The 144179-nt window shown below is 36.1% G+C and overlaps 1 protein-coding gene across 1 annotated transcript; it reads right to left on the bottom strand.

Moving 5' to 3' along the window:
• Positions 1 to 48029: 48029 nt before the first annotated feature.
• VEGFC (vascular endothelial growth factor C) lies at positions 48030 to 122521 on the bottom strand. The gene is made up of 7 exons (XM_050338179.1): positions 122310 to 122521; positions 66558 to 66771; positions 64405 to 64595; positions 57767 to 57918; positions 54384 to 54493; positions 53793 to 54123; positions 48030 to 50083 (listed from the first exon to the last, which is right to left on the bottom strand). Exons 1-7 carry the CDS (start codon positions 122451 to 122453, stop codon positions 49969 to 49971), a joined length of 1257 nt encoding a protein of 418 aa, XP_050194136.1. The 5' UTR covers positions 122454 to 122521; the 3' UTR covers positions 48030 to 49968.
• Between the last annotated feature and the right edge of the window lie 21658 nt (positions 122522 to 144179).

The raw sequence follows: 144179 nt of genomic DNA, 5'->3' as shown, positions 1-144179 counted from the left end.
AATGGGATTGTGGCTGGTTTTGGCTAGCTATGGGTCTTTCAGACTTCAATGCCTGTAGTACAGTCACTCATGTTTTCCCCCTTCCCTCTGCATCTGCATTTGGGTACTGCTTTAGGGTGAAAGAACTTAAAGAATAAACTCTTTCTGAGAAGGTAGCTGTTGTAACTCACGATAGGGGTCACCGGTGGGTCAGGAGGTTTGTATTGTGTCCTCTTTTCCTGCTCCCAGTCATTTACATTTCATAGGCATCAAAATGTTAAAATAAAAATGATTGCAAATTATAAGCATTTCCTTTGATGACCTATACAAATGTCATTTGAAACAAAGTAAACTAATCCTATGGTTGATTTAGATTAAACATTCCACTGGAGTAGCTTTATGTTAGGACTTGATTCATTTGCATCACAGTTTTGACTACCATTTTAACTGATTTTCCTATTAACAAAACCCAAATGATAGTTACCAGGCTGGCCTTTGAAAAGGCCTGAGATGAGTCTACTAAATGTGTTAACTTTAGAAGGTCTGTTTTTCTTAAATGACTATGTACAGAACCTTATTCTTATGTGTGTATCAATAGTGAAATAGTTTTTGAAGGAACTTGTAACTTAGTTTCAAAAAATGTTTGAGGTCCCTTTCCAGCCCTGTATTCTATGAATATTAAAACAGACACTGCCTAGTGTATTTTCTAAGCTCATACTTTGTTATTTCTTCTTATGGTTAAATACACCTTTTATTCATTCTTTTTGTCTGTGCTGGGACTCATGGGATGGAATTTTCTTCATGCGACCCATTTGGTGCTACTTTTTAGAATTGTAACCAAAATAGTGTTGATATCACTGATATTTTTGCTATCACTGTGCACATGCAGAGTGTCAAGGCCTTTTCTTTTTCTCACTCTGTTCCCACCAAGAGGAGGTTGAGAGTGAAGCTGGGAGGGGATGGCACTGGGACAGCTGACCTGGACGACCAAAGAGCTGTTTTATGCCATGTAACATCATTCTCAGCAATAAAATTGGCAGTGGATAGTTTTTCCGAGGTAGCCTTTGCCATGAGACTGGCTGGGCATTGGTCTGCTGGTGGGAGGTGGTGAGTGAGTGCCTTTACATCACTTGTGGATTTTTTGAGTTCATTTAGTTGGTTGGTTTTGGTTTTCTTCACTTCCTAAACTGTCTTTTATCTTCACCTATGAGTTTTTTTCATTTTCGTTCTTCCAGCTCTCTCCCCCATCCCACTAGGAGGGACTAAGCAAACAATTGAATGCCGGTTCAGCTGCTTCCTGGGGTCAACTCACCGCAGTGTATGTCAATTAAAACTTGTGCATTCTGTTTTATTAAGGACTTTAGAATTTTGGTATTACATTGTAGCTTAAAATTTATAGATTTATGACCTCTGTACGGAGGAAGAAAGAGCCCAACTATAGAAATTAATTCAGAGTCTCTTTTCTTGTGCCAAATCTGAAATCCCTTGATATGGGAAATTTCTTTATGTGGGCAGAAAGAAGTAGTGTCAGCTGCAAAAATATTGAAAGCTTTTGAACAAACTGGGGACCTCCCCAGAACCTTCACTATGTTTAGGTGAAAATCATTATTTGCCAACTGAAATATACCTAGGGTATACTTTATTTCTTCGTTAATGTTTATGCATACACATAAGCCAAGATTAATTCTGTCAGTCAGTTTAGATTTAGTGTAAAACAAACACAGGCACCAAAACTAGTCATACTGCCTGTGCTTTCACATTATATTAAGTTCCAACATTTTCAAACTTTGGAACAATTTAATTTTAAATGAGAAGTGTTTGAAATGCTAATCCAAATTAATTCTTGGTTCCTGATCTCTCTGCTGAAGGGTTCAGTGGAAAATGTAATTTAATAAGAAAAATGGGCTATAAGAGGTAAGCAAAAGTAGTTACTTTGGGGGGACCTCCAAAGAACTCAGGTTAGAGCAGAACCTTCTGAGCTTCAGTGTGTATATCACTAAATGTGTTAGAGTGTGGCAAGTTAAGAGTGTCAGCTACTAATGCTGCTGGTTTTTGCAAATGTAACTGCTGCTGCTACTACTACTGAAAGAGTTTCGTCAACTCCTGAATGGGTTTATAAGACTTCAAAATACATTCAGTAAAAACTTCTGGGCACGTTAAATGATAAATAGATCTATGAGAATGAGAGGCATTTAAACCAAAGAGATAAAAGCTAACATTCTGGAAACCTAAGACTAGTTAGTGGGACTTGGGCTATATTTCTGTAAGTAATTTACCAGAGGGATTCTCAAAAAAGTGAACTTGCAAAAATTAAAGGCAAAAAAAAAAAAAATCTGTCAGAATTTTAATGTCACAAAACAGAAGCAGAGGTGATGTACTTATTCTTTATCAAATTTTAACCATTTTCAAAAAATTTGATTCAATCAATGGAATAATTTCACCTATGACAAATGTGCATCAGACAAAGCTTCAGATTATTCATTGTGCAAACTTGTCTGCAGGCACACTGTTCAGCTGTGATCAGACACTTAAAGCATATAAAGAATGACCTGTAAAATATCTTTCCAGTGACTGGAAGGAGGAAGTTTCCAGTTAGTTCTCTTCTTTTTACTTCAAAACCTGTAGGAATCTCCAAAGTATAAAAGAGCTACAAAATATCTATTAAAAAACTTTTTTTCTACCCTGGTGTGATCTGTAGCTGTAACTTAATTCCTTATATGAAAAAAAGGATTCTAAAGTATGGCAAAAATTAGAATATATTAAGCATGAGGATACAAAGTATTTGAATTTCAGTGGTTTAATAATGATATCATTATGTTGCTTTTGTTCTCTTGCTTCCGTTTTGTCTCTTCTGATGTTGATAACTCATATGATAATCTGTGAAATGTCAATTGTTGTCTGATTCATTGTCTGCAGTTTGTTACCTTTTCATTCTGGCACTGTTTTGGTCACTTCTTCAAGCAAAATTTTGTGAATGATTTTAACTATTTAAGATTTTTCTTATTCTATAAAATAAAAGCAAAAGAAAGATATTTGAGTGAAAATGCTTGTGCCTTCTCATAGAAGAAAGTTTTCATGTGCATTGCTTTGGTTATTACAGTTATATATGTAAAGTTTGCACTTTTGATGTTTAATATTGTCTTATATAGAATCAGATTTGTAACTGTAAGGTATAATTAGATTTTCCAGCAGAGGATTAGTTTGTACAGGTTGCCTCCAATCTCAGCTTTTTCTCCCCATCTCTATTTGCTCTCAGCTGTGTTCTACCCCTGCTTGGTTTTTGGTAGGTCTTTTTAGCCAGGTTATTCAATGGTTATGTGTTAGAGACCAGTTGCACAAGTAGTTACAGAGGTAGACCTAAAGAAGCAGGAGCCAAACCAAGCATATTTGATAAGAAAATTGCTGGATTTTCCTAATCAAAACTTTTTTTCCTCTATCTTCCCATACCAAAGGTTAGAAGTGTGCAAAAATCTATACCATGAAGAATGGGGGACATAATGCAAACTCACTTCCACAAGTTTCAAAACAAGGCTCCCTGGCACTTGTATGTGATTTAATACCATACATACTCTTTTTAAAAACTTTTTTCTAGTAGACGTAGTAGAACAGGGTTTGCTCAAAGTAATAAAAAACCCCCATATAAAGCCCTATTATTGTATACACATACAGCATTGTGATCAAATTTAAAAGAAAAGTGTTACTTCCCAAGGTTTAGAAATATGCTTTGATTTTTTTACTCACCTCTCATATTTTCTTAAGTCAAATAAGGCCTCTCATTATATTTAACGGGATACACAGAAAGTGTAATAGACCATCCTCAGGTTCTAACCTGAAGGTATAAAGTGCAGTGGTAAGGACAGTAGGCTTTCATTTTCACTGGTGGTGTCATGTTGATGGATTAGCCAGGGCTTGTCATGGATTATGTGCCAAGTGTTGTCTTTTGAATCTGATTCCAAACAAAACAACAGACTGTCCTATTGATGAAAGACTTGAAGGGATTCTTTCTAGTCGTTAGAAATAATAGATGACTGAAACTCAGGACATAAAAATATACATGCTGCTGTGTGCAGTGTAATTTAAATTCTGTGTGGAACATATGAAATAGCTTGATATAATATGTTGATTTAATTAGAATTTTTTTCTCCAACAATATTAAAATTAAAATTCTTAATATTATGATATTCTATGCAGGTTCTTGAGGAGGAAGGTATTTTCAAATCCGTATGAAGGAGGTTGCTATAGAATATGTTTTTCAGGGGTTTTTTGTCTGGTTTTGATCTTGAATGACCAAAGGTTTGTAGCTCTCCTTGCCTTCACCTAAGGCTGGGATTTTTTGTAATGGTACTCCAGAAGTCAAAGCTGACCCTTCAGAGTAAAGTCCTGGGTAGAGTTCAGGACAGCAAAGCTTTGAAATCATTGGTTTATCTGAATCAAATAAAAGTGGTATATGATTTTGTTGTTGTTTTTTGTTTGGTTTGGTTGTTTGTTTTGTGGTTTTTTGTTTGGTTGGGTTTCGAGGTTTTTTTATTTTGTATTCCTCTTCTGGATCATCGGACAAGTGATTTTTGCATCTTTTGATAGTGCATTATATATTTGTGCATGGTACTGCCTTTCAGCCTCTTGCTGGCCCAAAAAGACTGCATAAACAATTTGTAAATGAAAGCCAAAAAGTGATTTGGCTCCAGGAATTTAAAGACAGTTTAATGACATTGGTTTCCCTTCTGAAACACGCCAAGAAAATTTTGGCAGTCTGTTTTAGAAAGGTACATGATGAAGTTGTAAAACTTTATGGCCTTGTGAATTATATGAGCTTAGAGAAACTTCTGCCTTTATGAGTCCAACAGATAAAATTTACCTTTTTTTTTTTCTCCTGATGTTTTGGCACAGAAGTCTTTATTCATAATCAAAGATGAGTTTGCAAATTTCAGTTGAAGTGGAGAGCAATTGCAGCCAAGTTGAGAGAAAATATTATCAAGTATCTGTGAGCCTTCTTAACAGGAAGGTATACAGATTGCTTACCTCTGAAATCAGGTGCAGGTAGTTTAATGCTTAGATAAACAAAGAAATAATTGGAAGTTATATATGAGGACATTAGTATGGGGAATTGTATTCTCCCTATACAATCCCTGATGTTTGCTATTTCAGAACTGAAGTAGCAATATTTCTGAATTAGAATTGAACTTGATAGTATGAGTTTCAGTAAATGCATAAAGATAGCACTAATGTTTATTTTTCCACAGATCTTGTTAGTATAATTCTATCAAATAATGTACTTTTAAATGGATGGTATAGCTAAATGTAGTTTTGCTACTGCCCTATGAGCTTTGGGTTCTTTTCTTTGATCCTCATGAAAATTTTGACTAATATGATAGAAAGAACAGAGAATTTGAAGCTGCTTTTTGTAAGTTGAATCAATATTATCTTGCAAATTGCCTTCAACCAGTGAAACATTCCAGTGCTAATGTTTGTAACATGAAGAGTGATGGGGGATTCTGTTTGGAATAACTAAATATAGTGCAAGTTACTAAAATAGTATATTTTCTGGGTGAACTTTTAGGACTATGTATAGTCTTGAAAGTTTATTTCTAAATTAATATAATTTCATATTGTCAGATTATTGTTAATTTTTTAAAACACTGATATTCTGTTAAAGTGGAGCTTTCAACTCAATGCTGCAATGAATTTTCAGCATTAATCTGCCTCTCTTGCAATTAACTATACTCAAAAAATGAAACACTTGAAACAACTTAAGAAAGGAACTTGCTTGAAATACTTGATGAATGTGAATGTGCTCCAATTTGGCAACCACAACTAAATTAAGAAACAGTTTTGTAACTATGCTCCCCTTCTTCTCCATTAACTGTGACTAAGAGGGAGTGTTTTCTTCTTCACAATAAGAGGAAATCTCATTTGTTGCATGGCAACTTTTAATGTTATCTCTGTAAGCACTGTTTAAACACAAATTACAATACCAAACACTGATTTAATGGAAAAAACATGTATTGAACATGGGAAAAATGTATAGCTTGGTCCTATGAAAATTTCTCAGGGTTTTTTTTTTTTTTAGGTAACCTGTTCTATGTTAAAAACAAAAAATGAGAAAAAATAGTATTCTTTCATGTCCTCAAAGTGTTTTCAACAGATGTTCTATGTTTCATCCTGTAAGAGATACCTTAAAGCCATCTGTGATGTTTTAAAGGCTGGTGATACTGACAGAAAACCGAAGTCTTAATTTTAGATTTTGGAAGAGACTCTTGGAATCAGACCTATTACCTATACTGGTAATCCAAGAACTGTTTGCCACTGTTTTTAATAAGTCATGAATGAAGCCTTGAGTCTCTAGCCAGTGCAACCAAAACCCACACTTAGTTAAATATCATAGCTTAAGGAAAATAAAGAGATGTAATGCTTTTTAATATCAAGAGTTAATATATTAATAATTCATGATGAAAAATGATATTGAATGATAACGCAAATAAGTGTCAATATAGAAGTTTACTTTTGTAGATCATATCATCATGCATCATCATCATATAATGATTGTTTTAATTGGACTGTCTGATCCCATATAAACCTCTGGAAATACTTTGGTAGTCTTTAATAATATATAATATTTTTATTTAAATTAATGTTAACTGCATTTCTAGTTCTTTTTTGAGCTTTACCGTGTTCTGCCAATGGGAAGGCATTTAGCCTGTGTATAATTCTGTTTCTGTAATATGAAGGTTCTTATTCTTTCAACAGCAAATGGGTTTATAAAATTAAATATTACCTCTTCTGTTGGATATAGTTTTGTATAGTTTCAAATGCTGTTTTCAGTTTCTTTTTGACTTTCTTAAATTGTTTTATGATATATTCTGTCAGATGTAGGGACACTCAGGAGCCTTCATTTGAACAAAGTAAACCAAAAAGAAGATATCTTTGCAAAATAGAAACTGAAGTAAAAGAGGACTGTAATATAAGTGCAGTATAGAACAGCTGTGTGATCATGTTTCAGAAGTTATTTCAGTGCCTTACGGTGTATTTCTTTCCTTTATGTATTTAGATTTCTTTTCAGTGTAGATTTACTTTGAATATTTTTGCTTTGTAATATTAGACTTCAAAGTAATTTCACATCCATATAATATTTTTATTTCTCTTGAAATTGCTGATGCACACTGTGAAACTAATTTATAACTTCTCAACAATAGAATCTATGTCGAAATATTGCAATAGGAGAGTTTGCTGTATGGATTTAATGCTGTTTAACTTTGCAATCAAGTAATAATAGAAGTAAAATAAAACATTTGGTTTGAATTTTGCATTTGTAGTCGGTGAAATTTTTTTTCACAAAATCCATTAAAGTAAATGAATGTAAAATAAAAGTAATGTCTCAAACATGGTCTGATCACTGAGGGGAAGGGACATCATCTGTTAGCAACAGGAGTCTACATGGAAAAAAGATACTTTGATGTTTTTTTTGTTGACTTTATTCTCTAGAAGGTAACAGAAGGTGTAGGTAAATATTGTCAGAGACTTAGAGGTCCTCTCAGAAAATTGCTCTTTGGGGTTTGTGTTGGAAATGGTGCAAATGGACACATGATACGTGTAATTAGAAAAAGAGTCTGAGAAATGGACATACAGATGTAAACCCAAATAAACTGTCCAACAGTAAAGTAGATTTATTGCTTTGGTCACCAGTAAAACTTTTTTTCTGCAACTTGCAACTGAGTCAGAAGCAGTCTTTATTTTTAATTTTAAAGGAATTTATTCTATAACAGAAATCATAGAAAGACATAGAAATTAGGCCTTCAAAGCATGTCAACAGTTTGTCTAGTTTATTCTCTTACCCCAAAGCAGTAGCATTTATATATTTCTTTCCTAGTGAATATTTAAGATCCAGCTAGGCACAGAGCCCCAGTATCCCCAGAGAGTTTGTTCCAGTGCTTTGGTGTTCATGATGCTAGAAAACACCTTTATGAAACTGAAATCCTATTGACTTATCTCTTCTTTACAATCGTCTGTAAAATGCTATTCCAATTCATTTGACCATTCCACAATCACCCAAATTTTGTAAGAGATCTCAAAGGCAACTGCTTTGATGTATTTGAATAGTGTTATGTTGGCTAAGTGATGCTTCTTGTCCCAGCTTGTTACCACAAATTTCAGTCCTTTCAGTCTTAGTTTACAGTGTTTTCACTCTGATCCTTCTTGCTGCTATTGAGCAGGACACAGGCTAAAATGATCTCTCTCTGTAATACCTGCAAGATTTGCTGTTGCTGTTTACTGTTCTTTTGGGAAAAAAAGCTTTTTGATGTCAGTATCACAGAAAACAGAAGAGTGGTTTGCTGTGTATGGCATTACATTATTTAACTAGTCATGATAGCAATACTTGGTTAGACTAGGAGGGCTTCAGACAGAATAATGTCTCTGGATATTAGCAATAAGGATTGTTACGGAATCAGGAAACTGAGAAGCATGCTATCTATCAGAATACTGTTCTGAAGGATGGGATCCTTCAAAGGTTGTAGCATTCTTAGCTAAGAATCTGTTATCCAAAGGTGAAAAGTGGAAAATATTCATTGTTTGGACAGAATAGTAAAACCAAAGAATTCTTTACCCTGGATTCTCCTTTTGCATCAACAGACAGGTAGACAGAAAGGTATTTGTGTTCTTTGTAGTAAGACTTCCCATAACTTCATTTTGTAGTTGTTATATTAGGAAAGTTTCAGAAAACCATGTCACACTGACACTTGTTTTGTAGTTATCCACTTGGATATATAATCTTTGTGTCACTGTTCTATTCAACCCTTGGACTTAAAACAACATTTATTGTATTAGATCTCCAGGATTGTACTTAAATTAAATGTTTTTGTATTTAATAGGTATTTTTTGGAATTCTTAGCTGAATACATTATCATCCTGTAAAATGCAATTGTTCTTTAACTAGCGTTATTTTTAACCTCTAAAACCAGTCTGAGTTAAAATCCTCTTCTTGTTTTTTTTAAAAGGAAAAAGCCTAATATATGATAAATTAAAGGTTTTCGGAAGTTGTAATTTCTATAGTAATTGTATTTTCATTAATAAATGAATGATTAGGAAGCAAATTCACAGGGGAGGAAAAGAATCTATGGGTTTTTGAAAAACAAAAATTATTACCAGGATTTAGTAAGTGAGAATGAGAGAGGTATATTTTGTGCAGTAATCGCAACTTGTTTTATCAAATCATATGATACGTAAAAGGAAACCTTTTATTAAATGCTATGCCAAAAAGAAACTAAGTGAAAGCATATGTCCCTTTCAGATTTATTTCATCTGGAACTGAGATAATGAACTGTTGAAATAAAGCCAGAAAGACAAACAAGATTATCAAATCACCAGACCTGAAATATTTACATTCCTGTATTGGACAGAAACTTTCATTTTACTGATTCAATAATTTTAATGTTTTTTAATGTTTTATTCACACTATGCCTTTCACTAGACTGTACTGGCACTATTAAACACTTTGCCAGTGTCCTACTTAAATGATGACTTGGATACCAATAAAGATCTAAATACAGGAACAACTAGGTCTTATTTCTAGTTAACCCAGTACAGTAGTCTTTTCCTTAAATTTTCAATCCAGTAGTTCTGGTTTATGCACAAGATGATTGTAATCAGCCATCTTTTGCAGGTTATAAAGTAGTAGGTATTCAGCTAGTTATCTCTTTCTCAGTTAGAGAGCAAACCAAAACCTTATTAGTGCAGTAGTAAAAAAAAAAAATTAGTTTATGTGATGCTATATTGCACTTTCAAAATTTCACAAAAAGACATAACCATGTTAGAGATACTGCATTCAAAGTGTAAGAAGATTGATTCTTAAATCATACCCAGAAAACCGCTGACAAAATATAATAAAGGCAACTGGTTTTTGAGACAAAGAAAGATTAAGCTTCTCTCATTTTGCACTGTTGAAGCTAAATGGATTTCTAGGACTCTGTTTTTTCAAAAGAGGAAAAGACCTGGAAGTATATTTTCTATTGGGCGATAAATATAAAACTTTAATTTGAAATTTTAACTTCAGAAACTGGATCTAAATTTAGCAGCCCCTTAATATCAACTTAAACTTTCTCTAAGTATAAAAATTAAGCCAGTATGTTACTGGAATAAAAGTGTTTGGATTCACAGGAGCTTCTTACTGGAACTCAAGAATTATGTAATGTGAAATCATTGCAGCTGTTACAGTTGGATGTTTTTTGATAGCCTGAAATTGAACTGAAAGTTAAAGATACATATAGTCTATATCTAAGAACTACCATCACTTCTCTTTGAAATATTTATCAAAATAAGCTGCTGTCCAGGCTAAAAATGCTGTGTGAAAGATGACCTTGTCACAACATCAGGATACTTATGATGACGCTCATGTGATGTTCATCTACCTAGTACTGAAATGTGTCAATATCTTGCACTTCAGTAGATGCTGAGATTACCTTTCTTTCTTTTACATCCAAACAGTAGTTGGGAAACTATGATATTGTATAATATAAATTTGATGGTGGGGAGAGTTGAGCTTGATAAGCCTTCTCTACCCACTGACAGCCTGTGTAACAAATGACCAAAAAATTGTGAAGAGAACAGTAAAATCTCTATCAAGAGTTAAATTGATTTATTTACTTCTGACCTTAACCTTTTCAAATTACTGCTTTTTTGTAAGAGACACAAATGTGTTTATTAAAAGGAAAATTTCATAAGTTTTCTGAGGAATTTCTCTATTATGCAGGAATAGGTGGTATCTTATTTATGCAGGGTAGCAACTAAGCACTGTTTTACAAAAAGTTACTACCAAGTCACTATTAGCAGAAAGGCGATATTTTGGTGGACACATGTTCCAAGCCTGTGTTATCACTAGTTACCAAGAAAATTTTGAGAAACTTTTGAAGCATAACGTTGTGTTGCAAAGATTACAAAAGTTTACTTTACATAGAGTTGTTTCACTTAGTATCCCTAAAAAAAAATCAAACACAAATGAACATTTTAAAATGTCTTGATACACTTTTCAGAGTTTGAAAGGAAAGATGAAAATAAGGTTAACTAGCATTAAGGTCTGTAAATCATACAACATTTTATTTGTTTAGGTAGGCAAGCAGAGTTACGTGATAGGGTGGAGGCAGGATATCCTAATCATCATACATTTTCCCTTATAATTATGAACTCTAATTAACATTTTTTGTGGACTTTTCTTTTTCCTTGTGCAAACACCCATGCAAGTTGTTAGTACTCTTTATGTAGTCTAAAATGGTATAGTTTGTCTGTGTTGCAAAGGCCTAGCTAGCTTGAAGAGAAGTATCTGGATTTATGCACAGAGCATGTTTTCCTAAATTTATTCTTTTGAACCATGACGAAATGAAAAAGCCTTTCTCTATTTTTCCCCAACTCTTGTTCTAATTAGTCCTAAATGCATACAGAAATCTGGAAGTACTGACTATCTGCTCCAAAACGTGCATTATAGCTATGCTACTTCTTTCGTGGCTTTGTCTCAAGTAGACTTCTTGCATACTTGCTGACTGCCCATGACATTAAAACTTAATTTATGGGATAGAAGGCCTTGAAGTCCTCCTAGGTTTATATGCTCATAGATGAGAAAGCTGGCTGAAATTAACTGATGCTTCCTCTCGTTTGTGAAGTGCAGTGCACAGAATGGCAAAACCACTCAGAAGTAGCTATGGAGTTTAAGATCTCACCACCCCCCAGATACGCATGGAGACACTGAGAGTCTGTCTCCTGTTTCCTGGATATCACAAAATTGGCACTTCCTCAACCATAAAGCAGAGACTCGTTTCAATAAAGAGCAGTGCCTGTCTGCCTGCATAAATACTTTATTTGTTGCTCTAGCTATTCTTTATACAGAGATTAGTAATATCTGAGCAATGGTACTGTATTGTATTGATTGATATTGTCTTCCATTGCCAAGCTGCATCGAATGGGGTTGATCTGAATGCAGGAGCCCTAAACCTGACAAATTTGGGATTGAAGAGTTTCCAAAGTGGAAAAAAATAATTCTGTGGTGATAGCAGAATGAATAAATGGTAATAGTACAATTTATTTGCTTGGCCTAGTGGCTTTTCAAATTAAGAAGGTAAATTAGCTGAGCTAGTTAGCTAAATTAATTTAACTAAACTTAGGAAATGCCTGAGTAACCCAGAAAAGTTACATAGAGATAATTGTTAATACATTGCACTCCAGCATGCAGAAAGTTTTCTTTTCAAAAACAGTGAAGTAAAAATATCAGTCAGATACACTTCTTAAGGCAAAACTGTGAAGACAATTTTAAACCCAAAATTTTTATGCAAATATATACCTGACAAGTACTTTACATCTATAACAGCAATCAAACAACAATTATTTGTTAGCTTAGGTATCTATTTAGATATCTAGCTTTTATTTTATTTGGACTCAATGCTGAGATCCTTACCAGTGCTTAAGAATTATATTATGAAACTAGTAGCGGATACATAACTGAACTTATCAAAGGACATGGCCTGAGAGTTATTTTCTGAAAATGTTTTTTCCCAATACATTAGCACTGGTGTTACCTCAGATTCTCCTTTGAAGACTGCAATCTTTTTCTTTGTGTAATGTGCTGGGGACTTTTCACTATTCTTTTGTTTTGCTGACTTTTTTTCATTGTGTCTTTTTCCCAAGCTCGTCTTTAACATTGTTGCTGAAGTTATGACTAAAGTGGAAATTATTAAAGAATTACTTTGTAGAAAGGCACTCAGTTTTAGTAACTGTCATGATCTGAGTAATTTTGTGACTTGAGGTTTTTAATATAGAAGCCTCATTTTATTTGTGAACACTACCAGTACTTCTCAGCTGACAGAACCAGGTATTTGTTGTTTTCTATAGAAAAGAGATTTTCTTGTTCACTTACTTCTTTTGGTGAAAAAGCAACAAAAGCATAGAGTCAGCTCCACAGCAGAAGGATAAATTACATTTAAATGTATCCTTGCATATATTTTCATGTATTAATAATATGAAAATATTTTTGAATTTATGATTTTTTCCTCTCAGCTTAATTTCTATAGAAATTAAGAATTTATTATTTTAATAATCTTTCTGGAAAAAATCAAGTCATTTTCACAGAAATGCTACACATTTGTTTAAAAGGAAGACACTCACACACAACCCTAACCCTTGTGTTTTTTATAAAACATATATATTTGCTGTCTTGATGATATTGTTTTACAACCAGCTGTGAGCTGGCATTTATCAAGGCTGAATTTATTACATAAAATACGAAAGCAATAAGTTTCTATAAATATTCAGTATAAATCAGGTTTATTTTTATATAGTTATTTAACCAAAATCAGCTGTTTTCTAATGCCTGATCAGCCAGAGACTAATAGATGAAAGCTAAAACTTGAATATAATCAAATGTGAATGTGTAGAAAAATCAAACACTCTTTGAGAGTGCACGCTTGTTTGCAACGATATGTCAGATTACAATAAAACTCTGACTTCAAAAATTTTCCAGAGAAAATCAATATTTAATCAGTTACAGCTTCAATATGGCACGTAATTATTTTTCTAGTTCAATGAAGAACAGTAGTGAACTGTATATAAATGAAAATAAAAACAAAGCATATCAATAAAACAATTTGAAATGGCAGATCACAAGGAAGGTCATGAATTTTAAAAAAGTCATATGGAAATTGCACAGGACAGAAATACCCATATGTAACGTTGGGTTGATTTACACTTATTTGTTCAGCAGAAATGAAGTTGTGAGTTCAGACTGGTGCATTCGGGTGTGCTTTACTTAAAGGTCTTCCTACTAATTTTAATCTAAAAAATTTGGGCTTTTATTATTTAGTGGACCCTTATCCATATGTCCTCTTTACCTTGTTTGTGACCCTTTCTGAAATTACTACAGTATACATCCACTATATACAATGTATTATTATATGTGCAACACACAGTATTATATACTTATGTCCATATGTATATTTGTATAATAATTTGTATAACTGATAAAGTTTTACTTTTTCTATTAGTACTTCCTTATCTAACAGGTTTTCACAGGATGTAATTACACACACATAATAAATGTGTGCACAGTGTATATTGTATGTAATTTAACATATGTTTATATATTTCATTACATATATTCCACATATTCTACAATATAGATAAACTCTGTGCTGCTCTGGTATCTGTGGCTTGTTAGATACACAAAGTCTTAGTCTTTTTTCTTCCATTCTTATCATAGAAAAAAGAAATCTACAAATCTACCAAAATATTTCAATAAACACTGTTGCTGTAGAACATTTTTGCATCATTGGAAACCATTGATTACACTTGACTGGCTTATGACCTTTTCTTGATTTACCTAGCAGTCTAAGTCCCGTGACAGACTTGGAACGTATCCTTTGATTAGTGTGTGTGTGTGTAGATAACTAAATGCCTTTCATCCTGGGTTTTTGTAAGCAACTGTTTGAATGATTTGCGTTTTTCCAGCATATTTTTTTGTTGTCTTTTTCCCAGTGGGCAATATTGGAGCAACTTCTCAAAGTCAGTCATTGTCACTGAAGTTGGATAAGCTAGCCTGGTCACATAAAGGCATCTGAAAGAGTGAGCTAGTGAGTGGAGTTTTGTTGATTGGTTGGTTGGTTGAGGGGTTTTGTTGATTTTTGCTTGTTGATTTGGTTAGTTTGGATTTTTTAAGGCAGTTTCTGAACAAGACAGTCCCAAAGAATACTGCACTGGTTAACTGACTGTACTAAGCAAAATTATTAGGAAAAAAATAAATTGGCTGAAATCTCATTTCATTTCCTTTATATCCCTGTAGACCTCTACCCTCAGGAACTGAGCTGTGGGTTTTACTTGTATGAGTAGAAGGAAACGGGATGTTGTATTCTCTTGTCCTCAAGGCTTGAAGGGAGTTCACCTGCTAATTGTTTGGTCTAAAATTTTAAGTCCCGTTGCAAGACATTTTAAAGTAGAGAAAGAACACTGCATAGTGCGTGTCTTCCTTCCATTGCTTCCTGAGAGTCATTAGCAGCCTTGTAAAATCCTGTGTTTTATCAGATTTCATTTATCTGCGTTAAGGATGACCCCATCATGTTTGCCCATTGTCTGCTTGCTCATACATTAACCCACAGCTGTCAAACAAGTAATAGGTGGAGGTCCAGTGGGCTGGTACTTCCTGCTCACTTCCAGATGTACTGATAAAAGAGTCTTTGCATATGTGTCTCTCAGGGTTTGAGGAGCTCTCAGGTTAAGGCTGAAGGGCTGGTTTTCTCCCTCACACGTCTTAAACATATGTACAGACGTATCTCCATATCAACAGTATGAAAGAAAAACTCTCAAACACAAGCTTGTTCTGATACACATTTTCAGTCAGCTTTTCTTCTCCTTTCTTGAATCTTAACAAAAAGTAGTTTTTATGTCCTCTTATTTTTATGAAACATCTAGTCAGAGGCAACAAAAGCAGTTCTGAAGGACAAAAGCTTGCTATTCTTATGCACATCCCCATGGATGAGTAAGAAAAATGTAAATTGAGTTCCACTACTCTATTCAACTAATGTTTTCTCTTTTATAATAGTATTACAATAATTATAAAGCATTATAATGCTGAAACATAGTATGCTATTTCAGATTTTTTTTTCAACAGAGATTATTTAAAAACAATTTAATAGAAAAAAACCTGACATTAATACAGAAGTTACAGAATATTCTGAGTTGGAAGAGACTAACAAGGATCGAGTCCAACTCTTAAGTGAATGGCCTGTACAGGGATTGAACCCACACAGAGACATCTCAGTGATAATGGGAAAAATGATGCATTTTTATACATTGTCTTCATTAAAATTCTCAAGTTATTTAAAAGCTTCAGATTTAGAGAATGCTGTATTAGCTCTTCTATTGAAAATGATACTATATCTGTCTAACTAGCTTGCACTGTAGTAGAAAATAATTTTAGAATAATCTTGGCTCTGGAATACCATACTTGAACTTGGCAGCCCTCTCTGGCTATTGTCACATTTGAATTGAGCAGCTCAATCCCCACTAGGGTGTTAACCAACTTTATCCATAAATAAATTCAGAAATTATAGGTAATTATAAATGCACACAGCTGGCTTTATATATCTGTAAAACTTCTACAGTGTTTGGAAGTCTATTGTCAAATTCTTTTTCTGGGAATTAGAGGGTGTGGTGTTTAGTGCTTCAAAAGTAAATAAATAAGAAAGGAAAAAGGTGGGGTGTTCCTTGATCAATTGCAAGCCCAGATTGATAAACTGAGACTTTTACCCACTTGGATGTTTGCAATGGATTGACTAGCTGAGTATAGCCATGGGGAAATGCTAAATACTTCATGCTTGACTGGAAATTTTCCACAAAGATACTGATCTGGCAAGGTGTAATGTGTCTTCTACTTAAATAGATGTCTACCAGTGGTAATAACATTTTGGGAAGTCACTCACTAAATTCTGCATTTAACAGTAGAAAAGTGAACTTCTGTTAACCTTTTTCCAGCACATCCAGAACCAGCTATTTACATTTTGGAAAATTACATAAATAAAGAAAATAAAGGGTTACTTAGTGCAAAATGATACTTTCCATTAAGGATGCTTATTACAGCAATGAAGGCTTTCTAGCCAACTCTATCCTGGAATGTCAAAGTTGTTGGTATCTCCATGTGAGATGGAGAGATTCTGTTTGGCTTGTTGGGTAGCCTGGTGCTGAAGAAATAAAGCACATGATGGCTCAGTAGATAAAAGGTCAAGGCAGGCAGAGAGAGGCAGGGTAGTTAGGTACAGATCAGAAGTAGGGGTACAGTCTAAGCTTAAAAGTCAGAAAAATTGTCATAATTTTTTTTAAAGTTTTTAACTTTAAATAAAATTTTTATTGATCATAAAATATTTTTGCTTTTATATAAATAGTAAAATCTTTTCAGCAAAAACTTGTTCAAAGGTTTGTTTTTCTGCAGCATGTTACTTCCTTCTGAGTTGCAGAAAGTATTTAAAAAGTATGTATTGACTTAGGAAAACTTGTCTGAGATTTACAGCTTGCTTGAGATGTACTGTGTTTTTTTTTGCTATAGCTAAAATATCAGATACACATAGGAATGTAAGTCTGAGCTTGCACAATAGTTGTATTTAGGAAGAAATTGCTGCTTTTGAAAAATATCAATTGATTCTGTGGTATGAGAATTAATGAAAAGAGATCTGGAAGACTTTCAAAGACATATTTACACTTTTTTTAGTATTTTTCTTAAGATAGTTATTTTTAATGGCAGTGTACCTGATGGATGCAGGTATGCAAGTATCATCTGAAACGAAAGAGCAAAAAACTTCCTTGATTGTTGTGTGTTCTAGATCCTCTTTGTAAAAATGGATGTTAGCAAATATTAATCAGATTTCATCCCTTATGTGGCTTAAGAAAAATGACGAAAAATAGCTGGGCTTACTCTTTCCACAAGTATAGATATTGAGGGAAAAATTAAAGAGGAAACATCTTTAAATAAATCCAGTCAATTACTGATAGATATCAGATATTACCTAATAATTAGATTTTATTTAATGGCAAAAAGAATTAAGTATTTAGAGCAGAATTAAATTGCAGTGGGATTTAATGTATAGGGGTCATTTTCCTGTCTCCTTATGGCACCTGACAGAAGACTGAGTCTCTGTAGCATGTAGAACTATCTAAAGAGGGTTGCTCCTTAACATTTTTTGGGGAGAATTTTAAGCAAATTTGACGGAAAGTGAAATTCAGATTTTTCTTTTGAGTTATTCTTGGGATAAAACAGTAGTCTTTTTCGGGTTTTCATTTTTTCTTTTTTTCTTTTTATCATTTTTTCATTTTTTAATTTTGAAATGTCCATTTCCACTTTGTAAAAACTATTTTCAACTTCCATTTCAACTTATGTAAAAACTGAAGGAAGAAAAGGGAAAAAAATTAAATAAATCAAACTGAGAATTTCATTGAAATGTTACACCTTGGATTAAGCTTAATATAAGGTAGGTTAAAATAAATTTATCCTCCTGGTCCCCATTTAGACATATCCTTTTTGGAACTGAAAGGTGTATTTTCTTATGTCAACCCCACCAACCAGAAACTGCTGTTATTTTGATTTTGACAGTTTTGGTGAAGAAAGAAAATTGTAACATAGTTCCATTCATTCTTTGAGTCATGCAGAAGATGTTTTGTAAGCAGTTACTTTTCTCCTTCCAAAAGTTACAACCTCTGAAATATTCAAAACAGACACAATTTGTTATTTGTTACATTGGAGGATTTTCATTTTTTTTTTTTCTTTTTAAAATATTTTCAATGGCTACAACAGATCTATGGGTGGATATGGATTGTCATTACAGTGGGTTGTCATTATAAAGTTTGTTTTGTTTTATTTCTTCTTCTGCTGGAATTGTTGCTTTCCTTTTCATTTAGCTGATTACAAGCCATGGACTAAGACCATCTGGCTTAGCTGCAACCTAGTGAAGTCTGGCAAGGTAGAATCCTTTGAGCAAATGGCAAAATCTGTAGCTTCTTCCTCCATTGCGAGTCTACCTGCAAGCTGGCCAAACTGTCTCACAGTAATTTAACCTTTTTAGTGTTATATTTTTTTCTTACTCAAGATAAAGCTTTTTATTTTTTAAGTCTTATGGTGGTTTTTGGCTCTGGATTAATAAGTGGCTCAAAGAGAGATGCTTCTGGTCAGTTCTCTGACAATTCTTTATAGGCAGTCAACCACTAGAAAAAGACTGAACTTATTTTATTTATTTTCTAAAAATAAATCATTTGGTAAATAGTACTCTTTAGGGAATTAACTCAAGGTCTTGGGAAGAAAACTGTGCTACTCATATTCCTGAGGTTAGTGTTTCACAAGACTCAGGCCAGTTTTGATTCATGTTTGTATTGCTATTTTGTTTTTAATTTTTTTGCTGCTTCTTGATTGTTTTCAGTTTTAGTAAGTTTAAGTGTTATTCTTGTAATACTTCATTGCTATAGGATTTTTTAATTTTTTAATTTTCTTGTTTTCTATGAAACTCTTGTATGTCCTAATGAAATTTTACACAGAAATGTTTACATGCCCAGAAGGTCAAATACACTTCCCACTGATACATTTTCAGTCTTTATTTCCAAATCAATACTTAGCTTCTTTTACACAATAACAATTAGAATGTCAAGTAACAACATGTTTTACCAAGTGCTTAACAAGTCTTCACAGATGATCCATCTTTCAGCAATGCAGTCAAACAGTTTAAAAAAGAGGGCTTCAGGGAAAGAAATAGGTTATATCATAAAGACAGAGAAACAATTACATCTTCAGTTGCCAGCATATGTTTATACTGGGTGGGCTGTTGGCACTGAACTCTTACTAAGTGCATTTTTCCTGTAAGTTCCCTGTAGCATGTTATGTTTTAGTTGATACCGTACCCAAGCTGTCTCTAAGGCAACTAGTCTTGATGTAACTTTCCTGCAGAAACAAGTGCCATCAGGGAAATATGTTATTAAATTTCTCCATTAAAAAACTCTAAGAACTGAATTTCCTATTGGAAGTGAGAAAGTCATGACAGTAATTATAGCAATTATTAGAAAAATCATTGAACAATGACTGGAAAAATAAAGCAGTTTTTTCATATTCACAGTGAAAGGTGCTGCAATGTAGTAATTATATTTCAGTGCGATGCAGTCTATTGTCTTTCTGTTTGAGAAGATTACATTCCTAACTCTCATATCAGTGAGGAACTGAAGGAAAATTTAAGAGGAGAAGTTAATTTTTCAATTAAAATATTTTTAATAACATACAAGGAGAGATGGTCTCTTTAAACTTTAGTTTTTCCACTTGAAAAGTTTAGTTGAGATTCAAAGACTAGACATATCTACCGGAAAAAGGCTCACAGAGAGGGTTTTTAAAATTACATTTCATGGTTAATTTATCTTTAATGAATATAACTGAAGAAAAATGGGGGCCTTAGCTGTTCTTAAAATATGCCACTATAATACACTGCTGCTGAATATTGCCAAGTTTCTGAACTGTCAAGCGGTCTTTGTGCTCATGGCTTCATGGAAAAAAAAATTGATTTCATGCCATATGATGACATATAAATAGGAAGACCTGTTTCCTTGGAGGATATAATTTGCTTTTAACTTGAGAGAATATTTTATCATCACAGTATCACAAAGAATTCTAAATGTTATCTCACATTTTACGTCTGTTTCTTTGTTTTAGTCTTCTGTCTTTTTTGATGAATATGTTCTCCAGGGCTTATTGTCTGCATGCATCTCATTTATGCATGATAAAAAATTGTTGTTAGATTTAATTTTGATTGTACAACTGCTTTCAGTCTTTACTTCAATTTCCTTTGAATGATTCATTGCTTTTCTTTATTTGGTGCCTTGCCACAAGCCAGATATTTCTGCAACCCATATTAAAAAAAGTGCTAGTATATGATTAGGATACGGTCTTGCTCTTGTTGTTACTTTAAATAAATATTTCCACGAGGGTATAACTGTATTTTTTTCTTCTCTCTCCATTCTTCCTACACCTCAACTACTCCTACTTCACATACCCAGTGAAAGACATTTTCTTATTATTTATGAATTGTTGCCTATCAACTTCCGAACATCTGGCCTTCTTACCCTCCTTAGTGCTCAATTTAGACAATCCCTTTCCTCCAAAACCTTAACTTAATTAAAAAATTTGGATAGCAATGTAGATGAATGTCTTAAAATATTTAACTTCTATTTCCTAAGCTATTTTTCCTAAACATCACTATATTTGAAATTATATTGCTGGTCAGACCTTTTATATTCGCCAGATTTAACACTTAAGAATGATTTGCGTCCCATTTCCTGACATACACTGACTTTCTCTTGTTGGAGCGTGTTTTTTTTTTTTTTTTTCTTCCCCCTTAGGAGAATATTCCCCCATGTTTGAACACATTAGTTTTAAAAATGTTTGGAGACTCAGAGATTCAATACTGATGGACTGTTGAAGTCAATTAATGTCTTAACTTTTATACATATATTTCTAAACAAACCTAGGCAATTTACTTACCTTTTAATGAGAGTAAGATACTGCTATTTACTTGGTCCTGTGACCCTTTAAATGAATCATGGTAGCACAAAAGTAACATGTCAACAATACTGTCAGCACAACATAGTTTGTCAGTAATATTGTCAGCACAACAAACCTCTAGTTTCCAGAGACCATACTTAAAGAAAAAAAAGGAAAAAAAAAAATAAAAAGGAAGCTTGTTGTGCACTAATAATGTAAAAGGCAGAATTAATGGCTAATATATTCTGCTCCCAAGTTGCAGATATTGTCATGTGTATTTTCTAGACAGAAAAGCTGCTAGTCCTCCTGTAAGAATGGCACAGTGATTAAAGAGAATTGGTTTGGGATATAACTGACCAAATATTGACATCCATAATACAAATATAATAATCGGAATTACTCATCCAGGTTCATTTATAAGCAGAGGAATGATATAGGCATTCTGTGGCATGTCTAATCTCATTTTAAAACTGGTAAGATAAAACTTACCCTTTCAGTGCCCTGCATTGCCTGTAAGGGACACAGAGGTGGGTAGCTCAGGTAAAGCCAAGCTGTCACGTTACAGTCTGCAGACTTAGGAGAGATCACCAGTCAGCTGCCCATATGTACTCTGTGTAATTGAAGCCAGATGTGAGTATATACTACTCTGTATAAATAATACACGGTTCTATTTTGTTGCTAAGAGTAAAATGTCATTAGATTTAGGGTGGGGTTTTTTGTTTGTTTTTTTTTGACCTGCCTGACTTATTGTCCCATAAAAAAATACAAGGGCAACTCTTCATAAACTTCTTAGAATCCTTTCTTAAAATTTGAATTACAAGTACTATTATAATTCTCATTCTGTGTTCCTGGTAAGTTATGAAGGTCACGATTGTTTTATCTTGCTAATATAAATTTTGGAAATGTATAAAAAGTTTTGCAATAAAGTATGTAACAGCTTTGTTGAATACTGTTGCTCCAGAAATTTATGATCAGTAATGAAAAATAAATAATGCAGGTAAACCTGATAGTGATAAATGCAATTACAGCCGGGTTTGAAATTTTCCCCTTATATATTTGGACTTCCATTGTCTTATAGTTATTTAAGATTTTTAAAATGACATACGTTTATTGTTGAGAAAGTTGAAGAACTTTATCTTTGTAGCTTTGTAATGAAGTAAATTCTATTGGAGAGAGGAGAGTGCATCTCTCATTCCTTCATAAGCCATTCCTGGGAGCAATTTACTTAGAGGCATTGAAAGTAAATGCACAAGTGACACAGTGAACAATAACAAGACCTCAGAGCTTCCCATGGGAAATGTCTTTCTTGCTAGGTCACACAATCAGGCTGTCTCTTGTGCATTAAATATTTGAATCTTTTCAGCACAGGGATGCATTCCCAAAGAGGGGAAGGAGACTGGTCCCATTATAGGCCACTAATAGCTTATCAGTTAGGAGGATATGTTATTTTCTGGAAAGGTGCTCTAATCAGAAGGTGATTTCACAAAAATAGGTAGTTCCCACCATTTGCAACTGGTTTTGCCCCTCCTCAAGGCAAAGCCCTAATATAGAAACTTGACTGCCTTTGTCTTCAACTTTGGGTTTGAACAATGTACAGTAACAGCAAAGCTCTACATAATGACTATTTCTCTTTACAGTCTCTGAGCAGCAGCCAGTTATGTTCAGCAGTAAGCCAACCCACTGCATGAGATAGGAGTGCAATGTCTCATGCAGGCATATGCCTACTCCCCTTTTGCAAGGGCACAGATTAGTCTGGGTGACTTCAAATTTGCATTTACGTATTAGATTTTAATGGGTCTTTTCAATGTCTAAATTTTTAAATATATTTAAATAGTACATAAATAAATATGTTGTAGAATGCTTGAATGGACTGAGGTTTTCTGGTCCTTCTGATCATTCTCTCTTATGAGAAGCATACAAAAAGCCCACACCAGTACATCCATTTCAAATTCGAAAGTAGTTGGGTGGTATAACTGAACTGTCACCTCACAAATATGTGAAAATTCAGAGGCTTGCTCAATCATTGTGTCTGTTCTTCCTTTTTATTTCCAGCACTGTTTTCCCTTCTTGGTAAGTATGTAAATAAATAAACTACCTCCCTTATCTAGACCTTCCACTGTCCTCTCCTGTATGTGCATAGCAATTGGAGAAAAAGATTATGAAAGGCAATTTATCATTATCAAGTATCATTATTAAATTGTGCCCAGAGTTATCTAGGAATGTCCTGGTCTTCAGGAGGAAAAAATTCATTGCTCAGTACAGGGTTTATTCTGTAGTCTATCATAATGCTCAGGATAAATAGAAAGAAGTCTGAAAACCTGGAGAGCCTAAGTTTGGGTGTTAATGAGGTTTAGTCAGTACTCCTGTTGCACAGACTTGATTTCTGCGGACAGGCTTCTCCTTCCATTTAGAAGAATTACACTAATTTCCTTAAAAACAGGGTTAAAAGAGAAGAAGGTCCTGTACATCCTTCCATTAGGAAATGAAATAAGTCGTTTCTTGGCATCTGGAGTGGCAATGTTTTGATGGAGTCGAAATCAATGAACTGAATAAAACACAGACTGCAATTTTATAAAACAAATTGCAAGAATTATGATAGTGACTTAGTTTCAATTTCAAAGGCAAACATAAATCAAAAATAAAAAGGCATCCCTTAGGAGCATTTCCAGAGCACACTAGGTGGTGCTGTAATTCCAACAGCAATTGCTAATTGTACTTTACTTGTGCTTTCCTGTCAAGGTATAACTTGTTCCAGTTAGCTTTCCATAGATTTCAAAAAAATTTTGAAATTTTAAATTTTTTTAAGTGTATTTTTAAGATGCTGTAACTGATCTTTTATGTGGTAAGAACAACATGGAATCCTTTCATTTTTTTGTGTTTTGACTTTTGGTAAAGTCCAAAAAATTTTTATTCTTATTTTACTTAGGACCCAGATTTTAGATATGGGTTCTCATTCTGTGGAATATTTTGGGGAAAATTCTGGATGTCAGAATGCTGGATGCTCAAAAACTTCTGTCTGGATGCTCAAAAACTTCTACCAAAGGATGTCATACTCTGTGCCTCCATCTGTACTGCCACTTTACCAACAACAGTAACAGTGAAACATACTGCACCTATACTGCAATAGGCAAATCAGAAATGCTGGAGAACATACCGGATTTACATTCCCACTACCAACCATGTTACAGTTATGTAGCCTTGTAGCCCCATATACAAGGTGTTGTCATTACTAGAAAATGCCACTGGTCTTTGAGTTAAGCCAGCAGCATGAACTTTGGGTTTATCAGACTCTGTCTGGACCTTGTCTCGGTTTTCCTGGAAATTTGTTTTGGCTTGTTTAGCTGTAAGGCAATTACCTAATGAGAAGATGACCATGAATGACTTGATCTATCTTTTGCTTAGCTTAGTGCAATTTTGTGGTATGGTACTTATTGTTACATACATTTTTCAAAAATAGGCAATAGTATAATAAAGTTATTCCATGTAGAATGAACTATGTGTGACCCAGGAACAAAATGTAGGGTAGAGGAGACAGGGAATGACAGTAAAGCCTTTTAAATTACACTAGAGGCTCTGGTGCTATAAACCACTCCATGTGGTTAGTCTCTGGTCACCACAGAAATGCAGCCTTGAGACTTGTCAAAACCAGTGGTAGGGATTGCAAGAAGAACAGAGGAGGAGTATGCAATATGACAAAACACGCTATGTATAGCAAATTTGGTTTATTATGGAATTGTAAACCATTGACACACGCAATGTGTACTCCATGCTGGAAAGCACATCAAAAAATTGTTATACAGACCTTAGAGGGGAGGAAGAAGACCAACATCACACACCTTCTTGAGAAGACAAGGAAGCAGTCATCAACTTGCATTGCAAGCCTTTGTCTTCTCCCAAAGGAAGGGTGTGATAACACCAAAAAAAAAAAAAATAAGGTACAGATACTAGAAAATGTGGCAGCCCCTGGTGGTCTAGTGGTAAAGGCGCCGCGCTATCACCGCGGAGACCCGGGTTCGATTCCCGGTCAGGGCCACTCCCGGGCAGGTGGGGCTCGTTAGCCCTTAAAGGCAACCCACCTACGTCCTAAGGACCTCGCTGCCACCGTCCAAGCTCGCTTGGCCCCAGCAGATGAACCTTAGGATTAAAGGGTGGGCTCAGTTCCGCGCACACTGTGTCTCACCTAAAAAATCCAATGCGCAGGCTGGAAGGTGTAAAGACCTTCCCCGGATCTTCGCTCGCGAAGACTGGCCATTATTATTATTATTATTACTAGAAAATGTGTGGACTCAGTTTTAACTAGTACTTTGGAAGCTTTTTCTATAAAAATATTTTTTATTTGATTTTTCTCCTTTCTTTTTTTTTCTTTCCCCTGTAATAAGCAAACTTGGCCTATTCCTTGATTAGACTATTATAATTTGAGATTTACAAAAATGAGTTTTTAACCTGTAAGGTGTACTTTTAGCCCATGGAAACTCTTGTAGCTCTACAAACTGATGGGCAGCCTAGACTGTGATCTGGAAGCAACATCTCCAGCGTTTTGACAGTACTGTGTTATATTTCCCCCTCTTGGAGATCATTGCATGACCCATGGAAAGAAGATAAAGAAAACATTGTAAGTAGCAGGATGAGAGAATGAGACTTCATACATGCTATGTATGTTTACAGATGATGTAATGCTTCTATAGCACTTTCTCACTCTTCTGTAATCCAAGCGTGTGTATTGAAGCAAACATTAGTAGGGTACCATTGGTACACCAAATGTGGCTAATTTCATTGTTAGTAAGTACATCTTTTCCAAAACAAAAAAAAAGTTGTTACAGGGCTGAATGGACTTATCTTGGAAATATTGTCTGTACTTCTTTTTATATGTATGGCTTAAAAAATTAATATGCACTCAAAATGGTCTTATTTAACATATCAGTAACAGCTGGAAATACTTTCCAGTCTTAATGTGAATTGGGAACCGTGTCAGGAGATGTGGGAGGACTCCAATTTGACATTTAGATTAACATTTTTAGACAGTTTGAACCTATACCCTAGGAACAAATCAAAATACATATACATTTTTTAGTTCTACACAAATCATATAGTACTTTACTGTATCAGAGTTCATTTAGACTATTTAAATAGACTGCTTCTCTTGTCAAGTGTCCTGTATTAAATTATAGTTGCATGTTGACATCCACTGAAAGATTTCATCAGATGTTTGCTACCGTGTCAGAAGGACTTTGCTTTGCGTAGCCAAAATTGCAGAAATTAACTCAGATTAATTAAACCTAAAACCATTGATGATTTAAGAGTACACTTTTTAAGGTACTTTGCATGCTGTCAGCACTAATTATTTTTTAATTCTCTAAAATGAATTAAACACAAAACCCACCAATCTCCATATTAGGGAAATCTTAGCTCCTACTTTTGATTTTTAGTTTTCTATCTGAAATCTTGTTTTATCAGTTTTATCTATTACCCTTATTTATTAAGGAATATTTCAATTCAGTTTTCTAGTTATACTTTTACCTTGTAAATTCTGTAATTTCTAAAAAAAAAGAGAATTTTTTATGTTTGAAATGCAAAATTATACACTGCTAACTCAAAATAGGTCCCTGCTTTCAAAATTGAACCAAAAATGCAGACAGGTTTTCCATTTTATTAATTTTTTTCATTCTGATCAGAAATCAATTATACAGCATCATTTTTTATTTCAAACTCCATATTAAAAAAAAAAATAAAATTCCCAGTCAAGCATGCTTTCATTTTTTCTGAAAATTTTGAATCAGTTGGCCTACTTCAACTGATTTTGAAAGTGTAATAGAAATCTCAAGGCTTTTAAGTTCATACTGGTTCATGAAAACAACTTAAATATTGTTTGTGGGTGATGCTTCCTGAGCAAAATGCTGTGGTACGAGGTTAGCCAGAGAAGTCCTGTGAGGCTTATGAATTGGTTTATCTGCAGGAAAAGCCTCAACTCACAAGCTACCTGAGCATTTAATCGGGAGACTCCCAGACATAAGAATCGAAGTGTCTGGAGTTCCACTCTTTTTTTTTGAGTTTCAGCAGTATGTCAAAGCCTATTATTTTTTCCTTCTACAGTGAAGAGGGTGGAAAAGATATATAAAATTCAGTATTAATACATCAATAGAAAGCAAACATTTTTTTCCAGCATGCTTTCTCCTACCTGCAAAGCTGCTTCTGCTTGAAACTAAAATCTTTAAAAAAAAATGTTAACTTTCAATGTGCCACAAAACCCTAATGTCTTTCTTTTTGAATCAGTATAAAAACCTGCCTTCTTAAGGTATTTTTCTGCTTCATGAAAGTTGAGATCATGTAGCTCATGCTTTCACTGTATATCATTGGAATATATATATCAAATATATATATAAAGAATTTATATAAAATTCCATATTAAAAAAAAAACACAAACCCCGAAACTCCAGAACTCTAAAACGCCCCAAACACAAAACCAAAAAAACCTCAAAATTTCAAAATTTCTCTTATCTCTACAGCAGGAAGAGAGACCTCTTGTCTTCTCATTCTGTCCCTTAAGAAAAGATTCCTTTACAGTTCTTAGTATCCAGTTATATAAAAGTGTTTTTTTTTTTTAATCACATCTTCAAGCTAATTTCAGTATATGAGGAAAACTAGATAACCTGTAGTAATTTGAATGAGATGGATTGTTACGTCACATAATGTAGCATGCCAGGGTAAGGAAATGCCATTTCCCCCATAGGAAATTAAAACAATGAACACCTATTTTGAGAAGAGAAAGATGCTATCAGTTAGTATAGACAAAAGATCACCATATCTCATAATTTCATGATTACACAATAAATACCACTAAAGATAAAAGAGTATCTTGTAGATAGTATTTTCTACTGGTACACTACTAACAGCCAAATGAAGCAATGCTCAAAAAAACTCTATAAGCACTTTGGAAAAGTTCATATCACATCCTTCCTTGTTCCATGATTGTTTTCTGTAAAATGTGATTTTTACCAAAACCTTTTTAGGTTTAGTTTCAAATCCTCTATATACTTTTCTCTCAGTTGATGAAAGGTGAAAGTTCTTTCTGTTTGCTTAAAAAGTAGAACACATCCATCTTATGTTCTTTTTGTATCCAAACACAGGACAAGATTTAGGCCACTATAGAGTTTTTCTCTTACATTTTGTCTTCAAAACAAAGGCTGAATACAGACTGTCATAAGCAGATATCACCTCACTTTAAAGGTAAAATCTGTAGGGTCCTTCAGATTTCATTTCCTTCAGTGAATCTCCCTGAGCTATGTCTCATGATACTAATATTCTGCTGGAAAAAAATAGATGTTAGTTAATACAGTAAGGTTTGGGAAGACCTAAGTTTTATAGGAGTTTGACCAGATTTATGAAATTCTTTGTGCAAAACACGACGATATTCAGTCATTGCCAACCTTCAATGAAAACTACAAAATATGCTTTTGATTATTTTCTTACCATACATGAAGGGAAAACGTGCTAAGGGTGCAAGTAAGCAAAACCAGAGAAATTAGGTGCAGTGTGTTTTTTAACTCCTCTGCCTGCCTCTGCCTCTTTCCCCAGGATTATATAAGACAAAAATGACCAAAAATGACTCTTGTGACTCTAAGACACAAAATGTTTTGCAAATGTTCATATTAGTTATGTTCTTCTAATGCTGGTTTTTAAGGCAAATAAAAATATTAGGACGCTATTATTTGTAACTCATACCTTAAACTAAACAAAATCTTAACATAACCTAGACAAATTATGGGAGTTGGCAATTACCAACCATATGAACTTTAACAAAGACAAGTGCTGGATTCTGTACCTGGGATAGGACAACCCTGGATGTACGTACAGACTGGGGAATGAGATGCTGGAAAGCAGTGCCACAGAAAGGGACCTGGGGGTCCTGGTCAATGGTAAGTTGAATCTGAGTCAGCAGTGCCCTGGCAGCCAGGAGGGCCAACCATGTCCTGGGGGCATCAGGCAAAGCATCACCAGCCAGTTGAGGGAGGGGATTGTCCTGCTCTGCTCTGCACTGGGGTGGCCTCACCTTGAGTATTGTGTGCAGTTTTGGGAAATATAAGAAAGATATTGAGCTCTTAGAGATCATCCAAAGGAGGGCAGTGAAGATGGTGAAGGGCCTTGGGGGGAAGTCGTATGAAGAGCAGCTGAGGGCATTTGGTGTGTTCAGCCTGGAGGAGACAGAGGGGAGAACTCATTGCAGTTACAACTTCCTTGTGGGAAAGAGGCCGGGCAGGCACTGATCTCTGTGGTCACCAGTCACAGGATGTGAGGGAACAGCATAAGGCTGCATCAGGTGAGGTTTAGTTTGGATATCAGGAAAAGGTTCTTCACCGAGAGGGTGGTTGGGCACTGGAACTGGATCCCCAGGGAAGTGGTTACCGTATGAAGCCTATTCAAGGCTTCCAGAAACATTTGGACAATACTCCCAGACACATGGTGTGATTGTTGTGGCTGGTCCTGTGCAGGGTCAGGAGTTAGACTCCAGTGATCTTTGTGGGTCCCTTCCAACTCAGGACATTCTATGATTCTTTAACAATTCAGTTGTTAACAAGTTACAATCCAGGTATGCAAACAATTTATTTCTATCCAACAATAATTTTTTATTACATAATCTGTTGGTTTTGGATTTTTTGTCAAGGTGCCTAGTGATATTACCTCTTTTCAATTTAGAATTATTAGAAGATAATGGTAAGAAAAAGCAGCAACTCTGAGAACAAATCTGTAGATTTATAGAAATCTGTCTAATTTAGGGTTGGGAAACTGTGTTCAGAATCCATGCCATAACAAAATTCCTAAAATATTTTGCTTTCCAATCACAGATATCAAGGTGCCCTAAATACATTAACCAGCCTTATCCTGTACCTTACAGGTATTTGAAAGTTTTAATTTCCTGCTTTTAGCTCCATACTTTGTTGAAGTTACTGATAAACTTGCATTAGTAATACACTTTTTTTAATTTAAGTATTTTCCACTTTCTTTAGCAGTTCTCAGGTTTTGGAAAACTAGAACCACCTTGAATTCTTTTAAAAAGAGAAGAATTTGGGTGATTATTTAAACTCAGTATTGGGTTAGGCTATGTACACTATGAAAAATAGTCATCATTACTGTAAAATAACAATAGATAGCCAGGCAATGTAATATTTATTGCTCTTACATCTGTAAAACTAAAAATGAACACTCCAATGCCCTTAGTATAGAAGTCCTACAATGCAACTTTTCATTTATATCAGTGAGATGGAGAACAGGCTGTAGAGAATTTATTTCTACAGAAAACATACAATGTACAGAAAATATACAAAAATGTTCAGTTAACAACTTTCATTTGTACATCTCCTTCAACCTAAAAGAGCTGGGGAGTTTTAAAGCTTTCACAGAGCAATTTGTAAGAGCAGCTTATATCTGAACTGTGGTCAGTTTGCCAAATTTTATTGTTGTGACACTTCAAGTGTTTTACAGTAGTTTAGTTTATTTTTAAGGTGCCATCAGAGAGATAGGATTAAATGACTTAAGTTATTAGACTGAATTTTATTTCTGTGGAAATGATGGTTATGCGTTCATTTTATAAGGAAAAATAAGAAGGCTCATGAAAACTAAGAATTTATTTGAATAAAACATGGAATATTGCTTTGAATAAATACAAGTCTTAAGTCTTTCAAGTTCTGAAGGTCAGGAAATAACTCACATGATTAGTTTAATTCCTTCTCAAAATATTTTAATGGGGGGTAAGTGTAAAGTAGGAAGATGCAAACAAGGAAGGAATAAGTATTTGTATTTATGTCTGTAGCACTGAATTGAAATTCATAAATGCAAGGTGAATTAAATTTTTCTACTTATTCATGAGGATTAAGGATGGACCTTGCATAAATTGGCCTGTGTTTTTTTAGGAGATGAGCTATTGTTTTGCTCTCTGATTTATTCTGTCCCGTCAAGTTCCCTAACAGCATCATCAAAGCAGAACAGGCTGTGTTTCATTTTCTGAAGAGTTTTCTGGTTTGTGCAATAATAGAACTGCAATGATAATAGCTGTGACTATTTGCTGATTTGAAAAGTAACCCTGTTAAATATCAACCAAAGGCTTCCACAGTAGGCTGCTGTCTTCTGCTGGTGCGTGACTTAACTGTTTACAGAAAACTGACTGGATGTTTCTGGCTGTTTACAAAGTGGCTTTGAAGGTTTACTTATCAGTGGTCTGCTTTTAACAAAGTTGTGTGCACTGTTTCTGACTGGTTTTGGTGGGTCCTTTTGGTGGTTTTTTGGGTTTTTTTTTTGACTTCCATGAAAAGGGGGAACAATTTAAGTTTATTTAGGCCTGTGTTTCACTTGTGAGTTGGTTTTAGAGCTTAGTTTGGAAGGAAGCGTGTGGCCTTCTACAGGAATTCTCTTCTGGACATTTACAAAGGTTTTAGCTTTGTTGTCACCTACCTCAGTTTTGGAGCCTAAAGAAGACTTGAATGGGGCTTTTGCAGATTTATTTAGTATATTTTACTGCTTGCTTTTAGTGGGATCTAGTATTGTTAGAAGGTCCTCAGTAAACAGGAAGATGAGAGCAACACACACTTCTCGACCACTTTTACTCCATTATCCATAAGAATCATTCGATGTAGTTTATGTATTTTTCTTAAATTGTTCTGAAATATAATGTCTAATGGTCTTGTTCCTTAAAAACAGTTCTTCACTTGACTAATTTTTTTTTCCTCTTGAATTCCTTTGTCAGCCTGACTTCTCCTGATGCATTCCTGCAGGAAAACTGTCACCCCCCATGATAAACCTAGGATAGTGCAGTCCTCTCCATTCACAGATTTGACCGTAAACAAAAGGTCTGTACTTTGTCCTGCAGGATCAAATAGAAGGGACCTGGATTGTGAGGAAAAGAACTCCTTTTCCAAAATAAGTGTATGTTGAATTACTGTATTGCGTTGTAGGAAATACATAACTTATGTACTCAGTAAAATAAATTTTTTATTAATTAAGGAAATGGTAAAGTGAAAAACAAAATACACCTGCAATACTTGTATGCTATTCCATCTCCTATTTGATTTTCTGCTGAGGAAACTATGTTCTTTGAGGTGGAGAAAACAGGCTGGAATCCCTAAGAATGTTATTTAATAAACCAAAACTGTAGCAGTCCTATTAGGTTAGAACTGTAAAATAAAGGCATGTAAATTTTTTATGCTGTGAGAAGAGTGGTTTAGATGATTCCAATATGTTAATGTTCTAATATTTTAAAATAACTTCTGTGTGTGTGAACAGATTTGGACCATTTCTGTTCTTGGATAGCTATTTTGAGATACCTTTAAACGTGTAACAAAATATGACAAATCTATAACCTGATTTAAAAATTGTTGTCTTTATTATCTTCATACCTTGAATCTCAACAAATTAGAGGCCTGGACAATCACCAACCATATGCAGTTCAACAAGGGAAAGTGCCAGATTCAGCACCTGGGATGGGGCAGCCCTGGATGTCCATACAGACTGGGGAATGAGATGCTGGAAAGCAGTGCCACAGAAAGAGATGGGGGCCTGGTCACTGGTAAGTTGAATATGGGTCAGCAGTGCCCTGGCAGCCAGGAGGGCCATCTGTGTCCTGGGGGGCATCAGGCAAAGCATAACCAGCCAGCTGAGGGAGGGGATTTTCCTGCTCTGCTCTGCACTGGGGTGGCCTCACCTTGAATATTGTGTGCAGTTTTGGGCACCACAATACATGAAAGATATTGAGCTTTTAGCGAGTGTCCAAAAGAGGGCAGTGAAGATGGTGAAGGGCCTTGAGGGGAAGTCGTATGAGGTCTGTTCAGCCTGGAGGAGATTGAGGGGAAACCTCACTGCAGTTACAACTACCTTGTGAGGGGAAGAGGAGGGGCAGGCACTTCTTCTGTGGTCACCAGTCACACGACGTGAGGGAACAGCATGAGTGCATTGGATGAGGTTTAGTTTGGATATCAGAAAAAGGTTCTTCATCCAGAGGGTGATTAGGCAGAGGAACAGGTTCCCCAGGGAAGTGGTCACAGCGCCAAGCCTGCCACTGTTCCAGAGACATTTGGACGATACTCTCAGACACATGACGTGATTGTTGTGGCTGATCCTGTGCAGGGCCAGGAGTTGGATTCGATGATCCTTGTGGGTTCTTCTAACTCAGCATATTCTGTGATCCTGTGATTCTAAAATGAAGGGAAATTACTTTTATAAGATAGAAAATAATTTTCACAGAATATCTTGAGTTGGAAGCAACCCTTAAGGGTCACAGTTGTTCTTTGTGTGTTTACTGTTTCAGACTGTGTTTCCGTGGTGATTCTTCAAATTTCCACAGCCTCTTAAAACATAAAGAAGGAAAAATTAATGATTAATGGCAGACATAGGCAATTTTAGTATTTGTTTTCAGAATTATTGTAAGTTGTCTTAGATTTACCACTTGTAATCACTTAGAATGATGAGTATTATACCAAAATATGCAGTGGAGAGCAAATTAAATAAAAATAATAATAAAACCAGCACCTGGATTTCCTAGCATTATGAGATGAAATAGATCACTGATACAATGAGAATGTATTTAATGGTATTCGTCAATTATCTATCTCAAATCTGGTACTACTTGATACTAATTCATGTCTTGAAAACAGAATAAAATTAATATATAACATATTTGCAGATAACAGTGACCCAGAAGGAAGCCATAAAACATACAGGATGAGAGAATAGATTGTTTTTTAAAAATACATAAAAAGTATTTCAGAAACATGTAAGAGAAGGAAAAGTTTTACACTTAAAGGAGAAAAATCAAGAGTTTGGTGGAATGAAATAGGTGGATTGCAAAACTTCATTTTGGCCTACAGAGAAATATGAAGAGAAGGGCTTCTATATGAAATATGTCAGAGAGTCTTTTCCTTTAAACTGAGAAAGATGTAAACATGCATAGTTGCATGAAGAAAAATTAAAGAACTTCAGGTTCCTTGAAGTAAATACAAAAGCAAAATTCAAGACTGGGTTAGATGATGTTCCAATAAATACGGGGGAAAAAAATCTTTAAAATAATGTGTTTCTTCTTTTATTCAGAATTGACAACAAAGAAATCAGTTGGCTTCAAATTGCAGTAAGGAAAAATATGGCAAGACAGAAAATTAGCAATGGTAAGGGCAGATGAGGGCAGATGAATAGATGCTCAGTGTTACAGAGTCTATAATTTCGTTATATTTTTAAACTTTTCTATTCAAGAATTATGTAAGTGTGGGTGGTCCACACCTTAACATGTGGGAATCTGATAAAGACTATCTTGAGGGAACTTATAAAACTCTTCTGTTTCATTTTTCTTGTTTGTGTTTTCAGTCTACGTTATATATACATACATATATTTATTATCTTAAACATGATGTTTTGTAAGTGCAGATTGATAGTTTAAACAGTGGGATAGAACTGGAGATATTTTGCTCCTTTATGTAGAAAAAAGCCTTAAGATATTAAAAAAGGAAGATGATAATTTATCAGAAGGAGACAAAGAAGAATATTGCTAGATATTCTTGGGTTCTGTGAATGTTATATTGTCAAAAGTTCATTGAGTCTTTTAGAAATATTGGATTGTAAAAATAAAATCAGAAATTAAATAGTTATATTGAAGAGCAAAGGAGGGAATGATAGACTTCTAGTTAACCATAAAATCAGAGCCTGGTAGTAGCAGCAAAATATAAAGACACTTAAAGATGCTCTGAAGGGTACAACTGGCATGATTACATTGCAGATAATAAAACATAGGAGGTTCTAAGCATGGAGGTTGATATTAAATGGTATGCAAATAAGACTGAAAAACCAATGAACTCTATGTTTTAAAAAAAAATCGCTTGGATGGCCAATGTACCGTATGGGAGGAAAATATATAATCTGTTTTAAAAAAATAAGGAAAATTGTTATAAAGCAAAGAGAGGTATCCTTATGTTGTGGATCAACCTCCAAGTATAGAATGTGATGGTATACACCACTTCAGAGGTACAAACAGTTTCATGCAGAGTGGTGTTCTGGATGATGTAAGCAGAGCAATTCTATAATTGGATATTAAACTAGTATTTTCTAGGACTAAACAGGCGAAGAAGTAACATTCTTGGGTTTCCAGCTGAAAACAGCTAGATACAAGTTAATTCCCAGTGACAGAAAACAGTCATTACAAACCAACAGGTAAACGTTCCTCTGAGCAGAAAGAGGAGAGGAGAGGCAAAGAGGAGAAAAACCCTGTAAGAACTCACAAATGAAATCATATAGGAGCTTTGGTTGACTTCAAATTCTCCTGACTGGTGTGCATTATGTGTGTTTCATGCGTTTCTTCATTTCATAACAATTGTGATAGTTTAAGGCTGAGGGATTTTTTTTTTAATCAATTATTTTTTACTTATATGAAGACTATATGTATGCATATATATGTGTACAGTTAATAGTGTATTTAATTCCTCACAAAATCTCACATACTGATCAGAGAGAAAGCATCCTTGATTCATTATGACCAAGTTTGCAGTCCTCGGGAGCCCAAACAGGCTACAAACAGTTAGTGATTTGTTTAAGTGACTCTGTTTCTTTTGAATAACTTGATGTCCTTCATAAAATCTGTCATGCAAATATGATGCTCCAGTACATGCATTGGAGGTGAAATACGTTTACTTAATTAGGAACGATGGATAAATAATCCAATTTGCAAAGATATAAGTCTAGCTCAATATAAATATTGAAGGAAGGGATAAAGTATTTGTTGTAAAAAATACATTTGCATGGAGCTGGGAAAAATCACCTGAACCGTCTAAAATGCTGCACTAGGTTGCTGACCCTTGGAGAACAGTGTTCTTTAGCACTGGCTTATGCTTTGTGGCCATGTAACACTCCACAGAAACAAAGTTTCCAACTCATACAATATGAGTTGAAATCCCAGTTCAGAAAGTTATGCATTTGATCAGTTCGGAACCTAAATGTCATTCAAAATGGAAAGTAACACTGAAATCTGTGCACATTTAAAAATTATACTGTCAGCCCAGTCCCTGAAGAACAATGGACAGTTGACATAGCTTTCAAAGACAATAGAAGGAAATGCCTTTGAGGGAACTATTAAAGAAAAGCCTTTTAAAATAGCCATTAAGTCTTCTTTGACTCTGCCTTCAGTTCTGCCACATGATGACAGTATCTCAGGACGTGACTGTTATGGTGTTGTTGAGGAGTATCGTGTGTGAATATTGAGCAAGGCTATGGTGTAACTTTAGATTGCAAGGGAGCATGAAGGGGAAGAGGGCAATTCTAGTCCATTTTCCTATGGCTCCCAGTAAGAGTGACATAAAATGAAATATTTGCCTTGAGACTTTGTTTCAAAGGAAGTCAGCTATGGGGTAAGAATATGCCTAGACAGAGCAAACCATATAGTAGGTATCCACTCCTGTTAATGCCATTCTGCTGTTGGCATGAGTCTATGTCATCTGCAGATAACTTCTTCACATTGCTGTTTAGTGACACTGCCTTGAATCAGCAGGTAGCTGAAAACAGAATTTAGTTCACAGGCAAAATGGCAATTTATGTAAGTTTTGAAAAGTATCTTGACTAAATAAAAAAAAAAAACAAGGCAGCTTTTTTCAGAACTGAACAGCATTTCTCATCGGTCTGTGTGTAATCAGTATTGCCACATAGAGCCTTTTGGCCGTAATTTTTGTAATTCCTTCCTCCTCTCTACAGGGAAGCTTTAAATAATAATTGCACTTACTGTCTTTACTCAGTAGAATATGTACAAGCAAAGTTTTGAGAGATTTATCATGTTTAATTTCTTCCCTCCAACTAGCTTTTTGAGATTCTTTTCTTCTCAAAAAACATTTTGCTACAAACCAAAGAATGGAACTTGATGTTTAGGAAGCATATGAAATTCACTTATTGCAAATAAATGTGTGTGGTTGTTTGACCCTGGCTGGACACCAGGTGCCCACCAAAGCTGCTTTATCTCTCCCTTTCTGAGTTGGACAGTGGAGAGAAAATATAACAGAAAGATCATGGGTCGAGATAAGAGCAGGGAGAGATCACTTAGCAGTTACCATCATGGAGAAAACAGACTTGACTTGGGGAAATTCGTTTAATTTATAACCAATCAAATCAGTGTAGGATAATGAGAAATAAAACATGTAGGACTGGTCATAAGCAGGGTTGTAATTTCAGTGAAACCAACCTGATGGTTGAATTCACATGTGAATATCAGTATTTTGAATATGTCCATGGGGTGAAAAGGAGAGGGGGGAAATAATATTTCTGATAACACATCCAACATCTTTAGATTCTGGTCTTCGAAAATCACTTCTAGACTTGTTTCTAGGTAGTAATTCAAAAGAATCCTCTGCCTGAAAGAAATGAATGTCAAACAGTATATATCTTATGAGAGTAGCTCAAGTGCTTAATTTCATTAACCACATTTTAGACAACATTCCTTACTTGCTGGTTTATCTGAAAGGATGGTAGATCCTCTGGAAGGATGAACTTCTTCAGTTCCTCCTTTGAAATGTATATCACAAGTCTTCTTGGCTAACTGTACTGCTCCTTTTCTTGCAGTGACTGCCTCCTTTGAGGTAATTCTTCCTGCTCTTCTCATTTTATCTAATGCTGGGATTTTTATATTCTTTTGGAGGCTTATCCAACATCTATCACATAGTATGTATGAGGTATAAAGAAGAGCCAAGATGATACACATTTTTGAGAAACAGCAGCATAAAACATGGCTCCTATTTCCATTTAAAAAATATATTCACTTTCATAATTTAATTATAAATTAAATTCTAAGGGTAAGATATTGCCTCAGAAGAGATTTGTTTAAATACTTACATTAGTGATCTGATTCTGTAACTGTCTTCAGAAACTGCTTAATTAAACAAATGCTTTTTATCTTATCCTTAGTTTAAAAATTGTCAGAATATGTATTTTAAAGGTCAGCGCTTAGGTAGTTTCCTTCTTGATGTTGAGAGGAGGGAAAAAGAGGAACAAAGATCATTGCTTGGGTACTTTGCCTTGCTCTGAATGGAAAGAAAAACCCAAACAAACCATAAAGTCTTAACAATCATTTTGCTTTCATCACATCTTAAAAGGCTTATGCAAAGCCTTCCTCCTTTGCGAAGACAAGCAGGATTTTTCCCTTTATGATGATTGTCTTAGAGCAATTAAAATGAGGGAAAATGAGTTTAGCAGCTGTCAAAATTAGTGCAACTCCAGGGACTAATAAAAAGAAAAACTGTAATGTTGACACATCAAATAACATCCTCGGGATGTGGGACAACACCTAATGTGCGTTTTGTCTGACCTGCTGTATCCGCGTGTGGCAGCCCCTGTGTACAGTCATTAACTTGAAGAGGGACATTATGCTTAGGTTTCAAAATTGTATATATGACTTAAAGGAGAATAAACATTATACTGTAAGTCTGGGGGATCAAAACATAGTCTGAATTTTTGGAGAGCTGCAATGCAGTGCTGATGCATGCTTAAATTCCCCTTACAATATGTGTATGCATATGTTATTTCTTCAGTGTGTGGATGTAGATATGTCTAATAATGCTTATATTTATAAAATATTTATCTGGTTTATGATAAAATCCAATACATTTATACATATGTATTCAATATACAGCAAGAAATTATAAGATTAAGTATGTGTTCTTCAAAATTATTTCCAGATGTTAAAACAGATAAAAATATCAGTAGAAAATATAAGTATGAAAGCAAAAGGATGTTTTAAGAGAATTTTGTTTACAATATATACTGATTTAATTACCTTGAACTAAATGGGTGAAGGACTTCAATGAAGAAAAGAATTGTAATTCTAAATGTAAAACACCCCAAAACCCTCATCCTTGAAAGAAAGGTCTCCAGCCTTATCTGGATGAATAGTGACCTGAGAAAGAACCTCTTCCCTCCTGCCCTAAACACAGCATGAAAGACAGCTTTATCTTCTTGTAGGTCAAAGAAAGTAGGAAGAGGTTAGAATTGCCAGAAAAGTTAAGCTGAAGTGATGTTTGCAAGGAAATTAAAACAAATAAACAAAAAGATCCTTTAGATATATAAATGAGAAAAAAATCTGTTTGCGTTAGGTAACCTCTACTGGCCCTAAATAAGAGTAGTATTTTGATTCAGTTTTAAATAGTGATACTAAAAACCTGCAAAAGCCAGATAGCTAATAACTATGGACATGGGGCAAAGGAAAACACTTCCTTAATGATGGTAAAAAAGCTCAGTATGTAAAATAATCTAAATGGATTATCGGTGGAAATTGGATAGGTACTCTCAAGAGTTTTGACATTTCAATCTGGTAGCAACTACTGAGAAAATGGGATGAGAAGTAAAAGAAAATAAAGTACAATAAAGTACAATTTGCATTTTTCAATTATATATCTTCCTAAAGCAGTGTAACCTTTGATAAGACACCTGGTCACATTACCAGAATTAGAAGTTATTTTTTAATGTCCCTAACTCGGTTCAAGTATAAAGCATACGCCTTCTGTGCCGGCTGTGGTCATTGTTGTTTGTGTTTTGAAATAAACACTCCACACTTGCTGTGGAGCAGTGGAGTGTTTTATGGCTTGTTTTGTGCTTTTTTTTGTGTTTGCAGTGCTGGGTTAATGGTTGGAGTTGATGATATTAGAAGTCTTTTCCAGCCTAAATAATTCTATACACAGACATATAAACAGCTAGCCTTGTCTTTACTACTGCGACCCGATGTCTCCTAAATGTCATTCTGGGACTAATAATGGATGCAAAATAATAGCAAATGACTTCTGGCTTGCAGGAACTAATCAATGAGGCTTGGAGGGGAATTAAAGTTTGTGTTATGAATGCATTGTAAACACTTGTTATTAATGGAAGTTATTGCACTGACTACATTGAGAAACTCTTGTTCTCCAGAGAGCTTGGAGAAAATCTGCTTTCCAAAGGCAGAATTTAACTTCTGTTTCAAGTGGCACTGTGGAAGAGAGCCAACAGCTCTGAACTACTATTGCTTTTTCACAAGCAACTGGAGACAAATTTTATTAGACCATTTTCCCCCCAAGAGATATTAGCTACTCCTGACCAACTGTATTCAGAGAAAGGAGAGGCTAGAAGATTGGCCAACAAAAACTTTTGTAATATTTAACTAAGGGCTGGGATGTCTGCAATTTTTTTAACTTTTATTTTTGACAAGTAGTATTTGCCTGTCAGTGTGTAAGTACCTCACAAGGGAGAAAAAGAGATCACCTCCTGTATGGGATTTGCAGTCAACTTGTTCCCTTACATCACCCAAAATTATAATTCCTGCCATGGTGAAGAAATGCACTTTGCCCTCCTAAAATAACTTTGATAGTTTATATATGTTTGGTGAGATTGACCCTCCCACTTGGTGATGCTTCATATATGTCCTAACCTTTAGAACTCCTGTGTGTCCGTCCTAATGTACACCCTCCTGCAGCATTTTAGCACTAGGAAATTTTAGTACTGGGAAGTTTTAGCACTAGCCTAATTGAAATCTCCCTGTGCTCTTCTGCTTAAGCCATCTTTTTTCCAAATTCTGCAAGAGTCATTTCAGAAGGCTGCTTTTTGTGGGTGGCAGTGGATGCAGGAGGAGTATGTCTGGTATGCCATTACAAGTGTTACTCTCCAAAGCTCTCTACCTTCAGTACAGAGCAAAACTGACTCTCATAACTCATTTAGTGCTGCTTGTGGCATGCTTTTTTATAGAGGAAACTGAGTATAGGTTAGAAGTAGTTCAGTACAGCTCCGGCTAGACAAAGAACAAACACTGATAGATGGAGCAGGTGAAGCAGTAGAAGAGCTGGTGGGAGTCTTCTAGGAGGGTCTGAAAAATTTTGAAAATCTGTAAAGCAGGTTTACAGTGTCCTGAATTCTAGCTGCTTTCTATACATACATGGTAGTTGCATATTTAGTGAAAAGAGTATTATCTTTTTTCTTCAAAGTGAAACACTCAAGGATTATCTCTAATTTTATATAGCAACATACTCTATATAACCTAAAGCTTGGCATACTCAGAGCCAGTGCTAGTAGAGTGCTGCAGTTTGCCTGTTGAGGGATTTGTGCTGTAAACATGATGAACCTTTACTCTTGAGAATATTTTATCATATTATTTCTTTGTCACATTTACTTGCCTACTGATCTATCTGGACAACACAATTTGCAGATTTTTAACAGTGTTTAATTCCTGAGGTATCTTTATCTATATATTTTTCAACATCTGAGGACTTACATTCAAGTGCTCTATTTAGCAGAAGTTAGGGCTTAAATGTAACTTTGACTTGGAGGCAAAGCTTGCTGTTTGGGTGGTTTTGGTCTCTATTATGCTCATACTTGGATTAGTTTATTTTTGTACTCTTCTTGTAAATAAGAATTAGCTTTTTTTTTTTCTGCTGAATATCTGCTTGCCACTGAAAAGATTCCTGAAAGGTAGTTACAGGTTATATTTGCTTTATGAATGTTTTAGTTTGGGTTATATCATCAGAAACAAACAAAGAAACAAAAATAAAAGAGCAAATTGCTTGTATTAATTAGGTATTTTCATTCTAAATGTAATTTTCATTTCAGAAGAGAAAATTGTCTGAAACTTTTGCAAAAGAAAGTAATTACTTATATTTGAACATTTTCTGTGTAAATATACTCCTTACAGGTTTAAGGAAATGAATTTCATTAATGTTTGGCGTATTACATGCATAATCCCATAGAGTTCAAAGTCTTGTTTTACACTTCAGCACTGGGAATCAGGATTTCCCAACACAATGTGGTCAGAAAAAATGAATTAGCACTGACGCAGAGCTCATGACCTCTTTGGCGCCAAGGGGCTACATTTAGCCAATTTCCTGCAAGGATGTAGTTCAAGGAAAGTTTCTCACTGATGTCTAATGTAATTTATATGAACACATTTACCTTTTTCTTTTAACTTTTATGGGAGTTACTTTATAAAAAAAAATCCATTTTTAATAGTTACTTGAATACCATTCCCTTGCTGAAAATAAGATTTAATTCCATTGCCTTTGTATATGCCCTGTATGACTGCTAAGTCCAGTGTTTTGTTATTTCAATAGACTTCAAACATGTCATAAATAAATTTCCACTGGGTTGGCACTTCCTTTTTGCTTCCTGATGTAGGGATTGATTGTTCTTTGCAAGTCTCTTGGGATTTTATGAGCTTTCTTAGAATGACTGACTTGACCACAAATTCAACCATCATAATTTTCAGAAACCGTTCACACAGAAGAGCCAATAGAGGCAATTTTTAGAAGAACAGCAAGTGCTACATACTGTATGAGATCAAATGCCTTCTCAGGTGTAGCAGGAGACACAGACAATGATGGAATTTATTCAAGATGTTGTTATTTGTGGGATTAGAGTCAGTTGCAGCGAAGGTTGTTAATATGAAAGTTGTATAACATACTACTCTAAGAGTAAGTTTTTCTCACAAGGGGTGTCTTTGTATGTGCATAAAAAGAAGCTCATTTAGGAACCTGGTTAAGTTATGGCTCTTGGCAGCATGAATTTTTGTATGGGACTCATGGATCATCACGTTTCATTTGAAAAATCAAGATGTACACTTCCTTTTCTTAAATGTCAAAACATGCAATTGGCACAGTCATCCACTTAGGAATAAGTGGTTACTTGACTATTTCGCAAAGGTGATACTAATGAATGGAGTATAACATCACATCATTTTCCTATGTTCCTACTACAGAAAAAAAGGTTGCGGGCTTTGATCCAAAGTCATAATTTTTTCCTGTTTTCATACAGAAGTTGTACAGTTTTACCATGCTGTAGAAAGATGGCTGGAATTATATATCCTGTATAAGCAACTACTATACAAGTTTGTACTTGGGAAGTAAACGAGCTCAGAAATATTTGTACAGACTGTCATTTGCTAGGATATAGGTACCCCTCACAGTGATTATGAAGTCAATTGTGGATCTAATCCCTTGTATATTTTTCCTTTATGTATCCTTTCATTTTACTCTTTACAGATTCTTCAGTGATAAGGAAGTTTTAAGTACTGAATGGTGAGTATGCTTAAGGTCTAATTACATTTTGGTATGGTATTTCACTGTGTTGCAAACTCTCATGGCAGGAACAATACAGCGAAGACCACAATTTGCTCTAAATTATCTTCTTAAAAACTTCCTGAATCTTATATAAACAGTTTTGCTGTCAGTGGAAGTTGTTTCAAATGCACTTAATCTTAATTAATACGTCATAAATAGTGTGATGTTTAATTTTCTTTGTCTTATTTTTTAAGTCCTTTTCCATGAGCCATGCTTTGAGCATGCAGTGTTGCTTGTTCTCTTGGAAAGATAACAAGAATTCTAGTAGTTATCTGTTGCTTCATTTTACATGAAAACAGGAACAAACTTTCTGTTAAAAAGGATGATGTCTTCTAAAGCTACAGAGTTCTAACAGCTATAGTTACCTATATGGTAAATATAAGAAGTTTTCAGGTAAAACATTCATGAGTACATGTAGTTCTTCCCTCCTTCAGTAATCAATGATGTTAGAACAACCTGTGAAGAACAAAATTGCTTGATGACATTCACCTGGCCTTGCTACTCTGAAGATTGATCACAGAGTGATCCCATTAAAATGAATAATACCATTTAAATCAGAAGAATCAGTGATGTCAGTAACAAGCCTTGGCCTGCAGACATAATGGTTTTGACTTGCCTTTAGCTGCCATCTTTTTGATAGTCTTCTCAGAGGCCAAGATACCTATGTACGTACATATTTATTTACTTATTTTTGCTTTTCTGATTATTGATTTTTCTTCCTGACAATTTAAGAAGCCCCCTAATACAGAATATCTCCATTCTAAGCTACCAGCAGGTCCAAGAAGCTGTTAAAGGGATAAGTCAAGAAGCCAGAATCTGTCAGCACTGGTGGCTGCAGCTGCATGCCCAGTTTGAAACTGCTCATAGAGAGTGTGCTGGTTTAGCAAACTGGGTACACAGTTCTGCAGGACCTAACTGCTTATAGAGTTAATCACTGAAATGGGACTGTAGGCTGGGAAAGGTGAAGTTTTATTCACCTGATGGTTGTTTATCATTGTTAAAGTTAGTAAAATAAAACCAGTTATTTTGGAACTATTTTTCTAATTAACTTACAGTTAAAGAATAAAAAATATACTTCCCATATGTTTTAAAGAAGAATGAAAAAATTTAATAAAAAGAAATGTTAAATGGCAGATCTTTGACAGATAAAGACTTGTGATTGCAAAATCTGAATGTTTTTAACTTAGTACATTGTAAAACTAATGCAGCAATTTACTGAATTAACAGATAAACTTCTACCACTTGGATTCTCTAAAGTGTAACTGATTTTTGAGTATTAATCTTTAAAAAAAATACTGATTTTTTTTTTATATATAGACTTGTGCCAATATTAAAACATCACTGCACTGTCTGTTCTTGCAGATAAACATAGGAGTGTGCTGTCAGGTTTATAGTTCCCTGACAGAGATGTGACATATGTATTTAATATGTATATGAAAACTCACTCTCTTATTTTTGGAAGTTACCTTTGACAAAAGCTTAACCTCTACATATAGCATATATTTGTATTTTGTTCACAGTTTGGAAATGAAATTAGATGTTAGTACTACCTCTTTCTCTGGTGGATGTAACTGACTTGATTTAGCCTCAGAAATATATTTTAGTGCTTTGGTTGTTTTTTTTTTTTTAAGCTTACCTTAATTTTACTTGAGTTTAATTCAAGCTAAGCTTCCAGGCAGTGTGTTTGTGAGATTATTTTTTACTGAAGGCAATACAATTCCAAAGTATTTTAGTGCCTCGGTTACAGGTCATTTGCTGTATTTTAAAATAAGTATCTCTTAAATGGTTTATAAAAACTGACTGGAGCAACTGAAACCAATACAGTATCTACTTAGATGTTAAACCATGGACTACACTGAGCCTAAAGTGTTCTGTGACTTGGTAGCTCTCTGCATTCAAATGCAGGCTGGTGAAAAGCACATCCACCCTATGAAGGCAACCTGAGCTTAGAAATACTGTCTATCCTTAAAAATGGCATTATGCTTTTGGGAAGGATCCTGTAACCCCATTTCACCCCCATGTCTTCACAGTGCTGTAAAGTATGGAGGAAGGTACATCTGTGCTAAGGAAGAGCACAGAACTCAGGGATTTTGTGGTATGTTTAAAAAGTCTCCTTATTGGCCCTCGAGCCCTGGATTTTTTTCTCTCGTAGCATAAATGACTCATGAAAATAAACTCAATTGCAAGGCTGAATTTAGTTCTAAAATGCTGTGCTGGACATTGTTGAGGACCGGGTAAGTGCACTGTTAGACAGTAAGGATAGTATCCAGCATCCAGCAGAATTAAAGCTTGGGGTTTTTTACAGGGAGAGTGATATTATCCACTGTCTTTTATGTTTCAAGTGTAATATGCTACAGTGATTTATACATCTGTTATTTCTTTTGCAAGTTTGCTTTGGGGAGGTCTCAACTGCAGTAATTTTTATTATTATTATTTGCTTGGACAGAATGGATTTGCAAACTTGGAAAGTCAAGTTTCAGACTTCTTTTTAACACTTGATTTCATGTACGTGTAGTGAAGAGAATCACTAAGCATCTAAAACCAGATTAATCCCTATGTTGGCATGATTATCTAAAGTAGAGAGTAGAAAGAGGTCTTAATGATAATAGAGAGGAGAGCAATGCTATTTTTAGTGAAAGATTGGATATGAAAGGGAAAGGGTTAGAGTTAACAGTTATATGTGAGAAAGGCTGACAGGGAAATACAGACAATAGTATGGGGAGACTGAGATATGGTCCAGAAATGTAAGAGAAGTAATTTAAGTTGCGAAAGGGAGCAAAGGGGAAGAGTTCAGTGACCACATATGGCTTATTATAAATGTAGAAAAATGATAAATTTGCTGAAACTCAGCAAATTTAGGAATAGATACAGTACCATTACCTAGGAGAAATATCTGAATATAAAAAATGTAATTTTCATGACAGGGTCTTGCTCAGAAGAAAAGGGAATAAATGGTAATACGTGATTAATAAAGATTTCTGTAGTTGTTCTCCAGAAGTAGAAACACTTACACAAAAGAGCAAAGCATTGTGTTTTAAGATTTTTTTTTTTCCTAGAATGCGCTATGGTTCGTATTTCTATAATTCTCAAGATGAAGTAAGGTCCCTGATTCATAGCTTCAGACTACAGATAAAATAAAAATTTTTAATGATAAATCATTGAAATGTTAGAAACTTTTATTGTAAAATTGGTGACTTCTTAATGCTTTCTACTGTTCACATTTAATTACAACATTTGCACATGAAAATGAATGAGTCCAGATAAGTATTCTATAAAAATGTTTTATCTGTCCAGAGCTTTTAAGAACTCTAATGTTATCTAGAGTCTTAAACCAGTATTAACTGATTTAATTTTATTAGTTCTTATTAGCTAGTAATATTAATTAATTTAAAATAATTAAATACCTGGTCCATTTGATCTTATTATTTCATCACTCAATCAGAAGGTTGTCCTGTGTTTTTTCCCAGAAGTTTTATCTGCAATGAAAAATGAAAAGAGAAAAAGAACAAAAGGAAGCTATTAAATAAATTATCAACTATTACTTTCATTTTTTTCAAGAAAGATCCTATAATATTAAGAATTATTACTATATTGTATTTTCTAGATTGAAAATTTCTGAAAATTCTGAATTGACCACTTTTAAACTTTTGTACTTAACAGCAATCTTTTGTACCTCCAAATAAGGTAAAATTAAATAATATTTTATAAACTACATAATCTTTAAAAGAATAAATTCTTACATTAAATATAAAATTAATAATATTTAAAAGAACACAGTCTATTCCTCAGGATAATCTCTTGATGAGCTTACATAAATGATTCCATTCCTGTCTTTTGGCATAGATGTGTGGCATAGATGAGTGGTTATACTTCAAAAAAAAGTCACAGAGAGAGAGAGACATGCTAAAATTCAAGGGCATCTGGAGCTGTCACTGAGATCTAAAGACTGAAAATGAGAATACTGAAAGCAACCCTAACACTAAGCCTTTCAAGATGATACAGTACATATGCAAGATTTCAGGCTGGTCTTTCAAATAGAACTAAGAGAACTGATTTACTATCAACTTGTTCAACATGAATTAAACAAACATGTCAGCAGACTAACAACACTCATACTGTAAATAGTATGTCCTTCTGGAAATACAGGTAGAGAGGGCTTACTCTGCATAATTTATGGTCTCCATACAGTACAATATTGAAAGAGTACAGAAACTGTTGTAAATTCCTGATGAAATGCAAGCATAAGTCTGTTTACCATTAGATGTGATTTACTGCAGTTACATATGTTCTTCCTCTCCCACCCACCTTGTAATTTTTGTAAAAGGTACAGGGGTTTTAGACAAATAACAATAAAAGCTTTTTACTCAGAATTAGTGCGTAATAACTTGTATATAGAATTATCATCTATCTTGTTAGACTTCTTTTAAGCTGTATGGCCTACTTTTAGATATTTTAAGAAGAGTAAATTAAGATACAAAGATGAAACTTTCTTTCAAGACCATAATCAAATAACACATCAAAACTGAAAATAGTGTAGATCTATCAGCTACTTTATATAATATAAGCAAGGAAGACCTGTTATACAGATTATTTTGTGACAGTATGGAGATAAGCAGAATCACATTTTATCACATAGAATGGGAAGTCGGTATCCAATACTAATGATAATAATTATGATGTCTGTGTTCTTATATATAATGCATTTTTAAAACATTATTATCACGGAAAGCAGAATTGGAAAGCCTGATCATCAGAAAATGTTATCAACTGCTTGCATGTATTATTGTATGCTTCTTTATTAGTTTGAGAATGGTTAATTAGTCACTTTGCTCAGACATAAACTTGATTGGTAGTAACTTTTACAAGTTAGGAATTTACAAAAAGTTACTTTTGTAAATGCTAGTTTTACTTAGTGATTAGCATAACTTATGTCCAGAAGTTTTCAATATTTCCTGGTTCTAGATTTGGTTTTTTCTTCCCCCCACTGCCTCTCGTCTGTTTGAGCTGGGATAGAAATTTTAAAGCTTATTTGGGAAGCTTTACCTATAGTATTTCTTCTCAAGTCTTCATAAAAGTTTGCTCTTTAATTGATTTCTTAGGATATTTTATGCTTCCTTCAAGTGGCTGACCTATAGAAGTAGATGCCTGGATTTTTACCAATACTAAACTGAAGTTTGATTATTAGGCCCTTGCTACTATGTTGACATTGCCAATTTAGACACTGATGATCTGCAGGACTACAATGATGGGAATTGTGTGTTGTTATACTAGCTTAAGTGTTAATTGTCAAAGTTCAATCTGAAGCAAGATAGTAATAAGGACATTCCTCAGTATTTGCATGCCTAAACTTCACTCTGTTACCCTATTTGGATAACAAATATCCATCCTCTAAGGAAGAGCAATGAGCATACTAGGCATACAGTGGGAAGTGCTGTTTCTCATACTGTTAAGAGTGCCTCAATCTATGATGGGAACTGAGTAATTCCAAGCCAACTTTCACTCCTTTAAGGAACTATGATATCCAAATATTCAAGAACCTAAAAAAACAACTTCTGCTGACCAACTTTCTAGGATATAATACTACTTCATTAATAACTCTTTTACAAACAGCTGCTTAGAACCAGCACTGATGTCTACAATTACTTTTATAGATCTGACCACTCCTTTCAAAAAAATCTTGCTTTGCAGCTTTTCTGCACCCAATAAAGTTTCCATATTTCAACAATTTCTGTTATATTTTAATTTTGAATAGATTGCTCTTCCCATGCAAGTTAAAAATCTTACTTATTTTTAGAATTGCAGATACGTGATTTTACATTTTCTTAAAAAAAGAGAATTTTTTAATGTAGAGACTATGTCAATCCACACCAGATTGATATAAGTCCCTTCATCTTCCCACTGGAATATAAATTGTGGGTTTTTTTCCTTCAAAATATTTTTACATACACATACATTGATCAAGATATCTGACTGGCTATACGAAAGAGTAAAGTGCATCAAAGCATTTTGAATGATTTAGCTGTAGAATTTTCACTCTAGTTTGTTGTGCTAAACAAAAAGCAGTGTTGTTATTTCCACTTTCATACTAACAACCTTGAATAGACATTATTTTATGTTATTCCTTAGGAAAATTAACAAGAAATAACAGTAAAGGTGAATATATTGGAAGGAGAGTAGTTGCTGCTGTGCTTTAAACATAGTCCTTATCCTTAGGCAATGTACAGGATCTCCAATGTTTTCATTAGTTATTAATTGTACTTGCTTTGCTAGTTTCATTCTAGAGACAGAAATATCAATGAGTCATGAAAACCCCAGTATAGCTGTTTCTATTCAAATGACATACACTAAAGGTATGAGACGATGTCTGTGGTCTTCCTTTAATAAAAGTGCTTTCTCTTAATCACCTTTTCCTCTGTTAAGAACCCTGAAAATAAAGGTGAATCCAAGTTCCTTTTTAGCCAGATGATTAAACATTCTCACTATTATATAATACAATTTCCATTTTATTTTAAACATACTTTGCATGATATAAAAATATTGATCACAGTGAGCTTTAACAATTGTTACTGCTATAAACAGAAATGCTGCACGATGGTTTTAGTGGAAATAAATTATATAGTCATTATCTCTTAAAAAAAATCACAAGAAGGAGAACCTAGGCTGTTTGGTCATTGGCAGAAAATAAGTCCTTATTGAGTTCTTTACAAAACATGAACCCCAGTTATCTTCTACATTTGCTTTCCACATCTTGAGAAAAGCACAAGTCTGTCTCTGAATGCCCCACAGGGTCTCTGGTGAACATTTAATTCCAAATATTAGCAAAGTTTCTGTTCTTCTTTTGTTCTAATGGAAAAATGTACACCAACATAGCAAGTAGTGATCTCTTCACTAATTCATAAGTGGTCTTTTCCAGTATGTGGGTACACAGCGGCACACTTCTTCACTAAAGTAAAATCCAGCATCACAGCGTTTCGTTCGGACTGTACACGGTGGTCTGTAACAGCTAAAGGAATGAAAAAAGTGGGCATTAGTATAATATGATCATTTATGTTTGCTTGGAGTAGAAAGCTGCATGCCTTTACATTGCATTCTGAAGAAAAATCAGAGCCTATTTATCATGTTTCTGATAAATATTACTGGAAATGAACAGAATTAGTACCTACTTCATTAAAATAAGTTTGACAGAAATAGAGCATTGAACCACAAACCACATGTACCTAAGAAGCAGCAGAATTTTTCTTCTACCAATTCTTTGACTAAAAAAGAGAACTTATACAAAGATAGTATCTGTTGTTGTCCCTGAACCCTTCCTTTTTCTATTTTATTTTTCTATTAAAACAAGAACTTGACCTAAAATAACCCTACAATAACAATGCTGAATACTTTCTGGTGTATAATGGAGACAAAGTACAAGTCTGGCTTTTTTTTTTTTTCCGACACTGGCAATGAGTCAAAAGACAAAAGTATATATATTGAATTTCATCACAGTTATACTTAAAACTTGCACTTAAATAAGTTGCTGATAAGTCAGAATGCTGATGCTTGTTTTCGATACCAAGTTATTACTTCACAATAATTTGTTTATGATATGAGGTCTGCATTACAATTACATTAATTCACACTAGCTAGTTCAACCAATGAATCTGGCTGTGAGGAAAAGAGTAAGGAATGAGGAAGACTGCAAACATGACATTTATTAATTAGTCACATCTTGTTCATTGTTTTCAATGTCATTTATCATGTATTAGTTCACTGATGTGGTCTCTGTAATTAAGGGAGTAACATTATTTTGTGCCACTTAGTATAGATACTTGAAATCAGCGTAGCAGCTCATGGGACTCTCTTGAAGCTCTATTCATCTCTTCCCCAAAAAGTCTGGAAATGATGGTAAAAGGCAACCAAATGGTTTGCAAAAGGACCTAACTGTGAGCAAACAGGCAGCCAGCAGTAGGTTTGTTCTGGAAAAAAGGTACTCCATAGATATGCAAGGGATAAAACACTGAACTCACCTTTTTGCCTATCTCTGTCACGAAAATTTAGACCACTTCGTGTACTGAATGACAGTAAAATGAAATAAGAAGAAAAAGAGGCAAAGCCAAACTCTTCCACCCATGATTGTGCACAATGTAAAGCAGTTACACAGTCATTAGGTATGAGGAGTTCAGTTTGTTTAGAATTCATGACTCCTTGTGAACTTCAGCTTACAGAGGAGAGTGCTATATAGCATCTCTCCCATGTGATTTTATGTCCAGCAGCAGTTAAGGTCAGGTTACCATGGTCTTATCCTTATTTGGGACGTTTCAGCTGAGCAAAAGTCCCTATCCTCCTCTAAAATGCTTTGCAGCTAAAGTGCCTAGTTATCTGGCCCTACCAATACTGACCAAAAATAAATTTTTGAGGTGATAGCACAGGGTGAATAGCAGTGGAGTCATTGTAACTACATAAACGTGGTTTCCTTAGGAAACTGCTGAACAATAGACCTGGTCTTTCAAAAGATTTGGGCTGAATGCTGTTTACGGGGCGTTTTCATGTGACAGATGTCTGTTTTGGTGAGGATAATCTGAGCATGCTGGAACTAAGATAGATGTTCAGTCACTATACACAGTTCTGGGCAAGTCAGCGGCAACTTTGTCTTTACAGTCAGTGATTTTTTGCTGCAGAATGCCCAGGTTGTCATTGGGGTAGTCTTAACAACACCACAGATGAAACAAGTAGAAATGCTACTTCTAAAGCTGCTAACAGCATCATCAGCTTAAAACTCAGTATGCTTTTCTTTCTTTTTTTTCCCTTTTTATCTTTCCTCCTGTGCTTTGTAGATGACTTTGTATTCCTTTTCTATGAAGCAGGGGATAACACTAGAGGCAGAGGCATTTTAGATACAGTGCATAGAAGTATTGGTGCTTCAAAACCAGAAGCTACAAGGATTACTTCTCTCCACAGGGAGCTGTCTAGGCCACAGCTGCAGGATTCTGCTCCTGTCTAGGGCTCAGGTATCTTGCACAAAGTTATAGAGTGGTACCTCTATTTATGTGGTCTCATGACAGCAAGGGATCTTTCAAAGACAAAGAGGATGTTACAGAAGATATATTACAGAATTTTATTCCTTTTTGAGTTAGCATAGGTTTCTCACGTTTTGGCTCTGTCCAGCACAACCTAAGTTCTTTCTTAAGTAGGATAGACTGCATCTTCTGTTTTCCTTGACAGTGCTAACATCTACAGGACTATTGGTTGTAGACATATAGAGTAACACCATATACAAATATTTCCTTCTGCACACAAACTGGTTAGAAAAGAGAAACAGCTAAAAGCATCTTATATCACATTGTCCTCAGAAGTAAGAAAGCAATTCAAACTCTATTATATTCAATAATAACATAACAGAGAAAAGCTGAACTCAATTTCCTCTTTTGAATACTAAGTCTTTAAAAACCCAGATATTTATTATGGCATTTCTTAGCTTCTTAAATGCCTCACTTCTCCAGGTATGAACGTTCTCTTAAAATGCACATGGTTTATATTTCTTGCTGGAAGTGCACACTAGAGTAGTGCCAAGACTTTGCAATATGTAAAGCTTATGTAATCAGGTTGAATTCTTTTCCTCTGCAAACATAAAATTGAAATGAGTGGAATGATAGAGAATAAATAATTTCTGATGTTTAATAACTCTATTATTTCAGTCAAAAGGCCAAATGTAGAAAAATAGGTAATGTCCATTACTATTAATATTTTCTCCTATTTTAGTGATGTCAACATGTGTCATTCCTAAGAGTAGACATTTTTTCATTAAGATGAACTAATATATATGTGGAAATATATTTATTCCAACTAATTACATGTTATATTAAGAGTTATATAAGGTTTATTTTTGATAAGCAATGTATTACTAGACATTTAAATGTCCCAATTTGCTATTTTCCATTTCCAGTGCCTGAAAAGTTACTTGTCACTGATACAATAGAAATAATTCACCCCTTTTAACAAATAAGTGATCTTTTTGCTCCAAATTGCATTGTTTCTGGTTTAAGAAATTTACAAGAGAACTGACTTTACCAGAGAAATTTCCTCACATAATATACAAAGCAGAACTAATACTGCTTGTTTCTCAGAACCTAAAGTCATCCACATTTTTTATATAGACTGCTAATGCTATGGGTTTAGCAGACATGGAAGGAAAAGGTCCTGTGATATATAAAGAAATTGCAGTTTTCTTCCTGACTAAATCCCATTTTAAATGATGGATGCAGGCAGTCTATTTTATAGCTACATATGTCTACTTTTCACAGAAATCACCCAGAGCAGGGTGATTCCAAAATTTACGAAGCGTAAATGAATGACGGTATCTCCAGAACTAAGGCCTGAAATCTAACTAGGAATATTTGACTTATTTGAATATTTGAGTTACCTAAATTGAAATATTCAGTTCTTGGGATAAATAGTGGGACTTTAAATAATATAGAAGACAAGGAGCTTGAACTTAGAGTTCATTTTTGTGAAAAGGAAAAAAAAAAATCAGTAGTAGTAGCAAGAGTACTAAATATGCTTTAAAATACTTATTATGACTAGTAGTTATAAATGTCATAAAAGATAAAACTGAACTGAAGACAGGCTTACTGTTTACTTAAGACTGCAAAGCAATTCAACCTACAGCTAATGTCACAACGCAGAATTTTATGCCTTAAACACAATGAAAGAACTAAAGAAAGAGTTTTTACCTGCATGTCTGGTGATGAAACCTTTTTCCTTTTAAGAAGCATTTATTGGGAGACTCTATACATTCACAGACGCATTTTGCAGGATTTAGAGGTTGATGTTTAGGACAGGTCTTTTTACATAGACACTGGCACTTTTCTGCATCAAATTCCTTGTTGGGCCCACAGGAAGCAGGGATAAGTTTGTTTTTGCACATACACTGACATGATGATCTGTCTAATTCTTTGTGAGGTCCACAGCTTGAGGGCCTCATGCCTCCTTTGCAGACACATTGACAGGTTTCTTCATCCAGCTCTTTGTTTGGTCCACAAATATGGAATCCTTCAGATGTATCTAGAAATACAGTAGAGAAGTTGCACTATTACCAGAATTTTGTGTCTACCCACTCACCTAGTTTTATGTGAAGAAACAACAGCAAATCCATATCTTTAAGATGTTTCAAGAACAAGTATATGTCAAAAGACAGCAATATTATAAATAATATTATGAATACAGAAAAAGATACAACTAATTACTTCTTCTTTGTTTTTAATTTCTCTTTTAGTTGAATCAAAACGTAGAGCTACATTCAATCTTATCAGAAAAGTGCTTACCAGAATCTCCAAGGTGAGAAGAGAAAGCAAAATCATGCTGGGACAAACATCTGCAAATTTGATTATTCCAAATATGATTTTTTGGACAGGTCTTGTTTGCCACATGACACCTGTGAAATTAAATATGCTGTTCATTTACTACCACAAGAATTCAAGAGGAAAAATAATATTTTTTAGGTGTTGATTGCTTTAGTTTCTCTCCCCTAAAAATATCTTTCTAAGATTGTCACCTCATTCATAATCTTATTTTTCACTCCTATCAAATCTGTAACTAATTAAGGTTCTCCTCCACACAGGGATCTGCAACCATTTGTTGAAGTAACCACCTCACATTTCAAGTTTCAGTTATAACTTCTAGAAGCTGATATTTGTACTTTGTTAATGTAGTTTGGAAACAGATCTAACCATCTAGAAAATAGAAAAGTATAAAAAACATACCAAATACTGCATAGTGGTAACAACATTTTTTATGTTGTTTCATGAAGTACAAAAATATTTCACACATAAGATGCCAAAAGACAGCAGATAATAGTTTCTGAATGAATGCTATAGACAAAGCTTTGATTTAAAAAATACAATCAGTTTATCAGATTTTTTTCCCCTTTATGTGAAAGTTATGTTGTCATTAACTGACACTTTCTCATTAATCACTCAGATTCTGGACAGGATTCTTGAACCTAAAGATATAGACATCAGCAGTGTCTTCACTGCTTCAGCAAAGACTTTAGAAATAAAAGTGAAGAGACTTCAGCAAAGTCTCTTCACTTTCGAAATAAAAGACAATAAACAAGTTAACACCTTCTCAGCAGCCAAGGTAACTATAGCCAAAAAAAGCAAAAAATCCAAGCAGCAGCTGTTGCCTTTTTAAAGACTGAGTGAACTGAGCTAGCACAGATAGAACGTTTAAGCGTATTATCCCATCTTCCTTGCTTGCAATTGCTTTATCACTAGAGCTGACATTACAACTTTGAACACTTCAGGCCTAACTTCATGTATGCAGGCTGTGTCTTCTATTCATTGTTTCTGTAGTATTTCTAAAATCTGTCAAGGCAACACATATATTACACATTTGATGCACTTTTCTTTCCCCTGAGCACCATTACTCATGCATTCAAAAATGCAGGTTCTGGGACATTCTTCTGTGATCATCATTCAAGTACACCACTCCCCTCCAACACATTAAATCACTCTGATTGTAAAGGCTTCTGTAGTTTAACATCACCCTACATTGCCTCATGTTTTATCAAACTGGTGTTTTCTGATTTTATTCCAGTAATGTTCTCACTCTTGCTCCCTCACTTGGCACATTTCCTTTAGCCTGCCTTCTGATTCTGCTTGAGAAATAGTAAAGAAAATTTACAGACATATTACTCTATGCTGTTAAAAAAATAAATAAATAATAGAACAAAAAAAACCCAAACCAAACCAAAACCAAACAAAACCAAAACAAACAAACAAACCAAAAACAAACAAACAAACCAACCACCACACTCACACCTGGAGCAGCCTGGCTCTAGCTGTGAGTATTTAAAACTAATTACAGAAGGAAAACAAGGTGACAGTATGAAGAAAACACCAAGTGCATGTGAATTCATGAACAGACAATGTTGATAGAAAGGTCAAATTACCAGAACTTGAACAGAAATAAATGAATTTCAGTATCAGTATCCCAGCAAAAGGAATGGAGCTGCTTGTTTACAAGTCTGCTCTGGTTTCTAGTACAGACAATTGGCTGAAAATTTAAAATGACATTTTAGGGAAGCTCATGAGGGCTAGAAAAAAAATAATCAGATGCAAAACCACTTTGCAGAAAATGTCATCACCTCTTTTCAAATTATCATCCACTCAACTGAAAAAAAAAATGTTGAGAGAGAAAGGTTATTGTAGAGACTTGATCTGAATTACATATCTTGAAGTCCTCTCTGTTCCTCCCTGCCTCTAATCATGAAACTTCTAAAATAGGATGACAGTTTTGTAACTCAGGTGTATGTCTTGATGACATTCCATATAAATGGAGTAGAGTACTACTTATGATACCATTAAACCAGGAGGCATTCTGAAACACTGGCTAATATCAACTGACATGCCTCCATTCCACAAGTACTTAGAAACAGCTACTAGTTTTTAGAAGGGGGAAAAGAAAGGAAAAAAGTGGGAGAACAGGCAAAGACCTAGACCTTAATTCTCAGGATAAAGGCATACAGAAAACATATTTTACATAAAAAAGATAAACTGTTTGTATTATATTTTAGATGTGGTCTCTCTGTTCTTTCTACTGTATGCCTGTGCATCTCGGTATAATCCAGCCTTGAATTCTTATTAAAGCCCAAGGGTTACTACCCTGTACTCTTAGACTTTTCAGTTATACATAAGAAAGTAATTTATATATTTCTGTTAAAATGAGCATGTACATAAATAAATGCACACGTGCAGATCTGCCACTGTGACAAGAGTGTAGATTTCCAAGTTTTGGCCTAAAAATAGCTTCACTAGCATTCAAACCTATAAATCAAAATGTTAAGGAAAAAATAATAAGCTGAAAAGAAATACTTTGGTACAAATTAAAAAACACTAATGGGATTCTGAAACCCATCCAGGAACCCACCAGGAACATGCAAATATCTTTCCTTTCTAGAATCTAGAAGCACTCAATTTAGTACTCTATGGGGTTTTTTTCTGTTTTATTGTACAAAGCCATAGATTCTAAACATAGAGACAGTACTGAACACTAGAGAAGGCCTGTATATATTCTGATCTAGATGAAGCACCTTTGTTGAAGCATGATTCTTTACTTACAGAACAGACAGGCACGTCTGCTGTTCAAAGTCTTGTATTTGTACACCCACTTCCCTCAACCACAGGTAGCTGTTTCCTGGTCAAAATAACTCTTGCACTGGTAATTACAACAGCTCTTAACCTGGAAACACTGAGAGGCTGGCAACAGTCAGCATAATTTGACTTTACTATTGACTCTTGGTTTTGCATTTTGGTGTGTTTTTTTTTTTTTTTTTTTTTTAATAATCTGTTCATTATGCAATTAAAAAAAACTATTCATAGATTTATTTCCTAATATATTTATAATCCACTGTTAACAATCTATGATGATTTGTATTCAAATTGAATACAATCTGAGTTTAACTGGAACATGTCAGAAAACATCCAGACTTAAGCTAAGTATTTTTCTCTGTGGTTTCACTCAGTTTAACATCTCTGGGAAGTTTGCACTATTCACTCACCTTATTAAAAATGTCTACAATTAGTTCCAATTCAGCTTCTATTAATTAGTCCTTCCTTAAAGCAACTATTATATATTTTTGGCCTCCTAAATACATGTACATCATGAAATCATCACTCAGGAAAGGGAAGACAAGTCTCATACTTACTGAGTTTGTGTTGCTGGCAAGGAACGTCTTATGATAGAATGAACTTGTCTGTAAACATCCAGCTTGGACATGCATCGGCAGGACGTGTGATTGGCAAAACTCACGGTTACGGGTTTGGGGCCATGAGAAAGAGGCACTGTGATCTCAAACAACTGCAAAGGGGAAAGCAAAGCAAAAAAACCTTTCATACAGATCAGTAATGGTCCAACTAAAACTAATGTAAGGACATACCAAAAAAAACCTAGGAGGAAATTAAGTTCATTTTTCTGCTGTTTTCCACCATTCAGTTGCACATTAAAATATACTGCTAAATAATTATTATGTGCAAAGTTAATACAATAGCTATGGTATGACAATAAACATTTTTAGGATTAAACTTTCTTACGTGCCCGTTTGCATACTGTAACATTTAACATAAAAGTGTAAAATGTAAAAAGAACTCATTTTTCTAGGAGATGATTTCAAAAATGGCAGTCTTTTAAAAAAATCAAAAATGAAACATTTGGAAGGTGCTTCAAAAAGCTGAAAAAAAAATAATATAAAAAAACGGTTAAGTTACAACCTAATACATCAGTAATATAATTAAAAGAGCTTGTGTAAGAAAGGAACATATTGGACTTAGATAAAACCATTTTTGGTTTAATAACTCTAGAACTGCAGCATACTGTATTTTTAAAATTTTTTAGTATTTGTATCATTGCAAATTATATGCCTACCATAATGGAATATATCTTTAACTATTAATTTGTTTTCAAGGTATTAAGAAATAACCACTGCTAATAAAATAATCATGTATGTGATGATTATAGTGGGAAATATATTTCAACTGGTAAAAGGAACTTCAGTAATACATTGTGGTAAAACTGACAAACAGTGACACTCATTACAGTTTTCAGTTCAGGACATCTACTTTATGAAATTGAACAGGTTCACTGTAAGACTCGAATCTCAAGCCTCCTGAAAAGTTAGGATAAATCCATTAGGTCAAAGTCTTAAAAACTAATTTTTTGTAGTGTTCTAAATAGGACAACAGCTGCACTGCTCATTTCAAGTGTTTAGTCATTCTTCTAAATATTTTTAAGAACATTTCTGCATCTTCTGGGGACTTAATTACCTTTAAAAACATGTTCATTAGTTATTACTCCAGTTGGGTTTATAAGACTGTATAACAAGACTTTAATTTTTATCTGAGATCTATTTGCAATGCTCTTTTATAATCAGTAACTTTATACATGGCATATGGGCAGCATGAAAATGTAATTAAATACTGGTAATTTTAAATGCTTCAAAATATGAAATACATCTACAGGATGTCTTAAAAACAGTATCTCGCACTGAGGAATGCAAGTGACAAACATGCAGGTGCAGCATTATGGGATGTATTCACCAAGTAAAAGGGTACTTGTGCAGCCAACAACAAAGCTCATACTATTCATATCTTAAACTATGCAACTTAAATTGTATAAAGCATCATCAATTCTAATAGATATTATCTATTTTACAAAACAGATTCTGACATCATTTAGTGACTGAATCTTGAAAAATGTTTAACATTGGAGTGTCACCACACAAGACCCGAAATGGCCAAACTATTACATTTGCATTTTATTCTGTTACAGAAGATTACAATGCTATTATTTTTTCTGCAAAAACATACTGCATACCTTATATAGTTTTAAATGTTGTTTTTCTCCCTCACTAGACTCTAAAAATGCTAACTGGTATGTATTTACTTCTGTAGAAGGAAAGCAAAAAGAGAAAATAGTTTCCTGCATATTTCAAATACTGATGAAAAAAACTATCCATCTAAGGTACTACCATGAAAAGAATTTCTATTATTAGAAAGACTTCTAGACAAAGCATATTAACACCTGTATTCTTGTTCCATCTGCAAAACAAGTAACACTTCTTAAAATTTTGGTCTTGAGTCATTAATAAGATAAAGGCAGAAGTCCCTGTCTAGTTTAAAAGTTTAGTACCGATAAAATCAATGCCAAATTATCACCAGACATACTTCCAGGTGGAAAGAGACTTTCTAATCAACTTTTTATTATATTTGTAATCCTTTTTGCTTTTCAAACCAATATTGGATCCATTACCCTTATCTATTATAAAATTTCCTCTAAAATTATGACAAAATTCTTATCAAGATGCCTCATGCAAGAAGAGCAAGAAACATGACACAGAACTATCATTTTCATACTAATATGCTTTATGTACCTATTATTTTTTTAAAAAAAATCCAACTATTTGAAGACCATCACAGATTTTGTTTTAATGCACAAACTAGGAAATTGGAAAGGAGAACGGTGGTGGTGTAGATGAAGAGACAGAAAGGACCGTGTTTATGAAAAATAGCTTTCCTTTCTGCATACAGTACACATTGGAGAAAAATACATGCTGAGTTCTTTGAGTATGTTTTTAAGTACTGATCTTTAATCAGATTTCAAAACTCACCTACATACAAGATTTCTACCTTTCCTGAAACAAGCATTGCTTTCTGAACAGCACAGTTATTGAGACCTCTGAAAATCTGGACTGTTAAGAAGCTACAGATGCAAAAGCTTTTATTATATTTAATACCTTCTAATAAAACCAATTCTTAGAAGACACGTATGAATTGAAGGACAGAACAGAGAGTTAATGAATTACAATTAATTACAATACTACACATGTAAAGAGGATCTTGTTTTTCTTGCTCTTATGACAGCTTCTTCTTTAGACTAGAAGGACTTTGTGCTTCGCTTTCCAGAAAAACTGTTTATTGTTATACAAAGTATTTCTTTGCTTTGGTGGCTAAATTAATTTATTCAGCACAATCATCATATGTGCTAATATCCATTGTATCAGCACACTTAAAATTATTATTATGCTCACTGACTTATGAAATATAAATTATCCAAAATGGTTTTTTTCATACCAGGATAAAGGAAGGTTATCATTCTAGATACTTTTCAAATACAGGATATATATGTACGTTTTTTTTCCCAAGACTTACACTATGTTCTGATGGACGTTAGTTTATTTTGGCAAGTTTCCCTCAAATTGATTGAGTTTAAGTTTCCATCACTTGTGATCTTTGCACTTCCTTAAGTGTCAGCAAGGCCAGCCAAATATAACCAGTGTAACAGAGTACAATGTGTCTGGCGAGATTTTTAAGGTAAGGATATAAGACTAATTTCAAAACTAAACATCTCTATACTGAAAAGAATGAAAATAAACTATTTAAGAGATGGTACATCATTCTTTATTTTATTAACTTTCTTGAAAGACAGTATTTCAAAGTTTATGTGTGATACAACAACAGGTAACTTGTCTGATGTAATAAATTTAATATTTATTTAATATGCCTTTTTTTTAATACTTTTTTTTTCCTTCCAGAAATTTCAACAAAAAACACCATTTGGAATTTACATATTGCCACCATTAACAGTACCTACCATATGATTTCAATAATTAGTCTTACACATAAAAACGCATGGGAAGAGGTATAAATAGTAACGTTCAAAACAACTGAAAAGTCTTGTGACATATGCATATCTAAATTTTGAATAGGAACACCATGTAGATCTCAAACATGGCCAACAATTTCAAGCTGATAACTTGTTCCCTGTGAAAAAAGCTCCACTAAATCTAATGTCGAACTGCTTGGATAGATATTTTCCTTTGAGGGATTATAACTATATACATGAAACAAGAAGATATAGGACCTTTACAACAAATGATGTGAAAGAAGTCACCCTGCCAGCCAAGAGGGAGAATGGAATGAGACGGCTCTTTGACATCTGCTCCCTGCTTCCCTGCAACCTACAAACAAGTTCCTAGAGGTGGGGCATAAAAAAAGTGCAGCTCAGGGACAGGCTGTTGCTGCACCAGGTAGTTCCAATCTTTGAATTATTCTTGTCATGGAAACAGAGAACAGCTGTTTGATTGATAACAAATTAGAGAACAGCTGTTTGATTGATAACAATTTAGAGAAAAAGACACAATGCAACCACACCACAAACCAAAAGAAAAACATTCCCTGTAGACCTTTACTAGACAAGCCACCACTTATGAACTGGGGTATTGCAGTGTCACAGATAAGAAGATCTAATGCATTTTATGAATTAGCCTAGGGGGTCTTCAAAGCTTTTTGTAGACCTTATATGATATCTTAATTAGGAAACTTAATAAGAAACTCATATCTCAATCATGATTGTATAAACATCCCGTAGCAACTACAGAAATGGTTTTTGTGGGAAAAAAGATGGTATTAAAAGCAAAGCAGAATACTTTTCTATTTTTCTCTCAGTAAAGTCAAGTAGCTAGAAAGGAGGAACACAGCCTGAACTAAAGAACTATTGACCGCTCTCTGGACCACCAGAGTGTTCCACAAGGCAATCTGGGAACATCTGACCTGGTCCACCGTCCTAGGAATCAATGATTTGCCCCCATAAAAATAATTTCTGTGCTTAGTTCTTTTATTTTTAATTAATTTTGATGAAAGCTGATATCAGCCTACTTTATACTTCAATGTCTGGAACTAGAGCTTGCCTCACAGTAAGGCCTCCAGCTGAAAAATTAATTTCCCATTAAGCACTTTTTCTGCAGGGTGAACATTATGAAAATATCTTATGGAGTTTATGCACTAAAAATAAAGCTAAAAAATGGTGAATTATGAAAAAAAATTCCTAGTTACTGATCATTCGTTCCCATTTCATTCAGGAAATAATAGAGAAAAAGTAGTGAAAATAGATGTGTAGGGTACCTGAATTCCACAGAAGGTCTTGAATCCAATAGTTTTTTTCTTCCTAATTCTCATCTAATATAGGGTAAGCTGTGGTCACATAATTTTAAAACTATTTGAGATGGCGACAGATGAAGAGATATAGCTACAGGTCTCTTCCTTTCTTAAGGGTTTTTTAAAACTGCATTCTGTCAAGGACCAGATAAAACTGGAAAGCAGAAGCAAGATAGAAAACTCAGAGATTAAATCATCTGCTTTTACACAATAGGTAAGAAAATAAAACAATGTTATTGCCTCTTTCTTCTTTATGATAAGACCTTTAAGATTTTCCTTTTCAGAGTCTTTCAAATGTAACTACAACTACACCAAATCATTACCAATAACATCAAGAACTTCAAAAGGAAACTCACTGCTAAACATTTTCTGCTGGGTAAAAACCTACTTCATTCAACAGACATGACCAGAAAGATGAAGAGAAAGATATTATTTACCCTAAACTGATGTGGTGCTCAAAGAGCAGGAAATCTGTGTTACATGGAACAACTTTCTCTGTGACAAGATCATCCTTTGTTTCAGTAAGCTAAACTTTATCAATAAATGTTAAAAAAAATAATCATATTTCTTGGGGTTTAATATGAAAATTATATTTGCATCTTAAAGCAACTAAGGAATTCACTGTATCTTAAAATAATTTAGTCTTAAATGAATTAAGACAATGGTTTCTCCTATTAATGGGAAGAACAATAGGGCTTGAAAAAAACCAGTGTTGTAGTTTTCCTTCTTCTTTTTTCTTTAAGCTATTTGAGTTACATTATTCCTGTTCTGTACGGGTGTCTAACACTAGCTTAAATTTGGGATTGAAAATTCATGGTAAATTATACCATTTCAGACAAACAGATTTGGTGTGAAATGAAGGTAGAAAATGCATTTAAAAAATTAGCAGTTTTTTTCTGTTTTATTTATGTCCCTTTTTCCTAATTCCCTCTCACGAAGCCTCAGAACACTAAAAAGTTTCACGATAAAGGAGTGACATTTCCAAGGGCTACTATATTATAGCTGGCTATGCAGTCGTATTTATGGCATCTTCAGCCAGATTAATCTAGCTGGAAAGAGGAAGCAAGATTTACACTAAAAAGTGAAAAAAACCACAAACAACAAACCCCCTACTGTAACAACAGCAAAATAGCCTAGCACTTTTAAGTATGACTATTTTTACACATTTTTCGAGGAAAATGTTTTTGTAAGATAACTGTGATAATTTCTTTAGCTACTTAAAATAATGTAACATATGCTTCTCCTTTAAAGGCAGCTCACGAGCTTAGTGCATGATCTCTGCACACTCCTACCTGTACACTAGCCCTGAACTGGAAGAACAAAACCCACACATACACCTGGAGGAAGATGCATTACAGCAAAACAAGTATTACAGTATGCTAATATCTCTTAATACAGTAAAACTCAGTTCCTAATAGGCTTTATTTGTAACATGTATTCTGTCTGCACATGTCTACAACAGTCCACACTAATAAAATAGTGTGATAGTAAGATAGGCTAGTTTTCCATAGAGTGCTTGCCTCTATGGAAATACCACTTACCATACAGGTAAGTGGTAGATGCAAAAAAAAGAAAGGGATAGAATTAAGTTTCATGGGTAATCTCAAAACTGAGAATTTCCCCTAAAAAAAAAAATATATATATATATATATATATTTGGGGGAAAGAGTGTTAAAACATTTTTTTCCAGGCAGTATTCTTCATTTGTTTTTCTTATCAAGTCTGGAAAATACCTACAAAAACCAGCTGATATATTTTCCTTTGTCACAGTAGCAATAAGAAGGTTTAAAATATGCGTGATCATATATGGATTTGCAAGGAGCACTTGGACCATAATAAAAGAGTGAGAACTTACTGTCTTGCTGATGTAATTTGTGCTGATGTTCATACACTGGAGTCCTTCACTATTGCAGCAACCTCCACATCTGTAGATGGATACACATGGGGGTTTAAAGAAGGTGTTTGTAGTTGCTCCAAACTCTTTTCCCACATCCACACACACTTCACGTGGCATGCACTGAGTTTTTCTCCATTCAGTATCAATACCTGCCAAGTTATAGGGAATGTCATGTGTTATAAAGTAACTGTTTAAAAACAATACTCTCCTGCAGTAAATTAGGACTCTTTTTAAACTTTAGAACCATAATATCCATTGCTGGAGTCACACCCCTTAGTTAGTGATATACACATTTCTCTATGTTAACTTTTAGCTGATTTTTCTTCTTCATAGGAATGTGACATATTGACATGGAGCAGAAGAAAAGTCACAGCAGAGCTAAGAGGGAGCCTAACAGGGTGGGGGAGACCTTAAAACATAGAATCATAGACTGGTTTTTGATGGAAAAGACCTTTTATGGCCACATAGTAAAGCCTCCTTGTAATGAGCATGAACATCTTCAGCCAGATCAGGTTGCTCAGAGCTCTGTTCAAACTTGAATGACCTTGAATGTTCCCAGGAATAGAGCATATACCATCTCTCTGGACAACCTGTTCCAGTGTTTCACTTCCCTCATTGCAAAAAACGTCTTCCTTATACCTAATCTGAATCTGCTTTCTTTTAGTTTAAAATTATTACCATTGTTCTATCACAAGAGGCGCTGCTTTAAGACATCTCTCCCCATCTTTCTTCTAGGCTCCCTTTAGGTACTGGAAGGCTGCTATAAGGATGCTCTCTCAGCCTGTCACCATAAGAGAGGTGCTCCAGCCCTCTGAGCATCTTTACAGCCCTCCTCTGGACCTACTACACAGGACAACAGGTCCACATCCTCCTTATGTTGGAGGCCCCCAGGCTGGACACAGTACTCCAGATGGGGTCTCACCAGAACAGAGTAGAGGGGCAGAATCACTTCCCTTGACCTGTTGGCCTGCAGCTAAAGCTGTACACGTCCTTTGTCGTTTGCCTGGGGTAAGTCTTATCTTGGGTAAAGTCTAAAGAAGTACTGCACATCTCTTTTAAGTTATTTTAAACAGCCCTCCACAGTATTTCATTTAGATACTCTACATTAGAAATGTTAAATTTTACACACTTAATGTGACAATAATTTAAATACATGTTTAGTTTGCTAACTACAAGGGTAGTATTTAAAGCAAAAGGTTATTATTTATTATTTACTTATTATGTATTTATTATTTATTATATACAAATGTGACTTGATCTGAAGGATGATACTTGTGCCCAGATTATCCACACAAAAAGATTTTACATCATGTTATAGTCTTTTACCAAATACAATCTTATACTGAACAGTCCTGAGACTTGCAGCTGTGCAAGTCTCTTTATTCTCTTTTGGCACTAGATTATAGTAGGCTATTCACCAGGAATAGAAAATTTGCCTGATGTGTACTTGAAAGTCTCCATTAAGATATATGAATTCCAATATCATGTAAAAAAATACATCTCCTGCTATAAATTGTAAATTTCTCTGCCTACACGCACTTGTTTAAACTTTCAAGCTAATGTATTTTGTATTCAAGCCATTTGAAACACTAAAGGATATTGACATATTTGTTTGAAAGTTCTTTTATTTCTCATTTTAGCATAACATCATGACAGCTGCCCTCTTGTAACAGTGAAAAGTTACAAGTGGATTATTTGGCACCCTAAAGCCATAATGCATAAGAGAAGAAAGCATTACTAGCCATGATGTAATTGTAGAAAATGTGCAGAAACAGTTCAATGACTCCAACTATGAGCATCCCCTTTGCTTTCTGCAAAATTGTTACAGCCTCCACAAAGTAGGATTTCTTATACCTGAAGACAAGCACTTTATCTACTGAGCTGAGAAAGCAACTTTCTCACAATGGATGTACCTAAAATATGTCTACAGAGTGATTTGTTTCATTATGGAATGCTATCAAAGATTTTTTATTATAGACAACACATGAAATCAGACTGCTGAAGTTGGTTTACTGACAATGGTTAGCTTTTAAAAGTTTTTTGACACAACTGAAAAGCCTTCAGAGTTTAATTTATTGTGTGTTGGAACATGGTTTGTGTCCTGTACTTACTTTTCAGGATCTCTGCATTATAGTGTGCTGCAGCAAATTTCAGGGAATCATCTGATCTTGTGTCAAAGCTGGAGTGTTCCCTGTTGTGTTGCCAACCTCCTTTCCTCAACTGACATTTGAACATTTTCCAGTATTCTGGGTAAAGTACTGTCATGAGTTCATCCACACTGGACACAGACCGCAACTGCTCTTCCAGGTCTTTACTTGCATGAGCCTGTCAAAGTAATATGCAAGATTAATTACTTTCTCTATTACACAGGGTTTGCTGGAAACTAGCCTGAAAAGCAACTCATACACTGTAAAATAAAGTCACGCTTAAAGGGGTCCTCATTATAAAACCTGCTTCTGTTAGTCGATGCCAACAGTACGATATCGACAAATACTGAAATGTTTCACTTCTGCCACTAATTCTTTATCACACTTGTAGTTGAAAACATCTTATGAGAGAGGAACTATAGAATTAAGCCTACACAAATACAGTTTGCAGATTAGAAAAATAAAAAAATGCATTTTTATCCTGGAAAGATAAGTTTTCATGATAAAACTTTGAATGCTTAAACCCCAAAATATTTAAATTATGTTAATTCTATTGAATATCACATACTCTTAAAGTAACACCAAATTTTTGCCCATTTTCCCTTAGTCCAGGAAAATCAAAATATGCAGAAATGCAAAAACAGTTATTAGGAAAAAAAGAAGATAATAATTCATGTTATTCTGTACCTTTTTAGGCAAAATCATTGTAAGAAAACTGTATTACAAAGCACTAATCCTTAAATCAGTAGGAGTCAAAGACTTTGGTAACTTTAAGAATCTAAACTGCACACTCCCTTTATGCTGAGAATTTCAACTGAAACTCATCAGGCCTCTAAGCACTACAGTCCTCAACTTGCTGTTTAAGGGGTAGCCTCAAAGCCTGTAATCTTCCTTTCTTATTCACGGGCCTCTACATAAGCTCATTGCAATTGCAGTTTTCTAAATGACTTGAGTTTTACATTCCAATTTATCACTTACCTGGGAGATTCCTTTGTTGTTTTAGATGAAACAATATATTGCATCAAAGGACTGTTATTCCCTGCCCACCTTTCTCATCCATGAATTTCTGACTTCCCAAAGGGAAGGGCAGTAAGGTGCAAGTATTGAAGAATGTTTAGCCACCTTCTCAGTCTACGTGGCCCTTAGATGGCAGTATGAGACACAAAATATAGAGCACACTTTGTACAAAGTGTGTCAACTGGCTGCAGACTCTGTTCAGTTTACTACAAAAATCAAAGAAACACTGGGCTGTAACAGTGTAAGATGTGTCTAAATGCAGAAGCGTGAAATTATAGAAACTGAAATTTAAGATTCCTTATCCAACTTCACTATTAAGAAAAAAGAAATTCCTTCCATTCAATGATTTTGAACATTATGTGAGTAAAATGGCTAGTTCTGAACTAGTTCACCTGAATCAAACTGCTCCTTGTCTCACAAACAACTACAAGTGTACAAAATGGCATGTGTGGTTGCATCCACTCCCTTATCTGGTGTCAAATACAGTAGAAACACCTCAGGGTAAGGCAAATTCACAGAATTAATAATCTTTACAGTTATATACAGAACTGTGTAGGTTGTGAGGCATCAGAACAGGTGGGCCAGAGAAGTTGTGGATGCCCAATCCCTGTAAGTGTTCAAGACCAGGCTGGATGGAGCTCTAAGCAATCTGGTCTAGTGGAAAGATGTACCTGCCCATGGTAGGGGGGCTGGAACCAGATGATCTTTAAGGTCTCTTCCAACCCAGGCCACTCCATGATTCTAATTCCTATTTAAAGTAATTTTATATGACAAAGTGTTATGAAGTTAGAAAAAATGTTTTCACTAAAGCCTTGCTAACCACAGTGTCATTGCAGACTACGTCCTGGGAGGCGTCAACCACCAGTTTGTCATCTCAGCAAAGTGATCATGCAGGGCTTGCCTCCATTGGGTCATCCCTGACCCAAGCCATGCATCAAGCAGTATCTGGGGGCTTTGTCTTAAAATTTGATGGCAACACAGAGCATGCCACACCCCTCCACTCGTTGCAGGATGTCATGCAGGGTCTCAGTTAGTGGGTTACAGAAAAAAATCCAAGCTTATCAAATAACTATATTGGCTACTGTCTGCTTGCCCTGAGAGGTGAGAATTGGAGGGTTTGAGTAGCCTCACTCCTGCCTGAGGGTGCTGCAGCACATGTCCCTTGATGGAAACAGGTAACTGCACCAGCACAGTAAATGCCAGTGTGGCAAACACATGTCGCCATGTGATGGGAATATGCATGTATATCCCGTCACAAGGCTGGATGCCAGTCTATTATGTAAAAGGCAGAGAAATAAAACTTGTGTTTAGACATCTAGTAGGTAATCCTCAAAAGTCCCAGCAGATCGTGGGTGGTAACATGGAAAGAGAATCCAAACAAAGGTTCACCACCTTTGATGAATCCTTTGAAAGTCTGTGTAGCCCACTGTAGACAAAATGTTGGCTATTGATGTTTCAGGTATTCAAGGAACAGGCCTAGAGCATCAGGAAAATAAGTACTGAAACTCAGTGTTTGTTAGTTGATAAGAAGCCAGGGCATGGGGCAGGAAAGATAGAGTATTTGTTAGAAATAATGCATGCTAATGAATTCCTCTTTGGTCAGGAAATCAAGTCATGTCTTTTCAGCTGGACACAAAATTTGTTATAAAACATGTATGAATAAAAGTCAAAAAATGAAGAAACTAGTTGCTTTAACTAAATATTGTACTGAATTTAAAAAAGTATTTTTTTATCCTGGATATTGTTTTATCCTGGATATTCCACAGGTTATAGTACCATGTGCCTACAACCTGGGCAACCTTGGCTGTGTATATCAACTGGGGAACAAGAGGGTGGAAAGCAGTGCCACAGAAAGGGATCTGAGGGACTTGGTCACTTGCAAGTTGAATATGAGTCAGCAGTGCCCTGGCAGCCAGGAAGGCCAACCATGTCCTGGAGGGCATCAGGCAAAACATCATCAGCCAGTCGAGGGAGGGGATTGTCCCGCTCTGCTCTGCACTGGTGCACTCACCTTGAATATCGTGTGCAGTTTTGGGCACCACAGAATAAGAAAGATATTAAGCCATTAGAAAGTGTCCAAAACAGGACAATGAAGATAGTGAAGGGCCTTGAGGGGAAGCTGTGGGAGGACCAGCTGAGGTCACTTGGTGTGTTCAGCCTGGAGAAGAGGAGACTGAGGGGAGACCTCATTATGGTCTTCAACATTCTCATGAGGAAAAGCAGAGGGGCAGGCACTGATCTATTCATTCTCTTGACCAGTAACAGGACTCAAGTAAAAGGCCTGAAGCTGAGTCAGGGAAAGTTTAGGCTGGATATCAGGATACTGGATATTACCCAGAGGGTGGCTGTGCACTGGAACAGGCTCCCCAGGGAAGCGGTCACAGCACCAAGCCGGACAGAGTTCAAGAAGCATTTGAACAATATTCTCAGGCACATGGTGTGACTCTTCGGGCTGTCCTGCATAGGGTTGGGACTTGGATTCGATGAGCCTGATGTCTCCCTTCCAACTCAGCATATACTGTGATTCTATAAAGTACTCACTTAATATGAAGAAAAGGAAAACAATTTCTGAAGTAAATATATAGAATTTTTTTTTTTTTTAAATCATCATTATTGCATCTGAATTATTTTGTGCTTAGTTTACTAAAGCCATCTGCTTGCAAAGATGGCTTCAATTCAAATTTACACTGTGGAAAACCAACTTGATCACTAGTGGACTTTTGTTCTCTCCCTCCTTCTGATTTAGAAAGAAAGGGAGGAGGAAATCCATATATCTATACTTAATACAATACAGCTGGTGCTCAGAATTAGGAAAAGAAAAAATAGAAAAAATACCTTGATTTTCCAATATGCTTACAGTGTTACCTTGACACACAAATTACAGATCTCTTCCTGTATGTATATCTATTTTTTAATTCCAGTAAATTACTTTCATCTGTGACAAACTGTTTAAAGGAACCTTTTTTTAAGGAGTTTGTGGACTGATTTAAGTTTAGAACAGACAAACGTTTTTGTTGACATAAAGATCAAATGAAATCTTAAGTTCTGGATGATTAGAAGAGCGTGTCCTGCATATCGTATAACCATCAGATCATTAAGGATTGTTAGAAAGAGTTTCTAAATTTCTAAGAGAGGAATGAATCTGCTTCTGTAAATGTAATAGTTGCTTGGCAAAATTTTTGATTTTGTGCAAATTTTGGTTCATTTTACAAAGACATACTGTCTTGGTCCTTATCTTTTATTCTTTTCTCTTTCTTAATTATGCATTGGCTTATAGTGTAGGACATTGGATTTCCATTGCAAAACAATTTTGACACTTCAACACCTATTTAGAATATATGACAAGACACAAAGTAACATCCACAAAAACATACTACAGATCAGAGGAGCTCTAAGTTTTCATTCATTTTATGCAAGCCCAGATTAGTTAAGTTTAGAAAGAAATATGGTTTGTAGCTGCAGTTATTGTCACCAAGCTACTTATTCCCAAATATTAAGTTCAAAGGGAAAAATAAAAGGTAATAGCAAAGTAACGAAAGTTGTGATAAGAAAAATTATACAACTTTTAGGACCAAAGAAAGTTTTTTGATAAATGTAAACAGTCTGTTGATTTTTATCTAATTAGTTACAGTGCACTCCTGATGAAATCCTGGACCAGCTACTCAAGGTTTTACTGGGATCTATGTTCAACATTGAGAAGGAAGAAGGAAACAGTACCAACAATGACTGCAGGAGGGACTTTTCTCTATCCTATGTTTTCTATTTTCTTTGCTCTTTCAAGTCAGTTAAGGGACTGGGCTTAGTGACCTTTTGTTTATTTATTTTTTTTTAACTCTAATTCCTCCCTTCATAAGTCTTCATGTCTGTCCTTTGGTTGGCCATTTTACTGTTTTTGTCACTTTTAGCTGTTATCAGTGCTGTCCTCCATGACCACCTAAAAATGTTAGAAGGTAAATTCTAAACAAAGACATTGACTAAGCCTTTAACTAGCCAGACTCTATAAGATGATAGATGATAATAACAGTTTAAAGATACAAGAATAAATGGAGAATACAATAAAGACATGTTTACTTCACTTATTTCATATTATTTCTCAAGGAACAGGGGAAATGACAAATACACCTATAAATAAAGCAGTAAAGCTTGATGACAAGCACTCTCTTGATATTATTTATTTAGTTTCAGAGCATTTTGTTCTATCAAAGTATGTTTTTCACAGTGTGGCTTTCCATTACATGGTATGTCCATTATTTCACAAAATTATAGCTTGCGAGGGAAGGGGCAGGATACCAAACAGGCTCTATATCCATCAACAAAGTCAAAACCTATAATAGATTTTCCACGCATTACATTATTTATGTTTCACATGTCCCCAGTGTCTGCCTCTATTATTAATAACAAAGGTCAGAACACTTAATATTTGGCAGTATGCTTGACACATAATTGATGGTGCAATGCGCTATAACACTACTTTATGTATCTGCTCTGACTACAGTTGTCAGCTCATTTCATTTTCAAGGATTTTGTTGACAATTCTTAATAGGAAAATGCTGTCTATAAACCCCTCCACTTTAATATGCTTATATTCTGTATTTATTGACTGACTGAAATGCATTACAATCAAGTAGTTAAATCTGAATGTTGAAATGGTGTGCAACCAAATGGAAATATTGCAAGAGAAAATCATGGATAAACTTGCATAATAAGTTATTGCTATTTTCATGTATTTCAGTGCTAGTTTTTTTGGAAGTTGATACCAGTAAAAAAAAACACAACACAACAAAACAAAAACAAAACAAAAACACAAAACAAAACAAAAAAAACACCCTAATGAAATATGGTAGCCATAGTTAAGAATTAAGTTCAACTTTCATGTCAGCTTCTTCAATCATTCTAGAAAAGCCCTGCCTGATTATGATCTCCCATGCACCCATTTGTCACCAGTAAAATTGGATGACTGTCTGTAGTTGCATCATTCAAGTTATCATTCATTACAGTAACAAAACAATGCCTCACAGAAGCGAAACAGTGAGTATAATTTTTTTTTTCACATCACTTCAAGTAAGAAGTAAGACCACTGCAGTTAGTATGAACCAAATCAAAACATCATAAGCGGAGAGATTAGAATCAATCTCTGCTTCAAAGAGCTTACTTGTAAAACTTTGCCTATCAGAAAAACATAAAAAGTAAGAATGAAAGTATAAAATAAATAAACCAAGCTGAACTGTATTATGCTTTAAGTGACTTCTATTCACTCTGGTATTTTAAATACTAAGAATAACATGAGTCAAAGAAAACAAATAAATGCGGGGGTGAGAGAGAGAATGTACAGAGTAGACAGGCAAGGAAAAATAAATGAGTTTGAGGAGAAATTTGAAAGAGAATTTGTTAAAAAGGAAGAAGAATACACTGGCTATAAGAATAAGCTTAAGACTACAGAAGTTCCACTTCTCAATTATATATCACACTTTTTTTCAAGTCTGGACTATTTTTTGAGAGAAAATGCATAAATTGCTACAAAATCATTGTAGGCTTATACTATTTAATATTGCACTTTCTGTTTATAAGTACAAGTATTTTAGCTGAGGTAGGCCATGTAAAATTTCCATGTTAAGGAAAATCCAATTCTATGCAAGTCAGCATTTACCAGATAATATTTTATTTAGATATGTTTAGAAAATACTGGAAAACATATCTAAGTTTATAGAGTTGCACAAAGGTACTTATGTTAAGTCCTTTAGTCAAACATTTAGCTGCTGCTGAGGTTCCAAAACATGCTGGTGCTTATTCCTCTAGTACCTGCATTCTTCAATGGTTCTCAACCTTCGCTAAAAAAAAATGCCAGTACTTTCCTACATTCAATGGGAATTGCTTATGAAAATACACTTTTCTATTTGAGTTTGAATTCCCTGGGAAGCAGACAGATTAAAAAAAAAAAACAAATTAATTCTAGTTTCTTTCTAGAGCAACTCTGTGCTCTGCTGCCTAATTTCTTTAGAAACTCATTTTAGTCAGTCAGTTCTCACAGGTTTTTGCAAACTTGGGCAATTAATACCATTCTTGACTATGAAAGCAGTTTTGAGAAAGCAGGTTCAAGGTGCCTTAGCTAGATCCTTTTCTGAAGCAATTTCACAACTAGATTATAGTAACAGGAAAGGTTCTGTTCTCATGCACTTGAACCTGGTGTTTGAAATCTGCTTTGTTCCAGAGCAGTAGTCTTCAGCTTGTGTTCCTAAATCCCTGAAGACTATTTCTAAGAGTATAGCAAGTTGTAAATGCAAAATAAAATACAGACCATCAAACCCATTGTCAATAGACTTATTTCACTATTCAGGAGCTTTCACTACATGAGTCCACAAATTAAAGGTCAAAGGCTGCACAGCAGTCATGGAAATTTGTGGGATAACCATTTGTTGTCTAAGTGCAGCTGCATCTAGATTGTTTAATTGATTCAAGGGCTCGCAGTGAAGCTTCCAGCTAGCATTACAGATAGATTTGGAATCAATAAGGATTTGGATTATTGCTGCTGAAAGGCTTACATATGATTAAATCTTGGAGACATTAGGCAGTGCAATCTGTACCAGATGAGATTTATGTATTATTTTCCTGATCACCAGCAACTCCAGCAATCACTGGTGACAAATATGTGGATCACCATGCATGACCAGAAAAAAGGGGAAACCTTTGTAAGTAAAAACCATTTGTAAAGTGAAAATAAAGGACAACACTGTGATGCTTTCTGGGTTATCAAGGTGACTAACAGACACAGCACTCTGCCAGAAAGGGAAAATGTCCCTTTGGAAAAAAAGTGCTCTCTACAATGCAATCACTGCAACCAGTAAGGTTCTGGTGCCGACTGCATGCACTCTGATTGTGAGACAACTGGGTTTATGCCACATGGCAGTTCTGTATCTGACCCTTTACAAGAACAATGCGTTCATTCTGAATACTTTTGAGCAACGTTTAATTAGTATCGAGGGAAGTGAACCACACCATTCTGAAAAGAAAAACTTGCACTCCTACTAAAAATCCTTGATATAAAATATTATGCTCTCAGAGAAAGATAAAATGCCAATTAAACAATTTTTTTTAATGGGCTGACTATTGCTGTTTTTTAAAAATACCCAGCAACCTTTTGTTTTCTTTTTAACAATCGGATGTATCCCATCAAAATCAGTAAACAAGAATAAAACTATCAGGCCTTTATAAAAAGGTTGCTTATTCTCAATTCTCAGTGTTTGCTGAGCTTTCACTGGCATTACCATCATTTTTATTTACAACTGCCATTATCTTTGTCAAAAAAAAAAAAAAAAAAAAGAAGGCAAACAAATATAGAGACTTCTTGGAAGAAAGCTATTAACATGGTAGCACTGCAATGACCTGTCATTACTTCAGCAACTGTAACACAGGCAGTGAGAATTAGAAAACTTCTCAGTATCAAGTAGAGGTTTTACTAAGTGGAGAGGTAAGGGGAAACTCCTTCATGTTAATTCGTATGCCAGCCCATTCTGAGATACTGCTTGAGCACAGTACCTGTGCTACATGAATACATCCTAGACCATAATTAGTCAGTGAGAAGTTAAAGTTATGGCCACATATCATCAGTGAGTGCTTCAAAAAGGCAGCAGGTAGAGTTTTTATGTCATGTTTTCTATTCTACAGGTCACCTGTACATACAAAAAGGTTCCACTAAGAGCAGGACTAATAAATTGTACATTCTTAACAACACTTTTGAGTTATGCTGAACCCAAAGACTACAGCATATGGTGTGTTCTCACTGTGATGAGAGTATTTAATTTTCAATTCAACGCTCATTTATTCTTGAATTATTTTTTTTAATCTGGCCATTTATAGGACAGAAGGATTACATGAACACATCACAGCTTACCACTGTTGTATAATTTCTCTTGTTACTAAGTAACTTGCCTTTTCATCAAGTTTTTAAAATAATTTTTTGAAGCCTCAAGCAGATATAATTAATCTATGGTCTAAATATTTAGCAACAGGTCACAAAAATTTCTTGAATTAATTATACTTCTAAAATGGTTCTTAAAATAAATAATTTCAGAGGCCATGAAACTAGATCAATTGAATTTCAAAGAAAAAGTTGAACTTTATTCCAAAACAAATGTCTTAATCTAAAAGGACATGATTTCCGTTTTGTTAAACAAGTCTTGCACAGTTTACAGTTCTGTACAGAAATATTAATTACAAGACCACCTACCTTGTCACATTGACTATTTCAACAAATATTCCAGCCATAAACATAACACACTACATACTCAACAAAAAACTAAAGACTAATGAGCAACTTATACCACAGCAATTCCAGTTGCACAATCTTAGTTTTAAATTATTACAATCAAGTTTTGCATATACGAAAGAGAAAACACATAAAGGTTCTTAGAAACGTGCATTTTATTAAATTTTAGGGGTTCTAAGTGCATGCCATTAAAATTACATTGTTACCTGATTATATTATTTAGCATCATGTTTTTTCAGTTCAGTTCGGTTTTACATAAGTCTATTTAATAACTGAAAGGAACACATTAGACTAACATATCACACAGCTTGTTGGTAACCAAGGTATGAAATGGTGAGATCTCATTACTAAAGAAAAAGCAGCTTTTATTTTTGTTATCAAAGTATTAGTCAAATATTTTATGTAAAGGTTCTTTGCTAAGCCAAGCAAAAGAAAGAGATCATCTGAATTTCATTATCCTGAGGCAGGTATACAATGTAGAGGACCTGCTACCCACAACCCACTTGTAACTACCCCGATAATCTGCATTTGAAATTCATTCCATTCTAAATTCTGCGTGGAACACCCTTTGAATCACAATTTGACACCTGTTACAGAGAAGTTACACTGAGACAAACCCATTTGTTTAAATATTGAGCCTGTAATACTTTTTTTTTCCTTTCTGATTTCCCTGATTGGCTAACTTCATTGCAAACCACAGCATAAAAGATCAGTAGTTCTGTGGAGCTGTCACATCCCTTCTGAACTATCCAGAGGAAAAAATAAGAAACAACAAAGGTCTCTAATCACAAAAAGAGAAGTAGTGCTTGTGTATCACTGAAGGAGAAAGCTTATTGTACCATGTAAAAACTGACAGGTATTAAGAGATTTGCCAGCAAGGCATGAGAGATAGGGAAAGGCAAATGAATCCTTGAGAATGGCAAATCCAAGAACTAAATTGAGACTTGGTGACAATTCCCTTTCATGCAACCAAATCAGGAGAAATACATGTTCCCCATTATTTTTGGCTTAAATTCTTCTGAATAGCATATTGTACAGCAATGTTACTTAAAAAGGATCAGGGAACATCAGCAGTATTAAACTAGATCCTAATTTACACTGACAGTATACAGAGTAATCCAGTGCTGAACAGAGTACACTATTAGAAGACTTTTTGAATGAGGCTTGACTGCAGAACAAAGTTTTCTTCAAGAGGTATGCCCTGAGGTGTCAACTTGCATTGCATGGCAAGAATACATAGAACCTCTGATGGAAGATACAACATTGCATCTTGAGTCCATGATAGTTGCCATTAGCGGAAACCTGTCCTATACCCTGTTGCTGAGTTGCCTGCATTCTTATCCAGACCAAGAAACTAATGAAAAATAAAACGGATTTACCGGGATTATGTATATTAAAAGGAGGCATACAGAGAGTAGAAAAAGGGAGAAAAAGGCTCTAGTTATTCAAAGTCTGTAGAAAGATGTAATGGAGATGTTTAAAATTAAGCTAAGTATGGGCATAAACCTAACATATTGAAACATTTACTCATGTTAAGTCTCTTTTCTGTTCTTAGAAGTAAACAAATTTTTAAAAAAGCAAATAGTTTTGTATCACTACATTTTGTACTCACTTTTGTATTCAAAGTGTTGAACAGAAGAACTTTAAATAAACAATATCCAGGTATCGGGTTTGTGACATGAAAATAGGAACGGAAGGAGAAAGAGATAAGGGAGTGAAAGTGAGTTAGTATCATGACAATGCAACCTAACACCCAGTCTCCAGCTCAGAGTGGCCTGAGATTTTATTCTTCAGAAGTAAAGGTACACATTTTGAGATTACATATTCTGATACAAAAAATAGAACAAAATAACTCAAAAGGCTCTAGACTTTTTGAATAAAATAGCTCCTATCATATCCATCAGTTTCTTCAAAATCAAAGGTTCTTGAGGGTTTTTTTAGATTTTAAAAGAAGAAAGTGTCAAAACAGGAGAACTTGATGCAGAAAGAAATTTCAAATTCTCCAGCATTACCAGCAACCCTTCAGGAAGTGCTTTTTCAAGCATACGAAACCATTTCCCAAAGTCGATCTGCAGAGATTATTTATAATGGTTTGCATGTAAAACCATGATGGAGTTATGTGTTATGCAGTAGAAGTTATGCAGTAGAAGGATTCCTTTGACTTTTTTTTCCACTAGCTTATTTTAAGTACCACAAAGCACACACATGTCTTCAGAGGACTGCAGTCCTGAACACTGGAATTTTGGACACACACTTATTAGTACCAAGAGACCATTGTAGTCACTGAGGTCACCATTTACAGGATCAGACCATGAAACAACTTCTGTTTGTTCTTGCATGTTTCTAACATTTCTTTTACTGAGAAATGCAATTTCCTCAATGCTTTAACAGCAGCTCTTTTCAAACAAAGTAGATTCAGACACAAGGAACACATGTCCCATTAGAGTAACTGGCAGTGAGAATGACATTTCTGGTATGCCGAATTAAATTTTGTTTCAAAGGAAAGTGTTTTGTTTATTTTCAATTTCATTTGAACTAGGATTGCAAAAGAACGAAAAAAAGTAAATGGATGAATTTAAAGAACATTTTGTTTCATGCTGAAATAGTTTAAAATAATTTGGAGAGTAATTATTAATGTAGCTTTATAAACATGTATGGCAGATGATGATATATATTTTGATTAATCTAGCTGAGGTTATTTATGACACCCCACAAAATAATCTCCCATACTCTCTTATATTTCTGAAAAGTCAAATAGCTGCCACCCACAATTACTAGGGACAAAACTCGAGTAGTAAGTAATAAATTCCTGTTTCCCCTGAGAAAGAAAGGAACAAAGTATGCAGAATTTTGTTGTTCCAAATGATTCAGATTATAGAAGTGTTGCTTTAATAGGTCTCTCTGCAATTATTCACATTTGTCATTTGGATCCATTAGAATTTCAACTATGATATAATTGTATTTCTTTTTTGAGATGTCATTAAAATTAACTGTGCCTTTAAACAAATGTGTCCAGATGCTATGGGTACAGCTAATCACAGGCACAAAGGCCCAGTCAAGGTCAGGCTGCGAGTTTGTCTCTAATTGCCCAGTTATACATTCCTTTTTCACCCAAATCTTCTACTGACTTCAATGGGATTTTTGTTTAGTGAGGATTACAGGATTTCACCTCCTAGTTTAAGTACTGCATCTATACATCACTATGTGTAGTATGTTTTAGCCCCTACAGTCACATTATCTATAGTTTTATACTAACACCAAATATCATGTTGAGATTTTAAGACTTTCACTGTCCCAAAGCCTTAAAACTCAGTTCCCTTTTGCTCTATTTTATTTTATTTTGTTTTCTATGGTCAACACTATTGGACTTTTGAAAAACACCTGGCAGCCCATGTTTGTCTCACTGCTGCTATATTTTTCATTTCAATGTGCTAATTTGCTTTCAAAACCTATTGACCTAACTACTGTATTAGCCACTCTGCTAAAATGCAAAGACAGTATTTTTCCTACCCCAGTCTTTCCCTTAAATTCTTAGTTACATTTCAGGTTCTTATTAAAACAATCTGGTGATTTTTACATGATCTTACCAATGCCCATAATAACTTTTGTTGACTTCTCTAAATATTTTTGCCTGCCACAGCATGTTTGTATGATTAAGTCTCTATTCTATTTTTTTTAACATGTTTACATCAGCTCGCCTGCAGTCTTCCTTAGTTTACCACACAACATATGTTCATGAAATATTTTTTAATCATTATGCAAACACTACAATTTAGACAAAGTGCATGCCATCATTTTTTATCAGACCAGCTGTACAACTCAAACACGAGGGTGTTGCTGTGCTGTCAGTTCAGGCCTGTTGGTCTCTTCCTCATCCAAACTGAACTCAAGAGGAAACCCAGACACAGCTGACAAGACAGTTCACTCAAGGGCCTGCTTCTAACAGCACAAACACAAAACACCATGAGTTTGAGTTTATCTCCAGCACATCCCAGCTGCTCTAGCACTGACAAAGTCCTTTGTCACCCTACAGAGCACACAACTGGCACCTGCAGCATTACACTCTGCAAACACCTTTCCAGGGGGCTGAAACACATCCTTTGACAATTTAAAAACTAAAATACACTCAAAAAACAACAAAAACAAATCCCTCTGAACTGATGGACCCTCCAAAATGACAAAACCAGTAATTATGCCTCAGAGACCCACGCCAGTGGTCTTTAGCTTATGCTGGTCTTTGGGCAACATCAAGTGTTTCCATTGGCCTTAGTTCTAAATATTCGTTTCCAACTTGTGAGCAACACACTAACTGTCAGACTTAGAGTGAGAAGCTGTGAGTTCACTGACTGGTTTTTGTCTTAAAGAGAGGCCAATACTCTACTGTGGTTTTATTAGCAAAGCCTCTTTCCTGTATAAGTATGAATTACAGCATTTCAAAAGAGTAGGAAAAAATACTGTATTTCCTTATCTATGTTTTCATGGTGAAATATATAACTGTAGTTGTTTTCTATCCTCTAATGTACAGGCATTACAGTATAATTTTCTTGTTCTTTGAACAAGATTTCTTGAGCAGTATTGCTTACACGAGGAACACAAGCATTAACTAAAGAGACACGCTGGGCAAAGTATATTCATTTAATCAAAAAGTCTCTAGCGAGTTGCAAGCAGCAGCAAATATATAGTCATTGCTCAAGTTTTGCAGTTTCTCTGGTATCACTATGTGAGTGATCAGAATACTACTTAATGGCATCCACTTTCAAGGTTACATTATGTTCCAATGGCAGTGAAACAATCGCTGCCAAAAGACATACACTCAGGTATTTTTCATGCTTGAAAAGCACATGCTAGTCGGGAGATTTTATCAGCTATTTACTTGAAATGCAAAAGAGCTCTTAACTCCAACTGATAAAAAAGGGATGCAGATTTGGTGCTGAGTTTAGGACATTGCTGCAAGGCTACACTCAACAGACACTGGGCCATATGCAGAAACAGTAGTTAACTTCTGGGGCTCGAGTACCAGCCTGACCATCGTACTCTTTTAACCCCTGGCATACACAGTAGTAATAATAATAACACAGTAGTAGTAGAGAGCACAGCTAATTGCTAGATGATGTACAGTTCAGTAAATGCTTGTGGGCTTCGCATGAGAACTTCCTCGTCTCCCTTGGTATCACGGTATTCGGTCACATCAAATAAGAGAGGCTGGATAATGAGAACTGGCAGTTTGATTCAGTTCAAAGGCTAGACTGCTCTAGTTTAAAGGAAAGATGTGTTATCTCACTATTCTCTCTGTAAGCAACATGAAGCACACACACAGAGGGTATGAATTAAAACTGGACAATCCAATTTTTAGAAGGTAATAGTCCTGCTAAGTAAGTGCACATTTTCAAACAGAACTTAAAACCATGTCTTTTCTGTGAACTGAAATTCTTGTGTGCCTTATTTTGACCTTCTTTCAGTAAGGCCTGCACTAAGCCATAATAGTTTGTAGCCTGCAGACAGAACAGAAAATACTTTCCCTCTGTGTGTCCAGATACATGTCCTGGGTTACACAAAAATTCTGGTATCCACCTTTCCTTTTTTCTCCAAATTAACCTCTTTTTGTGTTTTGCCTTCTTGAAAGAGACTGAACTGCTTGTGAATAATACTCAAACACTCAACCACCTTGGGGTTCCACCACCACCAAAACTGCAACAACCAAGTCTCGGCGCTGGATCCAACAGGTGTCTTCCGGGTCCTTCCACTCGCCTGGAGGGTCTGCAGCCCTGCTCCCACTGCCTGTACCAGCACTCACAGCCAGTGAGTGCTGCCTCACAGCTGGCCTCACTCTATTGGGGGAGGAGAACCCCATGGAAGGGCAGTCATCTTGTCTCTGTCCTGTAGCCATGTGTGATTTTTTCGGGGGGAAGACGGGTCATCATCTCTATTCGGTCTGGTGGGCAGGGAAATTCCTCTTCATCAGTTGGTTTAACCCAGCTTTATCAGTATTGTTTTTAGCAATGTTCTTGGTAAAGTGTTATTTTTTTTCACTTAAATCCAGGAGTATTTGTGGTTTCTCTCTCCGCATTGGAGAAAGTAGGGGTTTTGAATCTGAGGGAGCAGACTTCTGTCTGAGGTCTCTGCCCCTCAAAACTGTGTTAAACCAAGACAATATATCCTCTTCATTCTCAACCTTTTTAAAATTTTCAACAAATACTCATCATTTAAGGATGGATACCTGCTCTCTGCAATCATATGTGCTGGCTTCCTAAGCTCAATTTGAACATTCCCTCGGAGCATTCTCTACATGAATTGCCTAAAACTCTTCACCACCGTCTTCAAGACAAAAATCACACGTGCATTAAAGTCTCTCAGCTCTGACTGTCTATACAACGTTATTTACACCTACCAATTCTACCCACAGACAGACTCTAGTGCTGCCAAACTCAGCATCCTTCTTAGGGCTAAACAGACTTGCAGATAGTTTTGGAGAGCACATGGACATTCCTTATATGAACATTTCATGGTACTCTCCATCTACAAAATTAATGTTCACATAGCCTTCAGTGTCTACAGCTTTGCCCAGTGTCAGTTCGTAAGTCCACACATACCCTAAAGCCCCATCTCAGTTCGTTGAGATGGCCATGTCAGGTAAACATCACTAGCAGGCAGAATTATACCTATTTAGTAATACCTGCAAACTTAAAGCAACAGAATTCACAGGAAGAAACAATCAGAAAGCGTCCTGTAACTGACTATACCAACATTCCCAACACAGGGCTTTACATCTCCAAATAAAATGTAGAAGTTACACTTGTTATCGTATCCTGAATCAGAAGGCAGAGTATATCAAAGAGATCATGATTTGCCATTAAATTTAAAATGATTGCCTCAGGATTTATACTTAATCTGGTTTTCAGAAAGCATAAGCTATTCTAGATAGAAACAGATGTCAGAAAAAATATAGTCAGACAGAAAATATGGAACATTATTCTAAATAATGGGGTTTTTTCAAAGAAATATTAAATAGACAATGCAGTATAGCCAAATCCAGTAATGGTATAAAAATGGCAAAAATTAATATAGGTAATGTATGTGTTCTTTCATGATTTCAGATTTATCACAGATATATTAGTGAGTCTCATTTTCATGATTTCAGATATATTTGTGGATCACATGGAAACATTATTCATAATAAAGGACAGACAACATATGGGAAGAGCTAAAGAACTTGGAAATAAAATTTTCAGTAAAGAATCTCGCAAATGTAACTAAAATAGGTAAATGTGACCTAAAACCTAAAATTTGAGTGGCTATTGCTTTTTTTATTCACATACCTGACTTACAGAAGGGCATATTTTGCAAATACAATGAAGTATTTAGCTGCTCTGAAAAAATACACAATGGCAAAAAGACAAAGATGTAATAGCCAAACTTTAAAAACATTGCCAATGTTTGTAGCTTATGCTGAAAGTTCAGATTCTGGGACTCATGCAGTTACAAAAAATAATGTCTTCGAAATAGACTTAACATTTCCTGATAGTGGGCGATTTTAAAAAACAAACCTTAAAGGAACAGAATGAAACAGAAAAATAGAAAATTAATCAAATTTTTGCATCTTGTATTTTTAATCCAGCTCCCAATTTCTAATTATTCCACATATAATACCACAATAGTTCTCTAAGTATCCAGAACTCAATATTTCAAACGAAAGTCTAGATAACAAGTGTACCTTAACACATGAATAGCTAAGCTGTATATTGAAAACTGCAATCTCTATAAAGGGAAGTTTTTTTATTATCATTTATCCATTTAAAGAACAAGAGTCAGTGAAGTTTATTACAGGAATACATTCTTTCTTCTGATATGTATATGTTCATAAAAAAGGAACATACAGAATATACCACAAGTTATTAATTACATTGTTGTCTAAATTGGAACGACAGGTGTAAAGAGCACATTGAGAAAGCACATATCTAGAAAATGTTATCCCACAAAGGAGTTACTTTACCTTGGAAGACAGACGAACTTTATCACTGAAATACTTTACACAGAAAAAAATATAATTTCTCAAAAAATGAAAAAATAACACCGATTTACATTATATTTCTAAAGAAATGACAAAATTTGGAGAAGCTTCCCATTCTATCTCTTGCATTGTTTTTGAACATGTGTGACAGGACACCTTCCAAGAAATCTCCCCTCCTAATCCTCCCTATCCTTCCCCTGGATCCTCAATTTTAACATCTATTTCTTTGGAATTTCATCTTTTTTCCTTCAATATTGACTCAAGAGTAGGGTTTCAGCTTCTGATCTCATCCCCTTGGATATCATCACAGAAAGCAGAACTCCTATACAGAAAGGATTAATGGCAGTACAATAGTAGTCTCCTTATCAAGCCTAAATACAAAAAATGGAAACAGACGAACAATAACTCAATTTTACAGCAAAATTCAAGACCTGACATTTTTGACATCTGCACATTTCCTACTGGAATGCAGGGAATTAACTTGATGGCTTCTAAAAATGGGAATGCACGTGTTTCTCTCTCTGTGCCTTCACACTCCATTGCTAAATAATAGTTTGCATAAACCACTAACTTTAAGAAAATATTTAAGGTGTAAAAGCATGGTGAATCTGTATGCTATAAACATACACCTTATTCCACTACACTATTATTTGAGTTTGGCAAAAAGGTCTGAATGGAAGCAGATCTGGGTTTGCTTTTTTCCTTGTTTTTCTTATTTTGTTTTCTTGCTTGATGCTGACTGGTATTGGTTACTTTCTATTCCTCCTAGAACAACAGAATTACTCAGTTTGGAAAGGTCCCCTGATGGCCATCTAGCCCAATACCCCAGTCAAACTTTCAAAGACAAAAAAAATTCCTCACCTCTCTGGGAAACTTATTTTGATGCTTAACTGTCGACACATTTTTCCCCTTTATATCCTTTGGAAGCCTCTCCTGTCTCAACATATGAACCTGGTCTCATTCTAAGCTTGTGCACCTCAGTGAAAAGCCCAGTTTCATATTCTCAGTAACCTCTAAGTGAAAGACCACTGTTTGGTCCAGTCCTCTCAGACTCTTCTCATATGTTTCAATCTATCTTGGTGGTCCACTGCTAAACTCAACCAAGTTTATTAACATTTTCCTTGTAATTTTTTTCTTTTTTTTTTTCCCCTCAAAACCAATGACAGTATGCCACATGTGGTTTAGCAGTCATCAAGTAGAGGAGAATAAGCACCTCTTTGATAGAGCCCAGGATCCTGCACTGCTGTTAGGGCACAATACCAGCTCATGTTCATCCTGACTGTTCACCAGGATCCCCAAGTCCTTTTCTGCAGAACTGCCCCCCAACCAGTGAGCCTCAGCCTCTATCACTGCAAGGTGCTCGTCCACGCCAGATTAAAGTCTTTGTATTTGTCTCTGTTAAATTGCATCAGATTCCTATTGTCCATTTTTCCAGTGCACCTGGGTCCCTCTGAATGGCAACCCTGCATGGAAGTCTATCAGCTTCCCTGCCTCCATACCTCCAGTTTGCTGCTATGCAAAAACAACAGGAAGGTGCACTTTGTCTCACCACCATGTACCCTCTTCTCCTTCTGTTACTAAGATATAAAAAAAGTTTGTTAGAGCATAGTTCTAATAACACCAAGGCTGTGCGTTTGATCCCTGTACATTCACTTAAGAGTTCAACTCAATGATACTGGTGGTTCCCTTCCAACTCAGAATAATCTATGAATCTGTGACTACAGTAAAACAAGTTGGGGTTCTCATCCACAGACCTAGTAATTTCATTAGAGATGGAAATCAGATTAGTCAAGCATGATTTGCCCTTGGCATAAAAAGGCTGAGTCCAAAAGGATCCCATTTACCGGTTCTCTGAATAAACTCAAGTTGGATCTATCAAAAGCCAGGATGATCCTCTCTATTAAGATTTCTTCCCATGAGCTTCAGTAATTCATGGTTGTTACAAGCTAGGTCTGTCATTGATTATTGCCTCCTTGTCCAGCTCTTTATTTGTAAGGATTATCTTACCCAGATAAATTGCACCCTCATTAGAGTCCATTGACAGTTTACAGAAACATTCTGGGTTGCTTTCATGGGTTGCTCTTCCAGCAAGTGTCAGGGAGGCTGAAGTCTATCAAAAGAACAAGGGTCTCAGAGTTGCTTAATTATGACTTTTTCCTCTTCCTCATACTAACCAAATGCTCTGTAAAATACGCTCACCATTATGTCACCCATACCAGCCCTTCCTCTGGTCCTAATCCACAAGAAACCCATTCACTCAAAGTGCTTTTTCACATAAAGGGAAATCCCTATCCCTTTTTTTCCTACCTGTCTTCCCATATTCATCCATCATAGTTGTTCCAACAATACCTTAGCAATGTGTCTGCATGCAGAGCTCTGTCTCCTACTGATTGATTCCTAGGTTGTGTGCATCTGTCTGCAAGCAATTCTTCCCTGACAATCTATCAACCAGAAGATTCAATTTTGCTTTGGAGTTGTTTTTCATCGGATTTGACCATCTGCGGATAGTACTTTTCTGTCTGTCACCCAAATTTTTATTCTTTTATTCCAACAATTTTTTTCCCTTCTCTCTAAAATCTGTTTCTATTCCTTGCAACTCCAGTAAAAAATGTTAATTAAAAAGTGCCTACAGACAATCTCACAAAGTAGCAGTTTGCCTGTCAGCTATCACACTTCTGAATTAACATTGCTACTTTTGGAAAAGCTGTAATGTGGTAAATTCAAATGATGAAAAACCTGGAGAAGTGTATGCAATAATATGTTCAACCAGTATTATCTATGTAGGCAATGGAAAGGAAGGGCTATTAGCCAAACAAGGATAAAATTGCATCTAACACAGAGATTTTAAAGACCAGAACTGAATACTGAAACTAGTATCTTGGATTGAGTGAGCAGCCACATAGGTACAGCTATCCTGCACTAGAACTCCAACTAACTTATTTAAAAGTTACCCTAGGAATATCTACAGATTGCAGCACTGAGACTGCCTAACTTGATTTCATTTTGCACAGGATATACTCTGGAGCAGGACACAGGCTCCCTAGCTGGGAGGTACTGTTGGTTCCCTTGACGAAGAAGAGGCCTTGACAGAAAACACTCCCTAGGCCAGAAAAATCAGCAGGGCCTTGGTTCTGCTGAGGACATTGCCCAGCAAGACAGTGAAACACGAAGCAACAGTGAGGATCACCAGCCTGACCTACAATTCCACTTACAGAAGAGCTTTAGAGAAGAGAGCCTCATTACAGGCTACCACTTATGAGAAGTGTATGCTGTTTCTCTTCCATCAAGTCAACTGACCGATGGTAACTTAATATTTGTTTAGTGAGTGAAGGTCACTTAAAAAAACAAAATGTTATTGACCCCTGTAGTTAGTTCAGAGAATCTCTTAGAGGAGGAATAGACACACAATTCCAATGTGCTGAAAAAAAAAAAAAAAAAAAAAAAAGAGTTAATATTGACTACTGAATTGAAAACTACATCAAACTGATGGGCTATTGCTATAATATTGTAAAAATTGCAGATCACTCATGGCTCCTCCTAAACAAAACACTCTCAATCCAAATTTCCAATTGAGAAGCTTCTTTCATTCAGACTCAGTGCTGAGCACCTTTTTTTCCAATTAAACCAAGGACATAATCCCCAAGGTGAAGACAAAGTGATATAAACAACAGTAGGGGTCAAGTACAGATTAGCCTTTATTTTAAATTTCTTTTTGAAAAAAGCTGTTATGAAACACAAACAAACACTGTCTATTCCTAGGTGACTATTCCTGTATTTATACAGAGACTCTTATAACTTCCTATATGTTGCTTGGTTAAAGAAACATTTTTTTAGAAGTTAGATCACAACACAGAAAGAGGCATAGAAAAACCAAAGGTGCAGGACCAAAAAAAGCTATGTTCCTCACCCTTCCACTAAGCCTTTTTTTCAAAATTCAGATGAAAGAGGGTTTTGTAACAATATAAAAGCTCTAAACTAAAATCAGAATTATTTCTATAGATAAATTCTGTAGAGTTTTAAACTCTGGACAGATAAGGTTGCTCAAACCCTTTGCTAGAAATGCCCACAAATCAAAAAAATATACTTGAAGGAGCAATTCTATCTTTCCAGTTGTGATGACCAGAGCTATGCTCATTTTAGTGGAGTTCAGGCAATTTACAGCAGTGGAAGATCTGGTCTTCCAATTAAATTCTGTCTTGACTTTGAGTAATTCTGTTGAGGTCACTAGAACAGGGTTACTCAGGACATAAATTTGCCCCAAGGGCTTTTGTTACCTAAGCTATATTTATATTACATTAATGTATAAACACAAAATGCCTAACAAGTTCCCATAAAGCAATTCATATAATTAGTTTGTAACTTGTGCTTAGGTCTGTCTCTCCAGGGTTACTGAGGGTCAAATAAGGGAAGCATATTTCTGAAAAGCACGGGTCCTAAAATAATAAAGCTTCAGCTTACAGTTCCAAGTGGTAGCTCCTCAGTAATTTGATTTCTGATAATCTTTTTAAAAAGTAAATGGATTAAAATGATAGGAAGAAATACATCTGAAATGACAGAATACCATATTTAAAACCAAATGGTAGTTTTGTGTGTTTCCACAACTGAAAATGCTTTAGTTAATTTCTGTTTAAACATCAGAACATCATAAAGACACAAATAATACCACAAAAGTAAGAATCTTTTTCATATATTCTAAAATCGAAAAACAATTCAGGTGCAAACAAAAAGTAAGTATTGACTACTTTGTACTATCTGTAACCTATCTTCTTTTGGAGTTTAAAATTCACTAAGACTTCCACCATATAAAGCAATAAAAGTTAGCAGGATTGGGGCCTAGACATTAAACACCAGTGGAACAGAGTAAGCTTTTTAAGGAAACTGATGCCACTCGTCATGCATGAACAGAGTACCTGTGTCTTCTTTTACAAGCAGCAACATGATTTCCTTTTAAAAAGCCAAAAATTATGTAACTTGGAGGTTGAGAAATACTATAAGACACACATTATCTATGAGAATGCCAGTAAGAAGAATTTTTCCTTATTAACTAAACCTGTCCGAGAACCCTTAAGAGTCACTAAAATATAATTAAAATAAATGATCAAAGGTCACCATGCACCAGTTGTTTACTTGGATAACAAACACAAGCAGATACCAGCTGCTGATAACTCTCATTTATTGAATTTATTAACAAGCTGCAGGAATGTGCTTGTTACATTACATGACTATGCATATTGAACAATTGTTTTATTTCAACTTTACTGTCTTCCATTTTACTTACTTCACAACCATTTACACTATGCAAACACATAACATTTTATTTTTAGATCCTGTTACATCACACATGACATTTATCAGCATATCAATTAGTTAGAGAAAACGGAGAAGAAATAGTAAGGAAATGCAATCTCCTTAAGAGCTAAAGAGACCAGATAAATCAGGAGTTTAAGACAACTACTTGTAGCATGCAGTTCACTAGATTTATCTGACAGTACAACAAACCTCTGGATTTTTTCATGCTAAATATGTACATCAGTTATTTAACAGTTGCTAATAAAGAAGAGATCAAAAGGAATAAAATAGTCATATCTGGTTGAGTCCAGTTAGCAAAACAAAAATCATAATGCTTCCATATACAGCTAGAGTACTAAGTGATGTGGACAGCCACAAACACATGAGCTTTAATGAAGAAAGACAGAAATACATATTTCTGAAACATGGGCAGAAATGGAAAAATGCTCTTGATCTAGTTCATGAAGGATAACAAACCCTGACAATATACTGATATTTGGGATGCTGCTTTCAAGTTGCATTATAGTATTATAATACAATGTTTCTAATTTTTTTGTGTAGATATAATTCTAATTTGTAGCTGCAAATAAAAAGTCCTCTGAATGAAAAAGGAATTCAAGCAAGTCAGATAGTTCACACTGAAATAAAAGGAAATTGTTTCTGATTTATGGGGGAGGAACAGCTGGCACTTATTATGTCTATGTACTGCATCAATCACCAGCAACACAAACTCCGATAAATCTACCTTATGTCCCTATGAATATAAAGCTGTTTTCCCTTCCTAGACCAGATTGCTAGCTTATGTAAAGTGGTGCAGCTCTAAATCCAGCCCTCCATCTTCCAATCAGTTAAATGATGTACTAGCCAAAAATTTATCTAGTTTAGCTTTTACAGTTGGGGGTAAGTTTTGGTCTTTTTGTTGTTGTTGTTTTGTGAGGGTGTTGTTTGTTTGGTTTTTTGTTTTTTGGTGTTTTTTTTTTCTTTATTTGGTTGTGGTATTTTTGTTTGGCTTGGGTTTGATTGGGTGGGTTTTTCTGTTCTGGTTTTAGGTGTTTTGTTGTTGTTTTTTTTTTTGGTTGGGGTTGTTTTGGGGGTTCTGTTTGTTTAAAAAAAAGTGATTGATTTTCGCACAGAGTGCTTGTGCAGGGTAAACAGCACCAGTAAAACAAGGGTATCAGCAAGTATTGTTGGTTTTGGTCAAAGCTGTAGCTGCAACAGATGCCAATTTGTACATCATTATCTCAACTACAGCATGAGCTGTTTTTAAACAATCTACTGCAACTGGATAGTGACAAGGATGAAAAGAATAAAGGCAGCAGAAAGAACATTAACCACAGAAAGATGAGTAGGATGTGGCCTCTTGTGATCTGACCACCCAATGTACAGGACCTTAGTACTGAAAAACAAATGTGCTTTAACTTTCCCGTCTGCCGAAGAAAGGATGAAGCAGAACAGATTGTCCAGCAAGCTTCTGTCACAATTTTTGGTACAGAGGATGGAGCAAACTACTAGAGAGTAAACATTTCTAAATTCAACTCAAAACTATATGGGAGGACTTAATCCAGAATGTGAAGGAGGAAATAATTTTCCATCGAAAAATTAACTTTCAAAGGAAAGTTGATCTTCTACCTAGTGGAGAGGAGTAATCTATTGAACGATTGAGATGAGAAGACAGATTTACGTCTTTCAGTCTTTCCACTCATTTTTAAAAGAGGTCAGTTGCAACCAGGCAGCTGTCATGGCTAACACAGTGACAGAGGGCTTCAACTAAAATAGGGAAAGCATTCTCCTGTGCGTTAACTTGAACACTTGAAAAATCAATTACTTTGTCTGGTTTTCCATAAGTTATTTTTAATTTTTATGGAAGGAACAACAGAACTATTACTTGCTATCTTTGAGAACAACCAGACTGGAGAATTAGGAGTTTCAGGAGGCTGGAAAAGAAAACCAGAGTTCCCATTCCAGGCTCAACTCCAATTGCTCTGGAAAAAACTATAAACAAACAAACTACTTGCAAGTCCTTTGGAAGTGGAAAATGAAGAAGAATCCTTATTCCCTACCCCCAAGTGATTACAAACATCTGATAGAGCTGCATGTACACAAAAATCATGTCAAATTAATATAATTATCTTTTCCTGTTATGACAGGGAAATGGTTTTCTGATAAGGAAGCAGCAAGAGGGATCAGATGAGTTAGGATAAACCTTCTGCATGGTAATAACCAGCACTGTAGCACTTTCACATGAGAAAGAGCCATACTTTCTCTCTGCATGCCTGCAACCCAGCCTTTCTGCACCCCTCTCCCAAACTTGCACCATCCCTGCATGCACACGCAGCCACAAGTCAGATCCAGATAGCCTCTGCTTCTAGACAGATCATACATACTTTTAAACTCACTATTTCTGCAACATAAATAAAGTTTGAAGCCAAAACCTGCTACAGCTGCACATAGAATATTTATACAAAAGTTTCCCTTTCCCCTGCCCCATATCGGATTTTGTGAGGTCCTGTGGCCAAAAGGACCTGCTCAAAGATACTAATCAGCAAACTTAGCCCTTTCTACAGTATGTTGCACTGGTTAAAGACTACAAGAAATACAAACAGTTGTCATGGAGCTGCACTTCCTCTTAAAATTATTCTTGAGAAAAATCGGTAATTTTTTCTGCCAGCTCAGATGCCTGACCCTTGATTTCTTGGAAAGCTTGTGACCTCAGTGTGAATTACAAGCCTCATCTTGTCCACTCTGTAATTTATTTTGACTTTAGTAAGGCTTTTTCCTTGATATTCTAAGATGCAGGAAATATGCTCCAGAGGAAGTTAGTACAAAGAGGGAAGCAAAACTGCTGGAAAACTGTACCCAACATTGTTTATCAGTTTCACTGTCAAAGTGAACACACTTGTTGCTATGCAGTTTAACATACTCATTTGGGATTTGGTTAGCTGAAGAGGGAGATTCTTAACAAGTAGTATGCTTCTGACTGCTTTGTGATGCAGTTTGTGAGGCTGTAAAAACTTCACATGATGGGATCAGAATTCAAAAGAAACATGTTCAAAATGAACACTTTGAAGGGACCAGTGTTCAGTCTAAAAAAGAGGAGCTTGAAGGGAGTAAAGGGCTAAGTACATGGGCGGAGGAAATAAGTCATCTTCCATTATCCACACTATCTCAGACAAACAGTAATGGACTTATATTTACTACACACACTATTTACATTGGATATTAGGAAAAAGAGTTCTGTTGAATAATCTTTTCTAGAGATCTATAGAAGTAACTACATAAGCCAAGTTCCCTTTTTGCTTCTTAATAATATCCCTTTGCTGTGGCTCACAAAGACTTAGCTTTTAATCTAGCCAGTGTCTTGCTTTTCTGCCAGTCTTGTCAAAAAACAGTACCACTACAAATGAAGTTACAGAAAGCAATCAAGACAAATTTATCTAATGCAAACAGATGAGTATATCTTATTAGAAATTTTTAGACATATTTGAAAGTATATGCAACAAAACAAGAACATGTTTTAAAATTTCCTTTATTGTGAAGTTTCAGCTAGATACAGTGACCAAATAACTGCTTCAAAATTCATGTGGTCAGCTATACATGTCAATCTGATTCCAAGAATAACTATCCTTGTGCATAATTTTATATATCAGAAGGAAAGCATAGCTGCTTAAAAAATGAACAAGAAATAATCCGACAGACTGATTATTCATTAAATATGTTGGATATAACCAGCCAACAAAACTCCTTTTGAAAAGATATGAAGTACTTCTAAACTATTACTTTGTGTTGCAGATACAAAATGGTCTAACAGATGTTGTTTGGACACCTCTTCCAAAATCAGGACTCTATCACATTGCCACCCAGTACTTTAAGAGGACAAGGGAGAGGAAAGGAAATAAAAGGGAAACAGATCTTCTTGTGACTAATAAATCAATTCAAAATGCTCTGAAATTATTTTTTTTTTTAGTAGTTGTGCAAAATTTATGATGACCATCAGATTACAAAATACTTCAACCATGTAAGGCCACAAATGTATATAAAAGTGAACATGAAAACAGGCATAAACCTAATTAGGCTTTAAGAAGACAATACACAAGGAAAGCTACAGCACTAAAACATCATCTTTCAGTGAGCAGAATACACTTACATTACTGTCTGGCTACTTTTCCCATTCATAAATTCAGATATAAGCCACCAAACCCTGCACTTAGTCTACATTAAAAAGAATCTATGGTTTAGCTACAAAACGACCTTCCGTTCTAGCTTGCATCACACAGACATTCACAAGAATGTGTAAGAAACAGCCCTTTGTGTAAGAAGTACTTATATTGTTGATTTATTGACCTACTACAAAAAAATCTTAAGGTCTTCAAAAGCAGAAGAAAATGTATTCCTGAAACAATACATTCACATAATATATGCACCTCAAAAAACAACTTTTCTAAGTCTCATACACATAACACTGGGGATCATTCTGAAGTTGAAGCTTTTAATTTAGAATTATGATAACTTACTAAACAGCTAGAAAGAATAATGGCATTATTACTTTAATTATTTTAATAAAATATTTTGTTATAATGAGCTACCATTATATTGAAGCAATGAAAAACATGGATTTCATTAGTTTATATTACAACTTACTTTGTATTTTATAAAAGTAATATAAAATAATATCTTTCATAGAAAGTAAGGTAGCTTAGGACATAAAAACTTCAGAAATCGTACCTCCTTCTCTGAAAAACAAACCCCCATAAAGCTGCATTCTAAATAATGCAGAAGCCCACAAACCATACAAGTAAAACTTCTAATTAAATGAGACAAATTTTCAAGAAAAGAGATTGATACACTAATCCAGAATCCAGTCTAACCCCTCCTGAAACTAATAATGAAACATCCACCAATTTTTAGTGACCAATGAACGAAACATATCCAAGGGGTGCCTGAATCTACAGAACTAGATTTGAGACACGGTAAGCACGAGTACTACCTTCATGAGCCACCATCCTCCAAAATTCTTTAGTCTGTTGATTATACTGAAAGTGATCTGAAGTGGAAGATACAAGAAGTGGAAATAACATGAGAGGTATTAACCAAACTCCTTCAGCATTGCTGCCATTTGCAATAACTCATACAGTCAAATCCACAGTCATCTCCTCAAGGGGGTTTACAGGAGCACTTAAAGGAGCCTTTGCTATAGACTCATTGTTTAAATAAGCACATAATGTAGTGATAATTAGTATTTGCATTTAGCATATGTTCATGGCTACAATTTTTCTTTCCTACCTATCATCACACTAAGCAAAATCTGTAAGCAAAACCAAGTTAACCATCAATCATAAGATCAATAAGAATTCTTAAAAATTAATTATTTTAGTAATTTGAAAACAGAGTGCTGATTTTAGATTGCTACTTATCAGAAATACATTACTGAGAACTCTAAAGTTGTATCTCAAGAGTTGAAAAGTGAATCAGACAGAAAACTAAACACTGCATTTAAACAAGATGCTTTTTTTAAACTATAATTTTCTAATCAGCAAAAGCTTTCTTAAGTTCTAAAAATGATATGAGTATGAATCAACCTCAACAAAACACTCAGTACCATATTATGGTTTTAATCTAAAGTCGAATTCACAGAATATGCTGAGTTGGAAGGGACCCACAAGGATCATCGAGTCCAACTCCTAACGCTGCACAGGACCATCCCTGAGAGTCACACCACATGCCCAAGAGTATCATCCAAACACATCTTGAACTCTGCCAGGCTTGGTGCTGTGACCACTTCCCTGGGGAGCCTGTTCCAGTGCCCAGCCATCCTCTGGGTGAAGAACTTTTTTCTAATATCCAGCCTTAACCTCTCCTGACACAACTTGAGGCCATTCCCTCAGGTTCTGTCACTGGTCACCGCAGAGAAAAGATCAGTGCCTGCCCCTCCTCTTCCCCTCATGAGGAAGACAAAATCAAATCATCAGTCTATTTGAGTTGCACAACAATTTACACTAAGTATCCTTCATAATAATAGTCATAAAGAATTCAGTATTTGGTTTTTCAGAAAGAATTTCCCCCTATAATAAAGACACTAGCACTGCAGCTCTGGTTGAGGTTACATTTATATAAACAAGATCAAATGTTTTTCTGTTTTAAACTACTTAGTTTTAGGGAGAATAAAAAAGAAAATTACTATTGGTCCCACTTTTAATAAAATTCAAATTTCATTTAAAGCATTTGCTAAAAATTCTTGGAAAACAAAAACTCTGAAACAGCTCCATATTGAATCTTAACTCTAGCTCATTTCTAAATACATTAAAACATGAAGTTCCAAAGACTAAACTCATTTTCTGCATGTGAAATCTCCACTGCGAAAAGTATCAAACTGTTATCCTTTCAAGGTGCACACTTCAGTAATTGTGCAACAATTATTTTGCTTTCTATTAATTGCACTCATAAAAACCTCAGTGTTGACTAAGCAGAAAAGAAAGCTTTGCCAATAAGAAAACAAATTGGAGTCAATTAAAATGTGATCTGTATCACTTGTTTGTGGATATTTGCTTAGCATACATACTAATTTTTAAACTTCCTCCTGATAGTATTGTTTTGATTTTGGAGAAGCTGGACATTTTTTACATAACTGATGATACGGTATGACTGAGACTGTAGTGGCAATGAGTTCTCAGAAGATTTAAGCTTTTAAAGACTTTTCTTTTTAATTAATGTAGAGAGATGAGAATTTTTTAATGGACAAAACTCTGATTAAATATATTAACTGAAACTTGCTTAATGAAAAACTAAGGCTAAATGAATGGCTGCATTAGATATAGTTTGATAAGTCCATACTGCAAGCTGGTGTACCCAGTTCTGAGGATGTCACCTAGAATTTTCTGATTCGGACTAGCATTTGAAGATGTAGTAGAACAAACTACAAAGACCTCAAAGCAAAATCACCAAATTTCAGTGATAGCTTAACTCCCTGAATCCATAATGTAGTGTGGAAAACAATGGCACAGGAAAATGGGTTTCAGGAGGGAATGAAACCTGGAACAACAGAGAAGAATGAAGGAACATAGTTTCATAATAGAATGGTATTTTAGACTACTAAAACTCTACCTGAGGAAGAAGGAACTTCCATTTTAGCAGCCATCTGGAAGCAGAGAAATCTTGGTTGTCCTCCAAAGCTCATGTAATTGGGAAGAAGCAGACAAGAATATGGAAAGGCTCCCTAATAGTGTCTCAACTTCTTTTTTGGAAGCCAAAGGTCTTAGAAACCTTTGTAAAATCCCAAGCTCTTCACTGACTCACCTATCTCAGCTGAAGAAACCAGCTGGACTCTGTGAAAGTAGATGTTCAAGCTACTGGATGCCCAGGGTGTCTGAAAGTCGAGCTCTAAGAGATGGAAGGTATACCAAGTATATACAGGGTTCCAGCCTATCTTGATTAAGAGAAGCTTAAGCAGATTCAACATAATGAGATCCAAGCACAGCAAACCCGTGAGTAGTGGATTCTTAAACAAAAAAACAAAAACCTCCAGACCTCTGCAAACCCAAATAGACAAAAAACAGATGCAGGCCATGAACCAAAAAGGCCAATATTTTTAAATCTGCCTTCAGTAGAAACAATGTAGGACATAAACTTGACCTTTATTAACACCAAAGAGATGCAGTTTAAAAAAAATTCCAAAATATAAATGCATTCCGCTTCAGGCACTGAGTAATCTCAGGTTTCCCAATTACTTAGCCCGTGCAGACAGAACTTCCAGAGGCTAATTTAGAATTTGCATGAGTTTATCCTTTGAAACTGTTCCCTCTCCCTGATCTCTCACGACAGCTTTGGGTGACCAAGTTTCCAATACAGCACTCAGCTAAATGCCCATAGATGCAGAACTGTGCTCAAAATGCAATTCAGTTAACAACCACACTGAAGTCTTCAAATGGTAATAACTATTCCTTTGCTCACAATCTTGCAAATCACTGACCTTTCAAAAGATTACTGTATTTCTTTAGACTGTGAAAAAAAAGTCAAAATCACTCACTTGAAATTATTCTATACCACCTTTTAAAATTAACAGATACAATGAAGAAAACAAGCAGTTTATTTTTTACATATCATTTCTTACATTTATCCCTATATAGTTCTCTAATAATATTAATGTACTTCCATCTTTAATTGGCTCTTATAAGTAATGGCAAAAGAATTTCCTAGCAGTAATTTTTAATTTTTATGTGATCTTGAAGTACACACTTTAGTGCCATTAAAATAACTATTTATGCAAACTAGGACTAACTCACAGCCTACCAAATCCATTGTTAGGTCTTTTGCTAACTTCAGAAACTCTGAGTCAGATCTTAAACCTCATAACTATCAACAGAGAGCTCACAATCTTCTTGTACAGGCACATCAGCTCAAGAATATTCAACTACAGAAATGTAGCTAGTAAATTCGAATGGGAATACATATCTCAAAATTACCATTGCTTGCAGAGAAAGGTTGAAATTACCAGTTTGCAGTTTGTGTAGCCAACACTACATATACAGAGATGAGAAGTATACTTCCACATGCTGTATATTTACACTTTTTTGGGTTTTTTTTTTTTTTTGGAACTGGAATTCCAAGCATATACCACAGCTGTTATTCAGTGAATGAATATCCAAAGCAAGCCTTCAAATTTGTAGTGAGACATCTGAATTAAGAAAGCCTGGCATTGTCTTCACTGTACCTCCATTGCATTATACATTCAATCTCAGCATTAATTTCCAGTTCAACACAAAATGTGAAAGTAGTTTGTGACAATGCATGAGTTAACAGCAAATTAGCTACCTATTAGTTAGTGAAGATACTAACAGGTGAAGCACTAACAGTGAAGTGGTTGTTGCAACAAAGACCTAAGCATGGATAAAATCCTACCAAAAAACTTCATGCAGGCTTTGCCAGAGATACATCCTGCCCCAGCTACATGCCTAGAAATACCTCATCAGTTAACTTAAACAGGGGTTCAAGAACAGGCGTCTTCTGATAAATTCAAGGTATTAACTGCTTTCTAACCTTCTCTTCCCACTGTGATCCTTAACCAAACAGCTGGTTGTTGGAAATTACAGAAGCAAAACAAAAGGAGTTTCTTTGGTCTCCACTTTCTGTAGCAATTAATATGGCTTTACATACACATTGAGCAATGCAGCAGTTTTAGGGTTTGTGGTTTTTTTGTTTGGTTTTATTTTTCCTAAACAAGAAAATAATTACAGCAACTCTCATTACCATGACCTGTCCTCCAAAACTAGCTTTTTGCATACTTCAGTTCTCTGGCTGGTGACCCCTGCTTCCCTAATATAATTAGTCTGACCTGGTCTGCCCTCTGTACATGACACTTCAGCTGCATTAACAGGCTGAGAAGGGGACTCAATGGCTCAAAGGAGCATTTTCTTGAGCAAAAGTGTTTTATATGAAGTGCTACAGGTTTTTTAAGTAGAGCCTCTTAGAATGAAAGAAGGACAAATGCCCACAGAAGAACTTCCATGACACAGCTCTTGTGGCCTGAAATTTCAAAGCAGCTCTAATTTACTTGGCAGGCTGCTTCACAGCCCTCACGTTAGAGGGGCTTAAGGCTGACCATCACCCTGCACCCACCTACACTATCTTTGTGTTTATCAGAAGATGAAAATTAAAAATCCATTCCAATAGTTTTCTTCTGACCTATAATAGAAAACATCCGATGTACACCGAAGATGTATTTACAGGGACAGCAAAATAAGCTGGAGTTGCATGTTCTGTCTAACCATGCTCAGTGCCCTAAGGCATTTCACCATACTTAACTATGTTTGCTTATCACTTTGAAAAAATAGTGTGTCCTAGCACCCTTTGCACACATGCAGTTATTTGGGGCTCACCAAATAGAATCTCCCCAGCAAGCTGCTCACTATGGCACACTCTGAAAGCATTTCACAGAGCCTGAGAGTGAAAGCATTTCATAAGCTTCAGTGTTGTGCAAGGTGCAACAGGTGCTTCCATCTAAAAACCACACTTAGCAGAGGGGCGTCAGTGACCACTCTTCATCTATGGTCCGGTATCCTGAATCCCCCTAGGAAATGGGGTCTATTATCCCAGCACAGCTTCTATCAGAAGTTCAAAACCACTCAGCGAGTCTTACTCGTTACTCAGTCATTAGGCTGTCTCACCTCACACCGGGCTGCTACCCAGCATCTCAGTGCCAAGAGGTCAGGCATGGATGTCCCCAGTGTCGCTGTGCTGGCTCACAGGATCTGGCCCTTAGCAGCTTGATGCCCTTTTCCCCCACTTTGCTGCCATTGAAAGATCAAACCCTTGATCTTTTACCTAAAAATATAAATAAGAGTAAAGACTTGAGACTTCTACTGGGGATGTTGGCTACATAGTTTATTTCTACGTGTGGATCTGCACATAAGTCTGCAGATTGGGACAAAAACATGGATCGCATTCTGTTTTCACATAAGTGCAAGCCCAGAGTAACTACTGACTTAATAATTTATTTGGGATATAAAACTGAGCAATTAAGAGAACATAAGCCAAAATAACTCTTAGGTTTATAGACGTCTTTGGTTTATGATTTTCAAACTCCTTGACAAATCAGAACAGCCACATATTTTTGATATACAAAGTGTATTCCAGGTTGTTTAGCATGCTCAGTTGAGGAAAAGTGGTGTATTTATATTTAATTATAGGATACATTATCTTTGTTCCCTAAATATACTGCTTGAAAGCTTATTTTTTTCCTGTTAGCAATACTGCCAAATCTTATTTTCATCTTCAAATAGAATTTTTACTGTTTTACTTAGAACTCCTGGAGGCAATCACAATTCAGACTCTCACATATGCTTCTATACAAAACACAGTAATGACAAAAAGCTCTAAAAAATTTGGTATTTCTTCCGGAGCCAGAAAAGTAATTTGGACTGAGATGCCCACAATTACTGACTGGATTTGGCTCACTAAAATAATTCCTTCTGCACGTAGCCACAGCTTCCTCCATCTAGTGCTCTTTTTCAGATACTTCTAGATGTAAATAAGGGCAAGTTGGGGCTGCATGAATTATTCACACATCTTGCCCCCTGTCATAACATTTATGGAAAGATCACAGCTTTTCTCTCTTCACTTAACTAGAAACAGGCATTCCATGATGATACTGGGTTACTGATATATGACAGATGAATGTCTGCTCACATAAAAGCAGCATGCATGCTTGTAAGAGGACAATTTAGGACATGAAGAATGTGGAAGAGGCAGCACACAACCTCAAAACACGTGATGAGATATATAACCATTACAATGAAGAGAGACACCCATATGTTACTTCTCACTGATGAGCATGATAGGGATGAAATCACGTTTGGATACATCACTTGACTAAAACGGAATGCTGTTATCAGCTGTTTTGAGAAAAAATAACTACATTAATCGCCCATTTTCTCTCACTACACACACTAATCGGATCACCCCACCTCAAAATGCAAAGAGGATCTGACAAACAGACAGTAAAAGACAAGAAGAACAAGCCACAATGCCAAACTGTTTCTGTATGATAGCTCTAAAAATAAAAGTAATATCATGAATGGCAATACACAAACAATTATACACTATTTATTAGAAGACAAGAACTGTTTGAAATCAAAGGAAGCAATCAAATTACAGAGAAAGGAAGTTGGAGAGTTTCATCTCCCTGTCAAGAGTCAGTTACATGATGCAACTCAAAGTCATTGCCATGGCAGACTGTGGATGCAACAGCTATAAACAGCCATAACAAAAGAATTCAGCAAACATGGGTGCGTAAGTATATAACTAGGATAATAAACTTGGTGGGCTAGTTACTCTGGTTCAGCCCTGATCTGCTCTGCCTGACAGAAGCTAAAGGATATTCAGACACAATCCTTCAGTATTCACAACACAATCGGATGAAATACTAACCCACATGGAATTCAGAATGGTATTTCCGATGCTTCTTGGTACTTGTTATCATACCAAAGAGGATTTTGGCATGCCATATTATATGTGCTGGTACAAAGGCATGCTGCTTGGAGAACCAGGGGCACCGAAGGAAGTCTACTTCAATCTACTGTACTTAATGGCCATTTGCATTTATGCTTCTCAGCACTGAGTCGAATGTCTTGGAAACAAAGGCTCCAACTGAGAGCATCTAAACTTGAGGATGAGAATACATGTTAAAGTCACCATTTCCCTTGACGGTTTTTTCAAAAGATTAGTCACTCTCACAGTTCCAAAGGAAAAAACACACCAATGTCCTTTACTTCAACTTTATACCTTCTGCCATGTTACATTTTCTCTTTTCCAAAGATTTCCACATGGTTTTCCCAGTCATCTTTTGATCTACAACTCCTTAAGTTCTCACTAGAAGTTATTTTCCGTCTCTCTCTTTCTATTATTATGGATGTCTTCCCTCCAGGCCTGTTTTTCATTACAGATTCATCTGCAGACATTGAAGTTGGAGGTAGTAGCTCAGTAGGTGTCTTACTAGCGCCACACACAAGAAGAGGGAAGGAGGGTATGTCTCTGCTACAAGTCACTGTTCTCACCTTCTACATGCGTGAGGTTCTTGTGATCCTGTCTCAGTGACAACACTCAAATGAAGGATGACATGGAAATGTATTTAGAAATGTATTTTAACTCTTTCTTCTAGTACTATTTCACATTATTTAGCCTTCTATGTAACAAGTATATTCAATATTAAATACTAGAAGGCAAATCACAGCTTTATTTTAAGTACCATGAGTTTAAAGTTTTGTCATTTTGCTTTGCTGGAGATTTTGAACATTTGAAAGTGCTGGCATTTTACTACAGCAGGTAAAAAAAAGCTTTTGTATATGATGTAGTAGATAAAAATGACATAGGAAGCACTTCTGCAGCAGTAATGTATGTTTGTTTATTGCTCTCTGTATCTTTATAGGTTGTTATTTTACAGACTACATAAAACTCTTGCAATTTATTAGTGAGGTCATTTCCTTTTCTTCAGACTACCATGGTAGGACACCTGAACCATTCTTCAAATCATAGCTTCTAGGCATTCAAGAAGACATTTTTCTCTAACACTTTGTTTCTGCCAATACACTTTAGCAATCATAAATATAGGCCTGACAGGGTCAGGATTAGCAAGCTGAAAAATCAAGTCCAGTAGTCCACTGGATTTGAAGTAAGAGTTTTATTTGATTATTTTTTTATTTCCTTTCTAATGAAGTTAAACATCCTTTTGCCATAAAATCATGAATGGGAAATACAGGGAACTGCATTCAGCATTTCTCATTTGTCACATTTTCTATGAAACTATCACTTGCAGTGCTGAGGCAAAGAACTGTAATTCAGCTACAAATCACCTGGGCTTTATTGTAATCGTGGCCTACTAAAAGCAACTTTTTTTCTACTTAAAGCAGAGACATACATTACACTTCACAATTTGGGGCAAATACAAGATAAAAATAAGGTAACTATGAAATACTTCTGACTCAGATGAAATGAGGAAGTGTGAGAGAAGTGACTTGGGTCTCACTTCCACGCTCAGAATAAAACTACTGAACAGGGTAAAGATGAAGGGAGCAAGGAGGAGCAGGAGTGAAAGAGACCCCACCTTTGGCATCTGAGCTAGCAGAGCACAGGCAAATTGTTTCATTGGCACTACTACAAAGGCCTCTGAGTATATCTAAAGATACATTTGTGGACAGTCACATCTAGTTATGAAACAAGTTACAGTCATGCATGTACTTCAATTAATGCAGATCAGGACATAAAAACCTGAAAACTACTTAAAGGTATCTTATTAATAAAATCAAGATTATTAAGTGCACTGCTTCTATCTCATATAAAGATATGCAATATGCAGCATATCTTTATTACCTTTTATACTATTAAATTATATACAACACAATATGATACTTTAAGTGAAAGCAGCAAAAGTTAGTCAGCCTTCTATTCATCCATATCAGATAGAGTGCACGCTGCAATTTGTCTGTATGGTGAGTCAGGCAGCTAGCAATTACAAAACCTTCTCTAAACAAAGACATGATTTTGGCTTGAAAATATGTTTAATTCTAAATAAAAACAGTTCTCCTGATAAGGCACATTTGCTGCATTCTACTAGAGTGAGATTTCAATTGTATACTTACATATGTGTACACAGACTTAAAATCTTATGTCAATAAAGTATTAATGAGCATAGGTGAATATCCTGGAGTCTTAACGTACACCTATGTAGGACATTCTCACCAAGACTGTAACAAGTATAACCACGAGCTCCTGAAAAATGGCTTAAGCTGCAATTTGAGTCTCTCCTCACCATGTATCAGAATCAGTGTCCTACTTTCAGTTGGGATAGAGTTCATTTCTTCTCAGTAGCTGGTACAGGACTGTGTTTTGGATTTATTATGACAACGATGTTGAAAACACACTGATGTTTCAGTTGCTGCTGCTCAGTACTTACCCTGAGTCTAACACTTTCTGGTTTCCCATGCTCTGCCAGGGAGCAGGTGTACGAGAAGCTGGGAGGGAGCTCAGCCAGGACAGCTGACCTGAACTGGCCAAAGGGATATTCTGTACAAGAAAACATTAACATCAGTATATAAACTGGGAGAAGCTGGCTGGGAGGGGCCAATTGCTGTTCAAGGATGGGCTGGTTATCAGGCAGCAGGTGGTGAGCAACTGTAGATCTCTCTCCCTCTCTCCGCCCACCCCTTCTTTCTCCTTTCCCTTTCATTACAACCACTGCCGTTATTACAATTATTATCTTTTATTTAGTTCAATTATTAAACTGTTCTTACCACAACCCTTATTCTTAATGGTAGTGAGTGGCTGCATGGTACTTAGTTGGCAGCTGGCATTAAACCACGATGGTTGGTATGAAAGTTTTAGGCATTGTGTAAAAATAGGCAGTTAAAAAACCTAAAATTTGGAAATAAATACCTATTTTTCAGACTATTTTAATTTTAAATTTGTTTTCCTTTAGATTCTGTATTTTCCGTATTGCAACTGACCTATTGGAAACCAAACCATAAAATTAGAAGTGATTATTTATTGGCAAAAATTTGAGTAATTTTACTCCAGCTATAGCATAATTGTTAGCTGATGGGTTTAAGTACACATTTAAACATGTATTAACATTTTCAAGTTATTTAAAGTATCTATGTGTACATGTCAAGATAGACATATTTTGTGAATACGCATGTGTGTGTCTGTGTGTCTATATATATGAGGGTGGAAACAGCATAATTATATTCTATAGTTATATCTAAATTAAGCAACAGCATCCGGATACAGAACAATACCTTAAAGTAAAACTATATGACCTCAGGAAATTCCATACTAAAATTATCTCTCCTTTAATTCCACTGTATTAGCACTGAATGGGAATCAAGACAACAGCTGGTGCTAGGTATCAGACGCATTGATCTATAGATCAACAGTTTGTTTTTTAAAAAATTATAATAGACTTTCTCAGTATAGAGTATGCTATATAGTGTTCCTACTAACCTTAGTTTCTGGATACATGTTGTTGGAGCTGTAGGAATAATGGGACAGCAGTTCCCACCTTTTCACTGCTGGTTTTCTTTATCCCTTCCACCTTCTCCTTCAGCTACTTGCTGTATATAATTCAGCACCAACCAATGGGATTTAACCATTAAGCAAAGCTTCAGTACTGCAGCAATCTTTCAAGCCTGATGAGAGGACAAAAACTTCACATACTTTAGAAAAATCCCTCAACAATTTCAACAAAGAGGCTGTGGAAAACACCAAACGCAAATAAAAAGAGTTGCTGTAGTTACACAGGATAAATGTGCATGTGCACACTTATTTAATGCCCCCTCAACCAGCATGCCCACTTAAACATCGTAACTTTTGAAAACTGAAATTTCTGAATAAACCTGGAAACTTGCTTGAATGCATGCCATGTATTCCTCACAGCTGCTGGTGTCTGTCTTTTAGCTACAACAGGAGTCCAGACAGCATGAGTCAGTTTCTTAAACTTTGAGCGGTTAAGGTGAGATAAAGCCAAGTAATAATTACAGATGTTTTCCAAAGAATTACTGCCTCCTTAAGGCATTTTCTGCTCCAAGGCTATTTTTCCATAGGACATTGCAGAAAGAAAAGAAAAACAGGTCCTCACAGCTAACAGTACCACTGTGTTCTAAGTTATTGATCAACAAATGTCCTAGACTATCACTAAAACACACACCCCCCACATCCACTCTTTCTATTCCCAAGTGCTTATTCCTGCCATCACACAAGTCCCTGTCTCCTATGTAGACACAAGCACATGAAGCCAACAAGTAAACCAGACTAAAAAAATCAGTTCAACTAAGTACTTCTTAGCCCTCACACCTTCCCCCCAAGCAAGCTGTCATTCAGATCACATTCCACACTAAGTTTCCCAAAACCTCCTACCGGAACTAAGGAAGGGACAGTGCAGGTGACAAATAAGAGAGTGGGCAATGGGAATACCATTTGGGCTAGTGGCACCAAACTATGCAGGTTCAAGCAATTAACTTCAGCTGGAACTGCTCCAGTTTTTCCACTTATAAGACCTTGTTTCTAGCTGTTTATTCAAAGGTTTTGACAGACTTGAACCTGAAGCTTGATTTTCCACTGAGGAACTGTCCTAATGCCTGTTTCTTGTCCACATTAAAACAGTGTAGCCTCCTCACTGAAGGTTTGCAGTGCCTTAAATTGACAGGAGAGTATATATGGAGTGATGAGAAAACAAAAAATTGAGGGTGCCTCAGGGGCATTTTTTTAACATCTTCAGTAAGATTTGCCCTACAAATAAGCATTACAGCTTACGAAGTTCCAGCAGACTTTGGCAGATTGCTCTCTAAAACACAAAATGGTTTAAGGAACAATCAATAGGTGTTCCCTGCAGCTGCTGAACAAGACTTGCTGTGCAGGTACAGCTCTGGTCTGCAGCAGGTGATGAAGTGGCAGAAGTGAGGTTTTCTTTCGTGTGCTCTCAGAGAATTCCAGAGCTGACAGCTAAAAAGAAGAAACTTGAGTGTAAAGAAACAGAAAGCAGAAAAAGGCTCAGTCTGCCCTAAGAATAAAATGGGAAAAAGAAAAGACACAGAGAGGGAACAGAGCTGAAACCCAGATCTCAGAGAAGAGCATGGGAGAAACAGGAAAAGAAAGCTGTGTTCTGAAGCTAGTGAAAGAGATGGGGGAGAGAGACACACACTGAAGAGGGACCTGGGTTGGCACTGAATTGGCTGTGCAGAAGCAAAAAGCAAAAGGAATCAAAAAACAGTGACAGCCTGGTGCAGCTTCACTGCCATTTCTTCACACAAGAAAGTGCAATTAATAGTTAGGATAATGGGTACAAAGAGGGAAAGGGACAGATCAGATCATTTCACAGTCTGAGAAGAGGAAAAGCAAGGTGTAGAGAAAGCAGCAAGAAACTGGAGATAGATTTAAAACACAGGAACTGCTCAAGAACACACGTGAAAGACAGCCAGCTAAAGGTACAGCCTGCTGCCCTTCTTGGTTATTTTACTATTTACACAAAGAAGTCTTGAATGGGCAAAAAAACACCCAAAGGTCTTAAGACACGGGCTTCTGTCTCTTCAGTTGGATCAGTTTCCATATGAATTCACAATCCTCAAATAAGGTTCAGCATGGCTAACACGTGCTGCAGTAAGGGAGGCAGGTAGAAGCACTTAGGCTTCCCACCTCCCCATACCCATCCCAGTTAAGACAGAGGATAAAGAGGATGGAACTGGTTGGGATGTGGGATGACAGCGAGGAGTCAATAAAGAAAAAGGCAGCAGTTCCAATATTTTGGGAAAATGGTCACGCAGGCCTATGCCCACTGAAGGCTGTCCTCTAGACTTACATAATAAAGCTGCAGTTTTGTTTATCTTTTCAAAAGCCCTGAAACATTAAAACAGCAGCATTGTGCGATTTCTGAACACTTGATTTTTACTGAAGTAGCAAGCTGTAGCGTATATATTCATATACTACACACCTTTATGTTTGCAATGCCCATCAACAGTACTAGATTTATCTTGGATCTAGGCTAACATATTATTTATGTTGAACTGCTGTTCAACATAACAGCAAGACATTAATTATAAATCTTTGTATCATAGCAAGAGAAAGATTTCCAGACACCAAACTTGTGTCACTGAAAGTCCAAGCATAAAGCAGAAGATAAACCATATTTGTTTATATGTCCTTCTAGTAATTTAATAAGGATCACAATCACTTTAATTACAGTACTTCTACAGAAAAAAATTTGGACAACTACCTTCACTCAACATAAACACAAATAACCCACCAATGGACACTCTTACAAATTGTCAGTGCAAGTTTAGCTGCTCATGAATGACATGGATTTTGTTGCAAAAATTAACCTGTTTACAAATACATCATTAACCAGATCACCCCCTCGCTACACAGAACACACCCACAGTACTATCTAATCACAAAGAAAGTTGAGTTGGAGCTTAATGGTTGGCCCTGAGGCATATTCTGCAGGAAGCGCAGCTGACAAGTTAACAATGTGGTCCAGTATTATCAGCCCTTCGCTTCAATATTGCTGAATCTTATATGTAGGAGAGAAAAGAAAAGTAAAAAACCAAAACTAGTTTGGTTAATAAGATCCTCATTACTTACAAAGAGCAAATGAAAAAGACAATTTTATTATTATTTGTTCATATTGATGGTCATGGTCTAAGAGGATATGTTTGTGAACCACTGCAACCAGGCACCTGACTACTCTTACCTAATTTTGTTACACAGTAAAACAAGATCAGCCACTAGAAGTTATTTACCTGAAGGATCACAAGTGAACTGTTGCAGACTCCCTCTAAATCCAGCATAAATCCATGCTGCTACCAAAAGGAGTACCCTTATCCTACCTCTCTCCTACCAGCTTTTCCAACACACGTAGAGGGAAGGAGTAAGAACTACTGGAAGAGGGATGGGCTTCTTGCTGGAGCACCACTTCTGTCAAATTAAGTACAATCTTATTTACTACAACCCAGATGTAATGCACTAACTATATATATTATATACATATAATATATACATAACTATATACACTATATATGCTACCCTCTTCAGCTACTAGGCCTGGATCCAGACAGGTATGACCAATTACACCTTTCTATCAGTGCTGCTTACAGAAACATAATTATACTGGAAAATTAATTTATTTCAGACAACTCAAGTAAAAACATTGTAATTTCAGTAAGAAGAAAAAAATAATTAAAAAAAATTGTCCTTCCCAGGTACAGCTCTGTCAGAGTGCCCTTGAAGAGGGTGGTAGAATTTTCTCACACTGTTGTAACCTTTACTGAGTAGAATCAGAGAGGTTGTGGGGTTTTCTTCTTTGTTTTCTTTCAATGTCCTAGAAGGCTTTGAAGCCAATACTGCCATCCAGCTAAAGCACTAACATATAAGAGTATCAGGATGCTGATTGCAAAATAATTCTGATTTTATGAAAGGACATGGGAAAATTGGTAAGCAGTGGATTAGAGTATGAATGAAATTCAGCCACTTTAATGATTACTGAAATTAATGTTTATTGATTCCATTTTTCTTTCAAGATTTCTACTCAGGTATCGGTGCAAGTTTTATAAGATAAACAATTAATTTCACATTGCACTGCACAAAGTAAGACTTCGCATTTACTTTAGGTTCTTGAATACTGTACTAAGTCAAAGTGAAGGGGAAATTCCCATTCTAATTAAACCAATTAACTAATGAACACAGCCTGCTCGGCTCAGAATAAGCTTTCTTTTAATAATTTCCTCATTAGGCAGTTTGCAGGTTAAAAATATATATACAATGATTATAAAAATTTAAATCTTTACAAGCGCATGTGTTAAATAGTCTAAGGAGCTTTACGACAATGCATGTAACAGGGATTTTGAGGAATTCGTAGCGCATATTACTTATGGGAGGAAGAATAAAATCAAACCTAACTACAGTTTTCACAATTGCAATAAAGAATATGCAGAACAGTAGCAGAAATCAATAGGTTGGCACAAATATGAAAGAAATATTTTAAATTAAAAAATGTTATGATTATCCAGAATTCAATTTTATTCAATGTATCACTTGTTAGATAATATCTTCAGGATAACAATAAGGATTTAAACAAATATGCCTCAATGGGAGCCTTTGTAAGATCACAGATTCCTCTAATAGAGCAGCACATGGCACTTCTCTAGTAAGGTAGGGGAAATATGTCCCAATAACACAAAGAAGAAAGAATAACCAATGTAAGGAAAAAAAAAAATCCAAACCCTAGATGACCTAATCTTCTTCAGAAGACTACAGATATTTCTAAGGGCATGACATTCGACATCTGCTAAAGCTCACATTATGCAGCCCTTATCTGAAGGGTTTTCATCTATTGCCTTATCTTTTCCTCCTCCTGGAAGAGGAGAAAAGGGAATTAAGGAAGATTTGTTACACAACTGTTTAGGACCCAACTCCACCACCTTCCTCCAGCTGTTCCTGTACTTTTGTATGGAGTAGAGCATCAAGAGCAAGGGAGGATCTCCTGGTTTGCCCCTTTACTCAGCACTGCACTACTGTTCACCAAGTGGCATTTGGAAGATGGAATTTCCTACAAACAAATCCATAATAGGCATTCCAGCCACCATAAACAGCTCAAAAGAGCTACAGATTCTAATTCTGACCTACAGGGAAAATACTGCCCTAAGCTGGCAAAACCACAGGCAGACAACAACTGAAGAGACACCAAACCACAGGCAGACAGCAACTGAAGAGACCCTATGCAAGTAATAAAGGTCTACAGATGAAAATAAAATCAGTCTCTTGACCAAAGGGGTGGGGAAAATCTGACATTGGACCCAGTCTGACTGGTCAAAATATAAAAACAATCAGATTTGTATTTGATTGAAATATAGTGTGAAAAATGTTGAAATAAATAATTAAATGACACATTCATGCTTTAGTTTCAAAAATTTCAGGATGTATACCTCAGACCTCCAAATAAACTGCATATTTTTTCCCATGCTGAAAATAACTTTTGTGCCTGTGTAATACACAAGATTCAAAGAAGAGAGAAATAGAGAATATTAACTATAGAATGAGTCTTTACAGATACTGCAGGTCGACAAAACCACAGCAGCACCACTGCACCCAAACTCCATCCTGGGGTAGCTCAGAATAAAACTGCTCATGGCACCTTCAGTATGAAAATAGACAAATAAATGGACAAGATGTCCATAAACAGATACTGAAAAAAAGAGGCAGTGGCATGCCTTCTTATATCCTCAGTCCAACAACAGTGGATGTTAGGAGTGTATGAATGGAGCAAACAGCAGAAACTGAGTAAGCCCAAATATTCTCCTTACTCAGAACAGCACATGCTGCTGCACTGACAGAGGCCAAACAGTTGCCTAGGCAAACCGCTAGTTTGCCCCAGTGGGTTTTTTCTTATATTCTTATGCTTTAGGCAAGGATTGATGTGTATCTAAAAATTTGCAAGCATGGGCAGGTTTCCAATAAATTTTCTTGGTCATATGCACCTAGTTGGTGCACAAAATTAAGTCCTCACAAAGTTTGCCTGACAGTAGCATCATATGGTTAACAGGTATAAACAGCCTCTGCGAGACTGCTGGCATATTTCACAGATCACTTTGAGACCACAGCTCTTTTTTGAAGAAAAATCATTAAGGATATTAAATATAGAGCTCATAGTTTTTAACTCAGAAGATGGCTAATCCCATTAAATCTCTCACTGTGCACATGTGGTAGGCAGAAAAACACATTAAAAACATAATGAACACACAGGTTTAAATCACAGATGTTTAAATAATCATCATCTTGAAATAGGCCCCTAAGAACAGCTTTTATGTGCATTTTGAGGAAGCCGCAATAGCTATGAAATGCCTTCCCTCATCCTGTTCTTCAGCATAAATACATGTAGTTCTTTAAAGGAGACGTTTTGATCATACTCATGTCTGACATGTTACTGACAAAATACTCTCCAATCAAGACATGCTTTAAAAACAAATATACAAGTGGAATTGCTAGGAAAGAGAACAAAACATCATTGTGTCCCTACACACATCTGTAGCGCTAAACATCTGGAATCCTGTGTTCACGCCTGGCTTTCCCCCTCTCCTTGTTCTCCAGTCTTAAAAGAGAATTAAGAAAGGTATGAATTCAGGTGATCAAAGGTAAAGAACAGTTTAATTTCAAAGAGCAGGTTACATAGATGAAAGATTTTAGCCTGAAAAAGAACAATGGAGAGGGGACTCAATAAAACCGCAAGTGGTATGGACAGCATTGCCCTCTGCCTTGTCCAGAAGAAGGACTGGGGAAGTTTCATATTTAATTAGCAGGTGTCAGGCTCAAGACGAGCAAGAGGAATGGGTTTTTATTGTTTTGGGACTTGTTTGGTTATTTTAAAGTTTACTATGATGTACAGTAAACAAAACATCCACTCAAAGCCAAACTTGTTCATACAGAAAAGTGTTGCTGTCAAAAGCTTGTGGGGGCTCAAAAACACTTAGATCAAAAGTAGGAGAAAAGTCAGTTGAAAGCTATTACAAAAAGCAAAATAACATGCACACACACCACCCAACATTTAAGGCAAGTAAGTTCACAAGCTGCTGCCAACAGTCTGTCAGCATGTAGTGACACTTTCCATTTCTTTGCTCAGAAGGAGGTTGTCAAGTAGATCCTGTAATTTGGCAGTGCCTTGCATGGTAAGGGCGTAAATATAAAGAGAAGAAGGTCAGCCAAAAAAAACTAAGAGGTATTGGAAGAGCCAGAAGAGTGGCTGTAGCCAGGTGTATGTTGCCATGGTTGCCCTTTCACTAGGACAGACATGAGTCTGGGGATCCTGTAAAATGCCTGCTGTTGGCTTTTCTAACTGAAGTCCCCAGCTGGCCCAGGAACAAGCAGGTTGTCAACAACCAGGAATATGTTGACACACCGGGGTTTCAAGATTTTTCCTGAATGTGGTCTGTGGGATGCAAAGACTAAGAAAAAAGGTAAGCAGAGTAGAAATCTCCCAAGACATTCCATGGGGTGGTTTGAGGACAAATCATCTGGATGTTGCACAACAAGCTCCCTACAGGTGATCAAGCAGGGCAGCTCACATGACGGAAGATTAAGAAAAAGAAACTTTGAGGGGACAGGATTAAATAGGTACTCTGCCTTCTTGCAGGAATAAACATGCCCATGGCCAAAGGGCAGCCTTCACCTGAAGGAACTGGAGAGAAGGGGGTTTCAGGAGGAAGGTGTTACAGAACACTTATCATCATGAGGTTTCCAACATCACTCTCCAAGTCATCCTCTGCGACATTAGTAGAGCACAGGGTGCACATTTAGTGGCTGTGCAGCATGGGCTCTCCAACAAGATTGCCCATGTTGGGTACTCTTGAAAATGGCATATAGGGCTAATCAGGCATTTTGTCTGACCAGGCACTGACATTCTTGTACTCTTAAGCGACTTCAATACTGAGTATATATAGCATAACCCAACTAATTATGGAGTAAAGCAGCAACTCAAGGGAGGTGCTCAGAGGTTCAAGAGAACAACAGAGATCATCCATCTGTCATATAAGATGAGGATTTGAAAATTTCATTAATTTTCTGAAACTTTTAACTAAGATATTCAAAGAGTTTCATTACTACAAAGAGCCTTTTTATGCTGTTAATCCAGATTAGTACTGACTGTTCATTTTAGAGAGTTTGCCTAATTCTTTAGTTCTATCTGATGCAATAGAACAACCTAATTCTTCCTTCCTTTGAAGCATGGCCTTGCCCTCTGAAAATTCTTCATTGCTCCTTCCCCCACTTCCTGTTCCAAAATCACAGTTCAATGTGCTTTTAGTGCCTTATAGCCCATCCACAGATATTTCGAAAAGGAAAGTACTTCAGAGCTCATCTACAGCTACTCCTTTATTTGTTTTTAGTGATTTGATCAACTGCTGGCCTAGATCCCTGGAGAAACAAACAAACAAACATTAAAAAAAAAAAAAACTTAAAAAAATCAGGGTTCTCATTAATCTTAGAGATCATCATTTTCAAAGCTGATAATCAGAGAGAAACAGGCAGCTCTTCTTTGATAAGAAAAATAAAAGCATTTTATCACACACTTCACAACCTTCAGTTGTACAGGCTCCATTACTCTGATTTGAGCACCACACTCTTGGAGGGAACCATAATTTAGAGAGAGCCCTTCATCAACCAATTTGCCACTCTAAGGTGGTCTGATCTCAGAGTCCAGCTGTTAATCAAACTCACCTCCCTCACAGTGAATCCCCTCCTAAAAGGGGGCAATCTCATTCATCCAGTACTATTAACATGGCATTCCTGCCAGCTGAAACAAATTGAACTGAGGTAGCCAGGAGATGCCCACCTGCTGGGCTCTGCTGATCCACAAGAGGAGCCAAGATCTCTCCAAACTGTATGTTCAAAAAAGTACATTTTTATGTCTCAGGGGGTACCTGGGAACACAAAGCAGAAGGCACAAACTCAGCATCACTAACACTCCAGCAAGCAAGGAGATCCTCAGAGAATTTGATTTTGAGCCTAGCCTCTTGGTTTCTGTTGCCTGGCAGTTTAGATGAAGCCAACACGAAACTGTACAAAGGAGAGAGGTCAATACCTACTTCACTGGGTCTCATGTCAGTGGGACTTCTAGCAGCTGTTAAAGTTCTTCTGAAAGCTGTGCCCTGGGGCCTGCACAACAGGGTTCCTGGTATTTTTAAATGAACCAACATTTTGCCCTTCTCTAGCCAGCCAGAAACACACCCAACTGCAAAGACAAAGTAATTATCCATGCTATCTTCCTTCCTGGAAAAAAAACAGTTCTCCACATTTACTGAATCTACTGTGCAAGCCTACTTACTGTCAAATTGTCTCATTTTCTCCAAATTACAAAATACTTCAATATTAATATATAAAGCAGATAAAGTTAAAAATATCCTTGCATCAAAGAAATATTGAAATCTTAACATGAATGCTTTTACATTCATAAATCAAATGAAACAAAGTAAATGGTCTGTACTGCAGCAGCACGGTGCCCATTACGCAAGATAGGCTGGAGAGTGGGTGAAGAGGAAGTCCCAGGCTCTGTTTTCATTTGGAAACATCTGTCCCTAGGCAAGGGACAAATGTCAGTAAGGCACCACCTCGCAAGTTTATTTCTCATTTTCCTTTCACAATTAATTGCACTAGTAATCTAACCGTAAGTGGCAATTCTATAAAAATTATACATACAATCTTCATCAAGACTCTTGGTACTACTAATTTTAAAGGCAAATTATGTTTCTGTCAATTGTATCTGTGGCAAGTTACAAGCAGTTATCACTGTAATTATTGAAGTTACATTATTTCTAAGAAGAAATAGGAATGGTGTATTGTAAGTAATAGCCAGTCTGCAAATAAGCAGACATTTTCTCCTCAGCAGCACACCAAATAATGAATGATCCAACAGCTAGCAGTTGTTAGTCAATTAGAACAACAGGCCAAGACTGTGGTAAATTCTTAGGGCTCCAAAGGTAACACTTTCAAAGAAAATAGATTATTAAAAAATTAAATAAAAACCAAACCCACCCTCTCAGAAATACTTGTGGTAAGAAATGCTCTCCACTTTTTTTTTTTTTTGGTTGTTGGTTTGTTGTTTTTTTTTGTTTTTTTTCTTTACAGTTTTCATCACTTCTCAGGCTTTCCTTATGTTTTAAATTCTTCAGTATTTTTTCCTTTCCCCATGTTAAGTTTCTTTAATATGTATACAGCACAAAGCAAGATCACCTACATGGACAGGTCCCAGAGCTCAACTCTGTATGAGCACCTTCAAGTACAGGTTACTGTGAATTCAAGTCCACAGATCCTAATCTTGGTTCACAGCAGTGTCCACTTGTGCTCGCTCTGAGTCACAGGTGGATCAGAGAATGGAACTTGCGCTCGCTGCCCTCACAACTGCTTCCTCAGCAAGAACCACTTTAAGATCAGGAATCAGTTGGCAGAGTAGGAACATGGATTCCACCATTTGCAGGCAGCACATCTCAAACAACACCTACCAGCTTTTCCTCACATGACTGTGTACATGGATCCCATACTTGCAGGACAAGGAGCATTAGCTGCCTATTCCAAAATAGCTCTTAAACCAAATAATTATAATCCAGGCCTGCTAAAATTAATGTTTGACCTGGAAGTAATACATACCTCAACCTCTAAAATTGGTGCTCTTTGTTTCTCTAATAAGACTGTTCCTTGAGCAGACTGCAAAGCTTACCAGCTCCAACATTCTCCCTTTCTCTCAATTTGAAACAAAACCACAAATGAAACAAACTACTCAACCTACAAACATTTCATTGTCTACACAAACATGACTAAGTTGACAGCAGATAAAGTGTAAAGCTTCACTTGGCTAGTTTTTCTTTTGGCATCTTTTGTAACTGATGCAGTAAGTACATTCTGGACAGCTGGAGCAGTCCACCACAAATGCATCTGTCCTGCTGAATTCAGCAGTTGAAGAAAGTTGAAGGACAACAACAGTAGTTTTTCTTCTTCTGAATGATCTCAAATAGAATATAGTATTTCAGTTGCAAGAGACCTACTGTAATCATCTAGTCCAACTGCCTGACCAGTTCAGGGCTGACCAAAAGCTAAAGAACATTATTAAGGGCATTTTCTGAATGTCTCCAAAACACTGACAGGTTCAGGCTCGACCACCTCTCTAGAAAGCTTGTTCTAGTGTTTGACTACCCTCTTGGTAAAGAAATGCTTCCTAATGCCCAGTCTGAACTTCCCCTCGTGCAGTTTTAACCATTCCCATGCATCCAATCACTGGACCACAGGGAGAAGAGATCAGCACCTCCCCTCTCTACTTCCCCTTCTCAGAAAGCTGTAAAGAGCAATGAGGTGACCCCTCAGCCTCCTTCTCTCCAAGACACAGAATCCTCAGCTGCTCTTCATAGGACACTCCTTCCAGCTTTGTTGCCCTCCTCTGGATGCATCCAAGGACGTTCACATCATTCTTGAATTGTGGGGTCCAGAACCCCACACAGCCTTCAAGGTGAGGCTACACCAATGCTAACTACAGCAGGAGAGCAGGATAAATACTGTTTCTGAAAATTTTTAGAAATACCAGAAAATTTCACACATGCTTGTGGGGTGTTTGGAAGTTGCTACAGGTCTTCTTTAGAGAAAAAAAAATAGGAAATAGCCAAGTGTTTCATATGTTCTCAGAAGCTATCCCTTTCATGAATTCCTCTCTTCTCTCTTTCTCATCGGAGCACAATTATTGAGTAAGGAAAGTCAAAGAATTAAACCAAAACCATTTAACAGTTGTAAAGGATTTTGTTCCAGATGATATCTGATTCCTGAAACTATTTATTTCTCAATGCTGCCAGGTAGGAGTAACACAAGGGATGCCACAGCCGTGAGACCAGAGAGAAATACACGTGTCATCTGCTGCCCAGCAGGCTCCTTCTTCAGATGTCTTCCCAGAATTGTCCAATTCTTTGCCAGTATTCTCTTGTCCAGTATAAGAGGTCCTGCCTGATTCAATAAGAAACAGGATGTAAAACACCTTCAGCAGTTTTTAAGCTGCATCCTTGAGGTCAGGCTACTGGAAAACTGTCACTGAGTAGGTGAAGCCATTATGTGAACAGCATAGAGTACTACAGGGTTCAGGGTGATGGCAGTATTGGGTAATTAATGTCATTAACTTTCCCAAGCAATCATTTTTTATTGAAGTTAAGGATAATCAGAATCCAAAAAGTTTCCTGCAGAAGATGAATAGCCTTAGTAACTACACGTAGGATGGCTAAATACTCGTCTATACTCAGTAAAGACTACAATATAGCCAAAATACACCAAGTACTACTATTTTTTTTCTTCAGTTATGAGAAGCTTCTTGCTGTGTTTTCTCCTCTCCCAAAGAACATCATTCCTCCTGGTTACTTTGCTTCTTACCATAACATTCACTCCCTCCACTGACAACTGCAGTCGCTAAATATTAGTAAGGACTTACAGCTATCTTAGACAAGTCAGGAAATGTCAAAAGAGAAAACAAACTACTACAGAGCTAGAGGGATTGATTTATGATGATTACAATGGAAGAATAGAAAAATAAATGCCTTACAGTTTAGCCATTTCCTAACTAACATCTGAAATGCAACAAAGAGGGGGAAAAGAGTAACACAAATATTGTCACCAGAAGGACTTCTGGAGACAGATAAACACAAAAGAAGACAAACAACTTGACAAACTGATATATAATAGGAATTCAACAAAGAATCCCCCACACTCCCCTAAACTATCAATGTTTTAAATTAGAATTCTGGTGCAATTTATGCAGCCATTAGTGTCTTTGAAGCAGATACATATTTACATGGAGAGGAACTTGGTATTACATATCACTCGGAATAGAAGGTGAAATTAGAAAAAAAAAAAGTAATGAATATTTATAACAGGTATTGAAAAAATTCATATCTATCCTACTTACTAAGCAAAATTCAATACCTTACCAAAGAAAACTCTTAAGAAGCAACTTAGACTTTGAAAGAGCTTATGAATTTCAAGTAACAACCTTGCCTGGAACTTCTTATAAATCATTCTACAAACAGCTGTAGCACATTTTTTAACATTAAACAGGATATTAAATTTGATAGGAAACTAGTGTGACTTCACTTAGACTTCCTTTGTTCCAAGGATTTTGTTTTAATGAATCACTAACCACATTCAAAAAAGCGGCAGCTGAACACAAGGTTCTAGACAGACTTTCTATCCTGGATTCACGTTGTAAGTGAGAGAAGATTATTACCGTCACCCTCAGCTACAACAGCCCAAAGAATAAGTCCTGGTTTATTTTTACTAAAATAAGTGGACACACATCCTTGAAAAAACAGGCAAGAGTTTAAACACATACTGAACCTAAGTGAGCATAAAAATAATTTTTTGTTGGGATGCTTCTGTATGCCCCTAAACACTGCAATTCAAGTGATCTCTAAAGCCTTTTTAGAACCTTTCTAAGAGCATGGGATTGCTGCTGATGAATAACTGAAGTCCTAATCAGGCACACAAGCATGCTTACACAAGATACCCAGGAATGCACATACCTACACTGAGAACTAAAAAGTGCCCTGAGCTCTTAGAGCTTAGTACGTTACTCACTTAAAAGGCCAGACCAAGGTTTAATATTCATGTTTGCAGAAGCATTGCTTAGTTTTTATAATAGGTCCTATTATCAATGGTTATCCTATTGCATCTGATACAAATGGTGCTTCTAAAAAAACGATCCTTCTGTTTGCACGTGTCTGAAAAGAGAGTGGCTACACACATATAAAAAAAAAAATTGCAGCAGACTAAACAGCAGCAGAAAAAACAACATTCTCCCTACGCGCTCAATTTAGCACTTAAGCAACAACCTAAGCACTGGGAGTGAGGGTTATGCTTGCTTTCAGAGGAGAAAATCTAGCCTCATCTCTCACCAGTGCATGTAACATCACAACACAGAGTAAGGCACACTTCATAAACTTAGAAGTGGCCATAAATCTGACAGGTCTGAGATTATACCGTGGAGATACACTGACAGGAGGAAACCCTGGAAACACACTGCTTTTCCTCACACTCCCACTAACTAACAATATTTAAACTCTGTTAGCCATCAACAAACAGCATTGTATGATTAGGTCAGATTTAAAAGAATTGTAAAACAATAATAATAACAAGGTGTATCTCTGGTGAAGTAGCATCCAAGATAAATACAGCTCAAGTAAGCACATATATTTTCATTGCCAAAAAAGCAAATCATAGAATCACAGCACAGAGGGTTCTGTAGTTTACTGCTGTCTCTGTAAAGAGGTCCAAATGAAATTTTCAGGGGTATACTTTAGAACAGGCAAGTACATTTTCATTTGCTAGTCCCTTTCTAATACAAAACTAAGAATCCTTGCATAAACATACTTTTAAACTTCTTAAATCTAAATGGAAAAACTGACCAATATTGCTTTTGTATAGTCGCATAATCCTAAAGGTTAGACTATGTAACAAAATGATGGCGCAGCTAGGACAAATTCTTGCAACTGTGTGGCTTCATTCCAGTGTTAATATAATAACCTAGTTCTGCTATTGTTCTCTTATTGCCATTAATGACTTCTATGTACATACTACTGTCACACCATTTCAATAACCTAAGAAGTCTATTTTATTTATTTTAAATAATACTCTCACAGGTAGACACTACAGATTCACCCCACGTTGCCCATTCAAAATTGCCTAAAGAACAACAGCCAGAGACAAAACACAACGTAAGAATTACTAAAACATTAATAGACAGTACAGGGAGATTACGTTTCAAGTCACCAGTATGGCACAACAGCTCACCCCCTCCTTGCTGCAGCTGCCGCGAGCATTCCTGCGGCGGGTCCCTGACAAACTGCGTGAAATCTGGGGGTAGGAGAGCTGACTCCCAGGGGCCCACCTTAAGCAGAAAGACAACTGAAGTACCAGATTACGTTCCGCAACAAGCCACTCAGGAGGAGAGCAGAGGCCAGGGCCGCCCTCCTTGCCCCGCCGGGGAGAGGCGGGGTGTGGCTGCGAGGGGGTCGCCTCGTCGGGGCAACCCCTTGTGCTGCAGGAAATCCGAAAGAGGTGATTTACGGGCAAGGTTCATTCCCATCCCACTGAGCTGACAGTTCAGCTGAAAAGTATTAATCTGGGCCCTGAAAGCTTGTTAAATAACGAACTTTACCCTTAGGCTGAAAAAATAAAAAAAATAAATAAAAACCAACGGGGTGGGCAGGGTTGGGGGGGGGAAGGCAGTGTTGCACAAACTTATCGGTGCCCACTTGCTGCAGAACATGCCCTTGCAAGAGCTGTGTATGAAGAACTACTACTATTTATAATACATGAAAATTACCTGCTTAAAAACATGATACCCTTATTTTCTGCCCAGCTTTTTCTATGTTGGAGGACCCTCAACTTCATCCACACTTTTTAAAGTGTTTTTTAAAGCTAAAGTTCCTAATGTAGGAGTAGGGAGAAATAAGGGTAATATGTAAAGAGCTGACCCAAAGGACTGTATAACCTGCACTTAGGCATCAGCTTAACTTGGAGCAACATGGCATATGGATGGGAAGTCAAAACAGAGGAAGCATAACACCTATGAATTTCATTGAAGTTAACAAAGTTCAAGCAGATGACTTTATACTGACAATACAATCATATTTTCCTTGAAACAATTATTTGCAGTTCACTTATTTAATCCTTTCATAATTGCTTCAGATATTCATCTCAATATTCACTCATCACAGTAACAAACACATACAGTACTCAGTCAAATGGTTCCAGCAAAAGCAACAAAACCACAGTTAAAGACTTCTAACATGACTAAATCTGTTTGGATCCAGTCTTTCTCTCTGCTTACTACTCACCAATAGTCAGGCACAAAAACGTTTTTCTATTAACGTAATCACTTAACACATGCTATTCCACTCACTTCCCAGTCTCTTGACCTTTCCTTCCTTTGGTTTGTTGACAGTTCCTCTTTTTCCAGGGAGCACTTGCACTTCCACACAATGCAGTACAGTGGCAGCTCTCAAAGGCTTTGAGGCTTCCTCAAGAAATAGAGTGACTGTCCACACCATGTGCATGGGAACTGAGGTGAATACCTCCACTATCAGCTGTTCTACCTCAGCAGTTTAAGTGTCCAAATATTCACTGTGCTCCAGTCTGGATTCTTTCTACCTTTTCAGCATAAACTATTCTGAGGGTTTACAACTCAAATGTCAGTTCCACACAGTAAATATCTGACTTACAGTCATGGGTTGTAAAGGGTTGAGGTAACTTTACCTTCCACTAAGTTCTGAGGTTTGGGGTTTTGTTAAAACTTGTATAAATAGTGATAAAAAGTGATAAGAGTGGCCAGCTGAATTGATTTTGTGTTCCTACTTTTGAATAACTTAAGTTTGAAAAACACTCAACAAACATTCAAGCAGTATGATCATTGATAGTGTATTAGCACTCAGAGCATTGCAATGTAAGCATTTGGCTACAACAGTTTGAATACCTGAAGTAAAGTACAGCTAATGTACACTATCAAAACCTGACTTCCCATGTAGTGACAGTAAAATCTCCCAAATTTTTAATCAGTAAAACAAACAGCATTGAAGGGGGGGGGGGGAGGAAGAAGGGGAAAATCAGAATATCAGCTTAACTTTTAATCCACACACTTCCCTCCCTACCCCATGCTGAAATGAATAATGAATGAGCTGGGTCATGATTGCTTTCAATAAGTATGTCAGAAACAATGAGATGAGGGTAAGAGCTGTAATAACCTCAGACATCAGTGGTCTTCCTAACAATGCCACATGCTTATACAGCCACATACTATGCATCTTTTTTATGCATCAGCATACCGGGAACTGCAAAACCACAAGTACCAAAGTACCCAAGGTACTTGAATTTTGTTACGAAACTTACTATGCAAACAAAAATTAACAGAGAATTTGTGTCTGGAATGCGAGAATTTAAGCCCAACCTTCATCGTGCGTCTGGGCAGAACTGAGATTTTCGAGTGTCACCTTACACCTCCCGTCAACTCTGTCACGCAGCAGCAGCTCACCCAAAGCGCCAGTAACTCCAAGAGACTTTCCAGGTTTTGTCATCGCCCCCCTCCCCACGCCTCCCTCGCCGCTTCGTTCTTGTGCCCAGCTGCTCCCTGAGCGTTTCTCAGCCCTCCCTCCCGCGTTCCCTAGCCTGGGACCTCGCACCCAGACGCCCGCGGGGCGCGCCCCCGCTGCCAGGGCCGGCAGCAGCCGCAGCCCGCGGGCCGCTGTCCCGTCCCAGCTCTGCTGACAGCGGCGGGGCCGGGATCGCTCCCGCAGGGCAGACCCCGCATCGCGGCAGCAAGCGCAGCCCCTGGGCTGCCTCTGCCCATCAGGTGTTTCGCGTCTCTTTGTAAATGAAGCTCTTCCCCACGCAGCCTTGCACTCCAGCAACCCTGAAAATCCAGACACTTTTTAAAAAAATTCCTTCCCCCACTTTTAAGGACACCCCTCCATACACACACTTCAAAAGGCTTCTCACAGATCTTTTCCTTGGAGCGATTTCCAAGTCGTCCCTTCAAGGGGACTCGCAGACACATGCCCAGAGGAGCGACCTGGCATCTACAGCGGGGACACGGTCTTACCTTTGCCTCCCCCGCGTCGGGCTCCTCCTCGTAGTACCCCTGGCCGGACTCGTAGGCGGCGGCGGCGGCCGGCTGCCGGGGTCCCAGGAGCACGGCGCCGGCAGCGAGGCAGCAGCCCAGGGAGAGCACCTCCAGCAAGTGCATGGTGCAGGGGCGGAACGGGGCCGCGGGGCAGCCGGAGGAATGCAGGCGAAATTATGAGGCTCCTTCTCTTCCTCTTCCCCCCCCCTTCTCTCGCTGTCCTTTCTCCCCCCTCCCTCCCCTCGCAATATCCAAGGCAGTAAAATCCGTGGGATGGAGAAGATGCAGCAGCAGAAGCTCCTAGACGCCTGCAAGGGAGTTCCCAACTTTCCCAGCCGCTTCGCAAATTCTCACCAAAGTTATCCAGAGTTTGCCAGGTAAAAAACCCACCAGGAAACCGGACATCCGAGGCTGCGCTCACTCGGGAGCAGGGGAGGTGGAAAGCGCAGAGAGGAGGAGGAGGAGGAGGGAGGGGAAGGAGGGGGAGAGCCAGCGAGCAGCAGAGCGAGACCGAGCGGCCGGTCGCACCAGGCGAGTTTCCTCGGCTGGGGCCGGGGGGCCGGGGGCCGAGGGGCTCGGCCGCTCCCGCCGCTGTGCCGGACGCCTGTCAGCGGCGGCGCGCCCGGGGGGTGCGCGGGGCCTGGGGCTGCGCGGCGGCGGCGGGGGCCGCGCATGGCGAAAGCGCCCTCTGCCTGCGCCTCTGTGCGCCGAGAGGGGCCGGCCGCCTTCCTCCTCCTCCTCCTCCACCTCTTCCTCCTGCTGCTGCTGCCGCGGCGGCGCCGCCTGCTGCTGGCGCTCCCGGGAGCGGAGCGCAGCGCACCGCACCGCGGGCAAGGGGTCGTTCGGGGCGCGCTGCGGCGCGGGGAGGGGAGGAGAGCAGAGCGGGCCCGGCCCCGCAGAGCTGGGCTCGTCCCGGCTCCGACGAGATGAAGCCCCTTGTAGGTACAAGCCCCGATGGGAGAGCAACGCGCCCGACTCGTTTCATTTGGCTCCGAAACCAAGGGATGAAGTTGGGCACAACGCGCACGTAGGAATCGTGCGAGGCAATTTCTGTGAATCCTAATCAGCTACTTGCTGAGCAGTGTTGGCAGCTTCACTTAAGAGAGTATACAGCTATTTTTGGCTGGAGAAAAAAAGATTTTTTTCATGTTAGAAACAGAGCAACCCAAAGAGTAGCATAATTATTTGTAACCTCCCTATCAATGACATCTTGGAGCCGCCTTTGAAGAGAAGTTAACACCCCATTCAGAGCCCTAAATAACACTAAACACAGATACTGTGTTCCAGTTACACTGTGATTAAAAGGTTTTTTTTAAAAAATGCACATTGCTATCAAAGAAACACACTGCTCAAATCTCAGCTATGCAAAAGGAAAAAGTTATATTCTCTATACTATTATTTTTTGCTTGATGTGATCAGCATTATTGAACCTTGTGTAAATATTTAGAAAGCTTTTCAATTGTTTTCTGCATCACTTGAGTACATCTTTTGGTAACAAGACTGTATGGGAACCAACTGTGGGGGCAGATCCCTTACTGCCTTGATTGGATGCTGGCAGTCTCCTCATGTTACACTGCTCTTATTCTTCTGGAATCCCATTATGTAACTATTCTGGGAGCAACATTCTGGGAGTTATGCATAAGGGTGTCTCTAGTAGGCCTTTAGGTACCTCCTGTTCTTTTTGATTTATTTCTTATAATTTCCAAGACAGTATTTCAGCTTGGTGCTACGCAGATAAATTATTTTGATGCTAGAAAGTAATCATTTGCAATCAGAATGAAATCTGAAGTTTAAATACATCTGCATTTGAAGAGTTTGTCTAATTACTGGAAAATTATTGAAGCACTAACATTTTTTTAAACACATTACAAGAGAGTAAAGTAATGAAACAAAGACAGGGTAGAAGTTAAGCACAACAGTTATGAAGATACAAAATAGTGTACATAAATTAAAAGGCCCATTGTTCTTCATGGGACCCTTGCAGGGCTTCAGATCAAAGCAGAGGATTAAAGCCTAGAGAGAGCATAGTCCACGATGCAAAATCCATCTAAGCAGAACTGCAGCATTACTGATTTGAGTTTAAACATGTTAAAATCTCTCAAAAGCATCACAGGCTGATGTAGAAATGAAGTTCTCTTGTAGAATGTTAATAAAACCTGCCTGACAAATCATGCACAGATAATATAATTTCAGTAACTGAGTGCCATGCAAGGAGCCTCCCCGTAACTAAGTCACAAAACGGGATGGAACATACCACTCCTGCTGTGCCATCATAATATCAGCTGTCTTCATTATTTACTTCCCCAGCACATTCATTCTTCCTTCCCCTTCAAATTCATAGAACATCCATCATGGGATCAAAGGCCTCTATGTAATAGAGCATTTCTTCCTACTGTCCTGTACAGCAACTTTAACATGTATAATTGAAAGCCAGTAATCATAGTAATAGTTGCTCAAGTTCCAGTCTAATCAAAAGATTTAAAAAAATAAAGTGGTTGAAATCTATGATACTTTATAGGCTCAGTGTACAAACAAATAAATATGCCATTGGCTCTGGACCACTAAGGTTTTAATTAATCTAGACTGTATTTCTCTCCATCCCTTAAAAGGTGCCTAATTTAAACATTTACCAATTTAAATATATTTTCTCCTTTTACTACCACCTAATGATTAATACTCCCCTTGTGTCTTCAGCTTAAACAGAAATCAGCCTACAGGACAATTAATTTACAATTCTAAGTGACACTGTACACTGACAGTGAACTGACCTTATAAACACAAATTACTCAAGAGATATCCCTAACAGTGTAGAGACACAGGTCTGAGTCTTACCCTGTTATGTTTCAATGGCAGCAATAGTTACTGTTGAAAAAGAAAGGATTTTTTTAATGTCAAAAGTAAGATTCCTTCAAATTATTTTTTATATTGCTTTAAGGATGCATTTAAAAAATCCAAGCCCCAATTTCTTGTTCAAGTTGGTGTAACATACATCTGACAAACACATTTCTGTCCTGTATCTAGACATACTTGGTATGTTCCTTTCAGAGACATTCTACTTCTAAAATGGATGTGTTTCAATACCTATTTCCTACTTCCAGTCATTGGCAAAATCAAAAATCATAGAGGAACCACTGCAGGAAATGTAAGCTGAGACTGGGAAATAGAAGAGAGTCAACAGCAGCAAGAAAAATCAGTAGCATGCTTTCATAGTGTGGTCTATTTGCTTATTGTAGAGTTAAATACTAACAAATGTTTTCTTTTCACAGAAGGAAACAAGTTAAAATCACAGATAACATGGTTTGCTTTTTTTCAACACACATAGTCTTGTGTGTTGAAACTCACACTCATGAATTTCAATGGAGTTTATGTTTAATATAAATCTCAAAGTTAGAAAACATTGTTCCCTGAGTGCAGCAACTCAAAAGACTATGGAAGTGCCATTCTGGAGTCATTCCAAAAGATGAAGGCATTCTAAGTAAGTAAGCTTCCTTAGTTCCTCTATAGATAGGACTCCCCTATATTTCCTGTCATGCTTAAAAGCATAGAAGAAAAAATGGACATTGATCAGGGTCTTAAATATCAATGTCCTATGTAGATACTTTAAATCAGTTGTAAATGTATAGGGGGAAAAGAAAGAAAGAGAAGGCAATTCAGATTCAGTGCCAAACTGAACAGAACAGCTGCTCACTAAAGCATTTTCTGCCCTTGAATTATTCAACCCAAAGTTTTATTACACATTTTTATCATATTACTTATCTACTCAGAGTAACCAGCTTTACAGAAGATTTAGCTACTGAAAAATGTCAGTACAGTAGATTTAGGTTGTAGTCCACTTCTCAAAATCTCTTATTTGTATAAAACATGATTTAGTGGAAATATTTAGCAGTGCTGCTAGTTTTACTGATTAGGTGTGTAATGGACTTCCTCACTCATCACAAGCACATTCAAAAATGTATCTTTTTTTTGATACGGGCCCTCATTTAGGAAAGGATCTAAACATGGTAGCTTGAAGATCGTCAATAGCAATTGAAATATTTTCCTTAACTTTGATCAGGCATCCTCACTGTAAAACGTAACCCATGGGAAACTGTTCTATATCAAGCCTCCAGCTAGGAATCCTAAAATATAATTTTATCCATTAATTTTCTCCAAAATTATTGCCAGGACAAATCAGTTCAATGAGAAAGACATCACTGGTGCAAAATCATTTGCTGCAATGCTTGACCTAGCAGCCTGCACTTTATTATCTAGAAGTTTCTCTTTTGTTTAGTATAAAAGTTTGTGCCTTTTGAAAATTAACTAACGAGACAAGAAGCCTTAGTCCTCAGCCCTTTGACACCAGTTGATATGCAAAGATTACAGGATTATTGGGATTTCTTTGTTCTCAATGATTCCCTTTTTAAACTATTAAATTCAAAACTATTGGCATCTAGCATTAGAAATTCTCTATGCTACAGGCAAAATGACTGGAATAGTGTAAAACCCTTGCAACCTTTGCTATAATAAGAGGTCAATATAATGCAAAAATGGACAGCACAAGGCTGCATCTCAAGAAAAGAGTTTGAATTACTCAAAGTAAATTACATGTCTCTAGGGCTGCCCTAAATTTAGAACGGAGAAAGCCCTAGCATACATTTTCAGCTGACTTACATTAGGATTTTTCTCTTTACCATAGTTTTTCTTCCTGTGATGTACAGTCTCACAGAAGAACAGGTATGCATAGGATATTGATTTACATCCTGTAAACTGATTATTATTTTTATAGCCTCTGACTATAAACAATAAAATGACTGATTGCAAATTGATGCTGGTTCTTAACTGAAAGTGGTGCACAATCTAAACTGTATAGCTGAAGTCATGTCACTAAATAAACAAACTTAGATTAAACAAAACATATTAGGACCTAACAGCATACAACCACTAAACATAAAAACCCTTATCATGATATATACCTTCCTGCAGTAGTCTTCCAAGTGACAATCTATGAGATAGCATATAAAATTTGGGAATATAACAGGACAAAAGTCCTAAACTAATTCAAGAGACATTTCTACATTGTTGCTAAAACAATGGCAGAAATAATTATTTCTATAAAGAGATACAGTTTCCACTAACTTTGTTCTTGTATACCTCTTCAAATTTTCTTTCAACATTTTGCCTATTCTGGAAATTAAGAATATGCTAAACCCTTCAAATGTAAAATGCTGAAGTATTAAAACCTAAAAAAATTGTTAAACAGTATTGAGATAAATTTGCCTCCAAACCCATAATAAGGTAATGAGTTATTGTAATGATCCTAATTTTTCCTAAATAGGTTTTCTTTACCAAAGTCAATTCTTTTCTCCTATTTAAAATAGCCTTTTACATATTTGAACACATACCCTTCCTTACTTAATCTTCTTGTTTTAAGCCAAATAAGATCAGTTTTGCCAACATGGCTTTATAGATTTTTGTTTTCTAAAGTTATACTGTCATATAAAGTTATAACTGTCATTTGAATAACCTTTAGTTTATCCAGGAGTTCACTGAAAGGTGGTGCCCAACACAGAAAAGGGGTACTTCAAAACTGATCTCTATTGTACAGAACAACACCCCAAATGATTCTTTTGCATGTACATTCTCCCGTGGTATTTGCTCATTAGGCAGCTTCATATTGAGCTTGCAATAAGCTGTAACTCTTGAATATTTTTTGAGGATTTTCTATCAAGCCAGATGTTCCCTTTCCTGCAGTTGTAGATTTGACTCTTCCAACATAAGTGGAGCACTCACACTTCCCAACAGAAATTCACTATCTATTTGCTTCTAGTAATTTTTTCACTTTATGCAAATTATTTCCAGTTATAAGCCTATCTGTCTTTGCTGTCCTTGATCCCTAGATCTCATCTGTAAGTATATCAAAGTAAAGGTGTATTCCACCTGTGCTACTCTTGATTCTCTGTGGTCAAAAAAAGCATTGTTAGCTATTACAAGGTTTAGTTAAGGGTTGAAACGTCCCTCCCAACTTGCTGATCCACACTCCAGGGTTGGCTTCAGCCCATAATACTGATTCAGAAACCAAAAATGCTGAAATGTGGGGATATTGAGGTCTGAGAGTCTTGCTTAAGTCCATCTTCATTTTTCATATAGTTGAAAAAAGTTTGAGATTAGTTTAAAAATGCTGAAAGAGAGATTTGTGGTTTGGTTTGGGTTCTGGTTTTCTGTTGTTGGGGTTTTTTTGTTTTGATACAGCAGGTAGTGAACTTCTGGAATTTGTTTGTTATGAGAGGTTTAAACTGTGAGGTGTAAAAATGGATCAGACATAGTAATGGAGATCAGAACCATAACCTGATTTAAAAAGAGAGGGGAAAAAAGTAGGAGTAGTACAGTGTTGCATATCTAATTCAATGAATGCAGATGCTGGGAAAGTGTGAAGGAAACGGACTGCAGGCAGTCAGTGTGGTCTCCTTAAACAGATAGACAATCTATACAGATGGTTTGTCTAAGCCAATAGTACATATCTTATATTTTGAGGGAAAATTAATCAATTCCTTATTTATTCAGGTCCAAAACACAAAGTAAATTTGCTCTTGTATTTTAGTCTCATGTTCAGACCACGTGTACTTAGTCATAACAAAAATACTTATTTTCACACATCATTATTGCACTTAAAGTCGGTCCAACAGATAGGGTTGGAAGGAATTACACAGGAAATCCAATTTGTAAACTGTTTTTTATAATTTTTAATGAAATTATTAAAGAGTGCTATTGATATCACCCTTAAACTAGATTTAATCATTCCATTGTAAAAAAAGGAAAAACCTAAAGCAAATCCCATGTATCAGCTTCTTGGACACATATCACAGAAAAACAGTAAAGCAGAAGTTTTGGATTTTTTATTTCCTTTTTTTTTTTTTTTTTTAAACAAATATGACCCAGCAAAATAGGAAACCTACATAAAAATGTTCAATCCGGAAGTTACCATTACCAACAGTTTGAATTTGTAACGCACTTAACTTGGTTACCAAGAAGGTTTTGTCCCCTGCTAAACAATTGCTTAATAAAAACCATAACATGTTCCCTTAAAAGTGTGTTTTGTGCTGAATCAAGAGTGTTATTGTTGCTCTCAGACCTAGTGATGCATGCTGGGCACAAACCCAGAAGGATAAGGAACCATCATCTGTAAGAATTCAAAATTCAATCCCTAACCTTTTCATTTTTCAAAATCTGCTAAGGGAGAAAGAAAAAAGCAAACAACCAACAACAAATTAAAGAACAAAGGTACACTGATATACACATTGCATCAGAGGCCACAAACAATTCCTTCATTCCCTGTGTGGCCAGGAAATTTCATATTCATGAGCACTCAGCACAGGGTGACAGAGATCCTAATTCCCTGTGATATAGTGAAAGCTGCCCTAATTTTCCCCATTATCATTAATGAATTTATGTAAAAAGAGACATTCTTAGACCTGTTCTTGACTGCTTGTTTTGTTTCAGCACAACCTGTTAATCTCTCTCCTTTGGCCAGTTCCTTGACATTCAACACTTCAGGCTGAACTAGACTAAATGCTGACTAACTAGACTAACCACTAAACCAATGCATGCAACATGGAACGAGATCATCACTGGGCGAAGCAGCTTCAGCACAGCACATCCATCCTCCTTCTGGTAGCTTATCGCTTTCCAACCTGAATTTAAGAAGCTACTACTGATCTAAAAAAGCAGATAGCCTGCTGGGTGCAATCTATTTTTTAAATTCCTATCCCATCACAAACCTACAGCTATACTCCACGGGGACACTTCAGCTAATCTGTCCCAGCACAAAATTCTTGAATGCAAAGGGTAGATCAACAGACCATTTTCAGTGGCAGGTTCCAGCTGTGAAACTCAACCTAATCTTCTCTATTGATAATGAATATAAGCCTGAGTGTATTCAAAACTAAAACCAACTCCAACTTCTTCATAAGACTCCCTGAAGTGATGGCGTCTTCCCAGGGTAAACAGGTGATCTGGATAGATAAGGAAGAGGTAGAGAGACAAGCATATAAATTAAAAAGCTAAAAATTTCAGATATTTTATTAAAAAGTGCTCCAAACTGTGTATTATTACATTAAAATAATTTTCAGAGATGCACAGAAGTCCCTTTTGCTTATCTTTTCTGCCTTAAAATTTTGAGTGGTCAAAAATCACCATTTTTTTTGGACTCAGATCTGGGGTTTTTTCCCCGTAGTAATGGCATCAGTTTAGTCATAGTTGTGTTCTAATCTCTTTATGTTAGTGTAAGGCCACTCACAGCTCTCTCACTTAAACAGGATAGAGAAAAGTCATACTTCCATCTTATTTTTCTGTTCTCTTGAGATGGGACCAGCCAAGAGCAGCCCCTCAACCATGGAAGAACTGTGGGATGAGGGAACATGCTGGTGATGGGTTCTGAGTTGTCCTAGCTGAGGAGATACAGAGGAGGTCAGACAGTCAAAGAACCTGATGTTAGCTTACTTTAATTTGTTTTACAGACTAGTATACAGTCAAAGGCAACATTTCAAAGCCCATGAGCTCAGCTACATGGAAAGAGAAGAAAGAGAAGAAATAAGAGGCAGAATTTTTTTTTTTTCTGGGATCTGGCCATATTAGGCAAGTAACCTGGTGAAGCTTAGTGAACCCAAACTACATGGTGTTGCTGCTGAGACTACAGTGACAGCCATAAGAAAGATGAGACAATACAATAGTTTTAAAAGCATTTTTTCTGCTTAAAAGGGATTGCAGATAGCAGACGGCTGCACCACATGCTTTTTGCTCTTGGATTACTCCTAGTAAGTCTCTAATCTCTTATAATGAAAATAGATTGGCTTTGGTGGATCTATGGATTTCTAGTATTCTAGTTGGTAAAATTACATAAAAATCAAAATAGTCCAAAGGAATATTTGTTTCCACACAAATCTGAAGCTATTCACCTGATAGGCTAATGTTTCTAGTCCACAGTTTTGCAATCTTTAAAGCAACCAGAGGGAATCAGGAACAATAATTAGCTGTAATTATATCTTTTTACATTGTAATACACTTCTTTCAAATCACATCTGATTTTTGTAAGTCCATATTTCTTTTCTTGCTCTTATCCAAATATGTCAGTAACCTAGCCAAAAGGAATAAGACTCAAACGAGAAAGAGATTTACTCATGTAGTGATATTCATAGCAAGGCTGTTAATAATCATAGGAGGTCTTGAAAAATCATTTGATTTTTAAAACTATGGAGGAAAAGTGTATTCCCTTTTTTTTTTAAACAGAACTTCAAAGTCTAGATGTATAGTGGTTTCAAGGGATTTTCTGCATGTTGTGTGACCTATTGTTTAGTTAAACCGTGTAACAGATGCCTTGTTAAATAATAATAAAGCTGAGTACCAGTAGGAATAAAACAACTTGTTGAGTTCAATATACTCTCAGTCAAGGTCAAAAAGAGCTGGACTCAAACTTAGGGAGTTTTCGAAAGTTTACCCTAAATATACAGTATCAGAGGTCATAATTAAGCAAACTCATTTCATCAGTCAGCTTCATGTTTGCACAGCAGTGGGAGCAATTATAACACTACCCATTTTTTCAGGTTGGCTTGAACACTTGACCTCATAAGCAAACTCCTTTTTTCCCCCTCTCTTAAGAGGCAAAGACAAACCATTTGGTTTTAACAAACCAGAGCTGTCAGTTTGACATTTCGAAGTATGTTTAACTGCTTTCTTTCATTAAAAAGATGGTTTATCTTAAAAATAGACAGTTATAGGCTCTTTCTACCAATTTTTCCATGCAAAGGTTAAAAAAAAAAAAAAAAAAAAGTTTCTGCTTCCTTGACATTTTCTTCAAGTTATCAGTTGAACTGTGTTTGTTCCAGCCTCTGGAACACATAGAAATCTTCAAATTCATGCAAATGCCAGAATGCCTTAAGGGCACCGTTGCCTTGATATTCCTCTTGCATCGTGCCAGCATTCACTGCCTCACATGGGGCCAAAGAATGTGAAATCCAAAGAGAGAATTACAATTTTTTTCAACAGTAGTCATGTGTGGGCAGATATTAATCAAAACTAACTGCACTGAGAAAAAGTAAAACAAATAGAAGAGGAATCTCACCTCCCTTTCATCATCCCAGAGTTAAGGTTCTAGGGTAAAGCCAAGTGTCCACTAAAGTCCATGAAAAGCAACAAGCCTCTTCCAAAGTGGAAGTCATTTTCCATTTCTTTTGCTCAGTTAGTAACAGGGGGACACTATATGCTAACTTTGAGATCCCTAAAGTTACAGAAGAAAAGTCTCATGTTGAGAATCTGCATTGGAAAATCTGTCCCTGGCGAGCCCCAATGCCATAAAGAGATGTCCAAGAAATACAGGGAGGAAGTGGAACAGGAAATTAGTCTCCAACCTGACCATTTGATTATCAAAACGGAGCAAAGGCAATAGTGGCATACTTGATAAAATAAAAAAAGTATTTGATTGTTGACTGACAATGTTTTCATTTTAAGGTTTGTGTCTTGCTCAATTTTTCAGGTCTTTATTGAACAAAAATTGAAAGGTATGATATATCTCAGTGATCAGGCCATCTCAATAGGTTTTACGGGAGAATTATCAAATTAGTGAATGAAAAAAAATTACATTTGCCTGAATTCAGTCTAAAAGTTGTTAGATCCTTAATACTTTTATCTTGCTCATGGAGTGATTTCTATTAAAGTACTTTGATTTCTACCTGAGACATTTGGACTGTCAAAATCAAGCTGCATGGAAACAGGATATTGCCAGATGATCTGAAATTCTGACTGAATTATGGGATGCAGTCATCTGTTGTGAAATATGCTGTAAAAAGCACCAGGTGCTCTACAAATTGTGAAAATAGACTACATATTAAATAAAGGAAAATGCATTTGAGACACAGCAGGCTTGGAAAAAGCTTAAAAATTTGAGGGGGAACAAGAATCGAATAAAGAATACATTCCAGGCCAGAAAAGAAAAAAAAAAACAACCACAACCAAACCACAATGGAGCCTCAGGGTTTGTAGGGGGTTTGTTTGTTTGTTTGTGTTTTCGTAATTGTGCTTGTTTGTTTTTATGTTGCTTTTAGAGGAAGAGGGTGTGGGTGTTCTTGGTGGTAGTTGGAGTTTTTTTCCCCTCCAAAGACTACATATCAAAAGGTTCTAATTTTATGGCCCTAGACCCAGAAAACCCAGACATCTCCCCCACTTTATTTTCCTGCCAATCTTATAAACTCTGAAAACTAAAAAAACGATTTGTCTCTCTCTAGATAAAGAGTCTCTCTTATAAAAGACTATGTTGTGAGGCAAATTTAGGAACAATTTTAGTGATCTGATTCATCTGTTATACATAGGTCAAACTAACTCTTTCATGGCTCCTTCGGTATTTCAGAAATAACACATTCAAAATGTTCTGGTTAGCAAAGTAAAGAGATGCGGCTCAACAAGTAAAGGTTACAGTTTTATCAAGGAAGAAGAAACAATATTTATAGGTTCATTTTTTTTGCCATTAGAGAGACCATATTATTTTTCCTCCCCTCTTTCATCGCACTGCAACTACAAGTCTTTACAACATGTATTATTGATAATCATAACTTTATAGGGATTTTAATTTAACATAGTAAATTGCCTTGCTGGACTCTTTACGATCTTTATAAAAGCAAGGATGATTTGGGTTTTTTTTTTATTGTTGTTTTCATTTGGTTTTTAGTGAAGGAAGAGAATTCTACAGAACTATTATAGAGTATTTTGGTTCCTGGAATTGCTATGTGCATCATGTAATATACACAAAACATATACTAACCCTGCCATGTAAAGAAGTGGGCAGGTGGGTATTTTAAAAGTCTGATTTTATTATAGATGAAAGAACTTAACAAAATCTCTCACAAAGCCTCTTAGATTATATCATGGATGATCAACATACCTCATATTAGGTATTAAAATCCAACATCACTTCATTTCCCCTCTTTAAGACTAGATTTAGAATACTGTTCTGCTCCCAACAGATATGAAAAAGGTAAAAAAAAAAAAAAAAAGGCATCTGAAAAAAAAAGACCCTACTTGAACAGGGGAGAAACATGAAGCGTTTTACCTACAATTATGAAGTCTTCTAAATTTGAAATATAGGCACATGAGACAAAGTGCATGACTCATTGTATGTCCAGATCAACTTTTTGTAGACTACTGTGGAATGGTGTTTTCAATAAGAGCCTCAGAATCCCACAAAGTGGGAAGCATGCAGAGTTTCCTTACTCATATAGCACTATGATAGTCCTTACACTTAAATGTATTATAATATTTTTTTTTAGCAAACCATGTGAAAACTCCCCATGTGTTGATCTGTTCCTTCTGTTGGAACCATATTCATGGTTACAATTTAATCAGCATTGTTTTCCCTTTGTGCATGTCACAAGACTTAAATAAATGGAAACAAGACAACTGTGTCCCAGGTATTCTTTCGTTTATATCTAAATATTAATTATTCTCTATAAGTGTTCTTATTTTCAGAAGTATCATGTTTTATGAGCTACTAACTTTAGTTTATCTGAAAGCAACTGTTGGTTTCTCTAATGTTTGAGACTCAGCTTAGAAAATTCTGCCCAATACCTCTATAGGCATTCTCACTGCAAGCAGTAAATGCCTACCTGGGAATGAGGAAATTCCATACTTATTTATTCACCCTAAGTTTCTTGTGCAATAAATGCAAATTGCTCAATTGAATTAATAGCAGAGTATAAAGAGAGCACTGAGACACAATTTCCATGTGAGAGATCTATTTAGAGCACTGATTTTCTTTTACAAAATTATGAACAGATAATAATTCTACTGCAATTTGTTTTCTCCTGAATCTAGCTGATCTGCCACATAGTATTTTTTTAAAATGATACCATGCATGTGGGCTTCAGCATTAAATAATTAACAAAAAGTAGCACATAACCTTCTTTTTGTATTAACTAGAGACTTATGCTTGACTTATTAAAACAGGGAAGAGGTAGTTGTCATTTACCTTTTTGCCTCCTATTTGAGGTAATAATTCTAGGAAGCTGTAAAAACTGTAATTGCATTATTACATTCATTATGTATTCTCACTTCAGAGAAGAAAAAAAATGCGTGAAGTAACATATCCTATTAATCACAGAGATTTGAATCCATCTAATCTTTCTCTATAATTTCAGCTAGACATCTATTATAATGTCAAATACTATTAGTGAAGCTCTAGCTACTCAATATCCACAAAACAAGTTCTTGCATGAGAATTGACTCAACAGAGCTATAAGACAATAAAAGGGCAGCAGGGCCTGTGGCCTCTGCTCTCCAATTCCATAAGGTGAAGAAAAAGTGAGTTCACTAGGAGCTGTCAACTCTGAAACATCTCAGTTCAACATGATTTCACCAAAGATCAAATGGAAAAGGCTAATCTTGTTTTCTAGACACTTAAATCTCATTTTCCCAGGCAGATTTACCCTAGGTTCATCCAAATGTATCTTAAACAGAATATCTTATTCTGAAGTGTCTTTTTTTTCCCTCTGATACAACAGGCACAATAGCACTGAATACATCAGTGTCACAGTTATTGTTTCCAAAGATTAGGCAGAAGGCCACAAGACATCTAGGGAAACTAGAAAGCATGTTACTAATACTCTTACAGCACATTTATACTTTATGAAAATATTTATTTATGCATGCATATCAAAAATTATCAGCTCATTATCCTCCCATACATGTATTCATCCTACACTGGCAGAAAGCAATACTAAACTTTAGTAGTTCTACTGGGGCCTCTTTTTTCTTTTGTTTAAATAAAAGATTGACAGGACTGCAGTTTTACTAATACTTGGTGTTTTGTACATGAAAGATATCCTGCTGCTCAGTCACATGCATGCTACTAGAATAGTTAAAATAAGATGAATAAAACATATTGCCAAAATGTTGTTTAAGATTGGTTACCTACAGAAAAACTGTAAAGATCCCACAAATATGGGACTTAAATAGGCATTTTCCCCTTTTGGGGTCTGATATTCAACCCTGAAAGCATTACTTTGTCCCACCCTAAAGATTTGCTTCTTCCATTTCCATGATTTTTCCTATCTCCCTTCAGCAAGGTTTTATTTTCAATTCAAAGTGTTAAAACGAAGTAAGAATCTATGTTGTTCTTAATTAGCAGAAAAGTTATTTACCTGTGAATCTGACTCAAGTCACAATGTTATAAGTTACACTTCAGATGTAATTTAGATTGTAAGTTGCACTTTGGATATAATTTAGTACCTTGTCTTCATTATTTGCTTGGGTGATGGTGATGAAGGGATCAGTACAAATAAAATCCAAAGTTTACTAAAAATCAATAACAAAACTTTCCACTATCCTCAGTGAGAAAGTTTTGTCCCTAGTGTTTTGGTTTTTAAGCAGAACAGTACATGATGAAGAAATCTATAGACATTTTGGGTTTCAAATGCATAGGTCTTGGCAAAATTGATAGCAACATAACACCGGTGTGTTTTGTTGCAAAACCAATTTCTGATTCTTCATCAAGTTCAATCCTGTATTGAAAGCAAGGGAAGTGTTGCTTTTCAAACTTGGCAACATATCTTTCTATTTCTTCATTCTATAGGAATGAAAATGTAATTTAAGGACAAGATGAGGCTTACAGTAAGTTGATTCTGTCATTATAAAAGTGCCTTCTTTTCCTTTTAAAAATTAGTATTTATTTTGAATAGAAGAAAACAAGCTAAGAATCTAAACAGGTAATACTATTTTAATAAACAGCTCCCACAGAAATGCTTCTTTTTAAACTGTGGAAACTTAAGGTTTGTGCATTCAATAAGGGAGGACAAGGCTTAAGTGATTGTTTTCCCTCTGTTTAAAGAGGGCTTTTTTCCTATTTTTTCCCCTTCTAATCCCAACAGATGGAGGAAACTCTCATATACCACTATATGCCTCTGGACATATTTATACCTAGTTCTGAAAGCAAAACAAAAAAACCCACCAAAATATTCCTCCTCCATCAAATAAAACATGTAATGATGTTTTACAAGAGAAACAGTAATAACAAATACTATATAATATGAGAAATTGGCTATAAAGCCAGGATTTTCTCTCTAGATACTTAACCTTAGGTAAGATTATTTTTGTTCTGTTAAAAGAAATTTAATTATTCCTTTTTGAACCTAATACAATCAAAAATTTGTAAAGATGGCTTAGCAGGGTTTGTAAAACCATAAAAGTTCATCAGAAGGAGGGAATTCATATCAGCCTCTGTAAAACTCAAACAGTATAGCTACAGATAACTACCAGGAACCTACAGCAAACCACTACGGAGCACGAACTAAAAACCAAAACATATTACCAAGTTTCTTTTCCTTGGTGTCACCAAGGAAAGGTCATCTTTATCCAAAATGTCAGTTCTTGTGTAACTGAGCCCTATCTTCCAGGCTCATCCAAAGCCACCACTCATTTCTATCAGTAGGTAAGTACTGTTACATGAGTAAGTGTGTAATAAGTACAATTTGAAAAAGATGAGGTTTTCTGTTATTTTCAAGTTTAATGGGAAGTTTACAACCTCAGCCCACAAACTTGAGGTCCAGGAGTTTGTAAGATTGTACATTTAGTTGTAAAATTGCATATTAAGTAATTTTAATCACATTGTTTTGACTAGACAGAGAAAAGAAGTGAAAGGTATAATTTAGTGTTGTCAAGAAAATGTAATACTAGCTGATGATTGTTTTGTGTGATTCTGAAATTGAATTCTCTCTGAGTAAGATGCAGCTTAAAAACTTCTTAAGCAGAAATGTTATCTTTTTTTTTAGGTGATAGTTCTTAAGTTATTTTTTTTCCAGGAATCTGAACAGTCACACTTAGAGATCATGTAAATTTTCACTATCTGTAACACCAGCTCAATAACGTTATGTGAAGACCCATCCTCCTTGGTTTGCTCTGAATATTACTGGTTTTACTTTATGCCTCTCATTCTTATGATGGAACTGAAATCCCTATTCACTTTCTCCTCTTACATGTGATTTTGTAAGCCTCCTTCCATATATCCCTTAGTTTTCTTTTTCCTGAAGGGTCCTAGTCAGGACACCTTTTGTTCATGAGGAAGATGGTTTTGTACATTTGATTATATTTGTTATTCTCCTTTAAACCTTTTTTTAATCACTGAAATTAATAAAAAAAATTGCATAAAGTTCTTGTATGTTTGTTACAGATTTAAATGATCACAGTGGTGTTTTCTACGTAATGTCTTTATCATATTTCTAAAAATTCTTAACATTTTTTTCTTTCTTTATTACTAATCATTAAGTAAAAAATATTCCCTATAAAGTTACAAAAATTTGGTCCTAAAGAGAAATCAACAAAAAAACAAATTTCATATTGCAAGTCATACAGCTTTTTATGGCTCAATGTAAAGTTACAGATACTATACTAAAATTCTAAAGTAGAGATTAAGCAATATTTGAAGAAAACTTCCCAAATTTCTAATATCACAAAACTTGCCCTTGCTAAGTAGTGTTAGTGTTTCCAAGATGGCATATTAATGTTACAGTAATTCCTTCTTCCTAGAATCTTATCTAATTCATGCAGACCATCCAGAAACTTCTTAAGAAATAAGGACACACATACTTTAGACAATCACTGTGGGGATAAGAAAAGACTCAACAATGCAGTGTGTCACCTGAAAGGGACTATGAGTGCTATTGCTGGTAAAATAAAATCAGACACTCCTGTTACTGTCACCCCACGGGACTGAAAGCATTTTGCTAGGTAATAGAGAGTAACTTCTATTAATCCCCTGTAAGAACAAAGGCAAGAAAAATACACTTGCATCAGCAGGTTCATTTCTGCAAGGCTGCTAATGATGTACCAGTCACCATATCAGAAGCAGTTTTATCCGATGACCAACTGACACTTGTCACAGTTATTCAACTGACGGTCATTTCTGGAAAAGTACATTCATAGCCAAAGATGTGTACATGTGAGATAAAAGATTCAGTTGGGTTTGTGGTTAAGATGTCATTTCCTGCTGCCAGCTCTCAAAAGATTCATGGTTTTCAGTTTGAGTTTTTCTATTATACCATAAAAGATCATTATAAGTGACTTTGAATTTAGGGTTAGTTAAAGAGCAGAAAATCTTAACTGATCAAGTAAGATGCAATCTTGTTGCAAGATCGGTGTTTCAGAAAGCTGAAAACACAAATAAACAACCAATGGTAGAAATGAGATTGTTTAATCTGGGGGAAATATAAGACAACCAACAAACTAAAGCACACAGCACTTAAATTTGTAAGTAATATGGTCTCAGAAATAACAGTGTAGTTTCAATTGTGTTCATCTTACAAATCCGGTGCATTTCAGGTAACAGCTCTTACTATATGAATTATCAAACTGCCAGTTGTGGCCTCCTGTACTTCCACTTCTCTGCTTGTCTTTTTTAATTGACCAGAATGGAGCATAGATGAAAATGCAGTTCAAATGACACAAATGGATCTGTTTGCACTTTTGAACTTGCAAGTTAATTTGTGCGAGTAGTAATCAACAAGCAAGTAAAAAGTCTCGTTTTGCAGCTCCTTACTTCTTGGTTAGTGTTTAAAGTGCCTCTGAGACCCTACCTAACAAAAAGAGTTCTGAAGTAAGAATCATGTAGACATGATTGCTGGTGCAGCCTGGTTTTCAAAGGGAGAGTAGGAGGCAGGGTGCAAAGAAAAAGGAGATATTCACTCCAGTTAAAAATAAGGAAACATTACAAAATTGTATTCAGGATATCGTCTACCTAGAGATTTATCTCCACTACTGCAGGATAGGAAATTATGGCACTGTTTTGTAATGGATGAAACACAGGTCTAATACGAAAGACTGTTTAGCAATCCTGAAAGAGGAAAGCAACTATCATGGCTGATTCTGTACTGAAGAGAATGTTTGTGTTTGATAACCACAGTAACAGTCGGATATGCATGGTATGTAGTAAATAAAATAGAAGAGAGGAATACAAGAGTTGACAAGACTCTGAGACTCTGAGGTTGCCTGCTACAACTCTGCAGGCAGCAATACGTGCTGCAACACATCTAGAGGGACTTTACAGATGAAGACAGCTTGAGAACTTAGTGCAAGAGGGAAGTTCTAAAACTCACCTTGAAAATCCACTTTCTAGAAATGCAAAAAAACCCCCAAAGAAATGTATAAAAAAAAACCCAGGCAGATATGAATTTGTTTCTCCTGAGTGTCTGACCACATTTTCCAAATGGAAAAGAAAGTGTAAGATGAAGGTTCCATTGTAGCAAGAAGAGTGAAAGCAGAATATCTAGAAAAAAATTCACAACCTCAGTGCAAGAGGTGGTAAATGCAATCCAAATAAGATCATAATGAGATAGTAACAGTTGGTGCAGCACAGACTTTCCTGCATACCCTTCTCATTTTCTCTCTTTTAATTCTAAGAGTCTGAGTTAAGAGAGAACTGAACATTGGAAGAAACATTTTTCAGATCATTAGAGTGAGATTATTTACACTATATGAAACAAAGTACAAGACTATTAGCTCATGAGTTAATGAACTTCAGTTTGCTGAAAGTAGGCTCTAAAAGACAAAGAAAAGATGTTGTAGGGTCAAACCCAAGGACTAGAATGATTTACTGCTTATGCATCTATGACATACAGGGTAAAGGATTTATCATAGCATTCACTTTAGGTTATATATGCTAGAATCCTGCATAGTAAATTATTAGAATTTCTACAAACCCTAGATAATTTTCTAATACAAACAGAATCAGGGCCAACACACAGTCTTTACAGGAGACTGCAGATTAAACACTGAGCCAGAAACTGGTTACCTAGGGACCAGTAAGTATGGCCTGTTTATATTATAGATGAACAGAGGACATTTGCAAGCAACACTCACTCATTCTCATATATCACATACACAGTATGTTAAAACGACTAAATGTTCAGTGATCTCAGTATAATGAGCCAAAGTTGGTAGTAGGATGGTAGTACTACTCCCGTGAGACATGAGTGTTTATTTGCTATGTGGGCCTGGGAACTCAGGTCATACTCCTAGTCTTAAAATGACAAATAGCATTACAATTAGGGGTATTTTCTGAAGTGAAAAGAAGCCCATGTGGTCTACTGACTACTTGAGTTTCTTTAAAAACAAATGGTAATTTAAGGTCTGCACTAACCTGTAAGTCCCCACCCTTCAAGGAAAATTCATGGTTGGGTCTAATCTGTGAGAGACTAAAATCCATGCATAAAAGAGATAAAACATTGTCAGCAATAACAATTAAACTGTGACAATCAATAAATGCAGGCAAGCCATGTCTGTTTCAGAATTACAATTAACCTGCTTATCTTAACTTACATTTTCCATGTAAGACTACACTAATATCTACTATTAAAGTGTGACATGCTATACAAAAGAGACACAGTTAGAAAAATCTATTATGTTGCTATTTTCAGCAGTTTTCTTAGTGACAAATGAAATAGCAATGTGAATAATTTAAAAACTGCATACAGAACTGTATCCTAGTTTTTCTTTCCATATAGCTTTCTTGGTTGTCACCCCACCTCTAGCCAGCTTGGATACAACAAAAGCTTCAAGGGGATAGAGATCTTTTAAATAGTGATGCTTTTTCTTTCTACTCCTGAGTCAGGCCTTGAGAAAAAAATTTAAAAGCTTAAATAATTAAAAAATGCTTTTCTTTAGTCCCTCTTTCTATAAGAAAAGGTTACAAAAAAAAGAGAAGCATGTGAAAAGGTTGAGAAGGTGGTAGCTGAGAGATTGAGCCTACATAAAAACTGAAGTCAAAATAAATAATTTCATTGGCTCACGCCTTAAGTCAGATAAATAAGCATGTAACTGGAGCTATATGGACATTCTGTGTCTACAAAATATCCATTAAACACCAAGTCTGGGTGACTTAATCTGGAACTGCTCTAAGGTCCCAGGTGTAAACTCTTGCCCTAGTTGCACTCCACGATGACTTACCTACTGCATGTCCTGGTGTTTCACCTGTACAGAGCAAGAGAGATCAGCACGAGTTGCATAAGAGAAGCTCTTTGCTGGGGTAGTGTCAGGAAGAACTTTTCTACTCAGAATTGAATGTAAATATGTATCCTGTTTTTTGCTCTTAAAACCCTATGTTGCTACCAGCCTACATTCATTAGTAGTGAAAACAAAAAGATCTGCAAACTGGAAACCTAACCTATGAATATTTGATTGACCATCTTCAGAACAGTCTTGCCCAAAATAGATTTAGGCTATTTCTAACAGGACTCTTATTAGCATACCAGTACTGTACTCTACCAAAAAAAAAAAAAAAAAAAAAAAAGGAACATTATGAGAACTAACATTTAGCCCAAGGCAAGGGAGAGATTCAATTGTCCAGCCATAAAAATCTCATTGCCAAGGACTTTGAGAGACCATCACACAGTGGTAAGCATATTTTCAATAAAAGCAGTTAAAATGTTGCTGAAATCACACTCAAGATTGGGAAAGAGACTGCACTAAAATCCCTGTGTTCAAATTTTTAGCATATTTTTGGATTAATTTCCCTTGCTGCCTGATCCAGCAGCTGCAGTGATAAATTCCAGATCATTTGACAAAATCCTTTCTTCATCTTAGGGATACCTGAAGTTAACTAAACTAAGTTATTTTCCTAGGTAGCATGTGTTTGTTATATTTACTGCATTATTGTAAGCTGAGATTTTATGGAACATGGAAAAAAACCCGCAAGGCTAATTACCATACCCGAAGTTGCACAGGTAATGTAAAATTAAATGTAAATTAAAACCGTAGAGATAAATACTCTCTTTGAAATCACAGTTTAAGATACTGATTTAACTGTAACCCAAAGTAACGAACTTGTAGGCAAGTATATTATTCACTCCCAAGAGCTCAATTGTGAAAGTATTTTTTGTTCATAGTCTGGGAGGCCAAGGAGTGCCTGAAAAGTATTATTTTTAAAGGAATTTTTGAACAATTACTGCAGAGAGAAGAGTCACATAAGGTTGCAAGGGCACAGCACAGGCACATTCAAAAGGTTTTGAAGTGGCCAAACTTTATGTACATAGAAAGCCTAAACATTTCTTGTTTCTGGGTCACAGGCGATCAAGACCTTTGACCTTCAAGCTATAGATCTCTTACGCAGGCAAATTACTTACACTGCAATACTTCATAAACAACAGAAGCCCTATGTGTCCCACCAGGCATTACAAATAGGGTGGGGTTACACTTGTGATAGGTTTGATTTGGATGGAAATGAGCCTCCCTGGGAAGTCTGCTTAAGCCTTTTATATAATACCTGATCAATGGCATGGCAATTTAGTTTAAGACTTGTAGATAATGATGCTGCTTTGCTATTCTAGGAACTTGGATGGTATGAGTCAGCACAGATATTCAAGTCAGGTTTTTTTTGTTTTCAATTAGAAATATTACACAGTAGATAAAAAGGAAAATACATCCATTATCAATCTCTCATTTGTTTGACTGATTTTTGCCTTAGATGAATTTAGTATTTCACTGCTTTCTCTTATGTGGTAAAAAATCAATACTTAAAATATGATGTGGAAACAGAAGAAAAATGAAAATTAGAGTAACAGCTTGCATAGAGTATCAGTCTGTGTAGAAGCCCACACTTCCACCAGAAGAAAGGAACAGAAGTTCAAATTATTTCACTTTTCTCCAGCTAATAAAATTAATAAATAATCTTGTCTTGTTTCAATAGGTGTTAAAATGAGAAATAGGATGATTCCTCTTGGAACTATTGCCTTTTATCCTTTAAATTCCACTGTCTCTTATTTATTTCTCCTTCAATTCAATGTCTTTGGGAAACACCTTAAAGCACCAAGAATTGAGATATGTCAATATCCAGTACTCTATATT

Source organism: Myiozetetes cayanensis, unplaced genomic scaffold (genome assembly GCF_022539395.1).
Source record: "Myiozetetes cayanensis isolate MyiCay16 unplaced genomic scaffold, myiCay2020 scf7, whole genome shotgun sequence".
Lineage (NCBI taxonomy): Eukaryota > Metazoa > Chordata > Aves > Passeriformes > Tyrannidae > Myiozetetes > Myiozetetes cayanensis.
This window is presented reverse-complemented; position numbering and strand designations above follow the sequence as displayed.

Excerpts from the sequence above, each read along its gene's own strand:
- VEGFC (XM_050338179.1), bottom strand. The coding sequence starts at position 122,453 with ATGCACTTGCTGGAGGTGCTCTCCCTGGGCTGCTGCCTCGCTGCCGGC. Across the intron at positions 64,596-66,557 it reads TAATGCAGAGATCCTGAAAA|GTATTGATACTGAATGGAGA; the intron begins GTAAGTACAGGA and ends ATAACTTGGCAG. Across the intron at positions 57,919-64,404 it reads CAAATTACATCAGCAAGACA|TTGTTTGAGATCACAGTGCC; the intron begins GTAAGTTCTCAC and ends TCCCCTTTGCAG.